Source organism: Neospora caninum, chromosome VIII, assembly GCF_000208865.1.
Source record: "Neospora caninum Liverpool complete genome, chromosome VIII".
In the NCBI taxonomy this organism is placed as follows: Eukaryota; Apicomplexa; class Conoidasida; order Eucoccidiorida; family Sarcocystidae; genus Neospora; species Neospora caninum.
In genome coordinates this window covers 5,583,379-5,684,605 of record NC_018395.1, presented here as the reverse complement: position 1 = coordinate 5,684,605, position 101,227 = coordinate 5,583,379, and the positions used below count along the sequence as shown (strand labels likewise).

The window sequence follows — 101,227 nt, the reverse complement described above, 5'->3', positions numbered from 1 at the left end:
CGAGCTGCTCCCTCGTATGGTGACTTGAGCCCGACACTAGCTCCTGTTCGGTTGGCAGCGATCGCGTGTTCGCTCTTTACAGAGGTCAAAGCAGAATCTGCCAAGGCGCCGGCACCTGTTTGTGGCGGCTGTTCACGTTACCGGAGTGTTTTTTTTACCGTCTCTCATCCTACTGTAGAGCACGGAGTTCCAGCAGCGGGGTTCAGAGTGCATGCATCACTAGGTACCTGGTGCGTCAGTCAGGCTTCGGGACTTCGTGGAACAGCGGTGGGCGAGCGGCTTTCATGCCGTCGCGTCGGCTCCACAAAACACACCGTTTCCTTCTGAGACACCCCTGCAGGCTGCCAGCCGGTTGACGGGCGCATGCGCCGACATTGGCCCCATTCGTCCTCGGCGACAAAGCTGGGAAACGGGTTAGCCGGGCCACAGGGCCTCGGCGGCGGAGGCTCGCGCCTGCTGCACAGAGCCTCACTCGCGGGCGCATTAGTCGCAGTTCTCACTGGGGACGGTTTCGCGCAGAGAGACACCGTTTTGGTGTTGTAGAATCGTATTTGTGAGAAAGGGACATGCAGATACACCCGGGAGTAACAAAAGCACAATAGACGTTTTTTCTTTGCACTGTCTCTGCCCCCACGGACACAACGACCAGTGAGCAAATGAAGGAATGCGCAAGCTCCACATTTTGTTGCGCGGTTTCGACAGGTATAGGGGTGCACCTCCCTGGGAAGGAAGAATCGTGCCGAGTGCGAAAGCGCCGTTTCAGCGGCGAAGACAAAAAGAGATCCGACTTAACGGACCCGAACTGTTGAGCTGACATGCGTCAAACATTCTACACGAAGCGCCTGCACACCGTACCCACAGGGTGACCACGCAATATGGAATCAAATTGAAACAACATATTTTGGACGTTGGCCCATAGCCGTCAACACATACATGGTTCAAATACTGACAGCGACACTGATGCATACTGACAGAGGCGTCACTACACATTATTTGTGTGTGCACCGGATGGCATTCAGGGCCGGGCGCTACCTGAAAATGGAGGACACGAGCCTCAGCTCCGTTTCCCTGACACGCGGCGAGACGAGGTCTCTTCGCCCATCCACTTGTCGTCGCGAACTGTGACGCAGCGACTGACTTTTCCACCTGCGTGGGTGGACGGCATCGCCGACACGAGCTGTGCTCACCGCCCTCAGTTGTGCCCTGGCGCACCGTCCCTTTTCGATATATGCCCTCGCGCCCGTCGCACACGAGCCTGTCCACGAGGCCGCGTCAGGCTAAAAGCGACGCGATCCAGCTGGGAAACGACGCCACGTCGCCACTGCGTGGGTTCACATCTGGACTGCGCCTTGGGCGGTGCCTCGAGCGCGGATTGCGACTAGACAGGCCATACCTCCCTCATCCATCTGTGTCTGTAGTCAACCCGGACTGAATGGGAGAGGCAAACGACTAACGCTCGATAAAACGCATTCGCCCCTCGCTCAACACCATACAGACACCTTCCTTTGTTCTCGCGTCCCCGATTCTCGTAAGGACGAGAAAGACGAATCACCACCACAAAAGGTGTTGACGGCGACTTTCACTGAAACCTGCTCAGGGTCCCGAGCAGCCTCACAGCAGATCACTCTGTTTCCGAGAGTCTCCAGGCGCGCAGAGGCCAGAACACAGTAGACGGGTCTTCCACCCGGCCTCTGTCGTCAGGATACCCTCCCCGGGAAGGCGGCGGTACGGTCACTGCCTGTTGGGACTTTCCAGGTGTATATACGCAAAGAGGATTCGCACCCACACTTCACAGCGGAAAGTTCCCAACGCACAGGGCAACGCCTCTGCTTCGTCACGTTGCCTTGCTTCTCGCGTGCTCTCTCGCGCGTCTGTGCCTGGACGACGAATGACTCAAATGCGGTTCCAAAAAAAGGACGGGATGGAGCTACAGAAAACGGCCAAGCCGCGGGTTCCGCGACAGACGTTTTCGTTTGCATTCCGAGACGAAATTCATCTCAATACCGGAGCTACCTAGGGCCGCAGGTAGGCGACAGCAAGCATACCCAACCGGGGATTGCCGAGAAGACCCAGTTCTCGCCTCCAGCGCAGTACCACCAAGCCGTGATCGGCTGCACATCTGACAAGACGGCGCCGCTGTGCTGAGGTGACAAGCAGATTGGGTTCACGGTATTGTCGTTGCGCTCTCGGTCGCCGTCGCGCCTCTCTTTCCTCGTCAGGTATTTGCGGACAGGGTTCACAAACAGAAAAGGTGTTAACATCAAGCTGAAGACGCTCAGCGTCGGGTTCTCGCTTCACCGGCTTGCCGCAGGCTCGTCGGACTGCCATCCCCGCAAGAGCTGGAAAGCTGTTAGCGTTTTTTCCCTATCTTTACCCAGAACTTGGAGCGGTGTTCCTCCCTCGGCACGATGCAGGCTCTTTAGGCAGCCGCGTCGGTCATCTCGACGGACACGGGACGGCGCGTCTTCTCAGTGTAATTCTCCCCTGAGGAACGCCAGGCCTGACTGGATAAGCGCCTGCGTTTTCCGAGTCCAGGATTCGCTTTTCAGCCTTTGCTCGAGCCGTTTCAGGACGCCAGGAAGTTCCTCCTCATGCACTCGCTTCATCTCTACCTCTGACTCTGCACATGCGGAAGGACAGGACAGCGTCATAGCCGTTGCCGCATGACATGACGTATGGCTGACATGACGTATGGCTGTGCCACACGTCTCCGGCGGAGCTGTCAAAGCCGTCACAGGCTCTCTCCCAGTGCGTGCACACACTTGTGCTGGTTGAGAGTGGCCGTGAGGGGTGGTTGCACCGTACTACTCCAAGCCTCTGGACGAGCCAGCTTTCTCCAGCTTCGCGCGACGCTAGTCCTGCCTTCCGAGGCACTCGCCTCCAAGCTTCGAGAAACGAAGGGATTCGACGTCCATGTTGAAGCGCGTGGGACACGGGCACACACCTCTGCATGCATTCTTAGTTTTGCGTATCGGTCGGTCTATGCACAGAGGTACAATACACCCGACACGCAACGGCGAGACGCGCCTTCCGGTCCTTCGGTTCGAGACACAACAGCTGCGCCACACTGACTCAAAACCAGAGGTTGTGCGGATCTTTCAGAAGTGCCGTCGTCGACCTCCGCGGCGCGCGGCTGCCTCGTGGTTTGTGCCGTTGCCTACCTGCCGACAAAATGAAAGGGAAGAGCGGGTACCGTCTGAGCAGCGGCGCCGCACAGGAGGAGCTCCACCCGTATTCCTCATACATGCCAGTGAGGATCGTCCAGAGGCACGGGAAGAGGTGTAAGTGGGTGTACAGCGGGTTATTGTATGTCTGGACGAACTGGGGGAGGGCGTAATGCCGGGCGAAGAATCGAAGGAGCTTTTTCCTTCTTCGAAAGGGTTGCACCGCGTCCAGCAGCCACACGAGTCCGCTGTACTTCAAAGACCCGTCTGGGTTCCACAGCGCCACGTTGGCCATGTCTTCCGCGCGAAACTGAACACAAACAACAGGTTCGTCGGGGCGTTCGAGGAGTATCCGCAGCGGGCAGAGAGGATGCCACGACGATGTCGGGTTGCCACAAACCAACCATAGCAGAGGGCTGCGGGAATCATGCGAAGGGTAGAATCAGCGCTAGCCTCTCGCAGAGAGAGACGAGCAAGAGCACGGAACAAAAAGCAGACTCGAGATCGCCGGATGGATCCAAACACGATTTTATGCGACCGCGACAAACTCTCTACGTAGACACGACTATCGACGGACGAGACGCAACGCTACAGGCCGCGTGCGACTTGCGCGGAGGCCGTTCAGACTCTCCCACAGCAGGGCGCCACGGCGCCCCAAGTCTGCGCGTGCGGTCGCGCGTGACAGCATGAGGAGAAGTCACAAGATGAGGTCAGCAGAATCAAATCTTCCCACTCAACAACCTGGAGGCAAACAGGAGCCAGCGCGTCGTTCGCGCGCATTGGCGCACGAAAGCACATACAGCCCACAGGACCCCTGTACTCCTGCTCGGCTCTGACTGCATGTACGTACACCAATAGATACATACGACGCGCACTCGATCTTTCTCCTGCAGCCCTCCCCCCCCCCTCCCGCTCAGGTCCTTGGTTCCTTGAGTGTTCGTCTGTATCACATGTGCCAGTGTGAGGACGGTTCGGAGAGTCTTACCACAATGTCGTCGTTGTCGTCCTTGTAGAGCTTGGTGACGCCTTGAGTCTGTGCCATCAGAGGCACCGGGTCGAGGTCTATGCGTATGCGGAAAATCTTTGCGCCGCAGGCATTCAGCTCTCGGATAGCGACGGCGTCACCAATCTGAAAGGGGAATAGGTGAGCCAGAAGACGCGGCGGAACGGTGTGTTCTGTGTATGGCTTTTTACTCACTGGTCAACGAACATCAACCCGGCAAACTCGTCATAGACTCTCTTCAGCTCAGTGGTAACCATCCTTTGGAGCCATTTAAACCAATGGTGAACCGACCCGTACACTGTCCCCAAACAATTTCTGATCCGTTATTAGGAGACTTCGACACCGCCGGAACCCGCGTTTCTGTTTCTATCATTCACAGGTAGAAGCACTGGACGCCTTCTTGAGCAAAACTCAGGGGAACTCCACGCCGACACCGGCAGAACAGAGGCGTCGGTTGACGTCGACACTCGCTTTCTAGATAATCAAGGACATCACGGCCTTAGACCGGCTGGTACAGAACATCAAACCTAACAACAACGCCCAGCTGAGCGAACTGACAGAGTCATCGTACTGCGGTGGCCTTGGCAGGATTTCTCTGTCCTCAGCCCGTCGTCTGCCACTCCGATGCTGAAAGTACGTACCGACGGAGAGCCGTAGACAACGCTATAAATGACAAGTTGGCCCGACTCCAGGAAAGGCTTCAGATTCTTGGCGAGGAACCAGGTACCGAGAAGCGCTAGAGAGCCTCCCAGGGAGTGACCCGCCAGCGCCACAACGTAGGGATTCGCTGGAGTTCGTTTCCGAGCCACTGTCGCTGCCTTGGACAGAAAACGTGTGAGAGGTCGGCGCAGGGTCTGGTGGAAATGACTCGAGAAACCCTGGTGAATGAGACCAGTCTCCGAAAACGCTGGATCATGTATCGCCTGCAGCATCCCGTTTAGAATCCATTGCTGCGAAAAACAAGAGAAAACCATGCACCGCAGCCAGGCGTACGCCACCAGGAAAAGATGCGCAAAGGCGGACACGCCGCCGAGTCAGGATTTACTTCAGGGAACCAGCTGTGGGTTCCAGAAAGGTGATTGCTCCACACTTCAAACGCCGACGGCATCAGTAAGGCCAAGGCGCACAAGCGGAAGCGAGGCGTCATCAAACCGCCCCGGAGGATATGCTACACCACGACAGCCACTGTTCACGGTTCGAGCCGTAACAGGCAAAAAACAGGTAGGAGACACAGCAGCGGTTCCTTAACATATCTGCACACATACCTGGGAACCTACACGTACGAGCATTAGAGGAGAATCCACATCTCTCGTTTGCATAAGAATACTACCGACAGTCGTATGCAGTCGCACCTCAGCGGGTGAGAAAGCGCAGAAACTCGGATCTTTTGACCCACGGCCGCGCTTTCCAGACGTCTGCTCCCGGACACGCACTCGCTTCTTCCCTCCACATCAAGGCACACCCCGTCTGCCTCGAAAAGGAAATGGTGGCCCTCATCCTTCCCCTATGTGCTCGTCCCTCATGACTTTCCTTCGAGTCCACCAGAATGCATGCATTTCGACACCACAGCGTTCCTCATGCGCGAGGCCTACCTTGACCCCGTCAGTTCCTTTCAAGATCCACACCGCCTCGACGTCATGCATCTTCAACGTATGCTCGTCTCCAGCCGGTTCACGCGCCGGCGTTTCCGCAGCATTTGGCCGTTTCTCCAATAAGGCCACCAAGGGCGAAGCGTCCGTGGTTGCGTAGGTCGCATCTCTATCACATTGATCCACGTTAAACGGGCGGAGAACGCCCTTAACCTGCTTGGGGGTCTCGGGTGTCTCTTCAACAAACAGCTGCTTCTTCAAGCTGTACGGGACGCGCTTCCAGGATGTCTTGAGCTTGTACTTCTCCAGTGCCTCCATGCCTCCTGGAGAGATCTGGCTTTTGGCGTCGTGGAAGGGAACTGAAGAGCGCAGGAGGTACCAGATACAACCGCAGCACGCAAAGCCAGTGCCATCCGCAAGCACCATCGCAGCCGAGATGCAGGACACGGGACGAACAAAGCGCGGAACGCGTATACCGTTTGCAAAGTACCATTCCCTTGGGGGCAACGAGATGATCACACAGAACCTGTGGCACGGGGGTGGGACGGAGGAACGGAGATCGCACGAAAAACAAGCAGGGGTGGTGGAACACTTTGACCCCAGAGCAAACAAGAAGGGTGACCTCATCAGCGCTGCACAAGAACGAAGGAAGGCCCCAACGTGCCTGTGGGCCGAGCACACCGGAAGTTGCATCTGGAGAACGGAGCCTCCTCCTAAACGGGGCGTGTACTCGGCGTCCATGAAGGTCCCCTGCCGATGGCCCGAGATCCAGGATCTGTTGCCTAACTCAGGGGGAGCGTTTTCGACACGTAGGCAGCTACCATCTACGCTCGAAAGACTTACCCCACTCAGTCCAGAGAGCGGTACCGACGTACACGAGGCGCCAGGGCGATGGGAAGACCTCATCTACGTGCTGTGACTTGTAGACGTCAAATCTTTCACCAAGGTGATACATGTGCATTACAAAGAACCAGAGAATGGAGAAGGCCTTGTATATCGGCTGACGCCAGAGCTCGTCCTCCTTCGGACTGTCCCTGTTCGCACCGTCAAACGTTGAGCCTCCTGACTGCGCGACAATCGTGATGGGGAAAGCGGTGGGCGCATCGGCGGGAATGCGAATGTCGGCGCCCTCTTGATTCATATGGCGTAGGTACGGAGATTTGGGGATATCTTCCGGAGGGAGGACTGGGAAGCCGTTCTGCGCTCGCAGAGGATACGGCAATGTGGCGCGGCATTCGAACACTGCAGTACGCGCAACGCAAGCACATGTGGTGCGAAGAAAATAGCGAGGTACACACAGTGACGGGGATGACTGGAGCGAGGGAACAGAGGCAAAACGCATGGCAGAAGTGCCAGGACCAAATAGGGAGCATCCGCTACGAAGGCTGAGAATGTCTCACTAGGTTGTGTGTCAGCACGACGCACATTACCGTTACAGACAGTTCCACAGTCTCCTACCACGCGGCACAGCATCCGCGTGTACCGAGTAAATTAAAGTCGTCAGCCGAAGCAGCCCCCCCCCCTCCCATCGCAAATCAGACATTTCGAGGCGACAGCGTGGTCCCATGATTGGCACGAACGAGGCGTAGCCGCACACGAAGACCTGACACGTGGAAAGAAAGGGAAACTAGAGTGCGGTCCTCCTCAGGTAGAAGCGGAGCTCTCAAGCGGAACGAGGACGCGACACACAGGCAGACAGCCACGATGCGTACACGTGAAACGAGGCTGGGACACCAGGTGCATTCCTACATCTGCGTCAAAAGCGAACAAACCCATGGAAAGCAGTCAACAGGTTGAGTCCGCGGATGTTTTCTCGCCATCGTCTACGGAAATAAAAGCGGCGAAAAAGAGCAACACGGACGGACAACAGGGAGAGGCGCGACAGGCTAGGAAGATGTCGGAGCAACGGAAAAGAGTCGCTACACAAAGCCGGGGACAAGAACGCACGTAAAGACGCCACAGACGGCATCGATGATTTGCATACAGTCAGCTGACCTCCATCCCTGATGCTGGGGGAAACCAATTGAACGGGTTGGACCACGAGCGAGAACTGAGCAGCGAAAACACAAACTACAAAAGGGAAGAGCCAGAATGAAGAGACGCGCTCTGTGCCTCCTCTTCCCCTCCAGCATTCCAGTTTTCACTCACGCATCATAATGAGGGCGCTGCAGACAGGCCGGAGGCTAGGATGTTCCATCATGACGCTATTGAGGAGAAGGCCGAGGTTGAGAGAATCCTGACGCGACGCGGCATCAGCAATGTGTTTTCGTATGGCAAGGGCCACTTCAATCGCATGTTTCCTTGCATTGGCTGCGCTGCTCACTTTTGCCAACGCCCGGACTGCAGCGGAGTTGACGGGGACGTGAAGCCCCGCCGCTGCGTCCTCGGCGAAGGCGGTGAGCCGGGTGATAGTACAAACAACGCCGTACATGGAGGGAAGTTCATTCATGAGATGCGCCGTGGTGTGGAAATTTCTGCACGCCATCTGGTGCCGGTAAGCGACAACGTTTGCTGCGCGAACAACTCCAAAATTCCGCATATCGTGGTTCTCTACGACGTTTCCAGCCTCCAGAGGGAAAGATTTGTCTTTGAACACCACAGCCTCTGAAGACGCATCGATGAGGAAGGAATTCGACGTAGCTTCGCCTTCGCTCACAGCCCACCACGAATTCGCCATGCTCAAACTTGCCGGGACCACACGGAAACCTGGATCCGAGTCCTGATTCGCTGGTCTTTCCTGGTGACCGGGAGTAGGGTCAGCAGCTGCCTTCGGCTTTCCGTTTCGATCATTCTCTATAACAGCGGACGCCGGCGACTCAGGCCCAGGCCTGCTTTCCTCAGGCCCCCTGACACCATGGTTTCCGGTCTGGGAGTCGGCCGGGCCAGCCCAGGGCGGCAACAGCGCACGAATCACGCGTTTAAATGCCTTCTCCTCTTCTTCGCTCTCCTCGTCGCTCGAAGACGATTCAGGAAAGGCAACCTTTGTCGCATCCCTCGCAGCATTTGCCACGTTACGCTCACCCTGGAGAGCTTTGTGCAGATTCCCAGTGTCGGCATCAGAGGGTCCTGTAGGAGTCCAGTCCCAGGAAGGCGGCGTTTGACTCTTGCCACCGTCCTCAGTTTGGTTGTCGCTCTCTTCTGGCAGGTCGCCAGGAGATTTTTCGAGAGTAGATGCCTCCTGCATAAGCTTGTCCTCCGCATCTCCGTACATCCATCGGATCCACGAGTCGTCATGAGTCAGAAAAGACCCGTCCGACTCTTTAAGACCTACGTCAGATGACCACCCCTCTGATACTTCCGGATTGATCTCAAACGTATCGGAATCACCCATAGGTGCGGCCTTCTTGTCATCGGAAGTCAGATGAGGATGTTCATTTTCATCACTGACCTGCACATCTTGTTCCGCGTCTCCACCTTCGTGCTGGTCGTTCAGAGAACAAGGGCTCCCCTCTGTTGATTCGGAGCCTGGAGATCGTTCTCCTTCATGAACAGCCGCTGCCGCGTGTGTACCGCCAGGTTGTTTCTCGTTAGTCTCCATCGTCATAGCGCCTCGTTGGAGACCCTGCTGCTCGTCTTTACCGACATCCCGAGAGGCCTCTGGCGTACGCCTCGTTCGCCTCGCCCTCTTTGGTTCCGTCTGATCGGCTGAGCGGCGCCGAAAAATACCGGCAACCCAATTGGAAACTCGCCTGCCTATCGATGGCCGTTCCTGTATGCCCGCTGCCTTCCCGGATGGATTCTTCCTGGTTCCCTTTGCGGCCCCTTTCGTCGCCTTTTCAGCTGTCGCCGCATATCCAGCCTTTGCAGAGAGGTTTTGCCTCTGTTTAGCTTCATTCGGTTCGCTCTGTTCAGGTTGGCCGGCCGCAGCGCCATCCTCCCGAGCCGGTGTGCCGGGGACTGCGATCCCCTTCTGGTGGGTCAGTCGCGCAAAACAGGCGAGGGCGATGAGGACGGCAACGACCGGGAGGAGACGGAGGCAACGCATTGCATCTGATGCGCCGAATCGGCGATGCCTCTCGCAACGGGAACCCTGCATCGAGGTGGAAACGGCGGAATGCACGGAAAGAGCCTCTGTTCAGTCGCATCTGTGCTCATATGGAATCGTACCCCGCTGGGACGAGACGGCGACGGCACACTCGGAGCTTGCCCCGTCGACAGGAAAGACTCCGGCTTCACGGTTTCGTGCACGATTGGAGTTGGAATCGTCCATACATCACCGCACATTTCAAGTATCCTCGATGGGTGAGATGTTTTGGTGAAAAGTGACGTATCAAGTCGCTCTAGGGAGGCTTCCTCCGTATGCAGCCACGAACGAAATTTGCATGCGGCGAACAGGTTCTGTACTCGTTTACACCGAGCACAGTGGTCCGGGCAATGCCAGTATCGCCCTTTTTGTCAATCAGATGCCTGAAAAATCCAATACTTCAAGTTTCTCTGGCAGGACCGCTTAACGACGGGCCTGGTTCGTGTAGTCAGAATGTTGCCCGCAACCGCGCGCCGGGAGATCTCTAAGCACAGCCGGACCCCTGTCGTTGGGGGCCCCCGTACGGGCTCGAGCGCTGGTCCCCCTGTCGCGTCACCTCGGGTGTCGCACGAATACCCCGAGATGACGCACAGGGAACACCTCAAAACGCGTTTAATGTGCGTGGAGTGGGTGTCCATCACTTTGTCACCGAAGCCACAGGCTGGCTGTAAGAAAAACTGGAACATCAGTTGCAGTTAAAGGAGGAGACTGTGCTCCTGAAGAGAGTATGCGCGTTAAAATGAGAAAGGAACAAACCGAGATTGGTCATTTCCAAACGCTTTTTAACAAACTGGATGCTGAGAAAGGAACCAACCAAGATTGGTCGCTTCCTAACACTTTTTAACAAACTGGATGCTTATATCGTCACTGAAGGGGTGTCGCTGGCCGAGTAACGTTCCCCTCTGTGTCACATGGCAGGTGGTGACCGACGTAAGCGCTGCTGCAGTAGTTGACCGAATATCACAGCCCATTAGTGTGGCAAAGGTGTGTAGCCTTCAGTTCAATTGGGCTTTTGCTTAGGCTGGTGACCAGCGAGAGGTCTCGTTCACGTCTCACTCTGAGGGGATGTTTTTCGACATCCTGTCTCAGGGCACCGGTAGCTGCGGTAAACGCCTGCTGTTCTGATGCAGTCCGTCCTGACCAACGCTGTTGTAGCCTCACCACGCCTTCTACTTTGACGAACATCGTGGGAGATGTACCCAGCCGTGGTCATCCGACTCCAATAATCCTGTAGCATAGAAACAGTCCGTGTGCGCATGGCTTACTTTCTTCTGCTCCGATGCAATCAATACCATGAGTGGATGCAGAGGCCGGAGACCTGGAGAGCGGTCAGCGGTCGGCCATTCGTTAGATGATAGTTTTTTTAGGGGGGTAGGGACGCCTTCGTCGGTGAAGCGCGCCGCGTTGTATAAAGGAATCGGAGGATTTTTGCATTGGCAGTCGCAAACTCGGTGCTCGCACTGTCGGTTGACGCGTTTCCTTCAGCTGAAGCTCTAGAGGGACTGTGTCACTGGCTCTAACGCTCTAGTTCAATGTGTACAAGGCATGGCACAGTGCACGGAAACTTCCGTGGGGACTGCCGTGTTCACTAAAGATGAATTGAAGCCAGTCTAATACATCCGATTTCTTTCCAATTATACCTCAGGGTACCGTGGTGAAGGTGAGGCCACACAGGAGTATTGCCAGCCGTCCAAATTAAAGACGCAGTGCCACGTGCTACGCACACCACCTGAGTGCGGATATTGCAATACGTTCTCGTGGAACATGCGTATGTGTTAGGGATAGAGATGCTCCCAGCAGCAGGTCGGGTGGCTACAAAACCGTCCAACGCCGGGGCGTTCAATCTTGCTGCGGTGCGTGAGGCAGCATGGGACCTCCGTCCTTATGTCATAGACACAGAAAAGCCGTATCCTATATGGGAACAGAACTTTAGAGGGATGCTATATTCACGTATCGATTATTGACGAAAAGGCGCTCCGATTGTATGGCGGGCTAACAGATGTGGATGGAGAAATAAGCAGTGATTCGAAGGGTAAAACAACTCTTAACAGCCATCCTCTTTTGATGCAACGCCGAAGTTCCCCCCCGTGTCCGACACGAAGGCAAGCCCGAGGCAGCAGATATTTACCCACCTCCATTTTGTCTGGAATGGTGGATGACGCACGGACGCTAGTGACAGTTAATGTTAGTGTTGCACAGGTCCAACCAGCTCACACTCCGTGGGCGAGCGAAACAGCTAGAGCGGTACCACTCTTCAGTTTGCTTTAACGTCGCGCACGGGCTTCCCTAGATTGACGACCATGATTGATTTGCGGTTCGCGTGAAGTTTTGCGGTGTTCTCTGCCTAGCGTACTCTAACCTCAACGCATTTGTGATTGCGGCACCCGTTGTTGTACAGGAGCTACTTCCTAACCACCTGTCGACGCCTAGCTGACAAAGCCGTTTTTTCTCCTGTACCTGTAGACACCCTTGCTCTGTGTCGGTGTTGTTTCTGGCCGCTTCTGGTACCCCTGGAAGGATTTACGCCATCTTCAATAGAAATTACGCTAGCTCCTCGCCATCCTACGTGAAGCAGCCGAAAAGTGGGGATCTATAGGCGTAGCTTTATTGCTCTGACAGCTCTGCAGCAACAATGCACCGGCGTCCAGCGAATCTCACTGTTTCTGACGCCTGGCTCCAATGAACCGGTCAGTAAAGGTCACGCAGCTGGCCGGGTTCGTGCCCGGCAGTGACCACCTTGTAGATGGGGCCGGCTGACGGTTGGAGGTTGTGGGAAACATAATGCACACCCGCTGCTCGCTCTCAAAGTTCGAATCGCACCACACACCATCCCGCTGCGCCAGGACGACACCGCAATAGCCGACGAGCGAGCCAGTTTTCCTTCATAATCAATTAGAGTCGAGCGGATTCAGCCAGTCGGTGATGACGACGTACGTCGCTCCGGCGCCACGCACTGACAGAGAACCGAGCCGAGGAAGACTAAGAGGCCTTAGCAGCCGTCCACACCCAGTGCAGCGCCCGGGAGTATTTCCACGACGACCAGGTCTACCCGTAGCCCAGGCTACAGGCCTCTCGCGGAACCTGTCAAGGAACGGCAGGCGGCCTCGTCGTCAGGTTGGCGGCGAACGCCACTAGTGCCCACCAACACTCAGGCAGCGAAAGATGACAGCAAGCGATAGCCATCCATTCACCAGTTTCATGCGGTTTTCCACGCATTTTGCTCAACGTTGTTTTCCATGGTGTCTTCAGAAATGACTTTTTGCACCTGGAAAATTCCTTACTAGAACGGTCCTGAAAACCCGTCGGCGCAGCTGTCGTTGACTCACGTCGGGACCCGATCGACGTCAATGACCATAAAGAGATTAAACGCATAGCGCACTACTGTGGTATTCTAGGCGATTGCAGCTGGCTGTGTCAGGCTGAGGTTGTGTCGCCAGATTTTCTGGATTTGTTTTTCGTGCAGCATGTTTCGCTCGTAGGCTCTGAGATGTCCAGCCCCAGTCTCCGCTTTGTAAGACGCCGCAACATAAGAGGGGGCGTGCGTATCGATTGCCGCCATGGTCACGTTGCGCCAGGGCTTGGGTGGACACCTCCGCGCATATCATCCGCAGTGATCTCTTTTTCCCCCTCCATCCGTACAACCCTTCCAGATACATGTAGTATGGTCCTAGAGTTCATGATGGTTGCCGTTTCTGTACCCAGTTCCTTCTGTTTGCACCGGTGTCCGTAGCCACTTTTTTTGCCGTTTGCCTCTCCTGATTCTTGTCCTCCAGCTGGTAAGGGTAGAGACTGTAGCAGAGGGACCAAAGGAACTGCTGGCAACGGCAGACCGCTGTTGCAGCGGCCCCTCATGCTCTCCCGGTGACTTGGCGGCGAGGTCCCAGCCGCCAGGGCGGTGTGGCACCAGCTTGCTTTTGTTGTCGCGAATGCCACTTTTCGTCAGATTGCTGTTGGAAAATGCGGTTTTCTTGAGTGGAGTGTAATCGAACCATAACTGCTAACGTGCGCTCAGGTGGTGAAGAGGGCCATTGAACGGGTCCGCAGTCTAACGTGTCTCGGCCTGTCGTACCTAGTGTGTCCCTAGCAACAATAGAGAGCTCTTCGGCTGGAGGGACTCTGCAGGGGGGGGGGGAATGGGGGACAGAAACTTAGATGCCTTCTTCAGGTCATATCCTTCCTGGACGCATGTACGGCGGAGGACTTGCAGTTTGCCTGCTCAATTCCAATTTATGAGGAAAGCAAACATTTCTGTATCAGTGAAAGTTAGCGTCATCGTGAGCATTGTCACCCACCGTCGACACCCGGGAGCCCCTGTCCTGGTACAGGACAGGCTGTATCATCTTTCCGAGCTACCAGCTGGCGTTAACGAGCGATGTGCATGAAAACTACTGTTCCATATACGTCTGCGAGGATTAGGAGGCGTTTTCGGCTCGTCGGGTACCGAGTCGGCCCCTCTGTCTGATGGCCGGAGACATATGCAGCCCCACCAAGGAAGTACCATGTCAGTACCACCCAACTTCAGAAAGTCGTGAGCAGCCGCGTAAAGCAACACCGACAACAAGCGAGACAGGACGAATGCATACAGAGGCAACATTTCGTAGTAGTTACCCCTGTACTCTATCACTACTGGAGCAGCGCTAGCTCAGCCAGCACTTCGCTGTTACTGGGTCGCGTGCCCGGACTGCGATATTGCGTGATGCGGTTATGGCGTGAACTAACTGGAGCGTCCTAATTTCTTGAGCTTGAGCTCCCGAGTCCAGCAAAGCTACTCACATCGACAGACGTCTGCAGGAGTGGGTTGTGTGTGCCTCTCTCAACGGCTTTTGTTACCTTCTTTGTTGCAAAGCTGTCTGAATCGCAAGGCTCGAAAGGAAATGGCGTGTGGGTCGCTGCTTAGTGAAGAAGATCTCTGTCGTTTCCGCACTAAGAAGTGCCGGAGGCTCGTCAGTGGCGCTTGCGAGTTTGGAATTACGTAAGTTTCGCATCCCTTTCCGTCAGGCATTCCCTCTCTAGCGGCACAAACTCAGGGGCGGCAGGAGCCTCCGGACACCGCTCTGCTGTTACGTGGCGTCTAACGTGGGAGATTCCAGGTCCTGATATTTGCCTAGAAGCGCCTTATAAAGTCAAACTTAGCTGTTCTCTTCGCACTCTCTAGGACTCCCCGTACTGCTACTTCTTCCACTGCGACGACGACAGGAACAATTAGCCAGGGGCGTATGTCTGTTTCTTTCTGTACTGTACCTCAGGCGCTGTCAATACTCGCACAACCAGTACTGGAGCCGCCGCTGCCCGATTTATCTTTCAGACAGATCATTCATCCGGTATATTCACGTTCTTTGTCCGCATGTTACCACAAAGCAAGCCGATCCAACGGAGCGGCCAACCCATGGCGGCGGGTGCGGCAGGCCTCGTTGCGCTCGACGCCCAGCAGGAAGTGGTGCTGTCGGACAGCAAAACCAGCACATCAAGGGCAATGGTAGACGACGAGGAGGAGGCGGGTCAGGGAAAGGAGGAGATGCATGTTGTTGTTTCAATGAATGGAAGGAGGAAATAATCGTAAATACGTGTCCTCGGGGAGGGGAATGCCCATTTGCCCATTCTACAGAGGAGATCCTGTATCACCCTCTGTTCTATAAGGTAAGAGGTGAAACGGCCTCAGAGCAGCTGGATCCATTCTGTGTCTATGCTCTGCCCACGGGGCACTGGAAGTACATCCCAGAGAGGGCAGCGGGTTCCAGGGCCGGTAGGGGCCGAAAACATGCGGCTGAGCGCCGTTGTTTAAAGGGCGGAAGTGGGCCTCAAGGGGTTTACAGATGAACAACCGCTACCCGGAGTAAAGTCGTAACCTCAGTCCCCTGTTTGCTTCCAACTTGTTCATTTTTACAAACGAGTTTCAATGCCTAGAGAAGAAAACAAGGTTATCGAAGCACGTTATCAGGTCTGTGATCCCCTGCGCTTTGCAGATGATCATCTGCGAGAAATATCGAGAAGACGTGTGCGACACATACTACTGCCCGTACATCCACGGCCTTGCGGAAGCAAGACAGCCCAAACAGTATAAACTACCATTCACAACCGGCATCGACAGTGAGTCTCCATGTAATTAACACAAATGCTTAATATTCTGTACAGATACGTTGCTGGCGATAGGACCACCCCTCCTGACATCCGTGTATCAGCCTTCTGGAGACTTACGTTTCAGAAGATCGCACTGCGGATCTGTTGAGTTTCAGAGCAAGAAAGTCGGCGTGCTTGCGTATAAACGTGCGTTTTGTGGGAACAGCGATTGCTTTGTGGAATGCTTTTTTTGCAGTTCCTCCGCTACCTTGCGTTACCATTGTGGCGAAGATAGAGAAAAAGAAGGTAACCTTTACCTTGCATAGGAACGCTGCACAAATGAGTGTGGCTCAGCCACAAGGTGTTGGTGTCGTGTTGCTGGCAACTACTACGTCTAGCATGAAGTCGCCCGTGCATGCAATAGTGTCTTCTTCGAACATAAAACAAGGTCTGTATTGAGGAGCCGCGACTAATTTGACTGCTCAGTATGGAGCATTCGCGCTGGCAGGTCGGCTTCTAACCAGTATAGTGATGATCATGTGTTTTACGGAGGGGCTGTATACCGTTCTGTGCGCAGGCTCCACTCTCCACCCTGACCTTGGGGGATTCACCGACTGCAGCTGCTGGCCCTAACGAGGCGCTTACCCGTGAAAGTGCGGGTTCGATGTTGCGTCAGGCGGTTGCTGCCGCTCAGCGACAGCATCATCAGTTGCAACAACGTGGCTTCCAGTTTTGCCGATCTCTCAAGAATGCGGGTGACGGGGGGATGCCCGGGGAGTCACGGTTGTCAGGAGAGCAGCTTGCTCACAGCACAAGCAGTGTGATTGAGCAGGCGTCCCAGTCTATGGTGCGAGCATATCCACATTGCACAGGCGAAGCAGGAGCCTCTGTGAACGACGATGGCTTTGCATGCAAGGCACTGTTCGATGCGTTGCGGACACTTGAAGGAGACAATACTACCTGCACCCTGAGCATGACGGGAGGAGGCCGACGGACGAGGGCGAGGGAGAGTGGGCTGGAGGCAGTAGCCGCTCGGCTGACAGCATCTCGGCATCGTTCTTTCTCGGGAAGCAGGTGGGCAAACATTCGCCCTGGGTTGGCGTCACAGCTTGACAACACCGACGTCGGTGGGCGTGACAGACAGGTCGAAGAATTGACACCTCCGAAGGCGGCTCCACCCGTGATGCTTGGTGGGATTGCCCCCGAAACGGCCGCTGCTCTGGCTTCCCGCATGTCTCCTGTGCAGCTACTAACTGCTGCTTTCGAGTTGTGTGGCCACGACAGTCGGAACGATACTATCGGCTTCTCCCATGATGCTTTCGACGGTGCACAGAACGCGAGTACAGACCTGCCTGATGTAGGACCCAGCGGCAAATTAGCCGAGTTACGCTGTAGTGAAGCAGACAGACGCACAGACAAGCAGCTTGAATGTGGCATGGAGGAAGCGTCTGAAGTACCGGTAGGGCAAGGCGGCGCAGACAATGAGCAGATGGTGTCGGCACAGCGTCAGTTGCAGTTTGGACCCCAGTCCTCGTCGTGCAGTGGAAAGGCAGTAGATCGGCTGCCTACATTACCGGTGACCTCTGTCACTCCGTCTCAAGACCAGCTGGTGTCCGAAGGTGAATGCCCTCAAGCTAGCCAGCACGTGCCACAGTCAGCAGCTGCTTCAAGATCGGCAGACGAGGAGGGCGGCATGGCAGGTGGTATGCCGTTTGCGTCTCTGGAGTCATCGACTGCCTCGTCGCCTCTTTCGTCTCCATCGTCACCCTCTCAGGATTTCCAATCTGGTGACCTCGTTGCATTTACCACCCAGAGTGACACTAGCCGAGACCAGCCCTGTTGCATGAGCGCCACAACCCGTTCCCCCAGCGAATCGGGTGCAGAGCCAGATTTGTCCAGCCCCGACCGTAGCTCATATCATAGTGTGTCAAGCACCGGCGGTGGACACACAGGCAACGGAGCAGCGACAGCTGAGGTGGGAGCCGGCACTTCGGAGGGAGGGGCAACAGAAAGCGGCGCAGTTGTGGGCTTTATCAAAGAGCACGTGGTTGAGGAGGAGACGACAAACGAGGGAGAGAGAGGAGGTAGTCAAGAAGAGGAAATACGGGAGACAATGGTAGTAGGGAAGGCCCGGAGCAATGAATGGACGCGCCCCCCCCGAAGCTGCATGTCACAGCCGTCAGAATTATACGCGGCCTGCGGAGCGGAAGCAGATGCGGAACAGGATAATGAGATGCCGGTTCAAGGCGAACGTACAGAGCGCTTGGAGGGAGATGGCCTTCGATCCGAAGTGTGTCCACAACGGTCGGACGAAAATATAGGTGGGGGGCTGGCGCTTCAGGGGGCCACCCATCGAACGCCAAATGATCTGATCGATATACTGGAACAAGTCGTCAAAACATTGTGGGAGAACGTCTGGAAGCACACTCCAAAACAGTGGACTCGCATTCAGTGCGCCTCTCGAGAAGTGGGTCTGCCTCCTAACGCAAACTGAGTGGGAACGTGCAGGGAGGTGCCGACACAGATGATGAGTTTAGGCGTTGAATCTCAGCCGTTGGTGGGCTCTCTCCATAAGCGCATACCAGTAACGTGTTTGGTGGATCGGCAGCCGTGTAAACGGGTGCGATGACTCACGAGCACTATTCATGATCGCGTGCCGTTGTTTTCGGTAGACGAGAACCGACGCACTAGATGTGGAAATGACAGGACACATGAGTACCCCCACTGTGTCAGTTGAAGTGCAAAACACTGATGGAGAACAGCCACAAAGGTGCATCTTCTTGACAGGCACTCCGGAGAAGCAACTTGCCCCAAGAATTACGTGACACCAGCAAGAGCCTCCGGGTGCTTCGATGAGAATGCACAACATCGGCCCTATCAGTCTTGTGCGCGTATGAATCTGCTGCAGCTGGCAAATCTTCTCGAGTTGCGGAGTCTTGGTCCACTATCAACTGCTGGAGTAACGGAAGACCAGTGGTCTGACTTGATGAACGTGATGTGCGCTCTTGAAGGGTCATCGACATTGCCTGTCACAGGAGGTCTTTTTTCGGCCTCAATAGATTCCTCACCCACATCCTCTTCGAGCGAACTTGCATGTAATTGGGCTCGTTCGGTACCATGTGCTGATCAGAGTACTCCTCTGTCGTTCACCAGTGCAGACCGTTCTGCACAAAGCCGCAAGTCCCCAGATCTCTGTCCGGAGAGGCGACTGGCACGTGCATCTGCGGAAACGTCGCCGGCGCATGCGTTTCTTCATTGGTGATGAACAGATGTGGTGCAGTCTGTATTTGGTATTCCCGGCGGCTGCCAAGGGAAGCCGTGTCTACCGCGATGACATCATACGCCTGTTGCAACGTGTGTATAGCAAGGGAACTGTACACCCAGACGGTCTGTGTCAAAGCCTCCACAAGAAAAGAGGGTGACATATTAGATGGGGGGGTGGCAACGGTTGCTGGAGACTGCAACTGCAGCGTTTGAAGTTCATAAACTTTATGCCAGGAGCCATGAAAATCAGCCAGCACTTAGGTAAGCTCTGTAGGAAAAGGGGGGAGGAACTGCAGCCAATGCTGCACATGAGTGTGAGTACACGGCGGGGCAACACGGCGTGTGCTTTGTGTTGTGTTGCAGAAGGCACTGAAGATGGCGTGTCCCGTTGCAGTGCTTTAATTTTCCGCTCCAGGTTTTGGTAGTGTCTGCTTTGAATGCACGAAGAACACAAAAGAATCACCTAGGAGCATCGCGTTGCGGCAGCCCTGCTGTAATGCCATGGTTTGAGGGTAGGGTTATTGGTGGAGGAGCTACAGTGCATGAGCATACTAGCAGGATAGAAGCGTACCACTACATCGAACAGGTGCTTCAGTGTGTAACGGTACATCATCCCAACACATTATTGGTGCCTGGAGAGCTCTTGGCGATAGCAGGTGTGGTAGTGATGCGGTTTCTGGTTGGTCAATGCGAGCGGGGGTATCCGGGAACAAACAGTGTTGCGAGGGGGACACTGCGATTGAATCGTTGCTTCTTCTCTACCATGTAGGTTAGATCCGTTTTCCCGGGCGGTCCAGGTTTTGGTAAAAGGACGTTTTCTTCCATCCAGAAACAGACAGCATGCGAAGGTAGTCAGCAGACGGCATTATAAGGTCCGACATTACCGTCAATGCATCGACACGCTGCGAATGGTGGGTTTACTAGTGGTTGTGTTTTCTGCGTCAAAGGGGGAAAGGAAACAGCAGCTGACACTACAGAGGTAGAATGTGCCTCCCTTGAGTGTGTGCTGCATCCGTAAGGCCATTTTTTTCAGAATATGGTTGTGAAGGTTCAGTTTAGGGAAGATACGGGCCTCGAGGTTGGTTCCCAATCTAGGCAGAGCCTCGAGCAATGAATTACTTGTGATTTTCCGGTGGCAGACACGCCATGTTGACTCCACTAGGGAAGGCAATAAACGGCATGCGACAGATTCTGTTGCAGTATACGGTGATCCTGCGTTTTCGCAATAGTTCACATGCTGATGGGAGACATCCGTAAAGCATATTCGCATGACGGCGCTCACATGCCAGCACAGCGTTGTTCTTTTCATCTCGTCTCAAGGGCGTGCTCGTTGCAGAAGGTGAAGACCAACTTCAAAAAGCCTTCTAGGCAGTTGGGTTGAGAAGGAAAGGAATGTTCACAGTCTTTCGGCGGACAATAACATTTTTCTGTTGGTTTCCAAATCCTTTTAATTGGTGGGCAGTGTGAGGGGGTGCACTTGCGTCAGCAATGTCAGGCTTTTCTTTAGGAAGAAACAAGGTTCCCTAGCAGTCTCCAGTTTCTGGTAAACACAGCGGAGCATCTGGAAGCGAGAGCAGTGGACCGGTGCTTTCCCAAACCAGTGTGACATCGTGGTTCGCCTGCACATCGTAGCCGGCCTCAACACAGTACGCCATACTGTGTGAGTACGGAATAGTACGGGGACACAACTTACGCTTTTGGCTGGTCAGAACATGGCAGCGGGGTTTTGAGTCATAGGCGCTTAAGTTTACCTCGTGGTGACGTCTGTAGTCTCCGTTTGTAAACAACTTGATCGTAAGGCGATACCACTGCGCGATTCACCAGTGCGGCAAATTCCTGCCGGACTAGGTACTCGCCAGATTTCGTAAGTGTGGAGGAAGTAACACGGTAGCTCCATCGATTTGACTAGATGTGTAACGGATCGGACCGGATCTACGCAGCGAGATAACAAAGGCAAGATGAAAGAAGTGGGAAAGCGAATTCCTTTCACTGCTCGAGAATGTGTGCCTGCAGACATTATGCCGCGTGTAGCGCTTCCCGATTGCACGTAATGCTTCCGAAGGCTGCTGGGCCGACTGAGATCACCAAGATTCGTCAGGTACTGCCTCGGGTTCGGGAAAGAACTGCGGTACATAAGTTTGAGCGGTTGCCTGTGAATGAACCTCGAGCTGAGCACGCGTAGGTCCAGGTTACTGGGACAGACGCGGTCTGATGAGCCCATGTGTCCTGATTGCTTCCCATCTTGTACCCCGAAGCCTTATATATATATATATATATATATATGTCGCTGGCGCACAGGTGTAGTCAGTGCAGAGACAAGCAACAGCCCGACACGCTTCCCTGACGCAATACACGGTGGACGATCAATTGGCCTCCGCCACACGAATAACAGAACAGGCGTGGTGCCGTAATGTATCTACCATTAGTGTGTGTAACACTAAAGAGCTTCTAATGATAACTCAAAGTATTCGTTTCCATTCTGAGGCGCTGACCTCTCACACATCCGTCGGCTAGATCTTTTGCATATACGCCCACCACTCCGTTTCACTGATGTAATCACAACGATCCCTCTTGCTCGCACTAGAACGCGAAGGCAGCGACATGGTGCGTGCCGCCAGGAGAGTTACGGGTGCCACCTGCTTACTTCTTTGTTGCGCCGGTGGGCAGTGGAATCCTGTTCGGATTTTGTTATGAATCTATCAATCTTTCTGGAGAAAATGTATGAAGCCGCTGACTCGGTAACACAGAGGTACTACCCTAATTTTCATACATATTTGATTGGTCCCACATTATAGCAGCATTGAAACAAAAGAGGTATTCGAAATGGCAGAACCTGCATTGCTGCAGCCACTGGTCACACTCACAGCCGCACAGAGTCGTAAACACGTTGGGGTTTCGTTGCTTGAACAGCTGACGTTCCGGTTGAGAAAGTTCGGTACCAGCAGACTACAAAAACTTGCCGAGCATCCCTGCGTACACCCCAACGAAATCACCTCGTGGCAACTGGCACTCACACCTCACACACTGACTGACAGAGGCTTCGAAATAGACAGATATCGTTGTTGTGCTCTACTACACAGAAGTGATTTCACTGCCTATTTTTGCCGTCGTCGGGACAGAAACTACCTTTCAGGTATTGCATGCCATCTCAGCAGTAGAAAAATACCTGATAGTTTCACCGCCATCTCTTGCAAGTAAATCCGACGAATAATCATTGCCTCAGCGCACGAGACCGTTTTTGCAACATCGTATTGTCCTCCTTCATTTTGTCGTCAACAGCTTTTGCTGCAACATGTGCCACGTCGTATTCGTAGTTATCGTCGCAGTCAGTGCTTGCCGTGGAGGCACTGCGGCATGCACGATGCCTTTGACGGCTGGCTCCTCGGAATCGACCACCCTCATCTAGATTCGATGGAATCGCCAAGGAAGCTGCTGCAGGCTCCATGTTCGGATCGCCGACGATAACGTACTGATCACTATCCACACGTTCTGTGTCTGAACGTCGCAGACACGGGAAAGACATCAAACCAACATGGATTATAACCAGTGCAATTTTCATATGCTTTTCGAAGATGCATTTTGATGGAACGACTAAGTTGTTACAGGTACTGAATATTCAGCTACCTCCGTGGGATTACATATGTTCCCATGATATTTGAGCACTCTCAATAATGCACAATACCTCGTTCCTTGAGCACGTTCCATCGTGAATTTACAGAGAAACCTTAGACTGTCAATGGAAACGATGTGCCGTTAGAAGAGATAAGCGACGGCCTCCTCTGGCGTGCCGCATGTGGTGCATCCTCTTAGTTTATAAAACCTACCAGCTAATGCTCTCCATTTTCAAAAAACTGATCCCTCACTCATGCACTAATTGTCTAAATAGACACGGCGTTCATTTTTGACGACGGAGGAGACAACGGTGGGGCTTGCTGAAAAAAGTTGCTGAAGACCCGAATTCCTTCCGAACTCTGTCCTGTATATCCCTACATCGGTACTACTTTCAGATGTTCGCTTTACCTAAAGATGACCGGGTCCGTCTGATACGAAAAATGGAAATTGCTCAACAAACAGAAAGGGACGTCGAGTGGCGACCTACTGTGGAGGGCCACAACCAGATCACCTCAGAGAGAAACGACAACAATTGAAGTTCATATGCGCTCTGAAAAATTTTTTAGCCATACGGGAGATGCAGTGATAAACGAGAAGTTACGGTGTGAGCACCGTTGTATTAAGTCACTCCGGAACACCCACGACGTGCTGAAAGTCTCCCTGGCTACTTTGTCTGGTATGACGATGCCAGAATTGGACGGCCAGGAACCATCAGCTAGATACATGAAGATGATTCGGGTAGATAGCTCTTTCTCACCTTCATAGTTCTCTGAATCACCGAATCCTTCCGCTGATGACGGATCGCTGCGGCTGACAGACTCCAAACCCCTGCGGAAAAAGAATGCGCCTGCAGAGGACGGTGGAGCTCCGGCATGTTTCCCGGCGAGAAACCTTTTCGATGGACTGCCGAGATCGTCGACATGCTGGAACGGCTCTGCAGTCTCATCCATTCCCTGTCCCATACACTGGGGGAACCTCTCTGTGCAATCGTCCACATCGGCCGCATTGGTGTTTGTGGAGGGCTCCCTCACGTTGGCGTATTTGAGGCACCACCGGCGAGACTCAAGGCAGTCGTTTGTGCAACCTGGAAGGTACTTTATTGCACACGTCAACGGACACTGCCAGCTGCAACGGCTCCCATTCATGACCATCGACACCCCCGCTCCCCCATAACTGTTCTGAGTCACTGGCTGCCAATGTGCCTCTGCTGCGAAACAAGGGAACACATGGATGAACATGAGACGCCTACAACGATGGCAACAGAAATGCGAAAGTTTCGGAGAAAATGAAACGCGTACAGATGGTCTAGCCAAAAGGTGATCGCTGATAACATCACTGATGCCGGATGCCTCCTTGTAAAAACTCTGAGAAGACTACGTATCGCACAACCTAGACAAAGGAAGACAGAGGCGCATTGCAACGTTACGACGAGTAATCCGTAGTCGGTATCTATTCCCTTTCTAAAGAAAAGGAGCTCAAAACAACGGTTAGTGTCTTCAGTGTTTACGCTGTTATAAACATCGTATCTAAAAGGCGGGCTATTCCTTACGTTCACGCGAGACACCTGCGTGTCGCCGCCACACAGTGAGGAACCGCTGCTCGGCGCCACTTAGCTGGATTGTCTCTCCTGTCTGAAGTGAGGAGGAGTTTCGTGCCACGCTCTTATCCATTTGCAAGTTTCTCAGCCCCCAGTCAGCGTCTGCAAAAAGACAGACGCAAATGCCGGACAAGGTCACACCTGATATTTGCACAAGGGAGGGACGACTGCCCAAGTATGATCTTGATACTCGCACCGGTACAGCACCTGTCGCGACAGGCGCTTGTTCACACTCTTGTGGCACGCGACAACTACCTATTTCAACTTCAAATAGCAGAATTCAAAGATGTTTTCCCAGCACATACAGCTCACGATCATCGGACAGTAATCCGATAGTAACATCTGAAGCATGTTGTGCCGATAATATATCTTTGCCAGTTCTCGCTCAACGTGACGTGTGATGTTCCTGCAGAAACCCAATCATGAGGTATCATGTGTTTGGAAGTCATACTGGACGGCTGAGGTATTCAGTGGCGTGTTGACACTACCCTTGGTTTAGTCCCTATTATTTAACAGACTGTAGTACTGGCTAGTTGAGAATGACCGTGATTAGTGTGTATGCAGACACTTTGCAATCAGTCAGCTCTATCTAGACAATTGGCAAGAAGCCTATGAAGCAGTGGAGCGAGACGTCGGTGGCCTGACGGATTTTTGCCTCCGATTTAGGTGACAAGGAAAGACCTTTTCTGAGGGGCAGAGCATCATTACCTGTCACTATATTGGCATCAGCAACATAAGCCTTCTCCGATTTTCGATCAATATCTGTTGCTGTGGGTGTGCCGTTGGTGAGTTCCCCGCGAAGAACGCCCAGCGTATTCATTGGATCTTTTTCCCCTCCGTTCCAGTGAAATTCTGTCGCCAGCATGAAGGCATGCCTCATGTAATCATTGGCCCGTTTTTCGCACTCGTCAACACGGTGAAGGCAATCGAGACTACAGTGGGGCTCGGACCGAGCCGAACAGGACGCCAAGCACGTTCGCAAGCACTTCTCCGTCAGCAGCTCTCCGCAAACACAACCTGGAAATAGGCAAACACAAAAACTCCCGAATACTTTGCATTACTACGTAGATGCTTTTCTGCTTGATTGTCTGCTGTTTTTGTTGAACACACCAAACGAGTCGCAGACCTAGTGACAATGAGCAATGCGTTTCTGCGTATGCGTCGGCATGAGGACACAGACCCTACGACAAAACCTGCTTATGCGTTGGGACGAGCGAAGAGTCCACCGGATCGTCTACCACGGAGCATTACTATGTGTCATTTAAGAGGTGGTGTTCAATGAAGTCACTGCCTGACGTTGTACACCTCTATAGATCGTACCAAATGTTTCAACCAGGCACAACGCCCCTACGAGAAGATACACTGCTTGCAGGCCATGGGACATGCCCCAGAGAAATATCTTGATCGACAGCCATCCTCGTATAGGTACCCCAAAAGTGGAAAGCTGTTCCATCTTCGGCGAAGCGGTCTGTTTCCAGTGGTCACTGCTTGAAGTGCCTGATGACTTGACTGTCAGCGCGAAGCGGCGTTCGGAGATTTCCACAGCAAAGTCTGCGCTTTATAGTCGCCCCAACTCTAGCAATCAGACAATGAACCAAGTTGCCTCGAACGACCATGAACAACGGTCGTGTAGCTTTATTGAAAAATTGCCGTTCAACCTCCTGGCTTCCCTGCGCATCGCCAGCCAGCTTCTGCGACTATACCGCAGAACTTTCCGGGGGGGAAACTGGTGAAAAAGACTTATTATTGTACAGGAGACCAGTTCATATCATGAGGCTCGACTACGCTTTGTGCATCCAGAGGTCTTCACGGGTGCTTTTTGAAGGCTGTACAGGGGAACTTTCACACTCCCTAGTAATGCCAACAGAAGGCCTCGAACTCGTCAGGCGAAAGGCGAGGACCGATTTGAAGAGGCAGTTGTGGCTGAGTGGAATCGGTGACGACAACGGAAAACCCTTTCTAATCTGTGGCCGGACAACACTCAAACTGTTATGCATGAGCCTGGCACCAGGTACTTTTCCTTCAGAAGCCGACTCGCTCATCGCGGATGTTTGTTTACGCACGCTAACATAGAGACAAATAAAGTAGAGGACAGCCACGCATGCTTCACAGGAATCGAGAAACCCCGAGCCAATCCATGTACAGCCTTGCGCCACTTAAGTGAAAGTATAGGCGAAATTAGGTGGAGGCAATAAGAGTGAATGCCACTTCATAGGTTTCAATTGTGACCCCACAAAGACACAGCCACTTTTGGAGTTCGTGTGTCTGTGTGTGTTGTGCACATTCTGGCATTATAATTAAAGGTCATGAGCCTCAAACGTCACCACAGGCCCTGCATGGAGAATGTTTGTTTGGCGTCCACTGAAAACTTTTGGTGACACAGCCTCAGCAGACGCCACCAAAAACTCCGCTGGCTTCCTTCCTATAATGGCCACTGCCACGAGACGTCAAATCCATCCCTAATCCGCTGGTGCACGCTTACAAGGAGTGACATTCATGACACTTCCAGTCTTTAAAAGTCTTTCGCGCTTGTGGAAAATCTAAATGACCACTCGTGATTTGGCTGAATGCCTCGCTGGGCCTAAGGACAAGACTGGCGGTATTCGACTCTCGAGAATCCGCAGGCTACTGGCAAAAAAAAAACATGGAACAGACAGACATGTGTCTTCTCTTGCATGATTACTCACTCACTAGGGAATATATATCTGGTTTCTGTAGGACGTTTTTATGCAGCACTGACCCAGCAGAGTACCAGTCAGTTCGACGATGCGAAGAGGAATACAGTGGCATCTGCAAGCAGATCGTCCCTTGATGAGGGAAACGAAATGCGGCCGATGCTTGATGGCTTGCCAGTTGTCCATAGCGATCAACCATCAAGCCGAACTGACCCCAGGGAGTCTTGCAGAAGAGATGTTCGTGGAAATGTTGCAATATGCCGTGTGACCCTATAAGTTTGCCTACACTTCCTATAGCTACAACATCCAGTGTAACAACCGATCCTGATACAAAGGAAGGTGCATATTCAGGCAAACCTAAGATAAGTGACACGATGTGAGACTCACTAAGACAGCCACCAACAGAAGCTATTTCTCGTTTTGTTTCCGAATCGTGAAACCAGTTCCGACTGCAGCGACCATTGTTTCCCCCAGATACGCGAGTGCGATATCCGCATAGGGGGGAGGGGGGGCTACCGGACAACGGAGCTAACGTCACCCTCACGTGCTCACATGTGAGGACGAGTGGAGCTCTTGTGAGTGGCAAGCAAAAACCGTGAACCCCAGGTACGTCGACTCGAAGGAAAATAGGGGACCAAGGCTTTCAGTGTGACACGGCCTCTTCCCACAGGGAATGAAACCGCTTGAGGTGGGTGGCCTGAACACTCTTTTCTCGATAATCAGTGAGAGGCTCAACTGGTAAAACTCTCCTCCTTGAAGGACCATCTGGACTCATATACTAGCTGCTTTTCAAAGCGAACAGAATACATATCGACGTCAGCTGTAGCAGTACCTTGCTGGGGTACTCCAGAGTTGCGGACTCGCTACTCAAACGGATTTAACGCGAGCTGACAGTACGTAAAATTCTTTGAGTGCAAAGTATTCACCGAAGTGCTCTGCCCTCAGGTGAAGCCATGCTGCTCAAAGCTCGGCAATCGGCTGCCAGCAGCAATGATGCTGCTCTCGTCAGGGCGGACAATCGGCGAACTCGTTACACGATACAATGTTTGCACATTATCGTTGGTTTCTACCACATTTTACGTACAAATAAAAACGGTGCGAGTACGGAAAAAAACATATCGGAACGTAAAACAGACGGTGAAAAGCACGATAGAGGGCAACGTCAGACAACGAGCAACGTGGTCTGTTCGTCGCGGTATGTCGCAAGCGTAACCTTTCACAAAAAGCACGGACGACTACATGTTTTGAGAGTTGTTTAAGTCGCAGTGAGTATAAGAGTAACAGCACAGCGTCCGAACGAATGCGCCAAAACGCCAGAATGAAATGATTTGTATGCTTCAAAAAGCATGTGCAAAGCGTGTATCCGGCGGCAACGGTTTCACCTCAAATTCGTCCACTTGGTGACGCCTTCCCTAGACTCCAGAACCTGGAAAAATGCAACCGCTAGCAACTTCTCCCTTGTTTCCCCAATAACCGAGTACGATGCTGCGGCAGTCGTGAGGGGAGATTTCCAGACTATTTCGAAACTATAGAGCTGCACGCTGTATTCCGTCCCATTGGATGTATTTGTGTCGAGTGCGGTGTTTCAGTCAAGTCAAAGGCACAAGGCCTGTTTCTACAATTGAGTTTGGCAGAGGGTCCCTCATGATTCATAGCTTGTTCAGAATCGTCACTGTGGTGGTTATGGACGCTCTCCCAATACTCCAAATGCGACCGGCTTCTTTTCTAAATGCTGTCGAATCGGGTTTTCCAAGGACCACCTGTGACTTAGACTGTGAGGCCCGCTCATCGTCTGATCCTGGTGTATACTGCAGCTTCTGAGAGTGCTGAGATTATCGAAGAAGGACGAAGCACCAACTAGCTCGCGCGCAGCCTCCGGGTTGTTTTCCCGGTAAACTGTCCTGTATACACTCGTCGCCTGAAACCGGTGCAGCTCATCCATAAAATACGTCCTATTGTCGCACTTCTCCACGATCAGAAGGACACTGAACATTGCCGTCTTCCACTCGTCCACTCGAAATGTTCCTGCTTCGCGCAGTTCCTTTCCGCAAAGTGTCAAACATTCGTAGATGCGACTGTTGTAATGCTCGACCTTGAACCGCGCACGAGCATACCCCTGCACCCACAGAACAAGAGGAACAGCCGCGCAATTGAACAGAAGAACCACAGCCCGCGAAGTTACAAATGCTCCACGCACACGCGCCCAAACATAACTGGCATTGAATTTTGCTTCAAGTCATATGGCTTCCATTCCGGAGCCGCACGTGCTCGCAATAACTGTCGAAGAGACAATTGCCATTACCGTGATGTGCACTACCTCTCTTCAAGCTGCCTCCTGGATCCCAGCCATCAGCTAAGCACATTCACTGAGCAATGCCGCCACCTTCAAGAGTGAGGTCTGGCGGCTGCGAAGGAATCTTTGAACAACAGTTCAGTGAATGGAGTTTTGAGTACGAGCGGCTGAAGGGGGGAGAGCCAGACATGCAGGATAACCTACTCACTGTATAAATACGATGCGGTTTCTCCATCTCTTCCCTCGTCCTAGATTCTCTATGGCAGATTCTTGGCATGACAGGATCATGCCCTCAGGTTTCGTCATTGTGCCTACTCTTGCATGAAAGCTGCCCCTTTCGGGTTCGAACCACTTCAATTCAACATCCCACTTACCTGCGCAGCCAGCAGATACTTCCGCGGAATCGTCGCGCGGAATTGACACCAGTCGCACGATACGACTCTGTCAAGGGCGTTCAGCATAGCAGCGGTGATTTCCTTGGCAAGCCAGACGAAGCACGTTGACTGTGCCTTTATCATCCGGAAAAGATTCAGTTGAAGCGCTTTGCCTGCACGAAAAGACAGAGAAGGTACATTTATTACGGCTCACTCACCCTGCCATACATGAAATGAACAACGCTTTGGTCAAGAGACGATCACAAGTCTTCCAATGTCGCTCCATGAAGGCCCTGTGTGTCCAGCCAACGTCTTAAGTAGCTGACACGGCTTTGGCACAAGACGAGAAGGGCGTATCCGTGGCGCGTACCTGACCTGCAGCGAAGAAGGATCTCCCAGTTGCGCCTGTCCTCCTGCACCACACTGAGCCATGAGGCGTGGCCTTCCGGTGGTCCTCCATTTAGGAATAACGCGAGAGCTGGATCGGACGTGAGTGCCAGGTGGCACAAGTTATCTACTGTATCCACCACAGCCATGATCAAATACTCGACTTTGTTCATGATTTCTTCCACAGCAGGGTCTACTCTCCAGAAAGGCGAATGCGGACTGCACGCTCCCTCTTCGTACAGCATGCGTCCTACTACCAGCAGGCGAGTGGAATGATGCCGAAGCAGCTCCTCTGCTTGAAGAATGAAGTCATGAAATCTGCGAAACCCGGGATGAAACAGAGAAACACAGAGCAACATGGGTCAAGAATATTTCTCGGAGGTGGTACAATTGGGACACAATAAGGGCTTCTAGCGAAACACAAACCGTGTTACCGAGGGGTCTGATGCGGCTCGACAGACCGATGCCTCGGACCCGACGCCAGAAGGATTAACCCAACACTTTCGCGTTCATGGTCGGCTCACTCGGGGGGTCCTGTCCGCTTCTTTTGTCGTCGCCGTCGATGCCATTCGTGTCTGCTGAGGCGCGTGCCCCGACATCCGAATTTCCAAAGCCTGGCCCATTGAAACGTTCTGTTTGGCGCTGTAATCGGGGACGCCGGATGACACAGGCGCGGGGCCTCAGAGCTCTTTGCGTATGGCAAACTGCAGCTTGTCTCCCCGCCTCCGGTGATGCTTGATTCGCTGCGATTGTTCACTCGCGTGAGACTCAGAAACGCCGCATTTATAAGAAACGTGCATCGGCGACACGTTTTCAGGAGGGTGGCGCAGTGTGTTCGTGTAGCTGTTTCCGCGCTGAAGGTCGGCGGAAAGTAACCAATGACCACCGAAAAACCAATCCCTACGAGGTTGCCGGTCACGCGACTGCGCACCACAGTGTCTCGCAGCTCTGAAGGCGCAAAAGGCACACACGCCGACAGATACGGAAGAATGAGTCGACAAATGTCATGCCTCAACCAGATAATCGCCAATGCATTCGACGCGATGGCCCAGACCGTTGTGATGAGGATGGACACAATGCAATCCCTTGGTGCGGTTCACTGGCTCAAGAGCATTTGGGACAGCATCCCGCCTGTGGCCAATGCTTTCAGCGTGCCGATGGGCTCTTCGACTCTGGCTTCAGCTCCAGCTACAAACTGTTTAGACGCTGTAGCTTCCCGTGCTCGTACGTACTTGGGTACGGAATGGTGCCTTCATAGGCCCATATAACGGCGAGGACGAAGGTAACTGTCCAAATGAAGACCTGGCCAATATATCCGAACTCGCGGTCATACTCGCTTGCCGGGTTGGTCGGGCTTGCGAAGATGAACACCGCCGCAGCGATCGAAACGAACACAAAAGCTAAAATCGCCGCATAGTTTGTTGTTGCCACCAAAGCAACCTCCACGGCAAGGCCACCCAACATGGTTCCCAGTGCACGCTTCAGCCCTTTGTGCGTGCTACCTTCATACGTGAAACTGTGGGCACAAAGGAAACCGAGAATAACCCACTGTTTGGCGGTCTGCGGACCCTGAGTTACTGCCAGGCCTGAGAGCGAATAGACCACGCACATGCAAAGCAACAGCCCCAGTGAGCTGCCCTTGACTCCGACCAAGGTGCGTGGACATCAGAAACTATCGGAAGGCCCCTTCACGTGATCCACCTGTATCTGCCGCTATCTGCGTCTCGGAAAACCAAAACGTGCGCGAAAAAGATAGCAGGCGCAAGGGACCACAACGCCCGGCCGCACCGGTGACAGAACAAGACTGGCTGAAATGAACGCGACGTGGAACGGTAGAAAGGAATCAAATAGACCCGGCGGCCTCAGGTGTAGAACGCTACCAACGCCACAATATTGGATGAAATTCGACGGCAAAATAACATTTAGCCTTCTAAGAGAACGTGCACCTCTGTCTCCATCATGTGCCTGGCGAAAAAATGAACCTCACCTCCAAGAAAGTGGTCGATCTGCTTTCCGTAGAAAAGGCAGCACCCAAATAGAAAGCCGAGACCACCAATGAGCTTGATGCAGTGAACGACCTCGACATCCCAATAAAACGCATCCTTGCCTGTCCACTTCCATTTATCCGGGCGCATGAGGTTTCGAAGGCCGACATAGAGTTGAACGAATACCATTCCTAGAGACAGAGTCATCATCTTCAAATTCTGCCGAGCGCCTGCAAACGAATAGCAAGGACAGGAAAAGGGTATGACAATCAGCGGCGAACCCTAATTTGGGAGCACTCCTCGGAGACATACGGACTTTGTTTTCGGACACTCAGTGCTGCATCATCATCCGTACGAATGACGTTCTACGCCCCTCTTATTTGAATAAAAACTGAGGAAATCCTAACTGTTAGGTTAACATCTGAAGAGACACCGTCCCCATCCACACCCTTGCTCACCTTGCCATGAAGGAGTCAGGATCGCGATGCATGCTCCCCTAACCGTGCTGCACAGCTCTTGCGTATCGAATGCACAAATGTGATAGAGCGACACGATCAACTTTGAGAGCCTCATCTCCTGCCGCAGTTCCTCTGTCGCAGCTCCCAGGCCCCGACTCATCCTCAAAGCGTCGACATCGTCAGAGACTGAATCATCTAATAGCTGGCGTGTAAGATTCCACGGAGCACGCTCCTGGAGCCAAGACCAGCTTGTGTCTCCACTTGACTCAGCTGCTTTTCGCGGAATCTCTCCGTTCTTCTGGCTGGGGACGCCAGCTTCATTCTTGATCGCTCCTGAGTCGAAAGATTGACCTTCGGCATCGTCGTTATCATCCAGAAACCGACGAGTCGATGAACTTTGATGGCTCGCAGTGCCACTGTCAGCTTCGGTGCCGTCTTCACCGCTGCAAATATCCTTCAGGGCGGCATCGACATCAGCCATTGACAGGCTGCTGAGCACCGATGGAGACGTAGCTCCACACTTGCGCTGAGATATAGTCCGAGGACTCCTTTCGCTGAGAATTGATGGACGTCCTATATCACTGTGATCCTCTCGGAAGCTTTGACTCATACTTGGCGCCAGGTGTGGGCCCTCGAAGAGACTCTCTTGCCGTTCCAGTCCAGCTCGCTGCAGTTCGGTCTGCCGCACTTCCGATGTCAATCCACTTCCCGACAGCGCCATGCCGGTTTCAGGAAAAACAGGCACGAATTGATCTGCAAAAGCCGATCTGGTGCCTGGCCGCCTCTTCGCCCATGCTTCGTCTCTTTTGGGTTCCCCTCGAGGCGGCAGTTCGCTCTCGGGTTGCGTGGCTTCGGCAGAGCCGCGACGTCCATTGAAATGAGGCTCCTCTCCTTCGCCGAGCAGACCAGTGTCACTTACAGTTCCCCCTGTACCGGAGATGGACTGGTAGCTCGAACAACGAGACGATTTGCCCATGCCCGCGACGGATTCGCTGCCTGTGCGTGATCGCCTCCCATTCATGGAGACTGGTGAAAAGACCTGGGAAGAAGCGCCGGCGTTAACGCCTGCAGGAGTCTCCAGGCGAAACATGGTGCCTGCAGATGCATTTGCTGCACGGTAGTCCACAATCTGCGGTACGAAGAGGCTTCCAGCAGCGTGGGATGCCCGCTCTGCACTTCCGGTTCGCGGGGACGCCGGCGGATTTGGAAACCAAAAGTGCTCCACAGACGCGTCCGGCACGAAGGAGAAAGAAGAAAACGCCCCACTTTGATCAGACACAGCGCTTGCATTGCTGCAGAAAGATGCGCGACTGACGAGCCGCCGGAGACAAACGGAAACGTCGTCGCAAATGGTCTGTTGCCTTGTGGTAAGCTGCATGCTGGGAGAACGCAAAACGTTGAAGGTCTTCCCGACACATCTGTCAATGTGGTCGAGCTGCTCCAGTCCATTGCGGATCTTGTCTCGAAAAGCAGCCCGCTTGAACGACGAGGGGCGCACAAGAAGAAGGGTAGCACACAAGGTGTACGCATCAACAGTAGTTTTCAGTAGGGGCTCCGTTCGGTGGAGGATCTCCGCTAGCGTGTCGTGCCCCTCGACTCGGACCCGAACAAGATCTTGGCAGACTATATGGATGTTTCGAGAGAGAGTGATTATGGCCATGCAGTTGTGGATTAGCACCTCGAAGCAACGCGCAAAAAACGGAAAAAGGAATACGCCGGGTCCCGGATACATGAAATACGGCTCCGTACTGCTGGCAACGATGGCAACGCGAAGACTCGTCTGCCTGCCAATTGCTTGGTACATGGTTTGACAGCTTTCTTGCAATGCGTGTGAGGCCGCCTTAAGCTTCTCGTAGCTCTCTTCGAAATCGTCGCCTTCTTTCATCACTGCAAGTGACGAATACAACACAACCAGAGCTAATCCGGCACATGTGAAAGAACCTGCCGACGACAAGTAGAGGAACATCCCGTCTGTCCACGAAGAAAAGAGGCAAATGCGCATGTTGAGCACGCCAGCGGGGGGAGCAGTAATGGCAAAGAGGTGAACAAGAACCTTGACAAGATGAAGTCGATCAGCATATCGTACACTGGGGTCCTACAGAGAACTCGCCTGAATAAAATTTGCGGCACGATATGGGTGTGAGCATATAGGGGGGAATCATGCTTTTGCTTTTTCTGCGTCTACCCCCCGCTTTGCAGACCACATCGCATTGAGTTCGTGCAGCCGTTTCTCCTTGATCGCCAAACACCAAAAGGGAACCTGATCCCGGCCCTGCCACAAAAACGCCAGCTTTCCTGATGACCTAAGCTCCAATTCTCGCCCTCGGTGAGTAGCACGTACAAAATGTTTAACCACCAGTTGTCGCGAAGAAGTCGTTACACCAGATCAATTGATGCTCAGTCAGCTTACAGAGACAGTGACGAAGTTCTCCGAAGACGCTGGAGATGTTGGACAGATTCTCGCGCACATCCCTCATTATTCTACTTAACTCGACTCGTACGTTGTGCCTCTGGCTACTCCACGGAGGCAGTGCCACCTGGAGCGCAAAAAGAGCCCATCCAACGAGTGAGGCTATCAGGATACCGAGGCTATAGTCACCGATGTATTTCAGACCTGTATATAGATCTGTATCAAACGCACGATGCTGCTGAGCCAAGATGACAGCGGCTGCAGTATACGGGATGTATACATAGGCAAAGCCAGTCATGCTGTATGTGTTGACGTCAGTAACAAAGGGAGCGACCTTATATGTCATGGGCAGGCGCATGACTGAGAGCCATGAAAGGATGACGAGGAAAATGAGCAGACACATGGAGCGGCCCAGAGCGGCTCCGAAACTCAAAACGGGGAAAAGAATGAAGGTTATGAGAGCGATGCATGCAAGAGTGAAAACCCACACCCAGAAACAGGAAAACGCTGCTCCCGATTGCTCCGGTAACGTCGTCGAGGCCAGAGAGTAGGTGTTGATGCACCAGTCTTGACCTGGGATACCACCAATCAATGGTAGTGCTCTACACACGGAAAGGTGTAGTGCGAGAGTGGTGATGGCTCCAATACGGACACCACGATTCAGTCGAGGCCACCATGTCTTCCTTAAATTCGCAACACAGCGGTAGAAACAAGCACGTATGTTCCCAAGGCGGGTGTCCCAACCACCGCGGTTTCGTATCCGTCGCTGCTCCTGTGCCTCGCCTCCACCACGTTTTCCCCTCCAGTGCAAGAGAGGCCACCATTTCGTCGGGGTTTCACAAAATCGGCCACTGCGCTTGGGATTGCTGCTCGCGTCCGTGCCAGCACACACGAGCCATTGGTCCCCTCCCGTTTCCATTGCACACGAAGTTGCCCGAGAACCATACAGAGCACCCCTGTTGGTTGCCGACGCGGGCTCAACGGTTCCCACCGCGTGAGTCACAAGCAATGCAAACCATGAAAGGTGCGTTACGTTTGCATCTCTCTCACAACGGCCACGCCATTCCTACCGCCGCGCAGATCAGCAAGCTCGGACTAGCTGTCTACCACTCTACAGCGCAAAATCAGGAAGACGTTGGAATGCATGTCTCATACGGCCAACGCCGGCGGCTCAATGTCCGCCGAAAAAAACCCTCTTTGAGGGACAAGAAAACGAGAATAACAGGTTTTGCTTGAAATTTTGACAGGGAGCCGACGAAGCTGAAAAAAAGCACAGCCTGTGTTCGGGCGAAACTCTCCCGAACGGATGAGTGTCCCTCGCCAGCAGGTGTGGAAAAAGAAAATCATTCAGGCCATCGAGATATACCGTCCTGCACCGAACGGATTTTGCTGTCACCACATTTGCTGAAACGAAATATTCCAGCCATAGCGTGGGAAGGGAACTCTAGGAAAATGACCGGTTCTAAAAAATTTTAGCAATACAACGCAAGAGTTCATGCGAGAGCCCCGTCGAAAAGCCCGAATCGAGTCGAGCCCGCGGACCTCGTCGTCGACAGAGGGAATGCGCTGACATGCATGAATTTGTTCTGTTTGTGTTAAGCGCACCGCGGACACTAATGCCGGTTTCCAGGACAGAGTCGAGCCTGAAAATTAACAATTTTACAGATCTCGAGAACTCCAATGTTTAGTCAACATTCTGACGCCACTGGACATATACCTTGTCCTGCAATGATTGGGTGTATAGACGCACGACCCACCCCCTTCCCCCCGCCAAATTCCCCGTTTTTGGCTGCATTCCTGCGAGCGACGTGGACCATGCCACGATGGTCCACTACATGAATACGAGTACAGCCAATAGATGGTATTTATGGACGTCCCTCAAGGGCATCACCACCGCTTTCCCCCAGATTTTGAATGATCTCTAGATTGAAAGTAGGACTTGACTTCACAGGCACGTTATCGACTTGCCAAAGCACTGGCGCGTAACACGCCAGCCGAAAGCTGCTAACCGCGGAGAGAAAGGGAGGCCTGATGCTAGTATATAGGCAGCAAACTGAACGCTGGTTTTGCTGGAACGGAATTCCCTCATTCGTATTTGTAGTTCTCAAACGAGCACACGTTTTCGGTTCCTGTGCAAGTGCCCAAAGAGGTGCATCGCCGTTACGGGGCAGGAAAGCCCTCACTGAAACATCGACCATCCAGTCACGAACGAGTGCAATACGTGCGCGACATGAGAGACACTCTGCCGGTGCATTTGAACATCCCACACCAACAAGAGTCTTGGCGCCCAGACCTCAACCCTAAGTTGGGGCCACAGGTATAACTGGCTTCTACGCTCAACGATGTTTCTTCTTGGACAGATAGTCTCGGGAAGACGTACAGTTCTGCTGGCTGACACTTCGCCAGTGATTCGACTCAACGGGGAGAGAGTCTGACGGACTGAGTGGTGATCGCCGCGCCAACACTGCAAAAGTTGTGATGTAACTGGATGTGCGGAAAGGCGTAGGTAAGCAGACGCGAACCCCTGTTGCTGAGGTGCTGGGTTACTCTGTGGCGGATGCATTCAGAGAATGTGTCTTCTACATGTCTCAACAGAGACACCTTCTCCAACAACTGTCGAATCTTTTACTGATTCGATAGTTTTCTCGCAAGGATCCAGCGGGAGCATCAGACACTACGCTAAGCGAATCCCTCGATGCCACGATTCGTGCTCTGCGTTGATACGTTCTATATGCACCGAAAGAACGGCTGCCTTCCGCCAAGTACACCGCGACACACAGACGCGGGACGACGGGCGGTTGCCAGCCTGAGAGCCGTTCGTGTAGGATTTGCGAACGGGATACGCTGGAGGAACGCAAATTCGAACGTTCAAAATCCGGGGACCAATATCTGTGCACAGGCCACGGAAAATGTTCACCAGGACACTTCGCGGTGTGTTTAGACGGACTGGAAAACCCCGCACATCTCGGGGAGCGGCCATTATGAACCGGAACCTGACAGTGGGCCGTCGCTTGGAGTTGGAACGAAAGCTGCAGTATGCGTCGAGCCGAATCTTCCATTCAGTTGAGAGGTTCAATGCGTAACCGTTTGCGGCCAGCTCGGAGTCTCGACCCAATGGATGTGCCTGAGCGAAATGACACATTCCAATCACTACGGTGGCGACTCAAAGCTATAACGACCGATAACCTACTTTTCCGCGGGAGCTGAGCGCATGGTCGCGAGAACTGCACATATGCAAAGGACGGAAAAGACGAAAGCCGGTACGAAATTGTATGGTATAACCGTCTGCATACCTTCGAGAACCAGGGCCACGCGACCAAGAGCGGCGGGCTCTGCTGCTTCGACCCTCTGAAAAATTAAGACAGACAACCGAACATACAATGGTGTCCAGACGCTCACCATCCCAGCAACAAGAAACGCAGAAGCACCGGCCCACGAATTCCCGTAGCTGTTCTTTAAATTAAGACGCAAGCGTCGAGAAAAAGCTACAGCTATTGTTCAGGTGTCTCTGGATGGGGACTTACTGTCCAGGCTTCCGAGAGTGCTGCCGCCAGTATTGCTGAGTAACAGGAGAAACACACCAAAATTCGAGGGAACATGACATACAGACTCCAATGGCGTCACGTCTCTTCTCCCAGTCGAGTCAATCGGTAATGGGACCCTGTGAGAAGTCATCATCAGTCACTACAGATTCCAGAAAGTTTGGCGGCTGCAAAATAGACTTAACGTCTTTGTGCGAAACGAGAAGGACTACACCAGAATGTTCTGGTAGTGTCGCAGAACGTACCAACAAGAGTAATTGCTGTCGGGCAAGAGGCGGCTTCTGCCTTTCCAGGGACGTTCCGCAAGATGAACAGGGCCTCTCCCCGGCACAGTTCCAACAAAGCTCTTCGGGCTGAGACGCAAGCATGCCACAACAAAAGCACTTTGGAATGGGAGCGTTGAACCATTCCCCTATAGCATCTCATTTATTGGGCTCTCAACATTTGGATGCCTTATTCGTCGCCGTGAGGCACACAGCTACGATAAGAAAACGACAAACAGAAGATGGGCCGACATTCTTCTCAGGACCTGTACAAAACACGAATGTGCTTGAGAAAGCGTGAAATGTTTCCTGTTTTAGAGGTGGAACCGATTCCCCTGTCTCTTGCCAAGCTGCCACGAAAAACGGGGTGAACGTGCCACATCAAAATAGGTCTTTTCTCTCGCGAACGCTGGAGGTCGGCATCTGCTGTCCAGCGTACCCGCACGGCGGAGGTCGAGAAGCTGCAGGCTCTCCGGCTTGTGTACGGCGAACGCTGCACAGAAACGGACAAGGAGTGGAAGACGATTCGCGAGATAAGGATCAATCTCGCTGCCCCATGGGCTTTGTTGGCGCGTCCAAGTGATTGACGTGTACGATAGGACTTCGTATTCTGAAGGTAACTAGCTTGCGCACGACAACCACCCCGACAGGCTTGCCGGCGGTGGGCTCTGCCGTCGTCCAGTCGCTTACCGTCAGGGAGTTCTTCAAGGAACATGATCCACATATCTTCCTGCCACAGAAACACGAGAATACGTATCCCCTAAACGCATTACTGAGTCTCACGAAACCTTGTCTAGCATACGGCAAGCGAAAGATCAGAGGTGAACGTGCTCCTTTGTAGCTTAAAAAAAGAGGACGAGCGCTCAAGCACGGGCTTCCACATTCTGGTTTGGAGCAAACTAAAAGCCATCCGAAGTCTGCGTGCCACCTACTAGCTCTCCTCCACCGGACTGCTGGCTTTGGAGCAAATTCATGCTGTTACTTGGTTGTCAGGAACGGCTTCCATTTGCTTACTTCTCTTTTCCATAGTTTCACGTCCAGCTCCTCTGTAGTATCCGGAGTGAACTCGAGCAGCACCTGGAGGGCCGAGGTGGGCGTTCCAGTCTGAAAGAAAACGATATGGCGAGCGTACTAGACATCAGAAGAAACGCGCCCGGGGTGGAATCCCCTTCCGCCTGTTCTCCCATAATGGATTGTGGCGTTACAATCCGATACTGCTTGAAGGCTCCCCCCTTTCTACTAAAGGATGAGAAGTGCGTCCCCACAGACCTTATTTGATTTTTGTCACTGACACCGGGAGGAACACAGCGGATGCTACGCACCGGCACTCGCTGTCAGCTCGAGTCTATTCAAGACATACACCTGGCACCATTGGGACACTGCATTCATGACAAGAAACAGAATTGCGGGAGCTCTCACCTGGCAGGAGAAAAGCCACGGGGCGACAAGGGCCTCCTCAGGTTTTATTGCGTCGCGAGCAACTGAGGGTATATCAGGCAACGCAGGGAAAACACGCCATTCCACCGTTGCGGGCAAACGACACTGCGTTTCACACCACTCCTGTATATCGCTTATGAAGAATGGATGCCAAACAGGCCAGGCTTGCCATGCAGCCATCAGGAGTTCTGTACTCTACGAGCGACCCTTCGTCTGGTAACGGAAAAGAGTCCTTCTCTCCCCCCCATCTGCCGTGCTCCTTACGCCTCTCAGATTTTCCACTTCACCCTCCGCTGGCTCACCGTTGAATGAGTCGTCGTCATCGAACCCGACCTTTTCTAGGGGCTTCCCTTTTTCCACTGTTTCAATAAGTGCCAGAATTTGGCTCTCGAGACGCTGGGTGCGTCTCTCGAGACGGTAGCGTTCTGAGTAGAACATGTGCAACGCAGGAGCAACTCAAAGATGCCCAAAGGTAACGACATATTCAGGCTGCGCGCCACGGTACCCCAGTTCAGCCACCGCCAGGCATCCACTCTTTGCGTGCAGTCTCCATACGCCGCTTCAACAGGAATGCCGCCTCCAATTTCCTCGTCATTCTCCTGCCTGTACTTGGTTAGGTCCGAAACGGACACGCCTCACCTTTTTCCGAGTTCTGCAATCTATCGTTAAGCTCGCGCACGATCGCCAGCAGTGGATCAAACTTGGTAATAAGGAATGTCTGGAGCTCCGCAGAGTAGGGCGTGGAATTGGAGGGTGTCCTTGGAGCCGCCATTATTAATTATGATACTCCCTTGCTGGTGCACGCTCCTTTTGCAGGCTCCTACGTTTCTCGAACCTGTGGCCGACTTCCGTGTTGCACTGCACGTACACGCGAAAATGCCTTGTTCTCGAAATTTAGTGGTTACCGAATCGACGAGCGGAGTCGCATCCGTAGCCCAGAGATGAAATGTACACAAGGGCGCGCTCGAATCATCGCAGACGCGAGTTCTCTCAATCTGGAACGCGTATGAAAGGTAATGAACGCACGTTGTACGAGCCGTTGTTGCGGCGGAGTCGTGAGGCCGAAAGGAGTACACAGATCCACTTTGAACACGCGCTTTCCAGCGCAAGAGAACACCGGACGAGAGGGGGGGCTGGAGAAGAAGTAGGACAACAATGGGTCACAGAAGGTGTATGGAGAAGCTGCGGCGAGGATCATAGCCGGCCTCAGATTCGAGACGGAGGGGACAACACCCCGCCGAACCGGCAGCTCGACGGAGTGTCGGCGATGTTCGAAGAATTCGACTGTATGGGAATTTGGAAGGGAAGCAAATAAGGAGAGAAAAGAGTAGGTGTCCAGGAGAAATACACGAAGGAAAACAAAGCAACCAGCAACGGAAAACCGTAGTCAACGGGCCACTGAACCCATTCAAAAAAGAGGCGCGAGACACGGACGAACAGATATCGTCCTTTGACGGTCCGTACACATGCCTTGAAAGGGGTCAGAGGCTCTGAGCGTGGACGGAACAGGGAAGAAAAGCCTTCCTCCTCAGAATGGGTGTACGCATGGTGTCGTCGCTCGCTTCACCGGTGTGAGAAGACTACCAGTTTTTTTGTTAACAAAGCACCTGTGACAGCGGCCTCCCCTTTGGTCCCAGAATTGATTGAATCTGGAACCAGAATGCCAGCAAGAGAACTGTGTTCTTTTCCTGTCACAGCGCACTGGTGTTGCGAACCGCGAAAATGCCCGTCGTTGTCCGGCTGAGATTTCGCAGTTTCGATGAAGACACCACACGGCGCCAGCAAAATGGGTATGGAGAAAGACGCTAAGAGTCGCTAACTAAGAGAAAGAACAGATAGGCCGTGATGAAGCATTGGATGACGATCGAGGAAGCTCGGAAGGTGGACTTTCATACTTCGGCTATAGCGAAACAGTCTCGTTCACACGCGTCTTCTTCTGGCGTAGGTTTGCGAAGCCGGCAGGCACGGCGGACGGCGACACCTTTATTGCATCTCACTTTCTCCGGTCTTGTTCAAAGAATGCTTTTTCTGTCGCGTGTGAGTCTGTGAAGGTATTTTATTGTCTTTCTCTATCTTCCCTTGCCTCATGTGGGTCACCACTGGTGTCGCTAGTCGGCTACCCGCCCGTTCCCAGCGGCGCGGTGACGGGACGCTCGCGCCACGGCGAGATGAATGAATTTTGACTCAGAGCGCTTTCCGGACAGCTGCAACAGTTGAGTGTTTTTCTAAAACCTACAGGGCCATATCCCCTCCGTCGCGCACTTCCGGAAAAGATTTGCGTCCCTGCATGACAGGGGCTACAGGTTTATAACCAGATAAAATACAGAGGACAGCGCTAGACGCGGCAACATTCCCGCAAGGCTTCCCGCCGTTTTTGCCAGGACACCACCGCCGGCTGGTTCTGATTCGATTACGAAGAAGGCACCAAACTTGTCTTTCTTCACTTTCCGGACACTCTAAGACACATTCCTCGAATTTCTATCTCTTTGCAGTACGGCCTCGAATTGGAGTCGCCGGCGGTCACTTGTCCGTGTCTAGTGTGCCCGGAGCGACTTGCATTCAGTCGTTGTTTGTCTTGCCGCATCCCCGGACGACTCTCTGGCCTGGCAGACCAGGAGACGTTGAGCCTCCAGGCCAGACGTGCAGGCTATCATTCTTTCTTCTTCTCGGATTTTTTTGCTGTGGGACCTCGATTTCCAGTAGGAACTGCGGTTTCGAGTGAGCATAGCTGTGTCTGTTTTTCGGCACAAACCAAAGGAGGGCACTCTCACGCTAGGTCAACGGCACCGATACCACGTTGCTGGTCCGGCGCGTGCCTGCGCTGCCATTCGTTGCGTCCCTTTTGTGGGGGTTCTTTTCTTGTGGAAATTTGAGCGAGTTGAGTAGGATATTCGAATCCCCCGTTGAAGGAGGTACTTGCACGCATCAACTCGTGTGTGCCCGTGGCCTGGAAGTTGTGCCTCTTTCAAGGCCCTTGCCGCTCCACCCAACATGGATGCCACTTACACTCCTCGCAACAACGGCAGTTTTGCCCACAGATTCTCCATGCCGTTTACCCAGAGATCTGTCCGGTATTCTTCGTCTTTGACAGATCCGCGTGATAACGATGATTGCCACCCCGCTGCTGCTCTCCTTGAAGCTGGAGAAGCTGTTTCAGGGAGAGCTGCAGCGGCTGCGAGGATTCGGAAGAATGCCTACTCGCAAAAGGATGCGAGGGGCGCAGATTACGATGGCGAAGACACTTACCACCCTGAAGGAAAGGCAAGATTTCGCGGACTATCCGCCGATCCTGCTGCCGTCTTTGAGCAGATAAGACAGGTACGGAGCCGCCGATCAGCGAACATGGCACACAAACTGGAGGTAGAAACCGTGTAATTTGGATAATTCGCCTTGCTACGCACATGGAGACTCGGTGGCCAACGCGGTGTTTTATCCCCTGATCAGCTCGCTTGATAGAGAAGATCTTTCTCATCGGGTGGGGCAGCGCCGTGTCTGTCGAAGAACTGCGTTGGCTAGCCGCACCTTGGCCGTTTCAAGACCACTGTCGTAGTTGCATATGCACTCCCTCGCTGCAGGGGGGGTCCATGACTGGGACATTGACGGGCACCACCCGGGGACACTTTTATAAACTCATGCGCATGCACTCGTATACTCTTAGGGTGTCAAGGATGACGCTTCCGGCTCACAGGCTGTTTCAGTGCCTTCCCTTTGCCCGCTTGTTGGGTCGTGCCTTGTAGACTCGACAAGCAACAGTCAACTCTCGCAGTGCATGAATGGTATCTCTATTGCCTCTCGACGCAGTCCGACGACGACAGTAACGTCAACGGCAAAGTGCTCGTCGTGTGTCCCATGTCGCCCGGCCTTTCAGTAACTTAACGCTGAGCTTTTCATGTTCCTCATTTTTCCTGCCACCGTAGGCGACACGCATGTGGGTAACGATAGCGGCTTGTCTCCTCCTCCTGTTCGTGGCGGGATCGACTGTCTACCACTGGAATTGGAGCTCCGTCCCAGTCCCCATCTCGCGGACGCCTACTTCGCGGACTTCTTCCGCGCCTGCTGGTCATGCTCCCGACTCGCGTCACACTGGGTCCCATCCACCTCCCTCCGGCGTCGGTGGACGAGGCGATGGCCCGCACGCAGCTCTGCATGCGGCTCTGGAGAAGCGGGTTCACATTCACCAGGAAGAGCCTCACTATGCACAGCACGAGAAGGGGGAGTTCGACGAAGACATTATGAAACAACATCCGGACGACCACTCTTTTGTTGATATCTGGGTAAGGCTTATGACCCGCGGATCGCTGAGAAACACGTCCAGGCCTAGATCACGATGCTACAATAGGAAGAGCACTAGACAGGGCTTTGTCAAAAAGGAGTGTCACGTAGGGCTTCGTGGATTCAAACGCACTTGATGTTGCCCCTAGAGCCTTCAGACTCCACGGTAGTGCAGGTGGATGTGGTAAGCGGGACAAACATCGGCGTTTGTGCGCGGCCTTTCTGTTTTCCACTTCAGGATGGGGATGAGCACGAAGACCTTCATCTCTCTCGGGGTGTGCCGGGGTTGCACACGCCTCTGTATCGTCTGCCGTTCGTTGAAGGCCAGCACAACGAGACGCACGTGGTCGGAGTCCACACGAGCGATCTCGACATCCCAAAGCGTCTCCTGGTTGACGGCGGCCAGTTGCACAACCTGATTGGAGGCGACTACGATATGCTGGTTACGCGAGATGGCCGTCCAAAGCCTCTCCTCGTGCATGGCAGACTTGTATGGAAGAAATGGGTAAGTGGTCAATCACAGGCGAGTGGCATGAGTTCCTGTCGAAGACAGCTGTTGAACACGTCTTCAGGCAAGCCTGTTTATATGACAGGATACGCATTTATACTTATTAATGTATATAAACGTATATTCGAGTGTGTTCTCGTACGTTGGAACGAGATGCACGGTGAGAAAGACGCCACTTGGTGCCATGTCGCGAAACGATACTGACCGCTGCCATGGCACCTCGAATCTCTGCGACACTGACAACCAGAGCCGATGGCATTGGTGAAGCGGTCTCTGTTAGGGGGGGCAACGTGGCGGTTTGGGGTGTACATGGGCGGAACAAAAAGCGAAATAGCGATTGCCATTGTCCGGTAAGCGAACATTCAAAACCCGAATGTGGACGTGCTACATGTGTTTTGTCTGCTTGTTGGGATCGCGCCAGGCGGAGACGTATGCCGCGGGCATATCTCCAGACGCGATGTATCTGTTCTACGACCACACGCACCACACATGGGTGTTCAATCGCGAGTTGAACTTCAAGAAACCGGCGCCGGTAGCCTTTCTTCCTCATGGCGCCCTACTGCCAGTTGTACGGCAGCTGCCGCATGCAACGAGCGTGGGACCCGCTGAGACACCCGACGCAGCGAAGAAGTTGGCGGAGAAACGGTATACGGCCTATACGAAGCACGGAGTACCCAAGGGAGTTCACTGGGTAGTCCGCGAAGTCCCGGGGGGCTTGGGGCGCGGGGCAGCAGAGAGTGGGGGCCCGACAGTGGACGCCGGGATTCGCGTGCGGGGGCATCCCGGGCACACTGCGCCAGAAGATTTCTTTGGGCTTTCGCTGCAAAAAGTCTTTCACACTCCCGAGGAAGGTCCGGGTGACATGGACGAGGAAGAAAATGTTGAGGATGATGAATACCTTGAAGACGACGAAAGTTCCGATCACCACGGAATTCATGGCGAGTACGAGGATGAAGACGAGGAAGAACTGGAGAAAATGTTTGTCCCAGAAGGTACACGCACCCGACAGCAGTACTTGACGCATCCCCAAACGCAAGTGTATCATACCTTCGACGACATGCATTCGAAGTTCGACCACGAACGAATTGTAGACGATCCCATCGCTTATTTGGAAGCTTCGGGCCACCCTGACGTTGACACAATCGAACGTGAAGTCGGAGATGACACAACGGCCATCCCCCATCCTCTTCGGAAACTGGAAGAATGAACGGTGTTCCCGGATACTCTTGCCGTGGTGATATAGTTACCAGCAAGAGTTCGCTGCTCTCTTGATTCCTAGTTGGTTGTTCTGCAGGCTTTCGTGTATCCCATCAGGGGTTGGAGGACGAGTTGTTACTCGCTAACGCGTACTTTCCTTCTCTCCTGTTTCTCTACGTACTTCCTCGTTCTGAATAAAGTATAAAACAATTCGTGAGTGCTTGTCTGCCTCTAGTTCGTATCGAATCCTGTCGATGAATGTGTGCTTCGCCGCTCATCGTCTTTTTTTAACAAACCCTAAGATGACTGAATGCCCTAATTTCTCTCAGACTTCTCAGCTAATCTTGTTCTGGTCTAAAAACGTCGCTGTTTTGCCTCCCGCGGCGTATCACTGCCTGGAACGACAAAGGGAGCAGATCGTTCCCACGGCGACCACTCCGAAGAAATGAAGGTAGCCCGAGTGCTGCAGCGCATTCCCAAGGAAAGCCGTCATATGCCCACACGAGTCATACCGTCTGGCTACACGTTTAAACGTATGTGCTCCCGATAAGAGCAGGTACGTCCCCCACTGTCAACGATTTGGGGACTCAACACCGAACACCCGCCGTTATCCGTGAAGCAAACTCTGGCTACCCCGCATTCCTCGAGGGGGCGATTCATGTGTTCTGAGGTACGGCAGCGTACTCACAAAACGCAGTGGACCGGCACACCGGAAACACAAAGAACTTCGCCGACCACCCACAAAATAGTGGAAAGGAATTGGATTCCCTGATAGGAGACGACGCGCTCACATCATTCGGTTGCGCACCACACAATAAAACGCTAGACTAGCCTACGGCTGAGACCAAGGTGAGACACGTTCCGCGTTTAGAGCCAGAGCTTGTCTGAGACAGGAAATGCCTACTACGCCTGTCGGTCTAATCGAAAACCGGGGCCGTTCCAAACAGGGACGCCGAGGGGGATGAAGCACGGAAGAGCGCGAGCAAAATTGCTAGGGCTGAAAACAGCGAGACTGCAATACGATCGAGGCACCTGCTGCTGCTGGTCCCGGTACGTCGGTTCTGCACTGGATACCATCGGCTCCTCACTCGTTTTCTCAGCCGTGTCTACTTCCTCCTTCCTCGTCTTCCCTTTGGAGACGCCCCTTCCCTTGCTCGTATCTTCCATTTTGCACGTAGATGCGAATCAGGAAGGCGGATGCGAGTTGTACGTTCCTTCCGTATCAGCACTCACATCTCTAACGGTGTTCCCCCTTCGGCTTTCCATGGCTCTCTCCCTGCATGATCGGGTCTCTGTGGAGCGGCTCCAGGAGAGGCAGACTCTCTCAGCTGTGAGACTCTCGTAGCATGCAATCTGTTCCCTGCCTTCCTTTGTTCCCTCCAGAGAGCTGGGAATAAATCGAGACTCTGGAGGGGGTCCCTGGCCAGCAACGTGAGAGTGCTGGTTCATCTGCCCCGCTCCGCGGCTGTGCCTGCTCTCGCCATCTGTACATGCCGACTGCCTTGTTCGCCGCTGTTGTCTGTCCCGTGTGTCGTTTTTTTCTCGCTATTGTCTCTTTCTTTCTGCAGGTCCCCCAAAGCGGGCTTGCAGGCACCTTCAGTGTTTGCCGTTCTGATGCTCTGCCCTGTCTTCTTAGCTCCGAGGATCGATATTGAGACTGCGGTGTCATGAGACGGTGTGTTCTTTAAGACATCAGACGCAAGAAGAACAGAGGTTTCTTCCTTGTTCTTTTCTTTCTTCTCATATATCTCATCTGACGGGTGCGACGCGGCTGTTGGTCTCGCGCCTTGTTGCTCCAACTTCAGTTTCACCTCATGCGTTCCGCTGGACGGGTCTTCTGCGTCATCGCCGTCGTGCTTGCTGCTCTCAGGAGGGACTGCCGAGAGTCCTGCATTTTCGATCTGCTTTCCAGTGGGAACCTTTGCCTTCCCGTGGTGTTTCGGACGAGAGCCCGCCAAAGGCTTTACGTCTTTTGGTTTGTTTGTCTCGGAAGAACTCCACACGCAAGCGGATACAGAGGCACCTGTCCTCTCGCCGGTCCCGTCTTTCACGTCCTCCAGATGCCAGACGACGCTCGCCGAAGCCTGTGCGACAAGGGCGGGCTGAAAGGCTCGCTTTTGGACCTTCTGATGGACGGTTTCTTTCTTTGTGTGGCTCTCGGAATCTTCCGGCATACCTTGGCGTTTGCCACCCTCGCTTGGTTCAACGTCCTTCTGCACGTCTTCCACTTTCTGCATGCCTCCCGCCGTCTCGACTCCAGAGCGGCTGTCCACCCCGTAAAACTCCGTTGGTGCTGCCGGAAGCTTTTGACTGTCTTGTCGTGGTACGGGGCAAGCGCAACCGTCAGCGGCTTCCGGCGCACAGCTGGATTCCGCCGCGACCTTGCCCCTGGATTGCGCTTGGTTCCCCTCCTGCCGGGAAGAAGAACTCGACCCACGCTGCGTGTGGTTTCCTCTCTTCCCTCCCCGAAGTTTCCCCGCGCCCTGGGACAACTGCGCGCCTAAGGCTGCACTGATCGACTGTCGCGGCGGGGCATCCTTTCCGCCTGCCTCACCGACGAGCGTCTTCTCACCCGTTTTCTTCTCGGTCTTTGTGTCCCGCGAGTCTTCGGCGAATACTGTCTTCGGCAGTCTTGCCGCTGGAACACTCGCGGCGGCTGACCGAGTCGTCACGGCTTTGGCGCTCGGAGAAACGAGGGAAGTGCTGCCCCGTCGTTTACGCGGTTTCCCCCCTTCCCGTCCCTGCATGCGCTCCCCTCCGCCGCGCTCTGTCTCTGAGGGTTTTTGATCCTTGCCTTTGTCGTGTGTGGGCACCGAGCCTCGTCGTCGCGGAAGCCGCAGCGGGGCGTCCTGCTCGTCTGCAGCGCTGCTTCCCTTTTGACTTGTGCCTTCCTCATCTGCCGTCTTGGAGTGCGCGTCGCGAACAGCTCTGTCGACTGTCGCGAAGACGGAAGCTGCCGAGGAAGGCCGCGAAGAGCCGCAGGTAGCACCAGCTGGAGACGCGACCGCCTGAATACCCTCTGCAGCCGGGGACAGTTTCGGCTGCCTCTCTCTCACCCTCTGCTGCTCCGCCTCTGGCAGCGCTCCTGCCTCAGCTGCGCCTCTCATTCGGCCTTCGTCGCCCGCGGCGCTGGGCGGGAAGATATTTGGAAGGAGCGGAGGCGCCCGAGAAGTAACTTTGCTCCCTTGTAGACCTGTGACTTTGCTTCGTCCAGGCGGCAGCATCCGAGGCCCTGTGTGGATGCCTGGCGACAGCGGGGCCCGTGTGGCGTCCCGAACACCATGCGCCGGGGCAGCTTCAACGGCAGGCGCGACGCGTTCGACAAATGGAAGGGACTGTCTCACCAGGTTTGTTTCTTCGTCTCCGGATCCGTCGGCGCTGCTGTCGCAGTAGCCGGCCTTCGTCCTGGCCCTCGTTTTTCTCTCCTGCTGCCGGAGAAGCGCCTGACTGGACTTAAGAAGCTGAACCTTCGAGTAGACGCCCGGCCGACCGTGGTGCATTTGGGGCGAAGGGAGGCGGTCAACCGCACCTCTTTCTGAAGACTGCTCTCCCGTGTTAGTCTGTGCCGAATCCGAGGAGGGTTCTTGTTTCGAAGCGTCTCGGAAAACGTCGGAGGACGAAACCCCTCGACGGGGCTCTGCCTCCCCCAACGCCCTCTCGGATCCGGAAGGTCTTCTGATCACTCCACCAGTCAGGCTTCGCAGGTGGCCGAGCAATACCTCAGGCGACGCTGCGGCGGCGCCAAGCGCTCCCAGGAGCGCAGGGGACAGCGAGGAGCCGCCGCGGGAGAGGGCCAGGAGTGTAGCCTGGAGCAGCTGCGTTGGCTGCGTGAGAGACAGCTGATTTTCTGAGCTTGGAAACACGTTTCGTCCCTTCCTGACGGCAACATGGGACCCGAGCGCTTCCCCCTGCGTGACGCCGTTTGGCTTTCCGTCCGCTTGATTCACAGGCGGCCGACAGCGCCTGCTGGAGTCTCTTCCGTCGCTGGCTGCCGGAACGGTCTCTGCAGTTTGCTCGCGGCACAGGTTCGCGGCTGTTGTCTCTGCTGCTGCGACGGGGGCGACGCCGGTGCTGCCAAGCAAGTAGGAGACCCCCATTCGTTGCGCGTTTGAGTCTGGCAGGCGCACGGGCGGGAGAATAGACCGTGTTGAATGACTCGCTTCAGCATCTCGCTGCGCTGCATGCTCGCCTAGAGCCCGCGTCAAGAACAGGGTGTGACCGGCTACCGCAGCGGGGGTACTCTTCAGAGCAGTCTGCATGCGGGAGTCGCCAGGAAGAAGAGAGTCGAGGCCGCTCGTGTAGTGCAGGCGTGTGGCCTCGGTAGCCGCACCAGGGCGCAGCCGATCCGCCGCAAACGCCTGACTTTTCGACTGTACAGAGGTCAGCGGTTGCTTCCCCACGGATGACGGACAGTCCGCCTGAGGAGGGAGGGGTGAGGAATACGGATGGCGTTCGACGTTAGAACTCGTAGAGGAAATGCGAACCTGATTGGCTTGCTGCTGCAAAGCATGCATTCTGTGCTGAAGGTTCAGCAGCGTCAAGTGGTCCTGCGACAGCGCTGAAGAAAACAATCCTGTGTTCGTTTGCGATCGGTCCGTGTTTCCAAAGGCCCCTCCCCCCGCATTGTCCCCGAGATGCCACTCGGTCCTTTGTACGCCGCTGCGTACGTTTGCATTTCTCGTTACCTCTCGCGCGCTCCCGGAAGTACGCAGGTCGGTCTCTGGAACCAGGAGCCTGGAGAGGTGAAGCTGCGGCCACCCTGCGACGGGCTGCTTCTTGGCGGCGCTCTGTAGAAAAAAGGCTTTTTCAGCTTGAACTCCAGGGGCGATGTTGATGATGTGCGGCAGCGCAGGCGACACGTGGTGAGGCAGAAGCGACGACAGCCCGCTTTGGTGAGTCTGAGCTACAGCTGTTTTTTGAAAAGCATGCGGAGGCAACAAAGTGTCCAGGTGCAGTCTCCCGTCTGGACGAAGAGTCTGCTTGTTCCCTCGCGACAGCGCGGAGCCCTGTCGGGAGTCTGCCTCTCGCATCGCTCTCTCTCCTACGTCCTCGAGCCCTTCAGCGCTGTGTCTTGTCCGCAGATCCTCTTTGGAGGCAAGCGGTCCTGGGAGGCGTGTCTTGAGTGGTGCAGGCGAGGGTTCGCCGTGACCCTCTTGGGCCTCTCGAGTTGGTGCTAGCTCTCTGCGGAGAGCAGCGAGGAACGCCTGCGAATCTGCATGTAGAATCTCCGGCAACTGGCGCAGTCGACGAGGACGATCGGCGCGTCGTGTCGCGACGTTTTTTTGAAGGAGGTTGTGAAGGGGGCTGTCAAGAACCACCTTCTGAGGCTCGCTGCTGCGCCTTTCACTCCTCACCGCACCAAGCAGCGCAAGGATATCAGAGTTCTTTTCAGACACAGCACGACGCGGGGACACCCCCCACGCCTCGAGGCGCTCCTGGGCGTCACCGCTCCCACCCAAGGAAGCCACAGCCGCCCTTGCCGCCGGAACTGACGAGAGAGAAGAAACAGGTGTGGCCTCGACACTCTGCCGTGACACTGAAGGGGCGATCGCGCCAGAGCCAAGAGGAGTCGCGGACGCCGCCACGCCGCCTGGACTCGCCAGAGCGAATCGGGGCACGAACGGCGTGGCGTATGGGTTCAAGGGCTTAGATCTGCAGAGTGAAACAGCACAGCGACGCATATATCGTCAGAAAGATGAATTCACTGCGGGCACGGCGGGAGGCAGCCTGTGGCCGAGCGCTAGGTTTTCGTCGACGCGGCTTCGAGGCCGCACAAGATGTGCGCTCGTACGGCGCGCAAAGTGCCTGCTGCCGCCTTCCTCTTGCTGCTTTGGACTAAAGCTAGAGTGCTGTGAGAGGCACTCCAAGGGCAGCCTTACCTCTTGGAACTCTGTGTAAGGTCTGGTTGGGAGGCTTCTGCGGTCTCGTCGCATCGCGACGGAAGCGCAGGCGGTTGCTCGAAGATCGCCTTGATCTCACGTGAGCTGCTCGTCCCGTGACTCGGCTGGTCTCCCTTTCCCGTCTCTCGCTGCTTTCCTGAAGCGACTTGAAAGCCGAGTAGCTTCATGGCCTCTCTCCGCGCGGTCTTCAACAGCGCGCGCGGCGTCACCTGGCGTCTGTCAGCCCAGTGGCGGTCCTCTCTTCTGTTTGCAGAAGCACTGGCTTCGCGGGTGTGAGCGGTCGCCTGGTCTGATGACGCGTTGGAGGCGAGAGACCGCTGCAGAGACTCGTGAGCCTGCAGCAGGAGTTGGAGCACTCCTTGGTCGTCTGAGAGGGGATGGGGACGGAACAAGCAGAAAACAGGGAAAACGTCAATGGGCCCTCGGGGCGGCGAATGCAAAGCCAGAGGACCTGGAAAACCAAGACCGGCGGAGTGGCATTGAAAAACCAGAAGGGATAGAAGCCCTTCCTAGGGGCGAGACCGCGCTGCAGGGGCGGGGATGAGCCTAAAACGGACGCTCCTCGTTCGTGGCTATCTCACTTGCAAAAGATGACGGTCCGCCCAAACTGGAACCCTGCTTGGGAACCTGTTTCCGAAACGCGTTTGCCTTCGCTAGGTCTTCTGCGCAAGACGCCCCACGTGAGATCTCTTGAACATCTTTCCTGCTTTGCTGCTGATCAAGAATCGAACTTGGCAGCGCGGCTTTCTCCAGAGGGCCTTTCGGGAAAGTGGGCGTAGCGTGCGCAGGCGACGGAGGCGGAGCTTGGCATGCGCGTATCTCCGCAAAGGCTTCTGGAGAAGGCATGGGAAGGCCCAGTCGGGAGCGGAGAGGGGCGCAAGAGAGTATACACCACCAGGAAGTGTCGCCTCACCGAAATGCATGTGAAGGGAAATGGAGAAGCGGCGCAGACGCACAACCACAAGTCGCAGAGTGGAACTCGGGAAACCACAATGGCAGACCAGGCGAGCAAAACACAGCCCAGTCATGCCGGTGAAAGACCTACGGGCGACGGAAGCAAAGGCAAATTGAATACGAGAGAAAGACAGGCAACATATCCCTAAGAAGCAGCGCCTGGCCTGGCTTACCTTCGGGATCTAAAGACGAGAGCGGCGGTGGAGGAGGGCAAGAACTCAGACGACCCGAATCTGCTGACTCGCTGTCCCTCTCCGCTTGCGGCGCAACAGGCCGTAGCGCTCGCGCCTCCAAACTCGACGCAGAAGGAAAAGCGCCCCCTTCGCCATTCAGTTCAGCCTCTTCTCCAGAAACCTGTTCTGTCTCCTGCAGCACAACACCTTTTCTTCCAAAAACTCCTGGTTCCTCCTTCCCACGAGATGCCCCGCGCCGCCCGTTGCTATGTGACAAGCTGTGCAATCTCGCAAGCTGCTGAAGCAGTCTTAGAGGACTGAGGCTGTCCGTACCCTCTCTGTCGGTACCAGAGCCATGTGCCGGAACCGCGTAAGTGGCGTTGCGTGCATGCTTCCCAGCAGCAGCTGTCGGCTCTCCATCCACATCTTCTCTTCTTGAGAAGGCCTCGTAGGCTTGTCTGCCGGAGCGTTCGGTTTCGTCGTCTAGCTGACGATTGCCCTTCCTGGCGCGAAGAGCGTCATTGTGCAGACCAGAAAGACTTTCGCACGTCCCGTGTGCACCAGTGAGGCTCTGAACTTTATGTGATGATGGAGAACCCTCTCGCAAGAGCGCCGCTTCGAGCGCTGGGGTGAGGACAGCGGTACCCTTTCGCAAAGCCAACTCCGTCATCGAAATGCTGCGCAGAAGGGAAGGAAGGCTCTTAGAGAGCAATACACCTGACCCTACCTTCTGGACCCCGCTACAGGCAGCGGCCGCCTGTACACCTGAATGAGCCTCCTCGAAACTGCAGGGTTTGGACGAAGCGTGAACAGGCCGCCCAGCGGGTGTCTGGCGAGTCGGAAGCCGAGATGCACGGAGCGTCAGGAGTCGCCCGATCGCTCTCAAGGCCGCTGCAGTAGCCTGAGGAACAGGGAGAGGCAACACGGGCAATGATGCCGTTGTCATGAAGTGGCCATCCCCGGCGTCGAAGGCGTTTTCATACCAACGCGAGATCTTTACGGCGCCGATACGAGAGTGTGTTTGCCGCGACGTTTCGTCCCCTGCACATTTAAGACTGCCGAGAAGAACCAGGACCGCCTAGGTGCCTCGAGACACGGGTCTCTACAGGACGTTGGACCGGACATCAATGGAACGGAGAATATAGAGTCATAAAGGATAGAGCGAAAAAAGATGAAGAGAAAAAGTAATTCACGGCCACGTGAAAAGGAAGCTCGAGGCAGTGCGCCGTCTTTGTGTATGTAACGTAGGACGTTGACAATTCGCAGGCAGAATCGATAGGACAGCCGGTCAGTCGGCGAAGGAGTAAGCGGGAAATGGAGAGATTTCCAAGGAGGAAGCAACGCCTTAATAGCTAAGACCAGCTGAGGAATTCACCACTGCCCTCGGCGCCTTGTTCTCGAGAAGAGAGGACGCAACGTGCAACATGATACGGTATTGTCAGCTCAGCGCATGAGCCTGCCGCACTTCGATTTCCAAATGGAACACGAAAACACAGTTCCTTCGTTGATACGCCGCGCGTTGGTAGGTTCTCCAAATTCCGCGACAGTGGCCCGTGTGTAGAGGCACCACACCGTGACTATCTGGAGGTAAACAAACTTTGCGATATGGACGGAGAGGTGATTCCAGTAGGTAGCACAAGTCCTCGTCGACTTACCTCAACCAGTTCGTCGTCGGAGGCATTTACCGATTCCAAAAGGCGGTGAGATGCCAGGTGAGCGTCCGAAGCAGTTGGTTGGCCCGTACGAGAGTGCGGAGGTTCGCCACGGTATGCATCCCGTCCCCGCTCTGTCTGGTACGCTCCTCCCGGATTTGAAGGCGCTTTTGTCGGGCTATCGCAAGCGAGGGAGTGGGTACTCTTGGGGGCTCTCACGTCGTATGCCGTGCAGGCCCGCGCGGCCAGGCTCGCCCTCGACGCTTGGAAAGACCCGCCAGAAGGCGGTTGGCCTAGAGAGAGGGAATTTTAGGCACACAGAGGGGAACCCAGCCTGGTGAAGTCAGGCGCGACAGAAGCTTCGCGAGAAAAGGATCCCCACACAGACCCCCGCACAGCCGTCAGTGCCTGGGCGTCTCGAATGTCAGTGTGGGAGCCTTTCACGCAGTCGGAGACCAAGGAACTGTGAGGCTTTATCTCGTCGCCTCACTCGCCCCCTCGCGTTCGTACGGCTCAACGAGTGCCTGTTAGGTCCGCGCAGCGACTGCAGACCGACACTACATCACATCTGAACTAGGCACGACCACTGAGAAACGGGCATTCCTGCGGTGCCTCCGCAGAGTAGGGAACGAAACGGATAGCAAGAGCTTCGCCGACTTGAAAAGGTTTGCATCTCTGCTATGGCTGACCAGATACACTCACGAACGGGAGTCTCCTGCTGCCAGGGCGTTTCCTTGCCGGCAAATCTGGTGAAAACGAAAGCCGCCTTACTCTGTCTCGGTGCCTCACAAGGAGGACTCCGCGTTGCTCTGTCTTCGTGCTCGTGCTTCGACCCCTCTGAATCGTGACTCGTGGGGAGTAAGAGCTGCACCATGGCCGGGTTGAGCGGCAATGGATTCCCTCCATCGTTCCTCTGCCGTCCTGATGTGGCCAGCAGTACCCGAGCAGCATCAAGGAGCACGCCCCTCGGCAACATGTGTGCAAAAGCCTGTTCTTGTTTGGAATGGCGTACGAGGGCGTGCTCTCGAGGTTTCGTGCAGATCAATTCCTCGCCTTCGTCCTTTCCATGCCTTTCAAGAGAGGGAGACTCCTTGGTTGGACCTTCATTCGCAAGCAGCGAGTTCTTTTCGTCACTTCCATCGCAGTCAGCGGATACGCGGCCGAAAACCCCATGAGGTTTCTTCCAAGCAAGCAAAGCCGCTACCGCTGCTGCAGTCGCGGCCGCCGTAGCAGACGAGTTGTTCATTTCAACCGGACTAAAACGCTTGGCGTCTTCCGTTTTCGAATCATCCCCGCAGGACTCCTTGTTCCCCGATCTCCGAGCTATTCCCTCTCCAAGTCTCCCGGGAGTGTGCTCCACAGCGTGCGTGGGTTTGCCGCTGCCGCTACTTAGGCTCTGCCCGCTGCTGACTGGCGATGACGATGGCACAAAGAGGGGAATCGTCGATGTGCCTGGCGACGCCGGGTCCTCATCGGAGGGCTGGTTGTCAGCAAGAATGCCTGAAGAATGCAGTGTAGCGTCATCGGACGTGTTCACGTTTGGGTGAAGGAGGGCCGAGGCGGCGCGCATGTAGCGCTGCAGTGCCTCGTCACCAAGAACTCCTGCCGCTGTCTGCAACTGGCTTTCACGCATAAGAAGCGTGCTGACGCCAAGGCGTCCTGCGTCTGCTAACGATGACGCTATTGCTTTCGTTAGATTCATTTTCTTCGAAGGCGCGTGGCGAAGGGCAGACCGCGCGAGTTCGCGCGCACCGGAGCCTGCGGCAGGCAGGTGGTTGAGTGTTCGCTGCCGGTCGAGAATCGTCTCAAGTGCCCCGCTCGACTGTCGCAACGTGGGGTCTGGCTCGGCACCCGCCGAAGCGTCGCGGCCATCAACGAGACCCCGGAAGCCTTGACGTTCAGCTTCGCTCCGCCCAGGGAACGGTGCGGAAGGCTGAAGATGTCGACGCTTATTGGGAAACTCGCATGGCTCGCAGACAGAGGCCGACTGGTGCCCTTTGGTGTGCCGCACCTGCATATCGCCCTGGGAAGATAGAGAGGTCGCCCAGACGCGCTCCTGGCCGTGAGGTGTCGAGCTGCAGGCATTTTTAAAAAGGGGTGAAAGAAAGACGACACACGAAACACCACGGTTGACCGGAGAGATACAACGTTTGGAGGGACGTACGGAGAACAGAAAGGCACGAGCACGCTCCATAAACGGCTAAGACGGAAGGCCCCACGGACACTGTTTCAAGATATCCCAGAAGGTCTATACAGACAAACAGGCACGACAGCCAAAGGGAAAACTCGAAAACTCCCGCACGAGCAGCAGTCTCTCAAAAGTGGCGGCGATGGTGTGGGGGAACCTCATCGTAGGCTGAGTGCATACGCGGTTGGTCAGGCAGACACATGCGCTTTTAAACAGGTAAAGCGAAGCAACGCAAGATCCACTGAAGTGCAAGGAGATACGGACAAGGAGAGTGGAACGGGATACACGGAACCTTTTGCATGAGTAAGCAGTTCGATCTTCCATATAAACGTATACTTCGTTCTGAAGTGCACGGGCGGCAACTCGCGAAGCGCGCCGTCAACAAACCCAAGTCTGACCCCGCCGAAACACAACAGTAACGTCGAGCTACGCTTCTGATTGGTAGCGAACGCACGGAAGGATTCTGAAGAACGAGGCATTCCAGTTGAAACAGACGAAGGCACAAACTACACCCAGAAAGTTGTTCGAAGTCACATTCGGCAAGAGAGCAAAGCCTTTTGGTATTGCTGGCATCTGCGCAAGCAGGGATGCCTATGTTTTCGGACGAAGTCTCCCGTTTGAAGAGAAAAGATAATTTACGTGGTGGCACTAGCATCGTTCTCTTACCTCGTTTCTCCTCTTGCAGAGACAACCCTCTCGTTTACACCGGACGAATCCTTCCTTGCTAGGCGGTGCCCGGCCGACTGCGGCCCGCTGCGTACGTTTTCTGAGGCAAAATCGTCTTGACCGTCGTGCTCTTCAGAAATGGACAGCATTCGTGGCATTCGAGGCCCATCTCCCAAGCCTCTGTGAACCCAGGCGGTCGCCGAGGTCCTTTCGTCGTGTCTTCCTTGCCGCCTGGCGAGATTGTTATCTCCTTCAGGCACGTGGGTATGCACGCGGAGACTCTGTTGAGTGTGCCGGCTTACCGGGGTTGCCTGACTCTCCACGCCGTTTGACGAGAACACTCGTCCATTGTCTTTGTCAGGTTGGCACAAAAATGTCTCAGTGGCCCGTGCTGTCTCTGGGCTCTTGCTGCCCTCTACAAGCGTTTCCTGGGCCTGATCAGGCTGCTGTGGCGCTCGGAACGATGCCTTCTGGAGACTATCAAGAAGCAAAAACTGAAACAAAGGATCCGATTTGTTCTCGTTGCCTCGTCGTTTCGGTTCCTCCCTTCTTTCATGGTGTCGACGACCCAGCACACTCTCTGTAAGAAATGGGCACTTCTCCTGGTTTTGCTGATCAACTTGCGCCTGCCCCGCCGCAGCTGCCTGGCTGTCCGATGCCTCCCGCCGCTGCTTTCGGGCCACTGCGGCTGCGAGGGCCGAAGCAGCAACGGCAGCCAGGCGATAGCGAGACGAGGGGTCGGAATCTTTGGGAGAGGTGCTTGAGTGTTCCTGGCCTTCGGGTGGGGTAGCGCTCGATCTTTCGACTGTGTTTTTTGCTGATGCGCAGCTCTCGCTTGCTGCTGATGCTGGGCCTGAGTCAACCATCGAAGCGGTAGTCACCTCGTTGCTATCGACGGGCGGCCACGGATTGGTCATGTCTCCACTCTGTGGAGGCTGGTGAGCGATGAGCAGAGGGGAAACAGCGTGCCCCGATTGAGTTGGAAAAAAAGTTCCTGATGAAATGGGAAAGAGGCTCCGCATCGGGGCATCCGACGACACCGGCGGCGATTTAGCTTTGTCACCTTGGGTCTGGATCGCCACCGCTGGAGACGGAGAAGCAGATGCAAATGTGCCTTCCGTTGATGAGATCGCCGGGTTCAAGGGAGACAGCGAATGGTGTGTATTGGCTTCGGACGAATCTGCAAGACAAGCTTCTTTTCCATCGACAGCCCGCTCTACCTTCTGGTCCTGCACAGGAAAGGTAAATCCACCGATAGCCGCATGCGACTCGGAAACGACAAATTCTTTATTGGCTGTCTATGCCGTTGTCTTGAAGAGGACAGTTTCAAAAAACAAAGTGCAGCCCCTGTCACTAAAGGCGACTTGTCTGACTACTGTCTGCCAAGAAAACATACACAGGTTTGCTCCAGCCTGCAGGCTGCCAGCATTCGTCATGGCACCTTTTCCCGGCATCAGAACGGCTCTGCCGCTTTCACTACTGTGGCTGTCCAGGGCATAGGTAAGCGAGTGCAAAAGACGATTACAGTGAAAACGATGGACGTGGGGAATATGAAGCGTGCTGCCTCAATAAAACAGCTGCTCCGAATAGTCACGTCACAAATCCCAATGGAGCTGAACCACCCGATCGCAAAGAGCACAGACCGTTACGGCTCAACCTCATTAACTACATTGTACGGTGTCTCGAAGCGCGCGTACACAGAAAACTTACCAAGAGGCCTGCTGCAGCGAGATACACCAGGGAGAGGTCCACTGAGCTGTGCGAGTACCCCAAGGATTGGAGCATTCTGTCAAGCGCAACGCAAGTCCCGTGCTGCCTTTCCTCGCTCCCTTCTGCCTTTTTTTGTGGTTTTTCATCCGTCCCATCCCCACGGTCACTCCTATCACATTCGGAAGGTCTCAGCTTGGGGCTCACGGTGGCGGAGGCTCCTCGCACCGGCCGGGTCGCACGACTGCAGCCCTGGTCTGAGCGTCCACACTCCTCTGAGCCGTCGCCATCTGTCGGAAGTCCCCCCATCTTGCTCGCTTGCTTGAAGGCCTTTAGGTTCCCGGTCAGTTCAGTTTTTTCGGTCGCCGACGACTGTCGACATTCAGGCGCAGACCCCAGTTCCGGAGGAATGGCTACAGGCTGAGCGGCAGTTACCGTGCCTTCCAGTGCCACAGACGGTATCGCAGGTGGCGATGCTAGAGCAACATTACAGAGGACCTGCAAATTGAGTTTCGCGGTAGCTTTCGCAAGGTCGCCGCATCCCTTCTCAGAAGACGATGGATCCGTCAAAGATGACAAAAGTGCACTTTGTCGGAAGCCGTATAATTGGAGAATCCTCAAGGCTTCGCATACCACCGTACACGGCAGATCTGTTCCGGAATCAGGCCTGACGATCTTGTCACTTTGTGACCCAACAGCCCAAGAAGTCTCTGGCTCGCCAGAGCGACACCTGATCACCACCTCGACTCCATCGGGGCCCTGGAGCACGACCGCCTGACGCTCTCGACTAGGTTCAGATGGACTGACGGGATGCGTCGAGTCACCGCAGAGGCCAACACTGTCTACATAAGACGACGGGGATAATTTGGCATCCGATGGCACCGAAGAGCTAGAAAGACCGGCCTCACAACAACCCGACCCAGATGCAGAAGGTGCTCGTGCGGGTGCAGGCGAAGACGGGGACACAACGGGCACAGAACGTAAGCTGTTAGAAGTAGGTTCGGCAGGACACGCGCTAGGTACCTGACAGTCTGGAGAGGTGGCACCTTCACGAGAAATGTACGAACATTCACGGCAACCAGGAGCTTTGCTGCTTGATGTGTTTGTATCGGTTGGGCACGAGCGGGGGGATTCAGTTGAACAACGAGGAAAGGTTGCCGGTTTGGCCCGCGACTCCGTAGACTCCTCGTTGTCCTTCACGCCGCCGTCAGGAGATACCGGTGCCGACGATGGGGTGCTTATTCCTTGTTCCGCGCACTTTACCCCGTCTTGCACCCCTGTCTGCAAGACGCGGTCCTGCCCGTAAAGGTTCTCTGGGCAGAGAGATGTATCGTTCAGCTCTGAAGGGTCGAGGGGGAGAAAAGTGACAGTCTGTGGATTCAGCGTAAACTCGACGGATGAAGTGAACTGCTGAGATGGGCTATCGTTGTCAATTCGCCTCAAAAACAACCGGGCTGCCTCTGAGCCACTTTTGAGGGGAATGCACACCACTGCATTGATTGTCTCGAAGACATTTTGACTTCCATCTGATGCGACTGAAAAGCCTTTTGAAACTGCCAACTGTGGCTGAGGCGCCGATACAGTTTGGTGGTCGGCAGTCGCGGAGTGATCTTTCTTTGTCTCTGAAATACTCGAAGCACTGTCGGTATCGGTTGATGGGAGAGATGCAGACACATGAGACGAATTAGAAGCGCTGTGGAGGGCGGAAGAATGAGAACTGGACTGGTGGAAAGAAGGCCTCATGAGCGACTGCCGAGATGGCACGTTTCGCCACCCGACAGAAAGCGTGAGGCCAGTGGTGTGGAGCTGATAGAGAAGGTCAAAGGGATGGTAGCCACGGCCGTCAATCTTCTTATTAGCTACTGCGCTGCCTTCAATGGAAACTGCGGGCGATGCGCCCGAGTGTTGAACCGAGGGTGACGGCATGGTGCACAATAGGAATAGAAGGTGGACTTGGATGACGAAGGACCAGGCTGAGAGGCTGGTGAAGGACGAGACGAAGTAATATTAAACGGAGAACTGATGGGGAGGGTCTGTGGCATGTCAAGTGTCGTGCGCCAGCTGACTTGCTGAGCACCCCCTCCCAGTGGAAGAACAAATTTCAGGACCTAGAGGCGGGACAAGGCGTTGAGCGGTGTCAACGCATTACAGCCACCGCTCGACTCAGGGCCTGAACCATCGAATCCACGTTTTCTTTCAGATCCTTCGTCACAAACATTTCTGAAGACTTCTATTGTAACCGGCAGCCGTTTCGGAAGCCTGACGCGACCAGCGCCTCCCCCGTTGTGAGTGCTTGCGCGGTCTGGAAGGTGTTCTGCTGATGAATTCAGGGAGGAAGAAGTCGTAACGGCAGCGATTGTGTACGGTATTTGCATGAGTCCATCAGCACGTCACCGCGGCGGTACGCGCCCGCCAGAATGCAAAGAAAAGGCCGTGGCGTATAGGATACCGGTGAAAGTTCAAACCAACACGATGAGGAAGATGACCTTGAAATGCTGGCGTTGATGTGACAACGATTGAAACGGAGACGAAAATTGACCGGACGAGGGTCAAGCTGTCGGAGGAGCTGACATTTGCCGCCTCTGAATTTTTAACCCTCAGAAGAGATTTTTGGCAGAAGGGAACGCAGTGGCTACAGGCCACCCGTCGGACTATCCAAAAATCTGCTTAAGTGTTGCAGACAGGACCACACACCGACATGAAGAACCCGTCGACCACAATGCATCAAACGAAATACTTTAGTTCAACACTTGGGCGCCACAGGTTGCCACCTGAGTTTGACTGCCAATCCATCTATTTTCAGGAACCGCTTTTCTCAGATGAGCGCAGAAGTGTTCTATAAAGTCTCTTTGTCTTACGTTGTTCACCGACCGAACGCGCGGGCCAAAAACGGGGAACGAGAAAGATCGATGCGCAGCCAATACTTTTTCTGGACAAATCCTGTTTTACATGGTGCACGATGCGGGAGGTTGAAAAAAGGAACTGAATAGAGGATGTCGTGTCCCGACATTCAGGCGTCGACCTGAGCGGTCCGGCTGGGAGAGACGGGCGTTGCACAGTGCAACGGAGACAGCAGCACATCCAACTTGTCGATAGATTAGCGGACCGCGAGACAGCAGACACCACCACGCTCCTCCACCGGGCAATGAACGAGACCTTCGGTTGTCTACGTCTTGACGGAAGATTTGCGTACACTTTTTGGACGCTAAGATAATTCAGAAAATACGTGTCTGTGTTTTTGACCAGGGCGTGCGCGGAAGATTGTAATGCGTTGTGAACGTAGGGGGGTCAAATTCTGGGAGCCCCTGACAGCGACCAGATGTGCCGGAGCCTCGGGAGAACCTTCCTTGCATTTTTGATTGATACCCAAAAAGCACTGCATAAAATTATACACGATGTGGGAAAGAAGACGAGAAGCCCGTAGGTTGTCGAAAACGGTAGCATATGGGCCAGGGTCGTTAACTGACAACGGACCGGTAGTTGAATCAGTTTCAATATCAGAACGAAGTTGAGTATCCGTTTCTTGTTAGGGGCGGCAGTGGTCAGCTGCTGATCTAGGAGAAACCGAACGAAAACGAGGTGTGAGGCAGGCTTTTGGTCCCTCTACTTCTCAACAAAGTTCCAAACAAGAAGGAACAGCGGGGCTCGAGTGCTGTCGGCGACATATGCCGAGACTGTCGCAGGCAAGTGACCCATCAAAGAAGACTTGTACGTAGAAATGTACCGACACACGCGAGGCACAGGAGTGTTTTGCAGGTCCACCTGAGGGCCGCCATAATGCATTGGCTTCACTCTCGGAAGGAACAGAATGAGATGTGGCGCATATACTGAATCATGAGCACAGCCAAACGCACTTGATGCACAAATATGTAGCCATCATACACTTCAACCGAACAACAGGAGATACTTCAGCCTTGAGCTGTAGGGGCGACGCGAGGGCCCTGTTATAGGGGCTCAACATTAGCAAAGATGCGCGGTGAGTGTCATACAAGACTCAGAATCATGCCCCCCTTGTCGACTTCCTTGCTTTTGCCTCCAGCCTCATTTTTCTTCCCTGCCAGGAGGCCAGGGCCATCTAGGAGATTAAATCAATGAGGGGCATTCGCCCTGTCTGCTGCAGAATGTTTGGACTTGAGATGCAACGAGCTTTCAATATCGTCGCGTCCGCCGAGGAGTGCTGGAATGGATGAAGTTCAGGACTTTCGTGGCAAAAGACTCATGAGACAGGATCACGCGCTTCGATACCGAACATCGTAAAGTACGTACCGGTACCATTGCCCCCATTAAACCGAAAACCTGAGTTTCCCCCGGACCAAAACTGCTATCCATAACGGGATCGGGGCTTCATATTCATAAAAGCAAAGGATTTCAAGCGCAAGCTCGCGGTCAGTTTTGGTCCGGCTAAGGTTCGAGCACAGGTACTATATCTGTCGGTCATGTGCCTTGAGGAAGCAGTCCTGTGCTGCGGATTTTTGGTTCGTGAGCCTCCACCGGTTCTCGAGGGCTGTTACTAAAGCGCATTCCCTTGTGTCAAAGAGTCTCGAGCCTTTATTCTGCGGCGGGTGAAGCGGCAAACGCCAGTATGTTCCAGTGAAGTGGCACTCCGTGCTCTGTGGCAGTCCCTCCCTCTCGGTCAAAAACGAAGAGCCAACCTTTGCAATTAGACATCTCAGCACTGCCGCAGGAGCTCAGGTGGCAGAAGAAGACGCCTGTTTGACGTAGTAGAAGAACATTGAACAGAGTCCCCGAAGCCAGCTCATATTTTTCGCTAAACTCGAGGCGGGAGGCAGCTGCTTGCTGTCAACACCATGGCGTAACGCTGCTAGTTACCACGGAATTGCCGTTTATATACTTGAAGAGGTTCCGTGATTTTAGTTACACTCAGCCCACTTTTGTTAGGTTTTGCCCCTTGCACGCAGGGGTGTCAGAGAGTCAGAAGACGGTAGCCAATGAACAGCTCCTTACAAAGAGGTTTTCGCATCATTTAACGTTTCTATTCTAGATGGGTTGGTAAAGAAACGAGCTGTTCGGCTTTTTTTTCTGGAACGAGGAGAAGGAAACGTACTTTCGCTCAGTGTCCCACCCACAAATCAAGACATGGAGAGGCCTGCTTTGTCATAAAAATGGACGTCCGGCCGCTCCCAAGGGAAACATGCAGTTGGGTTGTCGCAATTTTCAGACAATGAACGTGTGCAAAGATTCAGGGTGGCTCCCTTCAGTCGCGACAACCTTCCGAATAGAAACGATACGAGAAAGTGTGCCTCTACGTTTCTTGATCTGCTGGTGGGTGACTATATAACGCACACCTGGTTCAGATAGAGCACGCACAGAATCCCCGACATTTACATTCAGTACGAGACCTTTTAAAGAAAATCGTCAAGCCACTTTTTCCACGCTTTGGTGAAGGGTGGACCCGTTGAACGCTTTTGGATTCTGTTCCTGTCTTGCTTTCTTCTTCTCCTTTCGGCTTCAGAAGCGCAGCGGGCCCCACTTGGCTGCTCAAAGGTGTGCTGGCATGGAGATAAAAAACAGTGGGCCGCAGCCTGTATTGTTGGGCAAAGATTGCATGTGCCCGTCGATCGTTTTCCACGATTTCAGATGCAGAAATGTGTAGGCGGTGTTGTGTAATGTGTTGCCAGTGCTTGGTGGAGACAGCGGTTAACTATTTTCCCACGATCGTAGATACACCAAGGACGAATGAAAGCGAGGTCGCACCTTCTTGGTACTCAGCTGAAACATGTGGCGCGGTAGTGAGCTGATGTAGGAGCTCGGGTGCTGACACTTGCGGCGGAAACGCCGGGGAACAAGCCGGAAAGAGGAGCGTGGAATAACGTGGCCAGTGTCGAGTTGCGTTTATTTGCACTTACGCAGCGACCAATTCTCGACTGTCTTTTCATGGGCCAACACCGAACGAAAAAAAAGAGGGGAGGAAGTAGATGTGTCGGCAAATTATCTAGCTGGACCACTCAGGCGGCTCCCTCATGCAAAAGCCGTCTGTGAAATAGCGATGAAATGTTGTGTTTTGTCTGTCGGTTTCCTTGCTCCACGAGAAAGCGTCATTCATTCGTCTACGAATCGACGTCTTGTTCAAATTAAAGAGCTTCTCCCAAAGATAGCGCAGCACGAACAGCGACAGGTGGAAGCGAAAGGCGCCGACGCTGCTGCTTGTCCAAACGTTGCTTTCTTTGCAAATGCAAGTGCACATAGACCTCCAGCCGGCTAGCAAACGGTGGGACAGGGCGAAGGTCTTTTTGCCATGTATGTTAGAAGGCGGTGGTTGTTAAAGGCATATTGGTCACTGTCGCCATTTAGACGCGGTCTATTATAACTTTTTTCACACTGCATACGGCCCGGTTCCGTCGCACACCAAATGTGAGACTAAATAGGTACGGCTGGTTTTGACTTTACTCAGTGTGAGAAAAAAGATCTGGCTTTTGTAGTGCAATATCTTCCGTCTTGTGCGGGTATTTGGGTACCTGCGGATCAGAGTCGGAGTGGGATTGTCTTCTGTCGCCGTTGCTTCTTTGCCTGCTGGGTGCAAAGAACTGTTGTCTCTGTCCTTCGAACATAAGGGAACGGAAGCCTGCCATAGAACAGCAGACAGAAGCTGTTGTATCATCGAGGAATCGAGCAAAGATGGAGAGCGGCAATCAGGAAACGACTGCAGACAAGTCTACACAGTGGGTGAAGGTGTGAACTGATTAGATGTGATCCGAAACAGAGTGAAGGCAATTTTTCTCTTGAGGGGACCTGTTAAGCGTGTGAATTTCATGCCCACTTCTGGATACAACAGGAAACTGTTGTTCTTTCAAGATTAAATACAAAGAAACTGATCTATCACAGACCCTATCGGAAGAAATGAGGTATTTGAGCACTATGAATTGCTATATTTCACCGCTAGTGCTGGCCCTGCAAGACGCCGAACAGCGTGTCTGAAGCCGTGTCCAACTGTTCACTCTTTCAGTCGGTAGGAAGGAAATGGGCACATATTGCTGTTGTTGAAGCGGGTCGCAGGATGCAGATTCATCAGGATGCCTTTCACGCTTGAATACTCGCAGGCATTTTGTATGTCCTACAAGTCCATAGCTGTTCCTAATGCTGCATATCTAAAGCAACTGGTGTGTCAAGGGAGGCCATTCCGTTTCTCTTGACTGTAACGCCTCATTCAGGTCGGTATCCGCTTGCGGGGTTCAGCAAGTGTGCCTTCTTTACTGGAGCCGTGCTACACTATCGACCCTGCCGAGCCGACAGTTCTATGGTTAGCGGAACCGGAAGTACCCAAGGATGACCGGCCATATATGTGAGTTCGATGCATCGGCACGTTTTTCAGAAAGGAATTATACTCACACCGTACCGGTGTGTTACGACTTCACAGACCCACGGATGTAGAGTCGGAAGACTATCTGGTTTCGGAAGACCTTTTTTTCTGTGCGCCAACTCAGCCGAACATTGTAGGGGCGAGCGCTGTCTGCGTCCACTGTGTTTGGACAGCTGGTCCTTTGACAACGCCAGAAGGGAGAAGGACACGCACTAAGAAGCACAAAGCTAACCGCAATGTGGCTCATGTCGTGAACAAATCTACAGGCGCATACGGGCTCTGCCAACATCCAGGACCAAAACCTCACGCTTTTTATGGATACTCGTAGCAGCGCTCTCCAGCCTGTCCGTTTGTCCACAAAGTGCCTCTGCTGGAAACATCCTGCAGTAAAACCAAAGAACCCTTACTACGGACACTTTCTTCACCCTCAAGCAGGTGCCTTGAAAACAGGGGCGTGTAAGCAACACCGTACCGAGACAGTAACACCTTATATACCCACGCGAGGCGACTGCAATTATGAAAAATATAAAACAACAAGGTTTGTTTCCGCCAGCGCAAAGCGCCTGGTACCTACAACACAACCTATCCCCTGGAAGCCGACTCTGCATTGCTGTGACGACTGGATTTTTGGTGTTGATTTGTTTGTTTCGGCAGTGTCGACAGAGTCTTCCCCCCCGAAACGTCTCACCAGGAAGTGTTCCGAGAACTTGGCGCACCCTTGGTGGACCGCGTCCTAGGTTAGGCTTTGTCAGGGGCGCAACACGACAACAAAGCTCTTGAGCTCTGTGAAACCGACGCTGGCAAGGCAGTGTCGACCAAGTTCTTGGTTGCGCGAGGCAGAGTGAATCTCCCAGCCAGCCGTAACTTCTTTATTTACCTCACTCATGATGATGACAGTAGTTAGGACTCTCGGCAAGACTCCCATACGCCGTGCATTATCTAGGATGTGGCGAAGAAAAAGCTGACAGACAGAGCGAGGCGAACCTTTCTTTGATTGGCGATCGAGGTGGACAAGATTTCAACGCATGTGTGTCGGTTCGGGGAATTTTTCACTCGTCTTGAAGTCCGCATTGAGCGTAAAACGGGATATCGTCCTCGAGCGATGCCTGGTGAGGCCTGGCTTAGAGTGAGCATAAACGGTAAAAGCAAAACACCACGTATGTGGTCGTTGTGAACACCTCGATGATGTGGGGAGCTATCGTATGTCGCCTGTCGTTATGTACGCTTTCTGTTGACTCACATTGTACAGCTGGAGAGACCGCATCACTGTTTGCGTACGGTCCCAGCGGGGGCGGCAAGACATTCTCAATATTCGGAGGCCGAGGGCCAGATTCCGAAGAAGGCATTCTTATTTTGGCCGTCTACGACTTATTCTCAAAGTTGACGCTGAAACAGATGTCTGAGGTAACTTGATGCATAGGAAATGCTCTCGCAACTTTGATGGGCACGACGGACATCTCGCTACAATGTGGTTTACGCGTATTTTCCAATTGCCCACGTTCTTGTGTTAATGGAACATTTGTGGCATATCTACTGGCTGCACAGCCTCGGCCTCCGGAAGGAAGAATCCACCAAATAGAGGTGTGCACAATGGTTGTGCACACTCAGAAAACCTGAAAACTGATTTTTCCTTAAGCCTGCCACCGGCTATGCCTCCAGAGCCGTTCCAACTTGTGGCGATGTGGGGTACGATGGTCGGTTGCTGGGTTGTCGCTGGGTTCGCCCAGAAAGAGGTGTCCGCACATCGTAGGCAAAACGGTGTTTGATCTAACTACCTGTCAGGGTACAGAGGCGATGGTGACATTCGTGGAGGTCTCCAGCAATCAGATTAACGATTTGACAAGATATTACAGAAAACACTATCGGACGCACGGTGAGACGAGAAGTGTCGAAAAAATATATTGTTCCAGGCCCCCTTTGGCGTAGACAGCCACGGCCGCAATGAGCTGAGGAATCATCGCTTATAGGAACATGTAGAGTCGTCTTCCATTTTTCTCTTGTTTTTTTCAGAACAGCAGGGACCTATGGTTACAAGTCCAGCAAAAGCTGCCGTTACGCGAGATGTGGCAACGGGATATGTAAGGCAGGTTTGTGCGACCGGATTGTCTGTGAAAAAAGTCGACAATCTTTCTTACGCATGGCTTATGCGACTGAGCGGTTGCTATGGCGGCATAATTCTCGGGAGGAATGACGTGGAGAGCAGCGGAAGCTTAGGACGTTTCTATGGCTTCTTTCCTTCTCAGGCACATGTTGAAGGAGTACTTCCGGTTCGGCTGTCTTCGGCAGATGAGGTGGGTTCCCAGAAAAATTTCCATTCATGGCATATGGCGTCTATGAGCGATTGACTGCGGGGGCTGATGCTCCTCGCTTTGTGCAATTGAGTTCTATCCATATTTCCAGACTGCGTTCACCATGATAGAATTTTGTCTGTCTGGTTGCGGAAAAGGACTGGTGTCAGAAGAGAGGCTGCATTGTGGGCAAGGCCAATATCTTGTGCCGTCTGTGCACGCGACGCTCCCCGATCTGTTCCCAGCAGGATGACACGAAAGCTAAGCAAATCCGAAAATAATATTGATTTCGACCGTGTGACAGTTAGGTCACATCTAGCTATTCTGGCCTTCTCAGGCAGCAAGAGACTCTGCGCTGCTCATACCTTCTGGTGTGCTTAGGTTGTACGGCTCATAAAAAAGATCATGGCGGCGAGGGCAGCTAAGAGCCATAGGAATGTGTGTTCTTCTGCAAAGTCTCACCTAATGTTCTCTCTTTACCTGATCAAGCAATCTATTACGTAAGACCTAACTTTCACGCATCAAATGTCTCGCTGAATGCAACATTGTTATCGGCAATGATGCATGCTGGTTCTTACAACGGTTGACTCTCCGTCACAGGCGTACTTCAGACACAGGCTGCATCGGCGGGACCCTGACATTCGTTGACCTTTGTAGTCCTGACCCTGTTGGCTCTGTTGAAAAAAACGAAAACCTCTGTGGAGGGGTATCAACTGAAGAACCTCCGTCGCCAACAGCAGCACTTGGGCACGCAATGCTCAATATTGCAGGGGGTTCTGAGCTTGCATCAGCGCATAACCCGCGCCAGTGCCAGCAGATTCAAAACGTGAAGCTTAGGCGTGTCCTACAGGTCAGACGCTACGGGAATGAACACGGGTTGATATCTGCGAAGCTTGTAGAGATGCACTGAAAAGCATACAAGTGTGCAGTCTCAGTAATAAAATGAGACAAAGCCGCTCATGGTCTTGATTGTTTGTCGATATTCTTGGGTCCCTGTCATAGTTTAGACCAATAGGTTGATTCGCTCCAGAAACGAAAGAGCACATGCTTTGTATCAGACGAGAGCATCGCATCATGCGTCGATTAACGTTGGGACACGTCGGGCAGTAGGATTCCCAAGAGAAGAGATTGCGTCGAGTACATGCGGGTCACAGTGACGCTCTAAGCAATTTTAACATGGAACAGCCAACGGGGGGACAAAGGTCAGTACGCGGGTAGCGAGTTTTGACGCCCCGCAAAGACCCCAACACGAGGATGGTCTTCGCACAATCGTCGCTGAAATTGACAAACCCTCAACACCGCTTGCAGAACCAACACCTCGCAACTTCTTTGGCTGTTTGAATCAATGTAGTGTACTCAGATGCAGCGTCTCACCCCTTACCAGCAGCACAACACAAACAGCTCACGTTATGACATCTTCTGTTTCTGATAGAATGCTTTAAACGCTCTGCCCTCAGAATAGTCTCAAAAACAATTCCTGGACGAGTCTCTTGGTATGCATCAATCCTACCACTGAAGACTACACCGTAAGGCCGCAAAGCACTTATGGCCTTTTTGCGCCTACGTTGTCTCGACGAGTAGAGAACTGCAGCACTGTTATGGGCAATGAGAGCGAAGTGCTTAGAATGCAGATACCTAACCTTCGCGGCCGTGCTTTCCGGTGTGTTTGGCCTATGGGTTCGGGCACTTGCATTAGCAACCACACCGTAATGCCACGTGTCCAAGAACTTGTCTAGGCGTGCCACGAGCATATCGGACGCAGTGAAGGATGCGAAACGGTTATCAAGGCAGAGCTCAGTTTAGATACATGGGATACTTCCCATACATTTTGCAGCAGCGGTTCAGGATGAATCGAACCACCGCAAGCAGGATCACCGATGTTTGTAACTATCCTGCTCAATGAGGACTCCGTTTAAACGCACGAACGCAGACGTCTCCTCAGTAAAGAAGCAGAACAAACTCAATCAGTCACGGAATGGTGATAAGTTTGTGTGTTCAATATAGGCCTCTGTCCGCTCTATCGAGTTCGCTGCCCGGTGCGCCTCACGACGCTGCTTTGCAGCGTCAGCGAGGCCGGCATCCAGTGATACAGGCATCAGGAGGAACAGTTTGGAATACCGGGGAATCTATTCGATGACGAATCTTGATGACAGTGATGCATTCCCAGTTGCTCCAGGAACGTTCCGCCCAGTGAATCAACTTCAAAGGCCGAAGCCCAAACGTGCTCAGGTGATTGTTTACATACTGGTAGATTGTCTTTAGAGCAATTACTCATATCTAACTAGCCTCCATTGGATATATACTAGCGTGGCTAAATGCGTTGTGCCACTTCCACTGTGCCTGCTTCCACCCCAAACCCTCACAATGACGTCTGTGGTCGGCAGATGGCGTTCGCTTCGTCGCTCGAGGTTATTTGCTTAGGCCGTTCAGCTGCCCTGAAACACTGAGGACAGATCCAGTCGACACGTTTCATGGGATGTCTGGATCATGTCTCCAGCTGGCCTCCTGTTTCAGTTGCGCTGAGCCAAAAACGTTCAATCGCCCTCTTCCCCCTTCTACGGTTTGGGCAGCCCTACGGTTCCGCGTCATTTCCTAATAGCTCATGCAGTGCCGCTCTGACGAATAGCTTCATGATAATGTTTGTTCTGTCTTCGCAGGGGGAATGGATGCACATCCTTCTTGACCAGATAGAAATGAAGTGCGGGGAACTGTGCCGGAAGCACCGGCAACTCGCTGAACTGAGAGTTCGGGCAGCGAGGGGTCAGTGAGCATTTGCCAATTCTCACGTTTTCATGACGAGACGATGCTCGGCGGGAATTTCAGTTCCGATGGATCTCATTAGTCGACGATTCTCCACTTGTGAACAATCCTGTATTTTGCTTCAGACCGTGTAGAGACCACACAACGTCAGTATACCAGTCTAATGCAGGAGTTGGTTGAAGCTGAAGAAGAGACAAGGCATAGGGTATGCACACAAGTGTACCTCTCCCTTCGGGCTTCTTGGATTTGCAGGACTTCCCGCCCGAGTGTCGCCCTCGGAACACACTAAACGTCCCAGTACTGCTACTCCACACCGCACCATCATGGTAGCTGTAACTACAGATTCATTGGTACTGCGTTATCTTTGTGCGGTGGGTCGGAAACGACTATTTATCCTCATTCGTGGATGTCGCTTCCGCAGGAAAGCTTGGTATCGAGTGCCATCACCACAAGAACAGCGCATATTAACGAAATGCGGAAGAGCATTAAAGAAATAATCCGGGAAAGGGAATATCTATTGAAGGAGTTCCTAAACGATGCATCTGATTTATCTGAGAGGATCATCCACACGTCGCAGCGGTACGATCAGGGACAAACCGTTCGCCACAGTGCTGCATGCTACTTCTCTGGACATCTCTTGCGTTCCACCTTTATCACCATTACACAACGGTGTCACTGTTGCCTTATGATAGTCCGGAAGGGTGCTAGCATTTGGCCCACGTCAGCGATAGAAGACCTCAGCAACAATGAAGTACACATGCAGCGTGGTGGGCTTCTTCTCCTGCGTCTGTCTTCTGCCTTCTCATTTCTCCGCTGCTGAGAATGATCCCGTGGAAGATGCGGCGCGGTCCGCGTTCTAACCTGTTGTGTCACAAAGGTGATATGTAATCGGAATGCCGAGGGAGGGCGGTGTCTCCTTGCTAACAGAGCCTTCAGGAACGCGTGCGTTAGATCGCCTGATAAGCGGTACATCGGGAACATCGCTTCTCTTTGCTGTATATGACTTAACTCAGCGCGATGGAAGAGCTTGGTTCGAAGATCCGCCAAGCTTATGATACCATGAAGGAGCGAGAAGAAGCATGGCGCAAGTACGCATGATTGGGATGACCGTATTAGATGCACTCTGTCGCTCACTATTGCTCTGACAGCATCCCAGCGATGGAGCATGAAAGTGAATTTTCTTGAAGGGCAGTAGCCGGTATATGCGCACACACTAGGTGCTTAATCGGACTCTCCAGTAGTGCTGCACTGTATAGCTCTCCCGCTTCGTTTCGGATGCATCTAGATAATACTCTACAACGTTGCGCAGAAACTCCCTAGTGATTGAAAGGGCAATCGCTCAGGCCAGCGGTTTAAAGATATCGTTTTGGATACTCTGCTCCAAGGCGCTTGGTTGCTGTTGATCCTCCAGGGTGCACGAACGAACGAAGCGTGACCTGAAGAACCATTACGAGGCATTCACGAAAGCTGCATTGAGAATAGAAGAACAGTACAACACCGACATCGTAGTAGCTAAGTGAGTTTTTTTAAGGTGCCCCCAGGGGCAGCTGGGTCGAGGCGAAAACAGTGCTTGACTTCAAAATAGTCTTTCACTTCTTCTCTAACTCCTGAAGGGTGGAATCTGTCCTCTCGTTACTCCTTCAGACAACATGTCGCCGAAAAGCTCAGAAACCAAGAGTCTCTGCTCAAAACGTTCAAGGCCACAGCTGTATTACTCTTAGATCAGGGAATGCGTCGGATTGACCAGGCTATTGAAGGTATAGAAAAACGCGGTTCTTTCTGCCAGAGCCTCGCCAAGACAATCCATGACTGTGAACAAGGCCGCTTCAGCATGACTCTGCAAGTGAGCTTATTCTTGCGCATTTAGGATCAATTCGCCCTCAAGCAGCCGCTGTAGGTGCCGATAAAAACACAATATGCTTCGCACTGTCTATTGTGCACCCGATCTCTTCAGGGAAGCAGCCGAAGGTTTAACATTCCAGAAGAAAGGATGCGCTCCCCCCTACAGCGTATGAGCACATGTGACCATCTTGAATGCTTGCGTAAGCTTTCACCTATCGCTGCCCTAGAGGTATGTACATGTTCCGTTCCAGATTTCATCAGCCAGCAGTATATTTTAACCACATATCTCGGAATCAGGTACTACTGAAACGGCGCATGGTTTTGTGGAACCGAACCAGATCAAGCAGAGACGCTACGGTTGCCGGCGCACCGTTCTGCGCGTTGAGCACACTTCTCGGTCACCACTATATTCGTACGTGACGGGTGCCGAGCCTCTCGTGTTGCATCGTTCAGTTCGCTTGTAGTATTGATTCATCAAAATGACTAGATTCCTCTGGGAGGCTTTCTGCGCGCATCGCCTTGTTCTGCGAAGCTCAAGAAGTGACTGAACAAATCAACAAGCTTCTGTCCCTCAATGTAAGGAGACCATCCTCCAGCCGACAACAGCAAGCGCGTCTACAGCTGGAGATACAGATACGAATGTTTTGTCTCTTGCGCCACAGATAATATTTTCCCGATACAGTTGCTGGTGCCACATACTCCCTCTACCCTAGAGGTTCATGAAAAAAAAGTGGGGAGTTGTGAAGGATGGCCGTCGGTGGTCGAAAGGCAAGGCCGGAGGATGGGGCGGCGAGCGCGAAGAACGAATTATCACCGTTCGAAGCACACAGCTGTGAGTGACAGGCGTTGCGCGAACTGTGTACCGGAATTCGTTCGTTCAGACCGATGAAAAGTGCGATATCGACAGAATAAGCAGGCAACAGCTTGAATCTTTCGCTATGGTGAGATTGAGAAAAACGAAAAACGGCAAGCATCTGCCGTATGTTGCTTGAGGCCCTGTTGACCACAGACGAGTGTGAGGCGATCAGGACAATGGCATATGATTGATTCTACAGGGGGCATGCTCCACTGCAGCCAATGTCTTAGATGTTACCAGCGCCGGGCTTATATCAAGTACAATAATACCGTAGTGGCCGAACCTTCCTTCGCCGTTTCAGCTAGCGCATATGCGTATTTGAGCGGCTTGCGCAGAACCTGCGACGATAGAAGCGTAAACTTACACAGTCTACTCAATTACCAGCAGAGGGACGAGCAGTCCAGGTGTTCTGAAAAGTGGAAGCCGAAAGCAGATGGAGGCCTTCGGTCGCCAGAGGTTGCCCACATACTGTTGTCACCGAGGAACAATGGGCGACAGTCTGGTTCACAACAAAAATCCAAGAGCTATACGGAAGCCGAACATCAAGATGTGCCGCAACGTTGCCGTCTCTTTCGTAGCTGCTCGGCCTGCCGCGTGGTGTTTGCCGGAGTACGATAACCAGACTTCCATTTGTAAATGGTGACGCGCTCTTCTTTTGCTGGCCAAGCCAATCCAAATGCAACAGTGACACTTTGATTGGTCCTCTACTTCAACATCGTCGCTATTCATGACCGAACAGCAACAGCACTCTAGGATGTAGCTGCTTGGCAGGTGAACCATCCTGCACACACACAAGAAAACCCAACTTCCGCTAACATCGCTGGGACAGTTCGGGCGCGGCTAAGCCGTTGCAGCAGAAGCAACACCTTGTAAAGCTTGTCCGTAGAATAGCGGGCTGTGAGTCTGCATTAAACCAGCCGCTTAATGGCGTGGTTTAGGATCTGTCGCATGAAAACAAAGGGCTATAATTTGACACTTCATTGTTTGTGAAGAGCTTGCTAAACCTCACAAAACAACAGTTGATAGCGCACCGATAAACAAGATCATTGCCTGCTGCAGGTGTGCAGCGGCTTCAGAAATGGTTGAAACATTGGAATATGGGTGGCGTGTTGCACACGATGTTGGGGGACACAAAACCTGGTTCCCTAGCCAAAAGAGTATATACTACCAAGAGTTGTGGGTTGGCGTGCGACGGAATTCTGAAGGGTAGCCAATCAGGCCTTGGAAGGGCGTGTCTGAAGTGTCCAGCACGCCAATTCGCCCTTCTTGCAACAGCTGCTCTTCGCGTTTGCGAGCCTCGTCTAATGCCTTTTTTCTCTGCGTATAGTCGCCCCACGAGATATTGGGGGCGATGCGGCGCTCATGATAATACCTATTGTTAAACTCAGCTCCGTAGTTCTCTAGACGGGAATGTGTGCTATAAGGGCTGGGAAAGGGGTCCTCTGCGTAGGCATAGTTATGATACGGGCTGTCGGGAATCTTATCGACATCAATGTTGTCACTGTAGGGATTGTATGTAGGTGGATATGTGTACGGCGGAGAGGTCGTGGTGGTGGAAACGGTAGGGGAATTGTCCTGGTCCGGTGCTCTGGACAGAGCACCGAGCTGGCCAGCATAGGGATCTTCTGCGTCTTCCAAGTAGTCATTCAACTCTCCGTAGAGCAGTTCACCGGGGGCTCGTGGTTGTTGACCGATTTTCTCGTGTCCATGTTCCGCTCTACTTCCACTTGCACCAGTTCCGTTTAATTGAAAAGCAGAAGGAGGTATGTACCCAGCTCGCTGGAATCCCAGGGTGTCTTCATCATTCGTTTGCGAATTCGGATTGGATTCCATTACAACAGAGCTTGGAAGTGCCGGCAGGGTTGTCACGTTTCCGTCGTTTTGTGAAGGGATCATCCCTGACCTCTCTACGCACTGGGAATCGTCGTGACATCTGTACACGTGAGACGTCTGCTGTGCTCCTTGTTTCGGCGAGCCTCGCTCTTCGTCGCTTGCCTGGTTGGAGGGGAGGATACCCTCAGAAGCTGCGAGATGGTCAACCAGTGCGTGTCGAGAGGGAAAAAGATTTGAGGCTTCTTGGCCAATAGTTTCAGCCGAACTTGCCGGGGATCCAGAGAGCTGATTGGGAACGCGGGTCCAGGCGCCGTTAGGTGCGTTGGGGGAAGAAGCATGTGACGTTGAATCTGCTGCCACACCTGGAACCCGGCTCTCCACTGTGTCATAACGAGCACCTTCTGAGTTACCCGACGATATCGACTGCCCAGGAGACGATACTGTATCCGTTTCGACGGCCGCCAGTGAAGGGGACGACGCTCGCTCCGAGTTTAGTCCAGTATGCCGCGTCTCGCGTGGCTCCATGGCTGTGGTGCCACGTGTACTGAGCCCATATGAACTCGGACTAGTTGTTGAAGCTGAGCGGTCTGAAACGGGACTCAATCTTTCGAGCGGAGATGAAAGTTGCTGTGTTGGAGAGGTTGTCGAACTGATTGTCTCTCCTCCATTGGAAAACTCACTCGAATCAGCTAACCTGAAACCTCCCGGGGTGGCGACGTCTCCACTTGTGTTAGTGGAAAATGGAATGGGGCGTACCAGTGGCCCCTCCAAAGGACTTACCGAACCAAAGCCACTGCTTGAGTTCGTACCTGGCATGAATGCGATTGGGCTGTTGGAATCCCCCCCGGTCAAGTGATTTGAGGTGCTGGCTGCTGTCTCGGTAGTCACATCATTCAACGACGCGGACCCCCACGAAAAAGCGTTGTTTCTTGGTGCGTTTGATGCATAATCTGATGCTTCCGTCGACATGCTTGCGTCACTGTTCCTAACTGAATTGGTGGAACCATAATGTGCCGACCTCTGACTTCTGTCGCTAATGTGAGAGGATGGAAACGTCGCCGATTCTGTCGCCTCCCATGGCCGTCTGTCTATGCTGCCGGCGGAACTTCGTGCTGCACCGCTGCTTGTCCCGTTTGTTGTTCCTCCACTGGGAAACGGTGTGTTTGTGGGCAATTCATGTACGGTTGCCTGTCCTTCGCTTGAGCTCGCAGAAGTCCGCCTATCACGATCAGTGACGCCTCTCCCAGAGTCAGTGGGCTGAGAGGGAACGGTTCCATTTGTGTCACTCCAAGACGCTCTACTCGAGCTCGTGATCCAGTCTGCCCCTCCCTGTTGGTCAGTATGGCTTGACGTCGGTGCAGTGTTGGCTGTCGAACTCCGGGAAACGGTATATTCTGATGAAGCCTGTGGGATGGCCTCAGTGCGCACACTTTGGGATGCTGTGCCAACGAGCTGTGACTGAGGTCTTGCATCATTGCTGTTACTTGGCAGCGAGGCCCTTGGAGTTGAGGCCACAGCGCTGCTCCAGCTTACGTCGGTTCGGTTGGGTAGCGACATGCCGGTCCAAGGCACCCTTGAACCGCCGCCTGTGGCGACCGTTGGGATTCCCCAGGTACTCATTTCACTGGTACCATGAGTTGCGCTTAAACGTGACTCCGTAAATACAGGATGTGTGGCGAGGGGGGGCGTCTGGTTCTCCGACGGTCCAGAACCAGAAGTCGGTATGCTCCAGTCTCCGCTGGAGCCGGCACTGACAGGGGCAGTGGGACTCCACGCGTTGTTTGGAGTTAGCCCTGTCGAGGAACTCGTGAGACCCTGTGGCGGCATGCTCAAGAAAGTCTCGGAAGAGCGATTAGCCGTAGAGGACGGGGCCACCGACCCCGCACTCCACGCAGGACGCGGATTAGCTTGGGGGAAACTAGAGAATTCTGCGGTGCCTGTGGTGCTTGACGGTGACGGTCGTGGAGCCCAGGCTGACGCTACTGGACTTAAGGTTGTCGATGTTCCTGGAGAAGGGAAAGGCTCCAAAGTGGACGGGTAAGTGACCGGACCTTGTCGTGTTGAGGAGGGTGTCAAGAGAGGCGGCGTGGTTGTATACCCAGCAGATGCTAATGGAGTGCCGGGGCCACGACCCGGCGCAGCAACCGTCCGGGCAGCATACGGCGAGAACGTTGTCCCTCCAGATGCTGCCGTTGAGGAAGGGAGTATCAGGGGCGGCGAACTCCCCCTCGAGCCGGAAGACACACTCTCCGCCGCTCGTGAGGAACCGCTTCCAAACGAGGCTGGCAGCGTTGCCCCGCCGGTGGCCCGATGCGCTCCCCAGCGGCCATTCCGTGAATTACCCCACTGAGCATCAACCGTTCTAATCGCAGCAAGTCTCCAGAGGCCTGCCACTGAGAGAAAAATGGTTTCGAGCAAAACACGCTTCATAGCGGAACTCCTCCGATGTGACTAACCCTGATTGTGCAGCCTCGAAGATAGGGACCTGCAATCACGAAGGAAAAGCATGGCACACACGTTCGAACAGGACGACCTTGTAACATCACAGCGACGACACTGCATGAACGACCAAACTGAAGGCAGAGACCAGACATCCCTCGACAAAACGCCGCGCTTACTTGCGTAAAAACCCGTACCAGCATGAAGGAAGAGGTATTGTCCCGTCTTACCTAGCCTGTTTCTTGTGGACCTAGGGACTGGCCAGTCTCCTAGTATTACACATAAAACTTCGCTTGAAAGTGTCGCTTGTTCTACTGTGACAGGAAGTTGCGTTAAACAGCCTTGGCACAAAACGAAGAGTGAGAAAAAGGAAGAAAACGCTGCTGCTGTGGTTTGTGTCGTGGTAAGGGTGGGCTCGTCCAGGATGTTTGTATGAAATTACCGGATGGCAAAGGAGCATTTCAAATTCGGCGGCTCTGGGAGCAAGCGACGAAAGAGAAGAACAACCTGTCTGAAACGAAGCGGTCGTTGGCTCACATGTCCTCAAGCATACGAGAACGACAGTTCTGCTCGTATTGATCAAGGATTTGCACGTGCGATCTGCACGCAGTAGTTAGCGGGATCGCGCCAACAGAGGCTGCTCACCATATTTGGCGGGGAGTTCCGGAACTAGCGAATGGACAACCCGAACAAACTGTATTTCGTGGCACGACAACCTCAAGTTTCTCCGGAATGTCATGCATTTTTGTCAACCATTCGTTGTACAGACGCAAAACTGCGATCGCCTGTGCCCTCTCCGGAAGCTTCTACCTCAGGCGCTGGAATATCAACCGAAGACCCAGGGTGCCGATCTGAGTTTACTAACACCAGGCTTAGCCGAAATTGTAACTATTAGTTCCAATATTGAGTCGCACAAGATACGCCGTGAGGACTGAAGGATTGTCAGTAGCGCTGATCCGCGTTTCCGAGCTCCACCTCACCACTTGCAGTTAGTCTTCCCTCTAAATAATGGGCACCAGGCCGGTAGAGCTACGGTTTTGACAGCGTTCCGAGAAAGTGTTTCTGCTGGGCCGAGCTTCCTCTTGTCCCTCTAGAGGAAGCATCCGCGTGCCCATATCAGGATTACACTCATTTCCGACATGCCCCCGCGCGTGTAACTTTGTCTTCGTACCTCTGCCTCGTGTGTGCGACAGTTCCCTTCCGCAGCGTCGCTGTACCCATGCGTGCGCGTGATGCACGGTCCTATTATGGCTATGATGGTAACCACAAACGATTCGACTCTACACCTATCAAGCTATCTTTCCCACTGAAAAAAACGTTGTGGTTGTAGGACGTCGTCAGGATCGGAAAATGTAATGTGCAGCACACACGTGAGCTCATTAGTTCCTGTGGGTCTCATGGCGGTGTGGCTGGGGGTCCAGTCAAATGACACGTCTTTTCGGACGCCGCTGTACGGGTACAAGGAAAAAGCAGAAAAAACATCGTGGCCAATTTCTGCCTTTATGTGCCAAAGATATTATGAATATAACTTGATCCTGGCGTCCAGTTTGTGATCTTTTCTTCGTAGCGTTGTCCTAAAAAAGGCGAGGTGATTAACCCAAGACGGCGCCGACCTCAATAAGGTAGTAAAACGGACGAGGTTCCTTGCTGTAGGGTCTCCGCAACTGCCCCTTTCGTGATGATCAATCAGGAGAGCCCTGAGGCTCTCCGATTGTTTCCCTAAAATGTATGAAACGGAGGGGTTTTTGTTCAGAACCGTGTGTTGCATCTTGAAAGTCATTATTTTTGGAAACGGGATTGGTATGCTGCAAGTTTACCTGTTTTTCACACCGCGTGACTCACCCGGAAGGAAGCGGCTTACCAGAGCGGGATCCTGCGCAAAGAATTTTTGGGTACTAGTCCGCATTTCAAAGTCCCCGAGGGCAGACTACAGCTTAGCAGCAACTGCGTAATGAATCGCGTGTTCTGCCGTCTCACTTTCTACTACTAAGACAGGTAGTCTTGATTTTTCGTCTCGCTTAAATACTTTCCTGGTTTTATTGTAGCCCCCTGAGTGCGAAACTCCGCGGGTGTCTGGCATCCTTTCCTCCAGTTGGTGATAGCCTCTTCGTCGTGTTCTGCTTCAAATGACTACGACGACGCAGAAACCGCTACATCTGTTCTTTTGAGTTAATATGGTGATTTTGTGTGATTTCGTCCTTCTCTTTCGGTGGGCATAGCAATTTTTCAGTTTGTCTTCGGTTGAGGTTGTCGTCCCGCCCGCCTGTCGCTGGCTCCTACTTGGATGAGATTCAAAAAGTGAAGAACCATTTTCGTCTCATCGGCGCGTCTCGTGCATCATCTGTTATCGCCAGTATTTCTCGGGCCTCTTCTTTCGTCGCGGCTTTCCTGTCGTTCCCTCTCCTTTCCGTAGTTTCTGTTGCGTCTCCGTTGGCCGTCACCGTCGCTGCCTCGCCCCCTTTGGTATTTTGCCGCAGGCTTTTTAGGGGGTCTTTTCTCTCCCGCCACGTTGTATCTTTTCGTCTTTATCCGCTTGTATTTCGTTTGTTACTCCCATTTCCTTCCTCTCTCTCAATGGCATCATCCTGGCCCGAGAGTGGCGACGGAGCAAACCTCTCTCAAACGCGCTGTTTGACAGGGAAACCGAGCTCTCCTCCACCTCCACGCCAGGGTCGCCCGTGTGACTCCATTCGTTCTGCAAAGCATCGGGAAGTGGCAGAGAAGCTCCTGGCGGAGGCCAGTGCCCGACAGCGGGAACTCCAGCTGCGCCGGCGGCGTGCCGCACACCAGAAACAGAGGAGACGGTACAAAAGCACAGACTCAGCCAGAAATAAAGGTGATGACGATCAAGCGAGTAGTTCGTCTTCAGGGAAGTCGCAGGATTCCTTTCTGGGGTTGCTTTTTTCTCTCGCCACTCACAAGACACGGTGGCAAAGGTCGACGGGAAAGGCGGGATGTGACTGGAGAAGCCGGATCAGCAGCGGCGTGTCGTGGTCCAACCGCTGGCCTTTCGCCTTTGGCGAGGAAAAGCCAGCTGGAACGCAGGTGTCTCCTGACCTCACCGCACCAATGGACGGTGCGCATGCACGCGCCAGGTCAGCAGAAGCCGCAGAGGATTTTACGTCGGCTCCAATGTTGTCGCGTAGTCTTAACCTGACGGCTCTCCAGTTACCCGCACCTATCCAGTCGCCCACTACGAAGACGCCGCATCTTTCTCCTCTATCCTTGCCGGACAAGGAAGAAGGAGTTGTGTCTCCTGGCAATTTCTATGGGTGTGACCACGTCGATTGGCGTGATGAGCGCGCCGAGCCTCCAGGAGACGGGGAACCTGCGCTGGACCAAGACGTCTGCACGAGTTGCCGCAGCTTTACCCGAGTTTCCCAGTCAAAGCAAGCACTTGCAAAGGGGTGTGGTCTGCAGGCCAGGCCGAATCGGACGCTGTCGTTCACGACAGAGCCATTTGTCGCCGTCACTCTCGATCTGTCTCCACTCGTAACTAGCCAGTCATCGCCTCCTTCTCCGATGCCGTCGCCAATGGCGGACGGCCTGCGGCCCCTCGGAAGCCCTGGAACGGAACGCCGTTTTTCAGCGGCACCGGAGCGTGCGTCGCATTCTGACTTGTCGCCTTACGAGTCGTCGCTTTGTGACTCGTCACCTGGTGCGTCCTCTTCCTCGTCTTCCCCCGTCTCTCCGGATCCAGCGTCATTGCGCTCTGCGCCAAACCTCCCGTCGTGGTCTTCATCTGCGTCTTCTTCCAGCGCGTTGGACCGGGTGCGGAAAAACAGTGGAAACGGAGCTGGAGAAACGTGGGGTGCGTGCGTGCCACGCGCAACCGAGACAGACACAAAAGGTTCTCTCTCGGCATTCCTTCACGAACCCCTGCCGCCGTTCTTCCTCCAGAGCGGCCCTACACCCGAGAGGGTCGAGGCGTTGTACCAGTTTATCGAGATCGCACACGATATTCGACGGACAGTGCTCTCGGAGATGAGGGCGTCCTCTCGACCGCGTTCAGGTTCCACTGGGGACTTGACGGCTGCGCAAACGCGGTCGGGGGAGATCGACGCTCAAGCGCCCGAAGAACTGTTTTCCCTGGAGGTCGCGGAACTCGCGGGAACCTACCGACTCTTCCGTTTCCTTCAGGGCTACGATTTTGATGTCAACGAAGCCGCTATTGCCTACAGACGGCACGTCATGTGGCGAATATCGCAAAAGATCGACACCGCCATGCGTGACTATATTCTCGTAAGTATCCTGCTTCTGCGCACGCAACGACTCCCACCTATGTTTATATGAATGTATATATGCGGGTGATTAGCTGGAGACGGATCCGCTGGGCTCCCCTACATCTCACAGACGCACAGTCTAACGCACATGCCCGCGCATGCGATCCGCGTGACGTGTGTCTTTTTTCAGCGGGAGATGGTGCTGCCGTTGTCCCCGGAAACTGCAGTGGGACACGCCGCAGTTTCGCGGAATTTTCCAAACAATCAACTTCTTCGCACGTCGGCGCCAAATCAGGCTGGCGCTGAAGAGGGGTGTTTCAAGACAGTTGATGGGAACGAAGAGCGCAGCGAGACAGTCTCCACGGAACTTGTCCCGTGCTCACCTGAATCTCGCGCCTGCAGCAGTACAACCTCGAAAGACCAGGCAACGAACGAGGGAGCGGGATTCTCGTTTGTACCTGAGACAAATACCGGAGACGAATCGAAGGGAGTGGCAAACAGAGGAGACGAAGAGGAGGTTCTCTTTTGCCGTCTCGCTTTGGCTTCGTCGACTACGTCTTCCTCTACCTCTGCTTCGTCCTCCATCTCCACTTCGTCCTTGACGTCGTCTTCTTCGTCGCCTGACTCGTCCGTTGCTTGCATGCCTTCTGGGTGTTCAAAGGAATTTGCATCGCCGCCTGAATCTTTTCTCTCTTCTGTGGCTTCAACCCACAAACCGGAAATTCTCCTGGACAGAGAGGGGAACATCATCACAGTGGCGAGGCCAGGTACGGCTATCGACGTTTCGAAGGGACGGCAGTAACGCACTGAAAGGCAAGTTCTGAGACAGCGGCTCGTCCCCGCTATGTTTGACTCACGCGCTTCCTCTCTCGCTTTGTTTTTATCAGGTCTTCTCGATGAGCGACGCCTTTTCGAGGAGTTGTCTGAGGATCTCTTCTTAAAGTGGCATTGCTACCAGCTGGAATTTCGCAACATTCTTCTTGACAGGCACGTCGGGGGCCCAGCAAAGAAGCTGCTTGTCTCGCGACTCAGAAACCTCCCGCGGCTACTCTGTGCCACGTACCTCCACGCACTGTCACGCTCTCTGCGTCTTTTCGCGTTTGTCAGGGTACATCTGTTTCCGCACCCAACACAGATCGGTGTCGGGGATAAGTGTAGACCTGTACAGCGTGGTCGGCGCCCGCCCGCACATTTGCATATGTGCGTCTTTCCCAGTGTGTATGTATCGACGGAGACTGAGAGGTCAAGAGTTAGACGTGGAAGGATATGCGTGGCTTCATTGCTATGAACACGCCTCTGGTGCAGGAAAGGACCGCAGAGTAACTAGAAGAGACACAACGCTATATAGCGCGGGTATTCGTTTTTTCGGCGGCTTCCGTTGGGGAGGCCACTGTGTCCTGAGAGCGCGCGCCGACGCTCCTCGATTTCTTTGTTTAAACAGGTTGTCACGCCAAAGAGGGCGGTTGGTCCAGGCGACCTCCATTATCGATCTCGAAGGCCTCTCTGCGAGGTCCATCAATCGACACGCGCTGGGGTGAGCTCGGGCACCGGCAGCCCCGACGGGTAGATCTCTACTGACCGACTGTTCTTTATCTCAGACGGTTTCAAACGAACAGCCGGTCTGCACTGTTTTTCGCTCGTCTTTCGTCTTCTCTAGGTTTTTTTCTTTTCTCTTTTTGGTTTGCCTTTGCGCTTGGTAGAATCCTCCGGCAGCTCATCTACGTGACGAGCGAGAACTATCCCGAGTCCTTAAGTCACATCTTCTTCATCAACACACCGCGCCTCTTCAGTGCCGTCTGGGGGACACTCCAAGGCTGGCTAAAGGAGCGGACTGTCTCCAAAATCCACCTCCTTGGTAAGTCTTTTCGAGGAACTGCAACGCTGCGCCGCCTTCGTTGTACATAATCCTATTCGAGCATGCATTCCTAATGTCCATGTATACATGTGCATAAAGGTCCATATGAACACAGAGGAACATTCTATAGGGAGTAACCCGTCTTTGGGGTCACTCTCACTTCGGCGTAATCTGGGAAGCTCTGCGAAACTGAGGCAGCGGAGTGTCGAAATTCCGACCCGGCATTTGTTTGTGGACCGAAGGGGTGACTTGAGGTCTCGCTTCAGGGACCGTCGATCATTTTGAGCATTCGGGTCTCTCCACTGCTATGGGCTCTGTGCTTCACGTTTGTCCTGTTTCCTTTCCCAGAGAGCGACTACGCGACGGAATTACACAAATACATCGATCCCGCGTCTCTTCCCCCTTCTCTCGGGGGAATATGCACTTCGCCTCTAGCAGGCATCCGTACATACTCAAAAGTTGAACTTCTGTAAGGCACCATCCAACCCTTCCCATACCTCCAAACGTTCGCACAGACAGGACACGAGATGAGCGACGAAACCGATTCCCTAGATCTGTCGCCTCAGTGTGTTCAACTCGTGTATGCATGAACGCGTTTACAGAAAAGGTATGCGTTCATGTATCTGCCTATGTCTCTGTATGCATGCGCTTTTTTGTGGCGCGAGCTTGTGGATCTGTTTCTGAACTTTGTGTTCGTGGTTGCTTGTCTCTCCCCACGGGAAAAGTGTGTGTTCTTTCGTGTAGGTTCTGCACACATGTGTATATACTCGGGACAGGCATCATCCGATGCCTGTCCGGAGTATGTACAGCGCTCTGTAGAGACGGCACGTCGTTCCTTCCAGCAGTGCATCTTTTGGAAGTCAAGACACCGGCAAAAGGCGTGGCGTGTGTCTGTGCATCTTCTCAGGTCGGCTCGTCTTGGAGGGGGTCACTCAATACTTCAGATTGGAGCGCGGCGCCGCGAACAAGTTCAGATTGAGGTAGGGCCGCGAGGGAGAAAGCAAAGGCCGGAGCGCGGACGACTACAGAAAGGAGTTGACTGTTTATAGAGCACACCAGAATAGGAGTTTCAACTGCAAGATTGAGCTTTTTTCCAGGATCTGGCCCGCGAGTCGGAACACGCATTCCCCTGATAGCTGTAAACGGGTGCTGGGAGAGACGGATCGATGCAGGTGGAGACCTAGCCTCTCACAGATGTGTGCGTATTTTGGTGTGGCTTTTATTTGTGTCCAGAGGCTTGCTGTTATCGATTGAGCGCAGAAATTAACAAATATGTCATGCACCTTAGCATATTGATTTGCCTCTTGCCAAGCGTCAGGCACTTACGAATCTTGCTGCCGAACAGCGATGTGCTTCTCCATGGGGATACACTCGCCGCCGTTCAATAACGAGTCCACGCAGGCAAACACAGCGATGGAGTCACCTTTAGGATATACTTCTACTTGCCGTGGTTACAATTTCTCTGCTCATCCTTCAAGTGGGGGGCTAGGTAGCCGCGTCCTCTGTGCCCCGCGTCTGGTCGTCCTGTTTGCGGGTGGCCTGTAGGAGAGAGGGATCGCGTTACGTTGTCCTGGTCTTGTCTGATTCTCTGTCTCTGCTGTGTCCATGTCCAGGTCCCCCAAGGGCACTGCCTTTCGTGGGCCTGGGTACTTTTTGACCACGACGTGTGCTTCCAAGTCAAGTGGCGCCCTGAGGTGAGCTTTGAACCTGAAAAAAGCGACGGCAGCGGCCCTCGAGGAATTTCCAAGGGAATCAAAAAGTGGCTATGTGGCTAGCAACCGTACGTTTTTATGAGGACCGCAAGCGCGTTGGATGCACACGGATATAGATATATTTTTAACTGTTTTTCCTTTATGCCTATATATGGTTCTGTCGTCTGCTTGCCACCATAACTGCGTCTGCTTGCAGGCGGGGGGTGAGGAACGTTCTATACTGGATATGAAGAAACACCAAGGAAATCAGTAAGCGACAGTTTCCAGCGGATAACTCTATCGATATCCCTCTGGGATAGCCGTGTGCAGGTGTATATGTGTAGAGTTTGGGTGTGCGCGACTGGCTGCGAGTACGCGGATATGTTGTAGGTCGGCAGGTGCATTATGCGGAAAGACAGTGTCGAGCGTCAAGAGAGATATGCACTCGTGTATGTTCAGTAGTAGATAGAAACCTACTGGACCGCGCTGACGTGGTCAAGTGACGTTGTCGATTTCAGGATTTGAGGATGTTGAATCGACATGGCGAGCACTGCATTTTCATACGAGCCCGCTCGTCTCTCTTTTCTTTTGTGTTTAGAGTGGTTCGAGGGTCCATGAAGGCCGACGAAGACGGCACGGTCTCTCTTGTTTTCGATAACTCCTGGGGTTTGTTCTCTTCCCGGACAGTTTTCTACAAAGTAAGGAGCAAGGATCAAGATTGTCCGCCACCCCCTGTTTTCAGGAAATGTCGAGGATACGCCAGACACACAGCGATGCCAGGGCCCTCAGAGATAGTGAAGCCGACAGTAATACGGATGAGGAGATGCCTACATATCGGTTCAGAAGTGCTACGGAGGTACCGACGGGGCTATATCTCTTGCGACAATCACAGGCGCATCAATACATATAAAACAGTCCACTTGTTAATGGCTGTCTATTTATGTCTTTCAGCAAAGTCTCGAGGCCGCTGCGCCCACATTGTTTACGTAGGCTCAGGTGTCGACCCTCAACTTGGCTGTCGTCGAAGAAGTCGATGTGACTGAAGACCAGTTCAGCTCGTCGTGATTTCCGCGAGGCGGTTGAGCATATCTGTGACGCCATCAAGGTTCCCTCAACACCACCATTGCACCTTGAAAGACGGACGGGACGTTGGATAACAGATGACAAAGCAGAAGGGAGACAGTTGGTTTTTCTCGAAAAGCAAAACTTCGAGGGGCCTCTGCCTCTTTTCCACGAGTCAAAGCAGACACGAAAGAAGAGAAGCTGTTACCAGTTCCCTATGTTTTCCGTAGAATCGGACCTCTTGTGGGCATTACGTTCCTGCCGACTTTCTGATTCTTTCTTCGCCGTTTTGTATCGTGACGTTGTTCTGCTGGCTTCTCTTTTATTTCCCAAGACTGTTCCTGCTTACCGTGTCAATTCGTCATCGACAAACGCGATGGTAACCGGCCGCGTAGTCCCTGCGCGGTTGCGCCGCAAACTGGTGGATCCGCACAAGCGAAGCGAAACTAGTTCGCCTCGATTCAGCTACCTTCGTTTATCTGCGCAATAAAGCTATATCCGTAGAGCAGAAGGTACATATATATATATATATATGCTCCTCGCTCCACACGGCAAACTAGTGTTCCTGCTATTCCGGAAGATTTCACGATAACATATACTGGTGAGTATATTTATTAACTTACAAATCCACGTTTGGTTTCGCTTGCATTTCCACGTTCCCATAGACGCGTCGATGGTTTTTCTTTTATATTTGTGACAGCAAGTCTTATTTTCAAATTCTCTACATTCGGGATATCGATGCAACATGGTTATCTTTTGCCCATTGTCTAGGGATCAACAGAGACATGTATTTATCTTTGTATGTATTTGTTCGTGTGCATGCATATATACATAATTGCGTGTATATGTTTGTGTATGGTGACACCAAGTGTGCGTTTATCTCGGCACAAAGTGTTTTAATTACAACTGTGTTCTAGCAAAGAACGGATGCGCTTTGATACTGTATTTCCGTGTCTGCCCGTCGTGATTCTTGTGGCCGCGAGGGAGTTTCCTTTTCAGGAGTGAGAACGCTGGCAAGCTCTTATCGCTCTCTATGGACTCTAATAAGCGTGGATGTCTCTACTCACAAAAGTGTCGCGCTGTTGTACCTGAGATCCTAGTGAGTGGCTTTACCTGGTCATGCATTCTGAGAATCAGCTGGTGGTTTACGTATATGTCCAACGTTTTGTCTACTTCCCAATCACCTTTCGCATATATATGTATATATGTATGCATATATTGATTTATCGAGTCCGCTGGTTGCCGTGTTGGGTTATTCGCACCATTTCTCCATACGCGGCAGGCGGTCACGATGTGGCGCAGGAGTAGGGCTGCAGCGGCAACGTTCATATCCACCTTCAGGGCGTGCACATCCCTTCATGACAAATCTAGACATAACCACTTATAGAAGTGCTACAAAGTCATCTTCCACACATAGACTCGCTCTGACTCGCATGTTGATGCGTCCTAACACAACCACACAGGCACGTAGATACGTTCACTTGCTTCTTAGAGAGCCAACAGAATTTTTCGCCAAGGGCCTGAGTGGATGGAGGATTGCTTAAGGGAATCCTAGGGAAGAAGAAGATTTTGCTTCTATGCATATTCACTGTAATGCGACAAACCGTTTCTGCAAGTGCATGACAGGCGCTGTCTGGTGTCTCTTCTCTGTGGGTTTTTACAGCTGCCTTCTCTTTCCCGTCTCGTAGAAACACTCTCTCCAGTGCTGATGGTGTTTCTCAGCACGTTCTGGGGTTCGACTCTCTTGCTCGATTTCTTCTCTCTACAACTTCGCACGATTGTCTCATGCAAAAGACTGGCGCTTCCTAGCTCGCGCTCCCTTCTTGTTTGTTGACAAGCATCAGCAAGTGTCTCTCCTGTTGACAGTAAGACGTGGTGCCGCTGTTTCGGCGTGTGTCCTTTTTTTCTTGGAACGGCAAAAACAGTTGGAATCCTGCCCGGCTTTTCTCTCATTTTAGCGTGTCGACTTTCCAGCAGCCAGTCACCCGTCCCTCTCACTGCGCGTACTAGCCTTGGTGTGCTGTTCTATACCCCTCGATCATTTTCATCAGTTTCGTCCCCTCTCGTCGGATGCAAAGCTGCTTTTACCGCGTCCCCACCCTCACCTTTCCGCTTAGTGTTTGATCCTTTCGTAGCGGTTTTTATTGGGTTTTCTGTGTTCATTCGGCCTGCCTCTCTTTTCCCCTGCTCTTCTCCAGATAAGGATGTGCTTTCTCTCGATTAGCCGCTGACAGCCGCGTTAGTTTGTCCCTTGCCGCTGGCCGAGCTCTGTGTACGAGTTGTTCCTGCGTCTGCTGTTCGGCCTGTACTTTCTCCACCAAACCCATTCTCATCAATCCCGAAACTCCTTCGCTTCCGCACAGCTCCCCCATTGGTCTGTTCCTCATCGTCGTGCGTGGTGTCAGACCCCATGGAAGCGAATCTGCCCAGTTGACTGACGGCGTCTGAAATCGCGTTGGCGACGGTCCCAAACGGGCCAGGTGCTCCCGGAAAAATGTTCGATTTCTGAGCTTCCGATTCAGTTGCTACGATCCCGTCCTTCGCAGGTGGAAGCGAACCGCCGCGGGTTCTGTCCTCTTCGCCTGCCTGTGACCCCTTCTCGTCGGGTACCGACGCTGGAGATGCGTCATCGTCCCGTTGCTTCAGCCCAGGGGGACACGTACGCGGCGAACAGAAAGGTTCAGAAAGGGCAGAATCTCCAGATGCCTTTCGCTTCTTGAACCCGGCGCCTCGCTTGTCGACGGGCGGCTGTCCAGGCGCGCTAGGGGCACGAGCGCTGCGCGCGACGTAGCGCCGCTGTCGGATTTCCTCTTCGATGTTTCGCGCGTAGGAACTGGCCCCGTAGTCAACCGCCAAGTTGGCGATCTCCGGCACGTAGTACATGGCGTACATGTAGAAAAGATCTGGATTCTTTCCGACCCAGATTTCGGCGAGTCCCCTAGAGCTGCCACGGAGCATCAACTCCGCAGTTCGGTCCGAGGGGAGACCTGGAACGAGCGCGCAAAGACGGGAGAAGCAACAGCAGCGAACGAGCAAAAAGTGAACGCGCATCCTGACAGACGCAGCAGAGCTACATAATGCCGAACGTCTCAAATACAAGCCACACCGGAAGCGAATAGACGGAGAGAAAGAGCGGACAAGCTCGGGGACATTTATTAAGTGGAAAGAAACCCTAACACACCGATATAGACGGGACCCCCGTAACTTGGTGAAGCGCAAATCCTGTTTCCGTCGGGCCCACTTTTGCGAACTTTCTCCCTCGCGTTTAGGCTCCTGTACTGGTTTATGACGTATCCCAGATGTAGACGATTTGCGACTGTATGGGTGGTTTGGCGGCTGACCCGATTGGGAGCAATCGCCGTTGGTTTCCACTGTATGTTTGTTCTTACACGTTCTTCTGATATCTGCCGAGCTCCCACCGAAACCGGCCCTTCTTCGATTTCTCTGCGAGTTTATAGACTGCCGGGACATACCCGTGCGAATGTCTTCGGCGACGTGGACGCCTTTGGGAATCGCTCCATCGGCGTAGAGCTCCCGATCGCAGAGCGACGTTCGGACGTAGCCGGGCAGGACTGTGGTGACACGCACGGGGCTTGCCATTCCTCTAAGTTCGCCTGAGACACAGAATGCGGAGTAGAAAGGGAACTCAAGGAGGCAGCGGTGCTTCCTACGCAGTCAGATAACATAAAAAACAGACGAGACGCAATCAGGCATCACGAAATTTTTAAAGCAAGACTAGGGGACAGTCGTATCGTGGACCCTTCTCAGGTCGCTATGAAAATGCATTAACTTGTCCAGGTACACATGTATGTTGATGTATTCAAGAATGTGAAACCCACTGCATGGTAACGCAAGCGTGTGCGTTTGTTTTAACCTGGGTATGTGAGCACACATATGACGCCAATGCCCGTGCACACAGGAATGCATGCGCATGAATACCATTTACTCACTTGAATGCGCCATGCGCCAAATCAATACCCAGCTCCAGCCACATACGCATACAAATATATACACGCAGCGTCATACGCTCAGATATCCGCATGTATGTACTAATCGAGAGAGAGGCATGTGCTTCATGTGCGTGGGGCATGTGATCGAGGAGTGCAGAAAAGGACAGCAAGCTGGTTTGCTTTTCGAGAAACGTTTGTTTCTTTAGCTCATTCTCGGGCTGACGTGACCTACGCGAGAGTCCGTAGGCAAAATTCAAAAGAGCCCCTTTGGCTGTGCTGTAAGCGGTCCGGCCTCCGAGCGTGATTCTGGCGCTCATCGAATTGGTGAAAATGACGTGCCCACTTTGCTGTTGAATCATGCGAGCAACGATGAGCTTCACGAACTCCATTTGGGAGAGGAGATTCACTTGCAGGATTTCGTTGTCAATTGAAGATGGAAGCATCACTCCTCGACACGCAACGCCTGAGCCAAGAGAGGATGGTGAGGAGCCGAGAGAAAGGGGGACAGTGACCCCAAGGTGGCCGAATCGTGGAAACAAGAGGCACGCAAAAGCATGGGAGAGACAGGAGACAATGGCAACCGGAATTTATACGCAGGTGTGGGAGCGACGCAGGCAGGACCATCCTTCCTCTATATATGTGCTCTGGTTTCCGACGTTTTCGTACCTGCGTTGCTGAAGAGAATGTCAATCCTGCCCTTCCACTTTCGTCCTTCGTCCACAACGCCACGAAAGGATTCCGGTTTCTTCATGTCGAAGGGGAGAAGGAGGAAGTCTTCTGGCGATCGTTTAATTCCAAGTCGCTGGCTGTACGCGATGGCATCGTCACGAGCTTTAAGCAAATCTTCTTCTTTTCTACTGGAGATAATAATGGAGCAACGCCTGGTTGCGAGCAACCGGCACAGACTCAGGCCGATTCCACTCGAGGCGCCTGAAAACAAAAACACGGCGGCGGGACGTCAATGTAACTGCGTATGTCTAGATACGAAAATGCACTGAACACAGGTGCGCGCACGCACGTATATAAAAGTGGGTTCAGTACGCAATCGGCTACCGTTGACAAATGTCTTTTCGGCAGATGAAAAAGCGAAGCATAGTCTCCTTGAAATGCACAGGCGGATCGACTGGCCGAGATATAAGCAAGCATGCATTTATTTTGCTTCCACCCACATCAATAGAATCGATGGTATATCTACTGGATAAATACGCATGCGCACATGAATATATGCCGACATGAATCCTCACGTTTGCATCTTCCGATGAAAAGGATGAATGTGGCCTTACGCGACCAGCAAGGAGGTGCATGTATGTATGAATGAATGAATATGTGTATGTATCTATGTATATATGTATCTCTGTGGTGTTTATCCAAGATATAAATCCGCATGTGTCACAATTAAATATCTACTTTCTTTTGATCCGGCTCGTTGCCTTCTCACCGGTGATCCAAGCGACCCTATTTTTCCAGTAGCCTTTTCGTTCGGGAAGCAGTTTGGTAGCTAAGTCGCAATCTCGCAGCAGCAGAGCCGCTATTGCAGCCCATAGAAGGCGAAGCAGCAAGGCACAAGTCCAGCACACGACGAAGCAGCCTAGGGCGAGAAGTGGCCCGGGATTGCTGATCATTTCTACCAGAGCAGACACGTCCATGGCGATTATTTGTTTGTCAGCTCGTCACGAGGACAACCGGGAAAAAGTAGGGGAAGAAGTACAACCAATTTTTTTTGCATACGAAGAGGCACGTTTCGGTGGCTTTTTTATTACAGGGGGCGGAAGCTGGAAAGACGAGGGAAATACTTATTGCGTAGAGGCTAAACGCATGGAACAGAATAGAAACACCAACATAGCGTGTTTCAACGTATCCATATATTTCTGTATATATGTACATTCGCACAACTAGCGAGACAAAGGGAAATACGCCTACGTGTGCATCGTGACAAAGACGTGGGTGCATATGTGTGCCTAGGTCGTAATGGCTAGTTATACTGATGATTTCAAAAGGCCCCCGATGTCTCAAACCTGCAGACACACCAGTCACATTAGCACAGGGAGAAACCCCCACCCTGTGACTTCTGATGACCAGTACATTGGGAACAGGAACCAAAGTAAAGAAAACTTAGCGGATACTTACATAGAAACGTAGGGAAGTGGAAGTAGGAATACGTACGTCTACCTTACGGTACTTCCAAGAACACTAGATATCTCAACTGTTGCCAAGGGAATTACGCCTGAGGCTGAACAGGACACACCGCAGTCCGAACGCCCCCCAGGTACCCCGAACGCAGTTCACCTGCGCCGACTGACACCCCGAAGAACAAGTCGAGCTTGTTTCACGACGTAAAACGAGCTTCCGCGTCCCCCAGTGAAACAAGCAAACGACGTCGTCCACTACATGTAAACCGAAATCGCTAATTCCCTTCCGTCTGCTCGACACTTCACACACGCAAGAGCTACACACAGTTCCTCTCTGAGAACTGCGGCGCTGCAACCTTCGAAAAGGAAACATACGTCGAGCCACCATCGTTGACATCGAAGGCATGAATCAAGAAAACATGTCTTCTCCATGTTTACAGGGAGATGCCATAAAATATGCATGAACAGACCAAGGTACGTGCTCGGGAATTTACGTTTCGTAGTTGAGAAGCACCAACCAGAGCATAGGGATTATTCGTTCAACAATCACGGTTCCCTAAACCCCTCGATTCACACAAGGAGAGAACTACACTGAACGTACGTTGCAGAAGGCACAAAATCCTCAATGGAGCTTTACACAAAAGAATAGGCCTTGAAAGATTTAACGATATTACGAGAGCTGCTAGTCACCATCTCACAGAGGACACCGGCGCGCTTCCAACAACGTCATTTCTTAAACTGAGTTTGTAGCACTTGCATTGGCAGTTACTTTGTGACTTAGACACGAATAACGGCCGCACTGCAAAAAATAGATTGACACTGCTAGGAGAAGCAACGTATACGGCACGAACCTCTACGCTTATGGTAGTGCTCGAATTTTAAAGACGTTCCGGCCGTTTCCCTGCACGCAATTTATGTTTGTTTTCTATGCTCAATTTTTCGACGACGCGAATTGTAAACGTGGAAAAGAAATCACTCTGCGCTGGACTCTGGACTGGGAGACAAAGATGACACACTCGAACGACAGTAGCGATAATCTGAGATTTATGCACACCGAACGACTTACGCTAGGAAGACGCATGGCTTTTCCTTGGCCTTTCTCGCCTCTGTGTTTTTTTGGATCAACCGCACGAACATCGAGAAATGCACACGCTATCCTTCGTTCTAGAAACCAGAAAAATCACGATTTCTCGTCTCATTTGGTTGGTCGCTGCTAACGGTCAAAAGGTGTCCCATCTTTTTGGTCGGCGACTGTCAAACTACAGGAGTAAACACGGGCGTGCCGCCAGTTCTCCTCCAAATACATTTCCTTCTACGTCTCTTACGAACAGCTAGAATCACCTGTCATACGCTCTAACTGTCGCTCTCAGACTGGCTTCTTTCTCCTGGCTGTTTTCACTTAGGATGGCAAGAGACAAAGTCGGCTCTCTCGCAACGTTATGTTCCTCGAAAAACTGGAGACAGCTCATACCGCGCAATTGCCGTGTGTTCAGGAGAGATTTGTGGCGCGATGACGGCTTGGTGAGCCAACGTCTCATCCGAAAATTCGCGTTGCAATTGGATGACTAGGGCAATAGGAACGTCCATTGGAGGGAGGAAATGTAGAAACGTCCCACCATTTCAAAATCAATTCTCTCACCCCCCCCCCCCCGGCAAAATGCTCGAAGCCGGGCATTCGCAATTCTCGCAAAACATGTTGTGGAATGCTTTTCCACTTGTGCCATGAAAACCATCCTCTTCATCTTTTCAGTCAAGTTACAGCGGAGGGGTCTGTATCGCTCGGGTTGACACCCGTATATGTAGCTTGACGTATTGCGTTCTGAAGCGGTAACTGGGTCGCTACGAAAGCCTACAAAATGAACGTAACTGGTTAATAACGTGGCACAAACAGATCCAAGCTGGGGCCATTAACACGACCACCCTAAACTGTTGTGTACGTATGTACACGTCGGCAGAAATATACACGAGTTTCTCCCTAAAACCTCTCAAGCAACTGTATATAGCCTTCAGGTATTTATCAGTAGTGTCACACAGCGTCATATCTATGTATGCAAATATACTTTGTGCATTTGCGGTTATCGACTCAGATCGTTGTACGGCAGAAGAGAGTGCCCGATGGCACCGCACCTCAAAGTTCTTTAAATGCACCAAAGCAATCCCTTCAGGCATCAGCATGCATTTCCCATGTGACAAAACTACCGGAAAGAAAGTTTCGGTATTGTGTTTCCGAAACCACCGTCCGAGTACGGCGTTTTTTAAAAGAGCCTAGGCCAATGAATACAACAGCGAAGACAAGGATGCCGCGTCTCGGCATCTCTGCCTGGCACACGCGGTGTCTAGACACTCGCTGACATACATATTCGCACCCTTCAGTGACCAAATGGATCTCCTCCACTGTAACTGCTCCCTCGTTCTTCAACTTTCGCGACCTTCTTCTGGTCTTGTCAAAACAGGAACCAGATGCATTTGAGACATCTACGCTATTGTCTTCCTGCTGTTGGCGTCATCTCATCGTTTGCGTGGCTGCAAAGCGCCAGCCTGACTCTGTTCCGGCACGAGCGCGCCTTTGAAAAAGTAGACCATCCGAGTCGGTTCGTTGAAGGGCACCGGTCGGTATCCAAGTGGAAAGCCGCAGTCGCGACACACCATCCTAAGCAAACACGCACACGACTCAAGATAACAGCGCATGTTGGGTTGGGAATACATGGAGATGATCGAGATGTCCTCAGACATTTGTCCTGTGTGAAGGGCACGGGCCTACCTTGGGGCGTTGACGGTAAGCGCCTTATAAAATGTAACACACACGGAGACGAAGAAAAACTCAAACGAGAACCACCGTATACGGAAGTACCTGTATATATATATATATATGCAGGCATTTGGTAGCGCCCCGACGAAGTAAGTGTGATTGATGTGCAGAGATCCACATGGATCTCCACCTTGATTCACCCGCGTGTGGGCAAAGAGGAGACGAACCTGTACTGCACTTCCAAACCTGCAGGCCTTCGCAGCAGGACGCGCTCCGACGGGACAGTATAGAGTTTATTGAAAGATTCCAGTATCTGAAAACATGGGAAAGATCCACAGATTCGAAATGCACACTCAAAGTCTGGAGACCACCGGCCATGAGAGCGGCGGGGTGTCAATCGGGTGAGGAGACATATGCGGCGAATTCCGAAGTCCTTGATCCAATCAAATCCAAATAGATATACATGTATACTCGATCCAAATAGATATATATGTATACTCGATCCAAATAGATATGTATGTATACTCCATCCAAATAGACATATACGTGTACTCGGCCCAAATAGATATATCTATATCTATAAACGTAGGCAAATATCAATGAGAATGCGTCCGGACAGCGAGAAATACGTAAACAACAAATAGAAACGTAATATGGGGACACGGTTCTGCGCATGGATTTTGCGACAGTGGCCTACGTATGGAAGATCGGCAACAATGCACATATACATCTAAAGCATGCATTTGCTGATCATTGAAGACACACGAGTTCTCCGCTTTCTTCCTCTTTCGCGTGATACCGCCGCCCCTTTGCTCCTCGGAAGAAAGGAGAGCGCCGTCGTCCGGTCGCGAAGAGAACATCAGATATCTAATTCCGCCAGCAAGCTACCGGCACCCCCGAAAAGACATGCACCAGAGCTGTGTATCCATGCATGCATAGGCGCGCAACCTTTATGGATACCGCGCTATTCAAAGTACAAACCTCATACCGTAGTGTACATATCCGATGTAGACACACGCAAGAACGCCGCTTTTGCTCTCTTTGATGGTTCACCTAGACCGTGGAGTTTCCGTCAACTTGCCTGGAGCACGGCGGCATCGTCTGATCCGCGACGCGGAAGGTTTTGGAAATCGACTTCGGTGACTAGCGCGTGAGCACCACAAACCGCGCAGTACAGCGTGGACAGTTTCCTTTCGGTGAACTGAAGAACGCTCGTCTCCGAAGTATAATTGAGATGCTGCAGGAATTCCAGAAAGGAAATAAAAAGAAGCCATCCGCGCGGACAATCAAGGGAAATTTCAGAAGCCAACAAAGGCAGGAAAAGCATACGCGTGACAACATGTAGGTGCATGTCCACCGATATACTTTCTGTAAAGAGAGGGGAGCATGCATTTGCCAATAACAGGTACAACGTATATAAATATATATATATATATATAGGCGCATGTGCGCATGTACATTCTCATGCATCCATTAAATGTGAATAAATATAGATTACGAGACAGCACCATGTACCATATCGGGGCATAGAGATATGTATGTGTATAGAGAGAAAGCAATAGAGGGAATCCAATAAATGTGCATAAATATAGATTACCAGACAGAACCATGTACCATATCAGGGCATAGAGATATGTATGTGTATAGAGAGAAAGCAATAGAGGGAATCCAATAAATGTGCATAAATATAGATTACCAGACAGAACCATGTACCATATCAGGGCATAGAGATATGTATATGTATAGAGAGAAAGCAATAGAGGAAATGCTTTAGGGAAGCAAAAAAAACCTTACTCTGTATCTTTTCAGATGCGCGGCATCACGTCCATATTCCTTTTCTTCCTGGGCTTTTCGTCGAATATCCGCGAGGGTCATATTATCCTTAATCCCGAAAGAAGCCGAGTAGGGCGAAGCTGCCATACTCTGCCCCCTCTGTCCCACGGCCGCATAGAGAGCATTTGCTTCAGGCGTCGAGGGAGAAAATCGCGTCCCGACCACAAAGCGCTCTGCGGCATCTACATCGCCTCCTGGGCTCACCCCGATCGGATTGGGAGGTGAAGCCATGTTGGGAAGAAATGGGGTGAGAAAAAAAACGAAGCATGCAGAAAACCAATGGACCAGAGGTACGCCGAAAAGTGGAAGCAGGTAGAGACCACATGGAACGTAAATCAAACTAAGAAGGATACGAAGAGGAGGCCAGACAGGCCGGAAGTAAGAAAGAAGATGGGACGTGTAGGTAAACAAAAAGAGTGGAGGCAACTGAAAGGAATAAAAGAGGGAACTCCACAACGGTGAATAAGAAAGACTAAGGAGGCGACGGAGAGCAGCTACACTGAGAAGGGGAAAGAGGAGGGTTGGGTCTTCCAATGCAAAGATTTACGGAGCCAGCAAGTCGAGAAGAAAGTGGTTTTTGTGGTGATGCAAGCAGAGAAAAAGGACACTTTTACGCACATTGACGGTAGGCCATTGAGAAGGCGAGTCCGCAGCTGGTGCCTCTACAGCGTCTTCCCTCCCCCGTTGCCAATCGCAAACAGCGGCAGAGGCTGTGGAAAGCTGAATGCCCTTAACAAAAGAAGACAGTGGAGATGGCGAAGGAACTTTCGCGACGCATCTCGAGCACTTCGTTGAGTCTCTGTGAACTCACGGGGGGCCTGTGCCCGCCTGCTCCGCCTCGAAGCTTTCCCTCTTTTCCCGGGGAAAGTGTGGCACTGGAATGTCGGAGAAGACACAAAGATGCCTGAAATAACAGCAGGAGCGAAAGGCAGGCAAGAGAAGGAGAAAAAGCGGGAAGGAGCTAGGGGATGTCCCCAAACAGTCCGTCCAACAGAACGGCCAGTTTCTCGCGGCTGCATGCGAGTTTGTTTCTCGCTTCTGTGCATGTGCGCTCGACCGGAAAAGCTACGGAAAGGACGTTGGAGTTTGCGCCTCCTGCACTTCTTCTCGCGTTTCTTTTTCCTTCATTTCTTTCTCCTTGCTTTTTCCACTCTAGTTCTTAGTAGAGGAAGAGGCGGGAAGGCCGTCTCGCAAGAACATGGAGAATACAGCATGCAGCCATAGCATTCACAGACGAGGAGCGGATAACCATTCCAGATTTTTGTAACTAGCATGGGGGGCAGTTTAATGACCAAACAATGACGATGGATAAAACCACTACACAGAGGACAATGGCCAGCATGTGATTCTATTATCTCTCGATTTCCCAAGGCCGAACGTGGTTGTGGTGGGGTATGACGCGCCAAGGTCGTAACGGTGAGTTTGAGACGATGTTCTCGTCTCTGGATATTTGACATCCGTGCGCGTAGTTCGTTCGAAGAGGATATTCGATAAGCTACCGAACACAGGATCATACATGCGTCAATCCTTATGCATTACTTTAGGGCGTTGTGCCCAATGCTACAGAAGAATGCATGCTCCGAGGGCAGCGTGGCCCCATATCCGCATGCTTGTGTGTATGTATGCAAATATTTACCTCTCTGTGAGCAGCGATAGTAGCCTCTATTTCTCGGACAACGTGGGGAACTCCTTTCTGCTTGCGCTGTCCGCTATCTACCTCTGTCATTTTCGCTTCCATTGATCCTCGTGCTTCCCTCTGCATCATGTGGGTTTTTCCGGGCACCAACCTCATGCATCTCTATCTAGCCTTAACTGCTTTTCTTCCTCCCTTTGGGTGATATGCTCTGTCGAGCGCGACAAGCCGTTGCGCACGGTATGGAAAGTAGAGCATAGCGCAGAAGGAAGACTCTGGCGAACTAGACGGCGAATACGGCATATAGCTCGAAGGGCCTTCGTCTTTAGAGAGAGGCTGTTAAGGCTTCACTTGTATCTCTTCGCCGAGTCACCGATAGTTCAAGTTAACGAATCTCTTGTTTACAGCTTGTACCGTAACATTTAGGAGCACTGTGTTTATATTCGATGATCTTATGCGTTCACATTTGTGTAAGTCAAACCGAGAGCGTGACGTTAGGTCATCATAGATACAAGCCCGACGGTCTCGCGAATAAGACGAGAAGCGAAGGTGTGTTGCGCGGAGGAATGGGGTTGAAATCGTACCCTCGGTCAGGAAATTTCATCATCTGCTATTCGCTAAGCAGATGGTTTTTATTGAGCGGCTAGCGAAGTCGAGTACAGCTGTTCGCTTGTGCGGAAGATCCATCGCCGTCATTTCCTTTTCTTCTAGACCACTACCGTGAACGACAGGAGCTTCATGAGTATGAAAAACTCTGTCACGACTTGAGCAAGTTCCGGGCAAGAAGCCACCGAAAGCTTACTCCGCGCTCGCTCAGAGTGTGTTCGCCTCATCAGGCACTGGAACAAGGACGCATGCGCTGTTTCACACTGTTCGAACTCTGCACTGTTCTCCGAATCATCGTCCAGTGGCACGGTTTTTGCTTGCCTTCCAAGGTACCTGCAAAGCGAGGGCACTTAACAGGGTCATGTACTGTGGAATCATCGTCGGCACCGGTGCCGGTTTAACGTGCCTTGTTGAAGAAAGTAAGCACTTGTTTTACATTAAGACTGTGGTTCTGCGGAGCCGAGCCTCAAGTGGAAACGCATCTTTCTTCGTCGAAGAAGTGAAGCAAGGCATGTCCTTCCGCTTGAGCCTTCCTCATGCAACGTGCCGTTTGCCTTTTCTTCCCTGTACATACTGAGGCTGTTGTGACGGGACGACGAACAGTTCGAGGTTAAACCACAGCGGAACACATTTCGACAGAATTTTTCGGGCCGTCCATGCATGTGTATACGATATGTGCGGTAGACGCTAAGGGAAACGAGGATAACCTCTCCGAGCAAGGAGGTTTGTTGTGACTCAGAGACCCTCAGAAGCACCAGAGCTCAGCAAAAATTCTACGCGGCTCCTCCGCTGGGTCTCACTTGCACTGT

The 101,227-nt window shown here is 52.9% G+C and overlaps 11 protein-coding genes across 11 annotated transcripts; 3 read left to right on the top strand and 8 right to left on the bottom strand.

Moving 5' to 3' along the window:
* Positions 1-2,468: 2,468 nt before the first annotated feature.
* On the bottom strand, positions 2,469-9,741 carry NCLIV_037100 (putative lipase domain-containing protein; the record flags this gene model as incomplete). Its single annotated transcript, XM_003883911.1, has 7 exons — positions 2,469-2,620; positions 3,162-3,474; positions 4,150-4,293; positions 4,809-5,117; positions 5,760-6,115; positions 6,600-6,998; positions 7,905-9,741. 7 exons carry the CDS (start codon positions 9,739-9,741, stop codon positions 2,469-2,471), a joined length of 3,510 nt encoding a protein of 1,169 aa, XP_003883960.1.
* A 4,913-nt stretch (positions 9,742-14,654) lies between these two features.
* Positions 14,655-18,331, top strand: NCLIV_037090 (putative D13; the record flags this gene model as incomplete). The annotated part of the gene is made up of 6 exons (XM_003883910.1): positions 14,655-14,752; positions 15,027-15,274; positions 15,386-15,417; positions 15,744-15,867; positions 16,094-16,143; positions 16,415-18,331. 6 exons carry the CDS (start codon positions 14,655-14,657, stop codon positions 18,329-18,331), a joined length of 2,469 nt encoding a protein of 822 aa, XP_003883959.1.
* Positions 18,332-28,666: 10,335 nt separating this feature from the next.
* NCLIV_037080 (conserved hypothetical protein) lies at positions 28,667-35,811 on the bottom strand (the record flags this gene model as incomplete). Its single annotated transcript, XM_003883909.1, has 8 exons — positions 28,667-29,101; positions 29,653-29,825; positions 30,023-30,357; positions 30,564-31,049; positions 31,268-31,625; positions 32,027-32,254; positions 32,483-34,369; positions 34,836-35,811. 8 exons carry the CDS (start codon positions 35,809-35,811, stop codon positions 28,667-28,669), a joined length of 4,878 nt encoding a protein of 1,625 aa, XP_003883958.1.
* Positions 35,812-38,078: 2,267 nt separating this feature from the next.
* On the bottom strand, positions 38,079-40,906 carry NCLIV_037070 (conserved hypothetical protein; the record flags this gene model as incomplete). Its single annotated transcript, XM_003883908.1, has 10 exons — positions 38,079-38,116; positions 38,186-38,240; positions 38,417-38,451; positions 38,680-38,787; positions 39,137-39,190; positions 39,388-39,427; positions 39,712-39,801; positions 40,117-40,178; positions 40,437-40,559; positions 40,774-40,906. 10 exons carry the CDS (start codon positions 40,904-40,906, stop codon positions 38,079-38,081), a joined length of 738 nt encoding a protein of 245 aa, XP_003883957.1.
* A 2,219-nt stretch (positions 40,907-43,125) lies between these two features.
* Positions 43,126-46,121, top strand: NCLIV_037060 (hypothetical protein; the record flags this gene model as incomplete). Its single annotated transcript, XM_003883907.1, has 4 exons — positions 43,126-43,452; positions 44,052-44,408; positions 44,645-44,911; positions 45,336-46,121. 4 exons carry the CDS (start codon positions 43,126-43,128, stop codon positions 46,119-46,121), a joined length of 1,737 nt encoding a protein of 578 aa, XP_003883956.1.
* A 1,435-nt stretch (positions 46,122-47,556) lies between these two features.
* NCLIV_037050 (conserved hypothetical protein) lies at positions 47,557-58,561 on the bottom strand (the record flags this gene model as incomplete). Its single annotated transcript, XM_003883906.1, has 9 exons — positions 47,557-51,763; positions 51,991-52,378; positions 52,593-52,844; positions 53,139-53,331; positions 53,866-54,039; positions 54,794-55,083; positions 55,562-56,865; positions 57,740-57,894; positions 57,947-58,561. 9 exons carry the CDS (start codon positions 58,559-58,561, stop codon positions 47,557-47,559), a joined length of 7,578 nt encoding a protein of 2,525 aa, XP_003883955.1.
* Positions 58,562-59,309: 748 nt separating this feature from the next.
* NCLIV_037040 (conserved hypothetical protein) lies at positions 59,310-61,277 on the bottom strand (the record flags this gene model as incomplete). Its single annotated transcript, XM_003883905.1, has 1 exon — positions 59,310-61,277. One exon carries the CDS (start codon positions 61,275-61,277, stop codon positions 59,310-59,312), a length of 1,968 nt encoding a protein of 655 aa, XP_003883954.1.
* Positions 61,278-75,579: 14,302 nt separating this feature from the next.
* Positions 75,580-78,678, bottom strand: NCLIV_037030 (conserved hypothetical protein; the record flags this gene model as incomplete). The annotated part of the gene is made up of 1 exon (XM_003883904.1): positions 75,580-78,678. One exon carries the CDS (start codon positions 78,676-78,678, stop codon positions 75,580-75,582), a length of 3,099 nt encoding a protein of 1,032 aa, XP_003883953.1.
* A 3,078-nt stretch (positions 78,679-81,756) lies between these two features.
* Positions 81,757-87,521, top strand: NCLIV_037020 (hypothetical protein; the record flags this gene model as incomplete). The annotated part of the gene is made up of 10 exons (XM_003883903.1): positions 81,757-82,929; positions 83,101-83,677; positions 83,798-83,969; positions 84,611-84,765; positions 85,114-85,234; positions 85,673-85,745; positions 86,379-86,459; positions 86,674-86,726; positions 87,055-87,154; positions 87,447-87,521. 10 exons carry the CDS (start codon positions 81,757-81,759, stop codon positions 87,519-87,521), a joined length of 2,580 nt encoding a protein of 859 aa, XP_003883952.1.
* A 2,217-nt stretch (positions 87,522-89,738) lies between these two features.
* On the bottom strand, positions 89,739-93,090 carry NCLIV_037010 (putative oxidoreductase, short chain dehydrogenase/reductase domain-containing protein; the record flags this gene model as incomplete). Its single annotated transcript, XM_003883902.1, has 5 exons — positions 89,739-90,505; positions 90,992-91,132; positions 91,701-91,931; positions 92,135-92,398; positions 92,907-93,090. The coding sequence occupies 5 exons, from the start codon at positions 93,088-93,090 to the stop codon at positions 89,739-89,741; spliced, it is 1,587 nt and encodes a 528-aa protein (XP_003883951.1).
* Positions 93,091-96,105: 3,015 nt separating this feature from the next.
* On the bottom strand, positions 96,106-98,410 carry NCLIV_037000 (hypothetical protein; the record flags this gene model as incomplete). The annotated part of the gene is made up of 4 exons (XM_003883901.1): positions 96,106-96,247; positions 96,574-96,659; positions 97,437-97,583; positions 98,141-98,410. 4 exons carry the CDS (start codon positions 98,408-98,410, stop codon positions 96,106-96,108), a joined length of 645 nt encoding a protein of 214 aa, XP_003883950.1.
* Between the last annotated feature and the right edge of the window lie 2,817 nt (positions 98,411-101,227).